Here is a 144179-nt window from a genome sequence, read left to right as displayed (position 1 = left end):
TGCAGTAGGGCCCACCGGGAGTTTCCCGAGGGCCAGTCCTAGACCCTAGGCTTAGTTACTTTTCACTTAATATAATTGTTCATTTTGAGCGTCCAAATAAAATGATCCAACAACTTAAATGCAAATGTACTTTGGCATCTATTTGTTTATGATGAATAGCTTAAAACAAACTAAAATGACAAGATTATGGCAAACTATGGAGTTTAGATAAAGAAGGACTTCAGATTCTGCCAGATGGATTAATAGAGACAGTAGAGAAGAGCAAATGTGACAGGATGTTGAAACGAGTTATAAAAGGTTATAGGGAAGTAACACTAGTTGGCACAATGAGGAAATGATGATAAATGATTTTAAAGGAAGTAAGAGATTCTTTATTGTCCAGCACATCATTATAATATAATGATGCTCACTACACCTAAATAAAACTAACATCTGTGATAGCATATGGTAAATTGAAGACTTAGTAACAGTGGCATATTGGAACCTACAGGCCCTTTATGTATGCTTGACGGGGCCACCAGAAACAAACAGGATAAGGAGCGAAACTAAGGAAAGTAAGTCAATGGCTTTCAATATAATCTTTTCCAAGGTGTAGTTTGAATGAATGATGAGCTATTGAGAGTCAGGAAACAGTGGTGCAGACAAAAAAGATGCTTGCAAAGATTCTCGTATGACCATCTGCCTATCCAATTGGAGACGAAAGGCAGGATGGTCTGCATACTGTATGCACAATTTACTACAAATGTAGCGGTAACCCACGAATCCCAGTACATACTGTACATAGCAGTACCTATTCGTCTTGGACATTGCCTTATTCTGGCTTCTACTGTCACCTCCTATTACTCTCTGCCCATGTGTATGCCATGTTGCTTGTGTAAGCATCTGAAGGGGTGGAACAGTGTCTAGGCAAAGATCCAAGTTCACCAAGTGAAGTCAGGCACCTATGCCTAATGTGACACTCGCTGGTATTGTAGGAGAAGTACTAATTACACTACTCAGACCTGGAGCAATCAGGGCTTATCCCTCTGTCAACACTTGGTACTGTATGACATCCATGTGCACTACAGGATGCAGTTAAATTACCATCTATCAGGATTCCGGCGTTCAGGATACCGACATCGGCATCCCGACACACAGTGAAATACCAGTGGTCGGAATCAAAAGCTTGGAATTCCCACTCAGGTGGTGGTCCACGCCACCACTCGAGGAGGAATATAATAGTGTGGCGAGCAACGCTCGACACTGGGCCCTATGCATGGCGAACATAGCAAGCCCGTGACGGGACTTGCTGCCCATGCTGCCGGCATTCCTGCTGTCGGGATTCTGGCGTTGGCCTCCTGACTGTCGGGATCCCTACAGTCGGCAAATCATACCGAACCCTGCACTACAGATGAGGCAAATTATCATCTCAGATTCACACGTGTCTTCTGATGTGATTTTTCAAGAACTCCTGCACAAAGCAGAACGTGTCCAGGTATCGCCAAATTCACCATGAAGCATGCTTAAGTTACTACAGATTCACTAGCTCTAACTAATGACTAGAAACCAAAGCAACAGCGTCATACTAGGTGAATGTACAATACAGTGGGCACTAATGATTTGTAGGAAGTAGAGATGCTCATTATAATCAATACAGACTATTTAAATGGCTGTCTCCACAGAGTGGACCTGGACATCCACCAACCAATGTGTACTGTGTAGCTGCTGGTCTGATTTAAAAGTACTATGAACAGTTTATTTAGAATATACATTTAGCTAAAAAGCTCATTGTAAAAAATGTATCCCATATACATACATAAACAAGTAAAACTGGGGACAGTACTGTAACATTACGTGTAGCTTTTGGTGGTGCGCTGGGGTATTTGCAGCGCTCTGGATGTTACAGGACATAGTGATGACCCAGGATCTACAGAGAGATTGTCTCCATGCGCACACCAGCACTCTCTGTCTCAACAACAGAGATTACTATGATTACATCACACATACTTGGCAATAAATTCCCCTATCAGACTAATAAATGACCTTCCTATATCCTCTTTCTGCAGTATCTCCTCCAAAATGGTGCTATTGCCAGATAGGACAACTACTGCAGCAAATCCTCTCCCAATCTGCACTCTGTCACAACCTGATGCCCTAAATCATATGACAACTGACAGTCCAGAGGCTGCAGTGCTACCTCAACCAGTACTTAAAACAAAGGATTGGACTGTGTCATCTTTGTGGATGCCAAAATCCCCTCTGCATTGCCAATACTGGTCATCATTCATTTGGAATCTATTAAAAAAATTAAAAAAATCTTTTGTTTCCTTGTTTGAGTGGGTTTTTCCTTCACTTTCCCTCTGCAATACCTTTTTTTCTCTGTCTTATTCCTCTCTTTCACCTTTCTACTTACTTTTTTCTCTTGTTCTCTCCCTCTCTATGTTTGCATGGTATACGACCGCAGCCAGCCAAACTTTTACTGACACAGACCGTGCCATCCGTGTCCGTCCCCAAAATCCATTCTGCACATGTGCACTATGTTTTTCCTCTTGCTACTCCATCCCTCTGGCAGTAATTACTGCCAAATGTGTTGCTCAGAACCCCATGTGAATGGGTCACTTGTGCCCAAAGAACAGAGGGGGTAATTCAGATCTAAACTTAGCACATCTACAATCAGTTACTCTGACATGCGGGGGGATGCCCATCACTGGGCTAGTCCGCCCCGCATGTCAGGCCCTGCCCCCCCCCCCCCCCCCCCCCGCCCCCGGCAAAGGTGCAAAAGCATCACCCACGAATTTGACAAAACACGTGAATCAACTGCGAATTTGGAGATCCACGTGGTTATCACCCAGCCAGATTTTTTGACAAATCAGGCCAGGCTTTGAATAGGTCGAACATGAATTTGACCTGCAAACTGGCGACAATTGCAGTTTTTTCGACAAGATGAAAATACGTCACAAATTGAATACCCCCCTAAAGCAGCAAAGGGTTGTTATAAAGCATTGTAAACCGCAAACAATTATATACGTGAGTATACATGGCCAATAAAGTTGATTCTGATTAAATATTTTAAACTGAATTTTCCAATAGGATACCTCGTGAATTAGGTCTTGTACTTAGTGATTTAATTGATGAACTTTTTAGCTGGATTAGATAGATCAATAGAATGGATTTTTATTTTATTGTCTTTATTAGACCGTCAACGCCCCCGCAACGCTCCGTCTCCACCTTGGAAATGGAGCGTTGCTGCCTCCCCCCCCCCCCCCCCGCGCCCCGCAAATGCCTCTGCCTGTCAATCAGAAAATGCGGGTGCATGCGCAGGATGGGCCCTGCGCAGACGCCTGCATCATCTTCATACTTTTTGCGGTTGGATCGCGTATTGTGATCCAACCTGAATCAGGCCCAAAGTCAGGCTTTTGGGTGCCCAAATGCAGCATGGGCCTAGCTGCCTTATATGTGCCTTTGGATGCGCCATCTACTATAAATAATGGGCGCGCGCAGCACTCCTGAAACAAAGAAAAATAGAGAATCCCTGCTATGTGGCGCTAAATCAATAAGAGCTGCCCTAGATGGTCTGCCTTCCTAGATGTCACCAAACATCTACATACATACATAGATATAACAATTTTTTGGAAGGTATACCGCCCTAGGCGCTTAAATTAAATATTGTGAACAAACAATATAGTGTAGTCACTTATTCAAAAGACTTCAATGTTGTTCCATCTGTTGATAGTTTGCTTGATTTCAACGGTGCAGTGCATGAAATAAAGAAAAAAAAATATATAGTGTGATACAGTTTTAAGTGAACAAAATTTCTTTGTGAATTACATATGATGTAACTCTATAGGTGATAATATATCCAATATCTAGCCAAGGCGTACCCCACTCACTATGTGAATGAAGCAAACTAAGCACATCAAGGTATCTTTAGTCAATGAAGCATGGCGTACCCAACTCACAATGTCACAAATGGTTTGAAGCTCATCAAGGTATCTTTCTTGTGGAATATGGACCTTGTCTTTCGACCCAAGTTGTTTTGATCCACGTGTACCCAAAACAAACAAAAACAAATTCAAGACCTTGAAAAAGGTCATTTAGACCGAAATGCATTGACTGACAAACAGGAGTGGGGATAGCCAGCTTTTTTCATCCATCCATGACACACAGCTGAACTCTGGATAAGGTAATCTCTTGAGGAAATTGTTGGTTTTTTGGAGAAATACCTCCAGAGTTTCAGCATGGATGGTTCATGTTTTTAACTTTGTGATTTTGTTTTTTTCTTTTTATTGGCATTTTACTGTATTCATTGTTTCATTGGAACTTTCCCCTACCGATTGGGGTTTTGTACAATAAATTTTTATGTTTTTAAGAAACATCCAGCCTTTTTTTTGGAGAGGAAATTAAAAATGAAAGAAACCTTGATGGGCTTTGCAAATCTTGCATAATTTTGTGAGTAGGGTACGCATTCTATACTCCTGCATACAAGATTACTAAAGATACCTTGATGTGTATAGAAAGTACTCCATTCCTGTGAGTGGGGTACGCTTATTCTTCTTAAATATTTAAAACATTGATCCTAAAAGTACGTTTAGTATAGATAGTGTGTATCCCACATGGTTTTGGAAGCTCTACTACACATTGGAGAATTTGTTTTTGTTTGTTTTGGGTACACGTGGATCAAAACAACTTGGGTCGAAAGACAAGGTCCATATTCCACAAGAAAGACACCTTGATGAGCTTCAAACCATTTGTTACATTGTGAATTGGGTACGCCATGCTTCATTGACTAAAGATACCTTGATGTGCTTAGTTTGCTTCATTCACATAGTGAGTGGGGTACGTCTTGGCTAGATATTGGATATATTATCACCTATAGAGTTACATCATATGTAATTCACGAATAAATTTTGTTCACTTAAAACTGTATCACACTATATATATTTTTTTTCTTTATTTCATGCATTGCACCGTTGAAATCAAGCAAACTATCAACAGATGGAACAACATTGAAGTCTTTTGAATAAGTGACTACACCATATTGTTTGTTCACAATATTTAATTTAAACGCCTAGGGCGGTATACCTTCCAAAAATTTGTTATATCTATGCGCGCAGCACTCCTGTCCATTGGAAAAACAGCTGAACATCACCCGTTGGGCGCCCATTTTTATGGGTATCTAAAAACGATTTAATTACCTTCAAACAAAGCGAACTATTGCCTCTAGTGACTTGGATCTTTGTTAGAATACTAATAATAGAATAATGTTAGAATCAGGGCCGGTTCTACCCCTTGTGGCGCCCAGTGCGAGAGTTTCCACTGGCGCCCCCCTCCCCTCTCCGTGGCAAAACAGTTAGTGTGCGGGGTGTGTGGCTTCATAGGGGAGGGGCGTGGCCAGTTATGCTCACAGTAGCTGTGCCCCCCAGTTGATTTGCCCCCTCTTTATTTGCCCCCAGTAGTTGTGCCCCCTCTTTATTTGCTCCCAGTATTTGTGCCTCCTCTTTATTTGCCCCCAGTAGTTGTGCCCCCTCTTTATTTGCGCCTCCTCTTTATTTGCCCCCAGTAGTTGTGTCCCCAGTATTTGTGCCTCCTCTTTATTTGCCCCCAGTAGTTGTGCCCTCTCTTTATTTGCCCCCAGTATTTGTGCCTCCTCTTTATTTGTCCCCAGTTGTTGTGCCCCCTCTTTATTTGCCCCCTGTCGCTGTGCCCCCGCTTACAAACACACACACACACACACACAAAATAATAAAAACAATACTTACCACTGCCCCGCTCCTGCTTCTGCTGCTGCTGCTGCTCCGTCAGTCTGGCCGCCCGCTCCTCTCTATGGGAGAGACGTCAATGACGTCTCTCCCATAGCGCCGCACAGACACTAGAGGTCAATAACGACCTCTAGTGTCTGTGCCTGGAGCCGGGTGCAGCGGACGCCAACACAGCCCACGGCGTCTGCTGCAGCCGTGGAGCGGGGAGCGGAGTGCGGGCAGGCGGCGGTGCCTCCGGGGTGACTGCGGCCGCGTCCCCAGGCCGCAGCGCCCAGGGCAAAGGCACTGCTTGCCCGCACCAAGGACCGCTCCTGGTTAGAATGCTACATCATGTACAATATAAGCAGTGTTCTCTCTCCTAAGATGTACAGAAGGTTTTGTTGAATGCGATGTTAATAAGAATTTTAAGTGTCCTCATTAAGTGTCCTCGTTTCCCTCAAGGTAAACTGCCACATGACTGCTCCAAATGTTGCTTAGATTGGCACCCATTTCACCTGGCACACACTCTACAAATCTCAGCCCAGAAGGCAACTACAATGAGCCAGGTAAAGTAGGAATGTTATAGAAACATATTTAATTAAAGACTCAGATGGCATGAAAAGACAAGGTCTTCCCAGTTGGTCCAGAACTCAAACTATTCCGCATTCATGAAGCAGACACCTTTCTGCCTAAAATGATCATATACCAGAAGAGGAAAGATTAATTATCCCATATACTTGAGGCACTGGCAATAGTGTATGGTTCATTCTTTGTTTGCTGTGCCAGAAACAACTGGTCTACTGCCAACGTGCTTTACTTAATTATGAGGTGACATAGTATTCATCTTTTTCTGGCAGGCATGTGACGCTACAGCGAATAAACCCCCACTTATATCATTTTCTTTGCACTTTGTTATATAACTAGGATTTGTGACCTGTTCCCCAGGTCAGTAGTCTCTCTCCCCTCCCATCTGGCCATGGATGCCTTCCTCACCCAATCATGAACTCTGTAAGGGGCGACTCTCGCTGTGTATGACGGAGATGGGACTGCCATTTCCATGTGTCTGTCTGTCTGTCTGTCTATCTATCTATCTATCTATCTATCTATCTATCTATCTGTCTAACAGCAGTAATATGGCACTCTGGTTCATTAAGGAAGATGGTAGCTTGCTCTGGTGCCTTCCTCAAGGGTACATACCTCTACTGTACATGCAATCCATAAAGTAAATTGGTGGCACTCAGAGTCTTGTAATAAGGTGAAGAAAGCAGTGTTTACTCATCAACATTTTATATCTTCAATAATGAAAAATGGCACACGCCAGTCTTCTTATGCAAAAGAACACCCTATTTAATAGTTACATGAAGGTCAGCATATTGTCATACAGTAGGTCGATGTTTCGGTCCCTACAGGACCTTTCTCAAGACTTCCTCACTGTTTAGCAGCATTGCAAAAAAGACAGACTACCCCAATACACCACTGCATACTTATACGTAGCTAATAAGGCAAACAACATTCACCTATGCACCAACTAATTAACATAAAACACTACAAGATTACCTTTATGTATGCCGTGGGCACAGCATACACTTAAAGCAATAGACATATTATCATTCATACATAGGCGGATCGGGGGGGGGGTACACTCGGGTCCGTGCCCCCCCTCCCCCCCTGTCGTTTCTGACTTCTTTCTTTTTCAAAAGGAGAACAGCAGCAGCACTACTGCTATATCCTCCAGTCAGATTTGATAAAAGAGTCGGCAGGCACTGGGTCTCGTCGCGGCTCTAACAGCAAGTCCATGTGGTAACCAATAGGGAGGCTAGAGCTGAAACTCCAGCCTCCCTCTGCTCACACCGCAACCTACCTCCCCCACTGCCAGCCAGCCAGAGTCCAGCCCAGGCGCGGGGTTAAAATGTCAGCATCGAGTAAGACTGTTACTTATGACGGCGCAGAAGGCTTCATTAGCCCTCACTGCACCGCACAGTTTCCCAACGCTTCCTCCTCCACTTCCTTTACCACCATGCTAGGTGCAGTCAAACTCAGCTCAGCTTTGAGAAGGCGGCCCGTGTAATTGTGACAGGGCTGTCCTGCAGATGTCTTATGCTGCTTGTTTTCTGCTAATCAAAGATGGGCAGTTCGTGTCCTGCAGTCTGAGTCTCAGTGCAGTGCCCAAAACAAGTATGTTGCACCTGCCACCACCAACTAAAAACTTTAATAATTATATTGTGCTGGAGTGCCTTCCAGGCTCCCATAACTAATGGAACAGGTGACCAACATTTCAAAGTCCAATCAGCCTTTTCATCAGGGTGAAAATTGGCAATAAACCAGGATGCGCTCCTACAGCCAATCATTACCTGATGGCGTATTCTGTGAGGCTACGCCACCTATGATACCACACCCCTTATAGGGAGCATGCGCGTCTTAGGTGCATATAAATATAACTATTCCCTTATCATGGTGCCCCCCCTTTCATTTTCATCTGGATCTGCCCCTGCATCCATATCAGTTTAGATCTATATGATAGCACAAGCCTACTAATAATCTAGCAATCCATGGAAGCATCAGAGGTCGGGGGGCGTTCCACTGTGGAACATATCACTTGACCGCCTGTTTCCCTGTACTTCCAGACTAAAAGTGATGTGTTCCACCCTGGAACACTAGGGCACGCCAGCCAGAAGACACCACCACTATACTTTCGATCACAGTGCACAGACACTGCAACAACCCCAGCACCATGGATATAACCCAAAACGACCAGCATCATGGGTTATGTATTAAACACAAGGGGAATGTTGTAAGGTTAAAAGTGTGTATATAGCATAAATACAGTGCCAGCTCATACTCAGGTAAAGAAATATTAAGAAAATGTTCTATACAGTAGCCCATGCATCTCATATCAGAGATCCTGCAATTTAAATACAATATATATATATATATATGTGTATATATACTGTATATATATATATATATATATATATATATATATGTAAAAATAAAGAGAATATTATTGAAGACATATATACAGAACCCATGTGCATGTGGGACCACACAAGTAAAGAAATCACTGTGCGCAGACACGCACACATCTATGGCCCACATACAAAAGCTTCTGAAAAATACTAGTCAAATACACCACTATGTACTAATACATATACATAATAATACATAAACGCAAATATATCAAAACAGATCGACCTGCCATCTTAACTAACCACTAGGTTACACCAATGTACAACTTTCCAGGGACAGAAATTGTTCCAAGAAAAATGCTTAGAGTATTACACTCGATCTCGAATGAGCCCCTTGAAGCTTAAATACTGTAGGCCCTGGCATAGAAGACTATCCAGTGGCTTTGAGAGAGGGTGGGTTAGCATTGCAGTACCCCCCTTATCTCCAGGCCCAATAGCTGCCACGTGCCTGCAATAGCGGTTATTCTGCCATTGGCACATATGAAGGTGTGATCCTATTCGAAGTAGAGAAGTGAAATCATTTAAGGAAGCCACGTGCCAGTGACCTAAATTTGAAAGGCAAATCGATTTGGGAAGCAGTCAGGATCCCAGCTGTTGGGATCCCGGCAGTCCCGTTGATTTAGCTCATGCCATTTAATATGCAGACGTTCAGGCACTAGGGTCTCCAAATATGAGCATGGGCGAAACTCCATATTTGATACTCCATATGTACCAGAAATTAGATATATAGACTGTGACTAAAAGGATGAATACTACAGTAATAAATACATTGGGCTTTGAGTCTTATGAGCTTAATTGCCTGACTACAGCCTTGGGTTCTGTGTGTCATCTGGCAATTGTATCATAAAGTTATTTAATGATTAAATGTAAGCACCGTTTGAACTGCACAACTGCATTTGTAGATGTCCTTTTTGAATGTAGGACTTGAATTAGTCATTTTTATTTGTACTGTTTGCAAGGTCGTTTGCCCGTAATTAAAACAGATACACCTAATCCTGAATGTGAGAGTGTTTGTGGATGCAAAGTTGTGTAATGCAATATAACATATTCACATATATAAGTATTGGGACCAAATTATTTTATTATTGGTAGCAGTTTTGGATTCAAAGAAAGTGATGTGAATAGCGTGTGTATATTAAAGGAAAAGCACAGGTATTGATAGATTTTTGAGGGGAGATATTAAAGGCCTCATTAATAGATGGAATATGTACATTGTGTGGGGTTAAGTACCGTATATGAATTTTCATTCTGCGCATGCAAACCAAAATACAGCTGTATCCATGCTTGCAGCCCCTCACTCCTGGAGAGCACAGTAAAGGTGCACACACACTTAAATGAACAATATCGCTCATTTTCACCCTTCCTGAGCGACGTCGTTCACTTTCTCTGCAAGTGTGTATGCCGGCAACGACGACCGATGCGTTAACGACCCTCGCTGTCGGATTTGCATGCATTCTCAATCTGGACTGTCGCCCAAGAGCTGCTTGCACTGCCCAGCGGCAGGAATGACTTCACTAAGCGAAATGGTCGTCATATTGCTCAGTGTGTATGACCAGCCGCCGACCGCCCGGCCCGGGAGGGAGAAACACTAGACAACGTTGCTCATAGAGCACGTCGTCTAGTGAGTATGCACCTTAAGAATGTGGGGGTGATTCAGATCTGACTGTAGATATGCTAAATTTAGCACATCTACAATCATTAACTCTGACATGTGGGGGAAAGCCCAGCACAGGGCTAGTCCGCCCCGCATGTCAGGCCCTACCACCCCCACACAGGTGCAAAATGATTGCACGGCGGCGATGCTTTTGCACCTGGCAAGTAGCCCCCTGCCGGTGCAGCTCGTCGCCACGTTGAATAGATAAGATCTTGGTTGCAGGATAGAAAACAGAGAGTTGTGGTAAATGGAGTGCATTCACTGGAGGGAAATGTTACCAGTGGAGTACCCCAGGGATCTGTAGTTGGACCAGTGCTTTTTAATATCTTTATTGGTGACATTGCAAATAGCATTAAAGGGAAAGTATGCCTTTTTGCAGAGGACACAAAGGTATGCAACAGGGTAGACACACCTGGAGGGGTGAAACAAATGATTGAGGATCTAGGTAGACTAGAGGAATGGTCAAGAATGCGGCAATTACTGTTTAAGGCCAAAAAAATGCAATATCATGCACTTGGGTCTCAAAAATCCAAAGGTTTAATATAGTATAAATAGCACTATACTAGAAACTACTGAGGAGGAAAGTGATCTAGTAGTCACTATTTCAGGTGACTTAAAGGCAGGAAAGATATGTAACAAAGCAATGAGGAAGGCTAGTCAGATGCTTGGCTGCACTGGGAGAGGAATCAACAGCAGAAAGAAAGAAAGAAGCAATAATGCCACTGTATAGGTCATTGGTACGGCCAGGGGTTAGAGTGAGCCGATACGGGGCGGAACTGCGTTCCGTCAGTTCAACTTGCGTTCCGCCTCCTCCGGCTCACCTAACCCGATATGTGCCCGGTGCTGCACAGGGAGATGCTGAGATTGTGTTACCAGCGGGCGCCCGGCTCTCTCTCCACAGCGGAAGCTGACGGCAGGAGCTCACTACTTAGCTCTGGCTTCAGGCTTTGTCAGTGCAGCAGTGCACGCTATGGGGAGCGGACACCAGGAGGATCACAGTGGTCGGACTTGGGAGCAGGGCTTGGTAAGTATGGTGTTTTTATAAATGTGTGAGTGCAGCAGCGTGTCTACAGGGGGCAAGCTACAGGGGACTAACCACTGCGGGCAATCTACAAGGGGGCAAACTAGAAGGGAGAAAGCTACTGGGGGCAAACTACAAGGGGGCAAGCTACTGGGGGCAAACTACAAGGGGGCTAACTACTGGGGGCAAACTACAAGGGGGCAAGCTACTGGGGGCAAACTGCAAGGAGGCAAACTACAAGGGGCAAGCTACTAGAGGCAAGCTACTGGGGGCAAGCTACAAGGAGGCAAACTACAGGGGCGCATTACTACTGGGGGCATAACTATAGGGGGCATTACTACTTGGGGGCAAACTACTGGGGGCATAACTACAGGGGCATTACTACTTGGGGGCGAAACTACAGGGGGGCTAAACTACAAGGGGGCATTACTACTGGGGGCTAAACTACTTGGTGCTAATTACTGGGGGCAAACTACATGGGTCTAAACTACAGGAGCAAACTACTGGGGGTACATTACAGGGGCGCATTACTACTGGGGGCATAACTACAGGGGCATTACAACTGGGGGCATAACTACAGGGGCTAAACTACTGGGGCATTACTACTTGGAGGCTAAACTACAAGGGGGCAAACTACAGGGGGCATTACTACGGGGGGCTAAACTACTGGGGGCATAACTACAGGGGCTAAACTACTGGGGCATTACTACTTGGGGCAAACTACATGGGGTTAAACTACTGGGGCATTATTACTGGGGAGCTAAACTACTGGGCGCACAATGGCAGGGGCTAAACTACAGGGGGCATTACCACTGGGAGCTAAACTACATGGGGCCAGCTACATGATGACTAAACTACAGGGGCTAAACTACTGGGGGCATTACCACTGGGAGGCTAAACTAAAGTGGGGGTAAACTACTGGGGTCATAACTGCAGGGGCATTACTGCTGGGAGCTAAACTACTGGGGGTCATAACTGCAGAGGCATTACCACTGGGGGCTAAACTACTGGGGGCATAACTACTGGGGCTAAACTACAGGGGGCTAAATGGCTGGGGGCATTACTACAGGCGACATTACTACTAGGGTCAATACTACACAGCGACATTACCATTAAGCGCATTACTAATGGGGGCACTACTAATGAGGGCATTGTAAAGGGGGCTCTTCATAAGGGGCATCACTCCTTGGAACATAAGGGGCACTACTAATGGGGGCATTGCATAAGGGGCACCACTACTATGGGCTCTATATAAGGGGCACTACCACTGTGAGCACTGCCAGTACAGTGGACATTGCATAAGGAGCACTACTACTGTGGGCATTGTAAAAAGGGCGCTACTGCTGTGGGCATTGTGTATTACGGGGTGCTGCTACTGTGGGCATTATGTGTATTAGGCGTGCTACTACTGTGGGCATTATTACTATTGTGTGACCACGCCCCCTTTCTTTTTGAGACCACACCCTTTTTTTTGGGGGGGGGGGGGCATACCTTTATTGCCTGTGTGCCAGGGGGGGAGGAGGGGGGAGTTCCACCACCTCTCTAAGACCACTTTAAGCACTGGGTACGGCCTCATCTAGAATACTGTGTTCAATTCTGGAGGCAATGTCTTCAAAAGGATATTATTTCATTAGAGACTGTACAAAGAAGGACAACTACAATGGTGCATGGCTTACATCACAAAACATACCCAGAAAGACTAAAAAAATCTCAATATGTATAGTTTAGAGCAGAGAAGGGAAAGGGGGGACATGATAGAAACTAGAGATGTGCACTTGAAATTTTTCGGGTTTTGTGTTTTGGTTTTGGGTTCGGTTCCGCGGCCGTGTTTTGGGTTCGACCGCGTATTGGCAAAACCTCACCGAATTTTTTTTGTCGGATTCGGGTGTGTTTTGGATTCGAGTGTTTTTTTCAAAAAACACTAAAAAACAGCTTAAATCATAGAATTTGGGGGTCATTTTGATCCCAAAGTATTATCAACCTCAAAAACCATAATTTCCACTCATTTTCAGCCTATTCTGAATACCTCACACCTCACAATATTATTTTTAGTCCTAAAATTTGCACCGAGGTCGCTGGATGACTAAGCTCAGCGACCCTAGTGGCCGACACAAACACCTGGCCCATCTAGGAGTGGCACTGCAGTGTCACGCAGGATGTCCCTTCCAAAAAACCCTCCCCAAACAGCACATGACGCAAAGAAAAAAAGAGGCGCAATGAGGTAGCTGTGTGAGTAAGATAAGCGACCCTAGTGGCCGACACAAACACCGGGCCCATCTAGGAGTGGCACTGCAGTGTCACGCAGGATGTCCCTTCCAAAAAACCCTCCCCAAAGAGCTCATGACGCAAAGAAAAAAAGGCGCAATGAGGTAGCTGTGTGAGTAAGATAAGCGACCCTAGTGGCCGACACAAACACCGGGCCCATCTAGGAGTGGCACTGCAGTGTCACGCAGGATGTCCCTTCCAAAAAACCCTCCCCAAACAGCACATGACGCAAAGAAAAAAAGAGGCGCAATGAGGTAGCTGTGTGAGTAAGATAAGTGACCCTAGTGGCCGACACAAACACCTGGCCCATCTAGGAGTGGCACTGCAGTGTCACGCAGGATGTCCCTTCCAAAAAACCCTCCCCAAACAGCACATGACGCAAAGAAAAAAAGAGGCGCAATGAGGTAGCTGTGTGAGTAAGATAAGCGACCCTAGTGGCCGACACAAACACCGGGCCCATCTAGGAGTGGCACTGCAGTGTCACGCAGGATGTCCCTTCCAAAAAAACCCTCCCCAAACAGCACATGACGCAAAGAAAAAAAGAGGCGCAATGAGGTAGCTGTGTGAGTAAGATAAGCGACCCTAGTGGCCGACACAAACACCTGGCCCATCTAGGAGTGGCACTGCAGTGTCACGCAGGATGTCCCTTCCAAAAAACCCTCCCCAAACAGCACATGACGCAAAGAAAAAAAGAGGCGCAATGAGGTAGCTGTGGGAGTAAGATAAGCGACCCTAGTGGCCGACACAAACACCGGGCCCATCTAGGAGTGGCACTGCAGTGTCACGCAGGATGTCCCTTCCAAAAAACCCTCCCCAAACAGCACATGACGCAAAGAAAAAAAGAGGCGCAAAGAGGTAGCTGTGTGAGTAAGATAAGCGACCCTAGTGGCCGACACAAACACCTGGCCCATCTAGGAGTGGCACTGCAGTGTCACGCAGGATGTCCCTTCCAAAAAACCCTCCCCAAACAGCACATGACGCAAAGAAAAAAAGAGGCGCAATGAGGTAGCTGTGTGAGTAAGATAAGCGACCCTAGTGGCCGACACAAACACCGGGCCCATCTAGGAGTGGCACTGCAGTGTCACGCAGGATGGCCCTTCCAAAAAACACTCCCCAAACAGCACATGACGCAAATAAAAATGAAAGAAAAAAGAGGTGCAAGATGGAATTGTCCTTGGGCCCTCCCACCCACCCTTATGTTGTATAAACAGGACATGCACACTTTAACCAACCCATCATTTCAGTGACAGGGTCTGCCACACGACTGTGACTGAAATGACGGGTTGGTTTGGACCCCCACCTAAAAAGAAGCAATTAATCTCTCCTTGCACAAACTGGCTCTACAGAGGCAAGATGTCCACCTCATCATCATCCTCCGATATATCACCGTGTACATCCCCCTCCTCACAGATTATCAATTCGTCCCCACTGGAATCCACCATCTCAGCTCCCTGTGTACTTTGTGGAGGCAATTGCTGCTGGTCAATGTCTCCACGGAGGAATTGATTATAATTCATTTTAATGAACATCATCTTCTCCACATTTTCTGGATGTAACCTCGTACGCCGATTGCTGACAAGGTGAGCGGCGGCACTAAACACTCTTTCGGAGTACACACTTGTGGGAGGGCAACTTAGGTAGAATAAAGCCAGTTTGTGCAAGGGCCTCCAAATTGCCTCTTTTTCCTGCCAGTATAAGTACGGACTGTGTGACGTGCCTACTTGGATGCGGTCACTCATATAATCCTCCACCATTCTTTCAATGGTGAGAGAATCATATGCAGTGACAGTAGACGACATGTCCGTAATCGTTGTCAGGTCCTTCAGTCCGGACCAGATGTCAGCATCAGCAGTCGCTCCAGACTGCCCTGCATCACCGCCAGCGGGTGGGCTCGGAATTCTGAGCCTTTTCCTCGCAACCCCAGTTGCGGGAGAATGTGAAGGAGGAGATGTTGACAGGTCGCGTTCCGCTTGACTTGACAATTTTATCACCAGCAGGTCTTTGAACCCCAGCAGACTTGTGTCTGCCGGAAAGAGAGATCCAAGGTAGGCTTTAAATCTAGGATCGAGCATGGTGGCCAAAATGTAGTGCTCTGATTTCAACAGATTGACCACCCGTGAATCCTTGTTAAGCGAATTAAGGGCTCCATCCACAAGTCCCACATGCCTAGCGGAATCGCTCTGTGTTAGCTCCTCCTTCAATGTCTCCAGCTTCTTCTGCAAAAGCCTGATGAGGGGAATGACCTGACTCAGGCTGGCAGTGTCTGAACTGACTTCACGTGTGGCAAGTTCAAAGGGCATCAGAACCTTGCACAATGTTGAAATCATTCTCCACTGTGCTTGAGACAGGTGCATTCCACCTCCTATATCGTGCTGAATTGTATAGGCTTGAATGGCCTTTTGCTGCTCCTCCAACCTCTGAAACATATAGAGGGTTGAATTCCACCTCGTTACCACTTCTTGCTTCAGATGATGGCAGGGCAGGTTCAGTTGTTTTTGGTGGTGCTCCAGTCTTCTGTACGTGGTGCCTGTATGCCGAAAGTGTCCCGCAATTCTTCTGGCCACCGACAGCATCTCTTGCACACCCCTGTCGTTTTTTAAAAAATTCTGCACCACCAAATTCAAGGTATGTGCAAAACATGGGACGTGCTGGAATTTGCCCATATTTAATGCACACACAATATTGCTGGCGTTGTCCGATGCCACAAATCCACAGGAGAGTCCAATTGGGGTAAGCCATTCCGCGATGATCTTCCTCAGTTGCCGTAAGAGGTTTTCAGTTGTGTGCGTATTCTGGAAAGCGATGATACAAAGCGTAGCCTGCCTAGGAAAGAGTTGGCGTTTGCGAGATGCTGCTACTGGTGCCGCCACTGCTGTTCTTGCGGCGGGAGTCCATACATCTACCCAGTGGGCTGTCACAGTCATATAGTCCTGACCTTGCCCTGCTCCACTTGTCCACATGTCCGTGGTTAAGTGGACATTGGGTACAACTGCATTTTTTAGGACACTGGTGAGTCTTTTTCTGACGTCCGTGTACATTCTCGGTATCGCCTGCCTAGAGAAGTGAAACCTAGATGGTATTTGGTAACGGGGGCACACTGCCTCAATAAATTGTCTAGTTCCCTGTGAACTAACGGCGGATACCGGACGCACGTCTAACACCAACATAGTTGTCAAGGCCTCAGTTATCCGCTTTGCAGCAGGATGACTGCTGTGATATTTCATCTTCCTCGCAAAGGACTGTTGGACAGTCAATTGCTTACTGGAAGTAGTACAAGTGGGCTTACGACTTCCCCTCTGGGATGACGATCGACTCCCAGCAGCAACAACAGCAGCGCCAGCAGCAGTAGGCATTACACTCAAGGATGCATCGGAGGAATCCCAGGCAGGAGAGGACTCGTCAGAATTGCCAGTGACATGGCCTGCAGGACTATTGGCATTCCTGGGGAAGGAGGAAATTGACACTGAGGGAGTTGGTGGGGTGGTTTGCGTGAGCTTGGTTACAAGAGGAAGGGATTTACTGGTCAGTGGACTGCTTCCGCTGTCGCCCAAAGTTTTTGAACTTGTCACTGACTTATTATGAATGCGCTGCAGGTGACGTATAAGGGAGGATGTTCCGAGGTGGTTAACGTCCTTACCCCTACTTATTACAGCTTGACAAAGGCAACACACGGCTTGACAAATGTTGTCCGCATTTCTGGTGAAATACTTCCACACCGAAGAGCTGATTTTTTTGGTATTTTCATCAGGCATGTCAACGGCCCTATTCCTCCCACGGACAACAGGTGTCTCCCCGGGTGCCTGACTTAAACAAACCACCTCACCATCAGAATCCTCCTGGTCAATTTCCTCCCCAGCGCCAGCAACACCCATATCCTCCTCATCCTGGTGTACTTCAACACTGACATCTTCAATCTGACTATCAGGAACTGGACTGCGGGTGCTCCTTCCAGCACTTGCAGGGGGCGTGCAAATGGTGGAAGGCGCATGCTTTTCACGTCCAGTGTTGGGAAGGTCAGGCATCGCAACCGACACAATTGGACTCTCCTTGTGGATTTGGGATTTCGAAGAACGCACATTTCTTTGCGGTGCTTTTGCCAGCTTGAGTCTTTTCATTTTTCTAGCGAGAGGCTGAGTGCTTCCATCCTCATGTGAAGCTGAACCACTAGCCATGAACATAGGCCAGGGCCTCAGCCGTTCCTTGCCACTCCGTGTGGTAAATGGCATATTGGCAAGTTTACGCTTCTCCTCCGACAATTTTATTTTAGGTTTTGGAGTCCTTTTTTTACTGATATTTGGTGTTTTGGATTTTACATGCTCTGTACTATGACATTGGGCATCGGCCTTGGCAGACGACGTTGCTGGCATTTCATCGTCTCGGCCATGACTAGTGGCAGCAGCTTCAGCACGAGGTGGAAGTGGATCTTGATCTTTCCCTAATTTTGGAACCTCAACATTTTTGTTCTCCATATTTTAATAGGCACAACTAAAAGGCACCTCAGGTAAACAATGGAGATGGATGGATACTAGTATACTTATGGATGGACTGCCGAGTGCCGACACAGAGGTAGCTACAGCCGTGGACTACCATACTGTGTCTGCTGCTAATATAGACTGGATGATAATGAGATGAAATCAATATATATGTATATATAATATCACTAGTACTGCAGCCGGACAGGTATATATATTTATTATGTAATGACTGATGACGGACCTGCTGGACACTGTCAGCTCAGCAGCACCGCAGACTGCTACAGTAAGCTACTATAGTAGTATGTATAAAGAAGAAAGAAAAAAAAAACAACCACGGGTAGGTGGTATACAATTATGGATGGACTGCCGAGTGCCGACACAGAGGTAGCTACAGCCGTGGACTATCGTACTGTGTCTGCTGATAATATAGACTGGATGATAATGAGATGAAATCAATATATATGTATATATAATATCACTAGTACTGCAGCCGGACAGGTATATATATTTATTATGTAATGACTGATGACGGACCTGCTGGACACTGTCAGCTCAGCAGCACCGCAGACTGCTACAGTAAGCTACTATAGTAGTATGTATAAAGAAGAAAGAAAAAAAAAAAAAAACACGGGTAGGTGCTAGGTGGTATACAATATTATATATATATTATATACAATTATATATATATATATATATAATATATATTAAACTCATAAACTGGTGGTGATTATTAAACTGGTGGTCAGGTCACTGGTCACACTATCAGCAACTTGCAAGTAGTACTCCTGAGTCCTAAGCAGACAATCACAATATATATTATACTGGTGGTCAGTGTGGTCACAAACAATGGCAGTGTGGCTGGCACTCTGGCAGCAAAAGTGTGCACTGTACGTTATATTATGTACTCCTGAGTCCTGAGTCCTGCTCTCAGACTTTAACTGCTCCCCTGCCTGCGTTGTCCGGACTGCGCCCCGCCAACGTTGTTCTAACGCCATTATCACGCCCCCTCCCGCCCCGCGACCACCTCTACCTGTCAATCAGGCAGAGGCGATCGTAGCCCTGAGATGCTGATAGCATCTCACTGGGCTCCTGGGGTGCGCACGCGCACTTCACCAACGGTTTCAGACTGCGATCACTGCTGCTGCAGCGATCCAGTCTGAATTAGGCCCTGTGTTCGCTGAAATGTAGCATGCCCAAGGAGATGCAGCATAACGATGCTTGGGCTTATCACCAGATACGTTTATAGGCATATCTTTTGCCGATATTGTAGATTTGGTGAAAAGATTCAAAATGGTGGTGATGATAATGATGATGATTACATCAGGAACAATGTTCAGACGCTGGTTTCTTGTAGACTAAACCCTCCATTAGTGTTTCGACTGTGTTCTATAAATTTGCGGCAATCTATTTGTATTGCTTAATTGTCACATTTGTACTACTGCAGAAACAAAGATCCCTATTGGATTTATAAAGCAATAAATGACAGGTGTGACGGTATCATTTCATTCTATGGGGAACATGCATCTTTTGTACATATCAATACACTGCCAAGACTCTATTTTATTCATTTCTGTACATACTGTGTGGCACTTTATTATATTATATAGGGCAGTGGTTCCCAAACTTTTTTGAATCATGGCGCCCTAGAGGATCAGAATTTTTTTCACGGCACCCCATGTCCAATAATTTCTTATTGAGAAATTTAGAAAGAAATATTAAATTAAGTAGATTGTGTTTATATGTCCTCCTTAGGGTCAGTTGTGTGGTGAGGGACAAGATTTGCTTCTGTTTGTCCCCATATTTTATGACTGGCAGCCCCCAGCACTGGTTTTGCCTATTATATTGACCATAAATAATTTGAATTGGTCCTGGACCACCAACCCAGGGCACCCCTGCAAGTGTCCCGAGGCACCCCAGGGAGCCACGGCACACAGTTTGGGAACCACTGATATAGGGTAATGCAACATTTATATTTTCTACTAACACTTGTAAGCCTGACGCATGAATACTGCTATTTTTATGTTGGACATATGTTAAAATATGTGTCATTCAACACGCTGTACTGTTGCGTCCAGTTGGGATTTCCGGTCACGGGGAGATGACGCGACACACAGTTCCCAGTGCCGCGTCACTTCCGGGTCCAGTGGCAGGAGAGTGACATGGCGACGTCGCCATAGTAACTTGTACACACTGGACGTTGGTTGACGCGGGTTGATGACGCGGCGAAGTGCCGCGCTCCATCACCGTCATACATACACGGATCACGAAGGGGAGGGGACCGGACCAAAAATTTGTATAATTGAGAATATCAGCTGTCCACCTCCCGCGAGATTAGGGGAGAAATGGGAGACGTCCTCCTACCTCCGATGTTGCTCTTAATATATGGAGCAGATTCCAGAATCCCTATATATAACATTCAATTGTCAATCAATCTGTCTAAAATTAAATTGTGCTATTGTGCTTTTACAGGTGTATGTGTATTTGCATTGTTTAAATATTATTGCTTAACTACAAGCGCCATATATATCACTTTTCAGTAAGGATTTCTCAATTGTCAATCAGATTGTACCATCCCGGGTTTTCCAATTATCTAAGCCTATAACAGTCAAGTGACTGATTTTTATTAAATGATAGTTGCAGACTTATTAAAAATTGATTTATGAAATAGAGATACATTTATATTTTTGAATTATTAAGTATATGAACCTTCGGTGTCTGTCATTTTATGGTCACAAAATGTTAACAGGTGGTCACATGTAATCACATATGCTAATGAGCGACCATATTGGTAGGGTATATAAATCATTACCAGCAGGACTACAAGCACCTTGAAAAAGTTGCTTATATGCAACGAAACGCGTTGGTGAGACCTGCCTGACTGTGTCAACTCCCTTCTTGCGGACATTCTGGACCTGGACCAAGTCCCCGTTGGAAATTTCCATTGGATCATACAAGGACATTCCTATCTCATCGTGGGAAGTCCATCTCCACCATATGACGAGGAACAGCCTTTGCGGACGCAGATTCGCTTAAATACCTCTAAAGATCTTGGTGGTAACTATACTCCACAGATAGGACATTGGGCCTTACAAATCAAAGGGGACTGTTATAGGAACAGGTTCATTATACCAGACATTCTCATTATCAACATCCGGCATTGGGAGTTACACCGGTTATCATTCTCCAATTGTTTTTATACAGAGTTTTTATGTGGTATTGACCACTTATATGCATTGCATTTGATGTTTTATACCCAGATACAATTCTTATTAAATTGTGAATTTACTTGTGATCCACCTTTGCATTTGTGACCATTTTAGCGCTATTTTTCCTTGTTTCTGCTATTGTATTTAGGGGTCTGACCAGCCCCGGTTTTTATAGCTGCTGTGGTGAACCTCACATCCAGCGCCTGAGCAGTCATACCTTAGGGTATTTCCTCTCTTTTCTTGCTATACACATAGTCACACTCCAGGCTGCAAGGATGGGGAGTTTCTCCACATATAATGACAGACACACCAGGAGGATGGGATTTCTCAAGAAATGGGATAATCCCTCAGAAACTGAATGTTTAACTATGACTAATCATTTGAAAGATGAATTTTATAAATTAGAAGACTTTATGAAATCAGAAACTAAACACTGGCTTGATGGTATTAATTTACAGAAATATTTGGACAAAAATATGATACCCAGAGGTCTGAGGTTTAAACCCTCTATCTTTAATGGCAATAGGGAGTTCGAGGAACTCTGGGAAAAGACACTTGACAAGTGCTCCCTTAGTCTTATGGAATTTGTGATTACATATAGAAACCAAAAGACTAAGGAAGTAGAACGAGAGATTGAAACTCTCAAAGCGAAGTTGGAACCTCAAAGTAATACGAAAGAATACAAAGAGAGGGATCAGCTAGTCATTGAAAGAATGACCAAATTTGAACAGATGGTGGTAGATAATAAATGTAAAAAATTCCAAAGAGACTTAGAAGATTACAGTACAGGTCATGTCAGGAGCTATAGGACTCTCAACCGAGAAAGAAATAGAGAAAATGCCCCCAGGAGTAGAGAAGAAATACCCCGAGGCACCTATAGACCTCATCATACTAAATCCCAATTAGCAAGGAGAGATAGTTTTGATCAGAGGCCCTATAGAACAGCCAAAGACAGATTTGGTCCTACAGACCGAATTGAACCGGTCTCCAATCCAGGAGCTAGACTCCGAGAGTCCAAATTAGACCAACAACAGAACACCAAAGGATCTGAAGTTTTTTTAGATCAAAGGCACGAAAAGGGACGAGAGTCACCCCCCAAAACCAACTGGGGAACCCAAACACCAAAAAGAAGAAGATCAAGAAGCACAGAGGGTGCAGAGGGGGGAAAAAGAAGACAACCAAGAGGGTGGGACTAAGCAACAAGAGCAGGAAGCTCACCAATATTTTTAATTTGTCTTCGAGAAATCTCACTGAAACTGAAAAATCATTACTTACGAAGGGTCTAAGTTATGCTCCCACCAGCACCCCCAACATGTTCAACTTGTTTGTGGAACTGAATCGTTTTGTCTGCACACTGTGCAGGAAACGCTATTTTATACAGCGGAATATGCACAGACATAATGAAAAGGGCCTGGCCACCACCTTGGATTCAGGAGATGACCCGGCCCTCAACATTTTACAACAACTACTTGATGAAAATCCCAGTGGAACAGTGGATGCTCCACATAAGGTGTTTGACATAAATAGGAATGTGTTCAGACGGAAGTCTGAATTCTATCCTCTCACATACAAGAGTAATATGGTGGAATGTTTTTACAAAACTACACTTAGTGATTTAAACAAATTGTGCCAACAAGAGAAGGTAAAAAATAGAAAACTCAAGATGAATCTTAACAAATGGGAACACAAAGCTCTGTTAAATCTTACTAAAGACACTTCCTTAGTTTTTAGAGAGGCAGATAAAGGGGCGGTCTGGTGGTGCAGGATAGGAGGGATTATATCCTTGAGGCAAATAGACAATTGGACAATAAGGAATTTTATACTAAACTAACCAACGATCCTACATCAAAATACTTGAAAGAACTACAACATATATTGGATGAAGCCTTGGCTGATGGAGTTATCTCCAGAGAGGAATTCAATTTTTTGTTCATTAAATACCCCACAATTCCTATCTATTATCACCTTCCCAAAATACACAAATCACTTGTTTCACCTCCCGGGCGTCCCATTATTTCCAGTATAGGTTCTTTATCTTCTAATTTATCTTTTTATGTGGATTCTTTCCTCCAGCCCCGTGTCTCGACTCTAAGATCACACATTAAAGACACTACTCATTTTCTTCAATTATTACAAGGCTTTGTTTGGAAAGAGACATATGCCTTTATGACGTTAGATGAACATTCCACATGACTTGGGCCGTGATGCCATAGCAGCTAGGCTACAGGCCGATGGTGACCTCACAGCGAGACACGTGGGAATTTCTGTTGGAAGCAATTTCATTTATCCTTCAACATAATTATTTTCTTTTTTCTAACATTTATTATTTACAGGTGATGGGAACGGCCATGGGGACCAGATTTGCGCCGAGCTACGCCAACCTATAAATGGGGGCATTTGAAGACATCCATGTGTGGGGCGGGGGCTTCTGCGCGAGTCTGGTCCTCTATGGCCGTTATATAGATGATCTTTTTATTACTTGGGATGGGGATGTCACGTCAGCACAACAATTTGTTTCTAGTCTTAATTCTAATCACTTTAATCTTCATTTTACACATTCATATCACCCTTTCACCATTAACTTTCTGGACATAACTCTAGAAGCCAAAGAAGGGAAAATCCATACCTCAAATTATAATAAGGAGGTTGCTACGAACTCCTATCTGCACTACCGGAGCGCCCATTATCCTCCGTGGAAGAGAAACATTCCCCGAGGACAGTTCTTACGTTTGCGACGAAACTGTACTGACAGAGATAAATACATAGAACAAGCTAAATCCATGATGGAAACATTTATCTTGAGAGGCTATCCAAGATCCCCCATAGAGAGACCCATGAGAGAAGTGGCTGACTTAGACAGGGACACCTTACTTTGATCAAAAGAATCATTTACTAAAAATATAGTCATGCAGATTGGACTAATGACCAACCAGATAATTTAGCTTTCATATCCAAATTCAATAGGGAGAGTATGCAAATTAAAAAAATCATCTGTAAAAATGTTGGTATATTGAATCAAGACAATATACTTAGGGGACACATACCACCCAAACCCAGATTTATTTTCAAGAAAAATCGTTCTCTTAAAAGTATCCTTGCACCGAGCTTCCTGAAAGAAGTTCCCGACACCATACAGGAGGTCGGAACACAGGATGCTTGGCTACCGTCTAGACCAAAGGTTTTTTTTTCGCTGTGGTGCTAACAGATGCACCACATGCAAATATATTCCGAGGAAAACGAAACAGATCCTGGTTGAAAATGGAGTAAAATACACACTAGCCAGCTTTATGAATTGCAATACGAATTATGTAATTTATCTCCTCACATGTAGTTGCAATCAGAGATACGTGGGACGGACCACTAGAAGCATTAAGGTTCGGTTGATGGAACACCGTCGCAATATTCTTAACAGACTTCCCACAGTGTCTCTCGACATTTTAGGGACAAACATGAGGGTGATCCTAGTTCCCTCAGTCTGGTGGCAAAAGGCAATTGAACAAATTATAATGACTAAAAGAGGGGGGGATCGTTATAAAACCCTTTGTAACTAGGAACTCTATTGGATGTATAGGTCGGATACCATATATCCATCAGGATTGAATTAGGTGGTGGAACTTAATTCAGTATTATAATAATTTTTTCCCCTGGGTTCAATTAGTAGAGTTACACATGTATCTATATGGGTGTGGTTCGTTTTATCGACAGTATCTAGGTCAACAATGTTTAGGTCGACCACTATAGGTCGACAGTCACTAGGTCGACATGGATGGAAGGTCGACAGTGTTTCTAGGTCGACATGTGCTAGGTCGACAGGTCTAAAGGTCGACATGAGGTTTTTTGTTTGTTTTTGGTGTCGTTTTCTTCGTAAAGTGACCGGAATCCCAAATTAGTGCACCGCGTCCCCTCGCATGGCTCGCTTCGCTCGCCATGCTTCGGGCATGGTGCCTTCGCTTCGCTCGGCACACTTTACCGTTCCAATCGTAGTCCACGTGGATCGTTAAGTATGAAAAAATCCCAAAAAAAAAGAATGTGAAAAACTCATGTCGACCTTTAGACCTGTCGACCTAGCACATGTCGACCTAGAAACACTGACCGGATCCCATCTATATATGTGTAAAATATTGAATAGTTGCATCTCATATTTACAATTCATCATATATACAGGTTGAGTATCCCTTATCCAAAATGCTTGGGACCAGAGGTATTTTGGATATGGGATTTTTCCGTATTTTGGAATAATTGCATACCATAATGAGATATCATGGTGATGGGACCCAAGTCTAAGCACAGAATGCATTTATGTTTCATATACACCTTATACACACAGCCTGGAGGTCATTTTAGCCAATATTTTATATAACTTTGTGCAGTAAACAAAGTGTGTGTACATTCACACAATTCATTTATGTTTCATATATACCTTATACAAAGAGCCTGAAGGTCATTTAATACAATATTTTTAATAACTTTGAGTATTAAACAAAGTTTGTGTACATTGAGCCATCAAAAAACAAAGGTTTCACTATCTCACTCTCACTCAAAAAAGTCCGTATTTCGGAATATTCCGTATTTCAGAATATTTGGATATGGGATACTCAACCTGTATATATATATATATATATATATATATACATTATTTTTTTTGAATATACATGCATTTTGTTGTTATTTATTATTCAAGACTTATCCATTGATTCACTTTCCTAATATTTCAGATTATATCCATTTATTTAAATAATTAATGTTATATGATTAGCAAATATTTCTCGACTGTATTTTTATTGATTAAATGAGAGTGATGTCTAGAAAGATATATTTATTTCCTACATATGAAATTTTATGAGTAAATATTTTCGACTGTATCCTCATCGATTGAAAGAAAAAGATGTCTAGAATGATACACTTATGTATTCTTTACAGATAAATTGTATTTTTATATGTACACTTCTTTTATATCCATGGACACGTTTAGTGGAGTATGCTAAATATTTCTTTGGCGATTTACTATTATCATGATTAACGAGATAGATCCACTAGATTCCAATGTGTAAGCTGCAGTAATACCGACTGTTGCGAGTTGATTTGACAGCGCCTGTTTACAGGCGTCATCATGACAACTTGTTTGTGCCGAGGGTGCGTCCAGTTGGGATTTCCGGTCACGGGGAGATGACGCGACACACAGTTCCCAGTGCCGCGTCACTTCTGGGTCCGGCGGCAGGAGAGTGACTGTTAGGTACCACGGTCCGCGGCGCCTCCATCCCTGCCCGCCCGGCGCCTAGCAACGCCAGGACGCCGTGCGTACTGTAGCCGCCGGGTCCCTGGCAACGCTAGGACGCCGGGCGTCCTCAGCCGCTGGGTCCATAGCAACGGGGACGCCATTGGCAGACCGCGTTCCCCGTTGCCAGATAAGATTGATTAGTTGCTTGTGCAGCAGGGCAGCTGCACGGCAACTAGTAATTAGGGTCTGGGGGCTGGTCTTGCTGGCCCTACTGTCATTGGCCAGCAGGGTCTTTTTATGGGAGCCAGCACACTGCAGCCTCGCCGGTGATAGCTTCCTGTATGCTGTTCCTGCCTTGCAACGTCTGTTCCTGGTCAGCTGTATCTGGTCGATCCTGCTCCCTGTGCTCCTGAGTTCTGGAGTTCTGAAGCCGGTCCTGGGAATCCTTCCTGTCCAAGTGAACCTGTTGCAGTCATCGGGGGGTTCTCGCTTGTTGGGGTTCTCTCCCGGTTTCGTGAGTAGCGGCTACTGCCGCGTGTTGCGGCCTAGGCCGCTTAGTCCTTGTGTTAATTTTGTATTGGTGGTTTTTGCGGAGGTTTCCGCTTTTCACTGTCCTCCCCGGAACTCGGCGGTGCCGTGTGGGGGAGTGGACAGTGGTATCTTTTGTTGTTCTTTTCCTTTGGCGGCGTGCCGCACATATATTTAGTTTTAGGGTAGTTAGTAGCCCCTAGCTTTCTGTTTGCTTTAGTTAGAGGTCCCCTTGTTATTATCCTGTCTCGGTTCACGCCTTGTCTCACTCTAAGACCTGGGGGCATCGGAGTTGGGCAGACGTAATCCGCCCTTCAAACGCGGCTGCCGTGGGCCCAAGAAACCATAGTCACTCAGGCGTGAACTGACCACACGGGTAAAACAATGGAGGTAGGGTGCTAGGGGCTATTCCCATTATTTCAGCGTCACGTCCTGGTGCTCTGGACTCACTACGCAACATCTCTCTAGTTCTGAGCTTCGGGAACGTAACATTATCACCGGCCCAAAAAAAAAAAAAAAAGAATAATATAAAGAGTTATTTGTTTTTGGTGGGCCTTGAAATTCGGCCTCATGATTCCAGCAGTATTAGGACCGAATCCCAGCCAGCTTTTGGCCAACCAGATTCAGGAACTAACTCAGATGGTTCAGGATCTTACTCTTCGGGTGAGATCGCAGGAAGATCTTTTGCGAGCCTCCCCGAGTATGATTCCAGAACCAAAGATGCACCTTCCTGACCGTTTTTCAGGTAACCGAAAGGATTTTTTTAATTTCAAGGAAGCTTGTAAGCTTTATTTTCGTTTAAGGCCCCGATCCTCTGGTACTGAGTCTCAACGGGTCGGGATTGTGATGTCTTTGCTACAAGGCCATCCGCAAACCTGGGCTTTTGGGCTAAAAGCCGATGATGTTGCCTTGCTTTCTGTAGATGCCTTTTTTAAGTCTCTAGGCCTTCTGTACGATGACCCTGATAGAGAAGCGTCGGCTAAGAGCCACCTGCGTGCACTTAAGCAAGGGAAAAATCCAGCAGAGGCGTATTGTACCGAATTTCACCGTTGGTCGAACGACTGCGGCTGGAATGACCCGGCCCTGCGCAGTCAGTTTCGCCTCGGTTTGTCTGAAGTTATTAAAGACAGTCTCCTTCAGTACCCCGCTCCAGAGACTCTAGACAAACTCATGGAGCTTGCTATTAAAATTGATTGTTGTCTCCGGGAGCGGAGGGCTGAAAGAGGAGCTAGTTTCAGGCCTAGTCCATGTGTGTATACTTTCCCTGAGGACGTCGAGGAGCCCATGCAAATGGGTCTCTCCCGGCTGTCCCCAGAGGAAAGAACCAGAAGGCTAAATTCTGGTCTTTGCTTGTATTGTGGTGGCAAGGGACATATCGCACGTAATTGCCCGAATAAGCAGGGAAACGCTCTGACCAAGTGAATTGTGAGGGGGTTCACTTGGGTCTGCAATTGATCTCCTCTACTGATTCCTTATTAGTTCCTGTAAAAATTTCCTTTGGTAGTCTCAGTTCGTTGGTGTCGGCCTTCGTCGACAGTGGAGCTGCGGGATCTTGGTTGGGCTCAGGCTTTGGGCGTTCCACAGATACCTTTGGATAAACGTATAACCATGCACGGCTTGGATGGTGGTCCGCTTTCTAATGGGGTAATCACTCACCGCACACCTCCAGTACAACTGACAGTGGGGGCCCTACATTTGGAGAAAATCGAATTTTACCTTACCCATTGTCCGGCTGTCCCCGTAGTTTTGGGTCACCCCTGGCTTGCCTTTCATAATCCCACCATAGATTGGCGGTCTGGGGAGATTTCCCGATGGGGTCCCTTTTGTATTAAGGAAATGTATTTCCCGTCCAGTCCGGGTTGCGGCAGTCACCCCAGAACTTATTCCTTTGGAATATCAGGACTTTGCCGATGTTTTCTCCAAGGGTAATGCGGATATTCTGCCTCCTCATCGGTCCTATGACTGCGCTATTGACTTAGTTCCCGGTGCCTCTTTGCCTAAAGGTCGACTATATGCCCTGTCTGAGCCGGAAACAACGGCAATGAATGATTATGTACAGGAGAGCCTAAAAAAAGGCTTCATTAGGCCCTCGAAATCTCCATTGAGTGCAGGGTTCTTTTTTGTTGAGAAAAAAGATGGGTCGCTCAGACCATGTATTGATTATCGGGCTCTGAATAAAATTTCTGTTAAAAACACCTACCCCTTGCCACTGATTTCAGTACTATTTGATCAGCTCCGGACTGCCGTTATCTTTTCCAAGATCGATCTTAGAGGGGCTTACAATCTCATCTGAATAAAATCTGGGGATGAGTGGAAGACGGCTTTCAGCACACAGTCGGGACATTATGAATACCTGGTGATGCCGTTTGGGCTGTCTAATGCTCCTGCTGTATTTCAAGATCTCATTAACGACGTCCTTCGCGACTTTCTAGGAAAGTTCGTAGTCGTTTATTTAGACGACATTTTGATTTACTCTGAGTCTTTTGAACAACATATTACCCATGTGCGACTGGTCCTTCAGAAGTTACAGGAAAATCATTTATACGCCAAACTGGAGAAATGTGATTTCCACATCACAGAAGTGTCCTTCCTGGGGTATATTATTTCTCCTAAGGGGTTTTTCATGGAACCAAAAAAACTCCAGGCCATCCTAAATTGGGCACAACCCACGAACTTAAAAGCAATTCAGCGCTTTTTAGGGTTTGCAAATTACTATAGGCGTTTTATTCATACCTTCTCAGATTTGGTTGCTCCTATTGTGGCATTAACTAAAAAAGGAGCGGACCCTTCCAATTGGTCGACTGAAGCAAAGTCTGCCTTCCTGGCCTTAAAGCAGGCCTTTGTCTCAGCTCCAGTACTCAGACACCCTAACCCGGATCTCCCCTTTATTGTCGAGGTAGATGCCTCAGAGGTTGGAGTGGGGGCTATCCTTTCTCAGGAAGACCCGGAGTCTCAGGAATTACACCCATGTGCCTTCATGTCCAGAAAATTCTCCTCCGCAGAATCCAACTATGATGTTGGTAATTGAGAATTGTTGGCAGTTAAATGGGCTTTCGAGGAGTGGAGGCACTGGCTGGAAGGAGCTAGGCATACCATTACGGTGTTTACTGACCACAAGAACCTGCAGTATATTGAGTCAGCTAAACGGCTTAATGCTCGACAGGCACGTTGGGCGCTGTTTTTTACTCGTTTCAGGTTTATTATCACCTTCAGGCCCGGTTCCAAGAATTTAAAAGCCGATGCCCTGTCACGTTGTTTTCTTCCAGTTCACAATAACCACCCGGCTACTACCCCCATAGTCCCATCGTCTGTCATCCGGGCTGGCCTCACACAGGATTTATTTACACAGCTAGTCCAGCATCAGCAGCAGGCTCCCAAAGTCACTCCTGCAGATCGTCTCTTCGTCCCTGAATTTCTGAGAGGCACTGTTCTTGCTGATTTTCATGATAATAAGGTTTCTGGTCATCCGGGTATCACTAAGACCTTGGAGTTAATCTCTCACTCAGTGTAGTGGCCTAATCTTTCTAAAGATGAAAGGGAATTTGTCCGTTCCTGTCAGGTTTGTGCTCAGTACAAGGTATCTCGATCGTTGCCGGTCGGGCAACTCATGCCTCTAGCCGTTCCTCTCAGGCCATGGTCACATATATCCATGGATTTCGTGGTGGACCTTCCTCTTTCAGCTGGATTTCGAGTCATTTGGGTGGTAGCAGACCGTTTTAGTAAGATGGCCCACTTCATTGCTCTCCCCCGATTACCCTCTGCTCAAGGGTTGGCAGTTTTGTTTCTCCGCCATGTGTTCAGGCTCCATGGTTTACCCAGGGATATTGTCTCTGATCGGGGACCGCAATTCATCACCCGTTTCTGGAAACGTTTTTATGCCTCATTAAATATGAAACTCTCTTTAACATCTGGGTACCATCCACAGTCTAACGGACAAACTGAACGTGTTAATCAGTCGTTAAAACAGTATTTACAGCTATATTCAGCCAAACTTCAGAATGATTGGTCTGAATTTCTTCCTTTGGCCAAGTTTGCCTATAATAACTCTTGTCATTCTTCCACCAAGGAGTCACCATTCTTTTCGGTCTTGGGCTTTCATCCTAGAGCCAATTCTTTTTACCCTAATTTTCCAGTCTCCTCGTTGACCTTAACTTCCCGTCTCAGAATGATTTGGAAAAAGGTGCACCTTGCCCTTAAGAAGGCTGCCTTCCGAGAAAAAAAAAATTCTGATAGGTTCCGACGCCCATGCACTTTTAAGGTGGGAGATAAGGTGTGGTTGTCAACCCGCAACATCAAGCTCCGACAACCCTCGGTTAGATTGGGACCCAAATTTATTGGACCGTTCCTTATCGTTAAGAAGGTCAACCCAGTTGCTTTTCGGCTACGCTTGCCTAAATCACTCAAAATTGGCAATACTTTTCACTGTTCCCTTCTGAAGCAGTATTTTTCTTCCAGGAGATTCCCTCGGAAGACTTCCCAGGGTAGACCTCCGGTGGATGTTCAGGGGCAACAAGAGTTCTTGGTGGAGAAGGTTTTAGATTCCAAAGTTTCTCGGGGCCGGCTTTATTTTTTGGGTCACTGGAAAGGCTATGGCCTGGAAGAAAGGTCTTGGGTCCTGTATAACAATTTACATGCCCCTAAACTTAAGAGATTATTCTTTCAGGAATTTCCTCAGAAACCCGGCTTTAGGGGTTCTTTAACCCCTCCTCAAGGGGGGGTACTGTTAGGTGCCGCAGTCCGCGGCGCCGCTCGGTCTGCTTCCGAGCGACGCTCACGGCCGCCGCACCTCCCTCCCTGCCCGCCCGGCGCCTAGCAACGCCAGGACGCCGTGCGTACTGTAGCCGCCGGGTCCCTGGCAACGCTAGGACGCCGGGCGTCCTCAGCCACTGGGTCCATAGCAACGGGGACGCCATTGGCGGACCGCGTTCCCCGTTGCCAGATAGGATTGATTAGTTGCTCGTGCAGCAGGGCAGCTGCACGGCAACTAGTAATTAGGGTCTGGGGGCTGGTCTTGCTGGCCCTCCTGTCATTGGCCAGCAGGGTCTTTTTATGGGAGCCAGCACACTGCAGCCTCGCCGGTGATAGCTTCCTGTATGCTGTTCCTGCCTTGCAACGTCTGTTCCTGGTCAGCTGTATCTGGTCGATCCTGCTCCCTGTGCTCCTGAGTTCTGGAGTTCTGAAGCCGGTCCTGGGTATCCTTCCTGTCCAAGTGAACCTGTTGCAGTCATCTGGGCGTTCTCGCTTGTTGGGGTTCTCTCCCGGTTTCGTGAGTAGCGGCTAGGCCGCTTAGTCCTTGTGTTAATTTTGTATTGGTGGTTTTTGCGGAGGTTTCCGCTTTTCACTGTCCTCCCCGGAACTCGGCGGTGCCGTGTGGGGGAGTGGACAGTGGTATCTTTTGTTGTTCTTTTCCATTGGCGGCGTGCCGCACATATATTTAGTTTTAGGGTAGTTAGTAGCCCCTAGCTTTCTGTTTGCTTTAGTTAGAGGTCCCCTTGTTATTATCCTGTCTCGGTTCACGCCTTGTCTCACTCTAAGACCTGGGGGCATCGGAGTTGGGCAGACCTAATCCGCCCTTCAAACGCGGCTGCCGTGGGCCCAAGAAACCATAGTCACTCAGGCGTGAACTGACCACACGGGTAAAACAATGGAGGTAGGGTGCTAGGGGCTATTCCCACACCACCCCTTATTTCAGCGTCACGTCCTGGTGCTCTGGACTCACTACGCAACATCTCTCTAGTTCTGAGCTTCAGGAACGTAACAGTGACATGGCGACGTCGCCATAGTAACTTGTACACACTGGACGTTGGTTGACGCGGGTGGATGACGCGGCGAAGTGCCGTGCTCCATCACCGTCATACATACACGGACCACGAAGGGGAGGGGACCGGACCAAAAATTTGTATAATTGAGAATATCAGCTGTCCACCTCCCGCGAGATTAGGGGAGAAATGGGAGATGTCCTCCTACCTCCGATGTTGCTCTTAATATATGAAGCAGATTCCAGAATCCCTATATATAACATTCAATTGTCAATCAGATTGTACCATCCCGGGTTTTCCAATTATCTAAGCCTATAACAGTCAAGTGACTGATTTTTATTAAATGATAGTTGCAGACTTATTAAAAATTGATTTATGAAATAGAGATACATTTATATTTTTGAATTATTAAGTATATGAACCTTCGGTGTCTGTCATTTTATGGTCACAAAATGTTAACAGGTGGTCACATGTAATCACATATGCTAATGAGCGACCATATTGGTAGGGTATATAAATCATTACCAGCAGGACTACAAGCACCTTGAAAAAGTTGCTTATATGCAACGAAACGCGTTGGTGAGACCTGCCTGACTGTGTCAACTCCCTTCTTGCGGACATTCTGGACCTGGACCAAGTCCCCGTTGGAAATTTCCATTGGATCATACAAGGACATTCCTATCTCATCGTGGGAAGTCCATCTCCACCATATGACGAGGAACAGCCTTTGCGGACGCAGATTCGCTTAAATACCTCTAAAGATCTTGGTGGTAACTATACTCCACAGATAGGACATTGGGCCTTACAAATCAAAGGGGACTGTTATAGGAACAGGTTCATTATACCAGACATTCTCATTATCAACATCCGGCATTGGGAGTTACACCGGTTATCATTCTCCAATTGTTTTTATACAGAGTTTTTATGTGGTATTGACAACTTATATGCATTGCATTTGATGTTTTATACCCAGATACAATTCTTATTAAATTGTGAATTTACTTGTGATCCACCTTTGCATTTGTGACCATTTTAGCGCTATTTTTCCTTGTTTCTGCTATTGTATTTAGGGGTCTGACCAGCCCCGGTTTTTATAGCTGCTGTGGTGAACCTTACATCCAGCGCCTGAGTAGTCATAGCTTAGGGTATTTCCTCTCTTTTCACGCTGTACTGTAAGTCTTCTTTGTGGCAGCATATTAGTGTTTGGAACACGTGTTGAACTGTACATGAATAAACATGAAACAAGCTAATGTACACAAATAGAGAAGCAAAAAAAGAGATGTTCCAACATGGTATACAGTATTATGCAAAAGGACAAGTCTCGTATTGAATCATTCGTACTCGCATATACAGCTAGCAGGTTAGATAGACACAGGGGGTATGGGTCATTAGGTCGACCACACTTAGGTCGACAGTCATTAGGTCGACCACTATTGGTCGACATGCAGTAGGTCGACATGGTCAATAGGTCAACATGAGTTTTTTGACTGTTTTTGGTGTCGTTTTCTTTGTAAAGTGACGAGGAACCCCAATTAGTGCACCGTGTCCCCTCGCACTCCGCTACTGCTGTGCTCAGCACAGGTTACTGTTCCAATTGTAGTCCACGTGGATTGTAAAGTATTGAAAGGTTAAAGAAATGTAGAAAAAAAAAGTGAAAAACTCATGTCGGCCTTTTTCCATGTTGACCTAGTATATGTTGACCTGTTGACCTATTGACCATGTCGACCTAATGCATGTCGACCAATAGTGGTCGACCTAATGACTGTCGACCTAAGTGCTATCGACCTAATGACCATATCCCGACAGAGATGTAACAAAAAATGAAGAGGGTAGATAGACTCTGAACTTTGAAATTCTAAGTGAGATTTCCATGCTTCAGCATTGGGAGGCATACTTGCCTACTTTTGAAAAAACATTTCAGGGAGATGTGAAAGTAACACCTATCAGTGCGGACGTGTACTGCTACATCTGAGAGGCGTGTCATACATCTGAGAGGCGTGTCATACATCTGAGAGGTGTGTCATACATCTGAGGGGCGTGTCATAAAATAAGAATTTACTTACCGATAAGTCTATTTCTCATAGTCCGTAGTGGATGCTGGGGACTCCGAAAGGACCATGGGGAATAGCGGCTCCGCAGGAGACTGGGCACATCTAAAGAAAGCTTTAGGACTATCTGGTGTGCACTGGCTCCTCCCCCTATGACCCTCCTCCAAGCCTCAGTTAGGATACTGTGCCCGGACGAGCGTACACAATAAGGAAGGATCTTGAATCCCGGGTAAGACTCTTACCAGCCACACCAATCACACCGTACAACTTGTGAACTGAACCCAGTTAACAGCATGATAACAGAAGGAGCCTCTGAAAAGATGGCTCACAACAACAAAAAACCCGATTTTTGTAACAATAACTATGTACAAGTAATGCAGACAATCCGCACTTGGGATGGGCGCCCAGCATCCACTACGGACTATGAGAAATAGAATTATCGGTAAGTAAATTCTTATTTTCTCTAACGTCCTAGTGGATGCTGGGGACTCCGAAAGGACCATGGGGATTATACCAAAGCTCCCAAACGGGCGGGAGAGTGCGGATGACTCTGCAGCACCGAATGAGAGAACTCCAGGTCCTCCTCAGCCAGGGTATCAAATTTGTAGAATTTAGCAAACGTGTTTGCCCCTGACCAAGTAGCAGCTCGGCAAAGTTGTAAAGCCGAGACCCCTCGGGCAGCCGCCCAAGATGAGCCCACTTTCCGTGTGGAATGGGCTTTTACAGATTTTGGCTGTGGCAGGCCTGCCACAGAATGTGCAAGCTGAATTGTACTACAAATCCAACGAGCAATCGTCTGCTTAGAAGCAGGAGCACCCAGCTTGTTGGGTGCATACAGGATAAACAGCGAGTCAGATTTTCTGACTCCAGCCGTCCTGGAAACATATATTTTCAGGGCCCTGACTACATCCAGCAACTTGGAATCCTCCAAGTCCCTAGTAGCTGCAGGCACCACAAATAGGTTGGTTCAGGTGAAACGCTGAAACCACCTTAGGGAGAAACTGAGGACGAGTCCTCAATTTCGCCCTGTCCGAAAGGAACATCAGATAAGGGCTTTTTCAGGATAAAGCCGCCAATTCTGACACGCGCCTGGCCCAGGCCAGGGCCAACAGCATGACCACTTTCCATGTGAGATATTGTAACTCCACAGATTTAAGTGGTTCAAACCAATGTGACTTTTGGAACCCAAAACTACATTGAGATCCCAAAGTGCCACTGGAGGCACAAAAGGAGGCTGTATATGCAGTACCCCTTTACAAACGTCTGAACTTCAGGGACTGAAGCTAGTTCTTTTTGGAAGAGCATTGACAGGGCCGAAATTTGAACCTTAATGGACCCCAATTTCAGGCCCATAGACACTCCTGTTTGCAGGAAATGTAGGAATCGACCCAGTTGAATTTCCACCGTCGGGCCTTACTGGCCTCGCACCACGCAACATATTTTCGCCAATTGCGGTGATAATGTTTTTGCGGTTACATCCTTCCTGGCTTTGATCAGGATAGGGATGACTTCATCCGGAATGCCCTTTTTCCTTCAGGATCCGGCGTTCAACCACCATGCCGTCAAACGCAGCCGCGGTAAGTCTTGGAACAGACAGGGTCCTTGCAGGAGCAGGTCCCTTCTTAGAGGTAGAGGCCACGGATCCTCCGTGAGCATCTCTTGAAGTTCCGGTTACCAAGTCCTTCTTGGCCAATCCGGAGCCACGAATATAGTGCTTACTCCTCACCATCTTATCAATCTCAGTACCTTGGGTATGAGAGGCAGAGGAGGAAACACATACCCTGACTGGTACACCCACGGTGTTACCAGAGCGTCTACAGCTATTGCCTGAGGGTCCCTGGACCTGGCGCAATACCTGTCGAGTTTTTCCCAACGGTTTATAATCATGTGGAAGACTTCTGGGTGAAGTCCCCACTCTCCCGGGTGGAGGTCGTGCTGAGGAAGTCTGCTTCCCAGTTGTCCACTCCCGGAATGAATACTGCTGACAGTGCTATCCCATGATTTTCCGCCCAGCGAAGAATCCTTGCAGCTTCTGCCATTGCCCTCCTGCTTCTTGTGCCACCCTGTCTGTTTACGTGGGTGACTGCCGTGATGTTGTCCGACTGGATCAACACCGGCTGACCTTGAAGCAGAGGTCTTGCTAAGCTTAGAGCATTGTAAATGTCCCTTAGCTTCAGGATATTTATGTGAAGTGATGTCTCCAGGCTTGACCATAAGTCCTGGATATTCCTTCCCTGTGTGACTGCTCCCCAGCCTCGCAGGCTGGCATCCGTGGTTACCAGGACCCAGTCCTGAATGCCGAATCTGCGGCCCTCTAGAAGATGAGCACTCTGCAACCACCGCAGGAGGGACACCCTTGTCCTTGGTGACAGGGTTATCCGCTGATGCATCTGAAGATGCGACCCGGACCATTTGTCCAGCAGGTCCCACTGGAAAGTTCTTGCGTGGAATCTGCCGAATGGGATTGCTTCGTAGGAAGCCACCATTTTACCCAGAACCCTTGTGCATTGATGCACTGAGACTTGGCTCGGTTTTAGGAGGTTCCTGACTAGCTCGGATAACTCCCTGGCTTTCTCCTCCGGGAGAAACACCTTTTTCTGGACTGTGTCCAGGATCATCCCTAGGAACAGAAGACAAGTCGTCGGAACCAGCTGCGATTTTGGAATATTGAGAATCCAACCGTGCTGCAGCAACACTACCTGAGATAGTGCTACACCGACCTCCAACTGTTCCCTGGATCTTACCCTTATCAGGGAATTGTCCAAGTAAGGGATAACTAAAATTCCCTTCCTTTGAAGGAATATCATCATTTCGGCCATTACCTTGGTAAAGACCCGGGGTGCCGTGGACCATCCATACGGCAGCGTCTGAACTGATAGTGACAGTTCTGTACCATAAACCTGAGGTACCCTTGGTGAGAAGGGTAAATTTTGACATGAAGGTAAGCATCCTTGATGTCCCGAGACATCATGTAGTCCCCTTCTTCCAGGTTCGCAATCACTGCTCTGAGTGACTCAATCTTGAATTTGAACCTCTGTATGTAAGTGTTCAAAGATTTTAGATTTAGAATCGGTCTCACCGAGCCGTCCGGCTTCGGTACCACAACAGTGTGGAATAATACCCCGTTCCCTGTTGCAGGAGGGGTATATTGATTATCACCTGCTGGGAATACAGCTTGTGAATGGCTTCCAAAACTGTCTCCCTGTCAGAAGGAGACCTCGGTAAAGCCGACTTTAGGAAACGGCGAGGGGGAGACGTCTCGAATTCTAATTTGTACCCCTGAGATATCACCTGAAGGATCCAGGGGTCTACTTGCGAGTGAGCCCACTGCGCGCTGAAATTCATTGAGACGGGCCCCTCCACCGTGCCTGATTCTGCTTGTAAAGCCCCAGCGTATACTGAGGGCTTGGCAGAGGCGGGAGAGGGTTTCTGTTCCTGGGAACTGGCTGATTTCTGCAGCCTTTTTCCTCTCCCTCTGTCACGGGGCAGAAATGAGGAACCTTTTGCCCGCTTATCCACGAAAAGACTGCGCCTGATAATACGGCGTCTTCTCATGTTGAGAGGCGACCTGGGGTACAAACGTGGATTTCCCAGCTGTTGCCGTGGCCACCAGGTCTGAAAGATCGACCCCAAATAACTCCACCCCTTAATAAGGCAATACTTCCAAATGCCGTTTGGAATACGCATCACCTGACCACTGACGTGTCCATAACCCTCTACTGGTAGAAATGGACAACGCACTTAGACTTGATGCCAGTCGGCAAATATTCCGCTGTGCATCACGCATATATAGAAATGCATCTTTCAAATGCTCTATAGGCAAAAATATACTGTCCCTATCTAGGGTATCAATATTTTCAGTCAGGGAATCCGACCACGCCAACCCAGCACTGCACATCCAGGCTGAGGCGATTGCTGGTCGCAGTATAACACCAGTATGTGTGTAAATACATTTTAGGATACCCTCCTGCTTTCTATCAGCAGGATCCTTAAGGGCGGCCATCTCAGGAGAGGATAGAGCCCTTACAAGCGTGTGAGCGCTTTATCCACCCTAGGGGGGGTTTCCCAACGCACCCTAACCTCTGGCGGGAAAGGATATAATGCCAATAACATTTTAGAAATTGTTATCGGGGGAAACCCACGCATCATCACACACCTCATTTAATTTCTCAGATTTAGGAAAACTACAGGTAGTTTTTCCTCACCGAACATAATACCCCTTTTTTTTGGTGGTACTCGTATTATCAGAAATGTGTAAAACATTTTTCATTGCCTCAATCATGTAATGTGTGGCCCTACTGGAAGTCACATTTGTCTCTTCACCGTCGACACTGGAGTCAGTATCCGTGTCGGCGTCTATATCTGCCATCTGAGGTAACGGGCGCTTTATAGCCCCTGACGGCCTATGAGACGTCTGGACAGGCACAAGCTGAGTAGCCGGCTGTCTCATGTCAACCACTGTCTTTTATACAGAGCTGACACTGTCACGTAATTTCTTCCAACAGTTCATCCACTCAGGTGTCGACCTCCTAGGGGGTGACATCACTATTACAGGCAATCTGCTCCGTCTCCACATCATTTTTCTCCTCATACATGTCGACACAAAAGTACCGACATACAGCACAGACACAGGGAATGCTCTGATAGAGGACAGGACCCCACTAGCCCTTTGGGGAGACAGAGGGAGAGTTTGCCAGCACACACCAGAGCGCTATATATATACAGGGATAACCTTATATAAGTGTTTTTCCCCTTATAGCTGCTGTATAGTTAATACTGCGCCTAATTTGTGCCCCCCTCTCTTTTTTAACCCTTTCTGTAGTGTAGTGACTGCAGGGGAGAGCCAGGGAGCTTCCCTCCAACGGAGCTGTGAGGGAAAATGGCGCCAGTGTGCTGAGGAGATAGGCTCCGCCCCCTTATCGGTGGCCTTATCTCCCGTTTTTCTATGTATTTTGGCAGGGGTTAAATGCATCCATATAGCCCAGGAGCTATATGTGATGCATTTTTTGCCATCCAAGGTGTTTATTATTGCGTCTCAGGGCGCCCCCCCCAGCGCCCTGCACCCTCAGTGACCGGAGTGTGAAGTGTGCTGAGAGCAATGGCGCACAGCTGCAGTGCTGTGCGCTACCTTGTTGAAGACAGGACGTCTTCTGCCGCCGATTTTCCGGACCTCTTCTGCCTTCTGGCTCTGTAAGGGGGCCGGCGGCGCGGCTCTGGGACCCATCCAAGCTGGGCCTGTGATCGTCCCTCTGGAGCTAATGTCCAGTAGCCTAAGAAGCCCAATCCACTCTGCACGCAGGTGAGTTCGCTTCTTCTCCCCTTAGTCCCTCGATGCAGTGAGCCTGTTGCCAGCAGGTCTCACTGAAAATAAAAAACCTAAACTAAAACTTTCACTAAGAAGCTCAGGAGAGCCCCTAGTGTGCACCCTTCTCGTTCGGGCACAGAGATCTAACTGAGGCTTGGAGGAGGGTCATAGGGGGAGGAGCCAGTGCACACCAGATAGTCCTAAAGCTTTCTTTAGATGTGCCCAGTCTCCTGCGGAGCCGCTATTCCCCATGGTCCTTTCGGAGTCCCCAGCATCCACTAGGACGTTAGAGAAAAATGACTTACATCCAAATGTAAATAAGCCCCAAAGTTAGTAAGATCTACTTGTATTTTACAGGATTTGTTCATTTATTGTGCTTTAAAGACAAGAGATTCCATATACTGTAAGTGGCCACGAGAAACCTTATTTAAAATGCACGTAGCCATATGGATCATTGTGTCTTATAACCAATGCAGGGAAATGGCACTGATGTTCCCATTTGAATGTATGTATCTGTGATTTATCCCCCCCCCCCCCCCCCCCCCCAAAAAGAATGTAACAGCTACATTAGGGGTTGGGAACCTGCGTCCCTCCAGCTGTTGTTGAACTACACATCCCAGCATGCCTTGCAACAGTTTTAGCACGGCCAAATAGCAAAACTGTAGAAGGGCATGCTGGTATGTGTAGTTCAACAACACTGGAGGGCCAAAGGTTCCCCATCCCTGAGCTACATAATGGGGGTAAGGTGCAATCAGGGAGATTGCTGGACTATTCAGGGAGTTAGGGAGATAGCTACTTTTTCAGGGAGTCTCCTGCAGAATGCAGGAGGGTAGGCAACTATGTTGGGAGGTAGAGCAGTAGGACTTCGGAGAGCTTGACACTGTGGATCTACAGTATTTGAGAAATAAATTTGGGAGCCTGGCCCAACATGCAAGTGGTAGTGTACATCCTTGAGTGTTAACAACATGGCCATACAGATGCTAGAACTTCTCCAGCCCTTTGGCTTAGGAGGCTGGTAGCTCCTCCTAAGCTAGTGTCCTAGCATGTAACCATGGGTCAATCCAATTACTCGTGAAGGGTGCTAGATGCTGTTGCAGCGGCACTGAAATATTGGCAATGGCACAGCATCTCACACCCCTAGTGGGCTGCTATCAGCCCGAATTCACACATTTTTGCTAGCCCTAAGAGACTTTGATCAGTTTTGTGTAAGTTCAGGCTCACGTAAAGTGCGGCTGTTGCCGTGTTAACTTGGACCCACGATTAAATCACATGTAACTGGAATGACCCCTTAGAGCGGATGTTATTTTATGCCAAGGGAATTTCTTGATTTGGTTTATGATTCTACACAAAGCTGCACAATTTTTGGTACTTTTTTCATATATAGATTGTAAGCCTGTGAGCAGGGCTTACCTACCTCTGTGACTGTCTGTTATTACCCAGTTTTGTTTTATCATTGCTGTTTCCAATTGTAAAGTGCAATGGAATTTACTGCGCTATGTAAGAAACTGTTAATAAACAAATAATAAAATATATAGGAATGTGTTTTGTATGATTATGTATATGGGTATGAAAGGATTCACATTAATAAAATACTGTATATGCAGATGGTCATATAACTCGGGACGTTGTGCTGTCTACTGCAACTGTTGTTACACATTATTTTATAACATTGTCACCATTACTTATAAAGGAACTTGGACTCTGAGTTGAAGGCTCATTTCTAACAGCATAGCCCATCTAAAAAGAAAATGTTAAAAAACTGAGAAATTGTTGTCATAGAAACACAAACAACAGATTTCCATGCCTTGTGAAACACAAACAACAGATTTCCATGCCTTGTGAAACACAAACAACAGATTTTGATACCTTGTAGTATCATCACCAGTGCTACTGATGTCGCAGCGCAGTATGGTGCCATGCTGAACAAAAGGAAACAAAAAGGAAACCAAAAGACATCAATAGGAAGGCCACAACTGTGACTCCACAACAATGCATGCACTACTCAAACTACCAATTTGTGACAGGTTATGCTGGAAGATCAGGTGACCAAAATGTGCTATTGTTAAATGAGCTATGGTGTCAGTGGTAATTAACATACATTAGACAAGCCTATCTCAGGATCATGAAATCACAGGTTCAGCAAGACCTATATACAGTAGGCTGGGTGTCTGCTGGCATATGAACAATGCACACTTTAACACACACACACACACACACACACACACACACACACACACACACACACACACACACACACGTGACTTTGCATGTTAAACATGAGCAAATTTCACGTGTGGTGGTTAGCGAACCCTTGTACGGGGGTTCTGGGAACGTCAGTGAACTGAAAGCTAAAATAAATGATGCATGCAAACTCTGCAAAACATAATTTAGGTATTGTGACATTAGAATCAATGGATTCCATTGCTACCCCAGTTAATATAAATTAAACAAGTGCAAAAAAATGCTAGTTAATGCTTGGATTCCATATGATAGTGGATATGGGGCCTAATTCTGAGTTGATCGCAGCAGCAATTTTGTTAGCAGTTGGCCAAAACCATGGGGGTCATTCCGAGTTGTTCGCTCGCAAGCTGCTTTTAGCAGATTTACTCACGCTAAGCCGCCGCCTACTGGGAGTGAATCTTAGCTTCTTAAAATTGCGAACGACGTATTCGCAATATTGCGATTACACCTCTCTTAGCAGTTTCTGAGTAGCTCCAGACTTACTCGGCATCTGCGATCAGTTCAGTGCTTGTCGTTCCTGGTTTGACGTCACAAACACACCCAGCGTTCGCCCAGACACTCCTCCGTTTCTCCAGCCACTTCCGCGTTTTTCCCAGAAACTGTAGCGTTTTTCCGCACACACCCATAAAACGGCCAGTTTCCGCCCAGTAACACCCACTTCCTGTCAATCACACTACGATCACCAGAATGATGAAAAAGCCGTGAGTAAAATTCCTAACTGCATAGCAAATTTACTTGGCGCAGTCGCACTGCGGACATTGCGCATGCGCACTAAGCGGAAAATCGCTGCGATGCGAAAAAAAAAAAACGAGCGAACAACTCGGAATGACCACCCATGTGCACTGCAGGGGGGGCAGATATAACATCTGCAGAGAGAGTTAGATTTGGGCGGGATGTATTCAAACTGAAATCTAAATTGCAGTGTAAAAATAAAGCAGACAGTATTTACCCTGCACAGAAACAAAATAACCCACCCAAATCTAACTCTCTCTGCACATGTTATATCTGCCCCCCCTGCAGTGCACATGGTTTTGCCCAATTGCTAACAAACTTGCTGCTGCGATCAACTCAGAATTACCCCCATGAGGCCCTATTATGCTACTGAACTTGCTCACATTTAAGCACTCCATTTCCACTGTGCAAACACTGCATTGTGTAATTGTTTCCAAGGCCGCACATTTGCGTATCTCTGAGCGGTTTCCAGTTGGCTTCATAATGGCCGCATATCCCAGTATGTGAGGGTATGGGTCATTATGTCGACCACACTTAGGTTGACAGTCATTAGGTCGACCATTGGTCGACAGTCATCAGGTCAACATGAACAAGGTCAACATGAGTTTTTTTTAACTTTTTTGGTGGTTTTCTTCTTAAAGTGACGGGGAACCCCAATTAGTGCACCTCGCATTAGTGCACCTCGCATGGCTCGCTACCAGGGACGTGCAGTCAGGGGAGGCAGTGCCTCCCCTGTCATTAATTATTAAAATAACACAAAGAAGTTACTTATGACACATTTTAATAATTTTTATTCATAAAAAAAAAGCTTACATTTGTGTTTTGGAGGCACCGCTCCAGGTGCCTCCCGATATCAATGAGACCGGGCCGGAAGCGGGGGGCGGGGTCGACCATCGGGCATTAAAAGCCCATTAAAAATAGTAATGCAAGCGGCACTTAAACAAGTGCCTCTGTGACAGGGGCGATGCTTTCAGCCATGTGAAAGCACGCCCCCTGTCACTGAAACAGCTCTTATTGGGCAGTGGGCGGATCGGCTCTTGCAGGCAGGGGGCGGATCGGCTTGTGAAGAAACGGCAGCAGGTCCCTGCCTGACAGCTAACGACCCCGCTACCCGGGCCGGCTGCCGCAAGCGTAAGTCACCCACCGCCACTCAAACTATACAGCAGCGCCAGGGAGAGTACTGAATAGGGCTGCAACGGAGACAGCGGTCAGCACTGGTATAGGGGGTACTATGACCTCCGTTACAGCCCTACTCTCCCTGCAAATGATGCAGCATTGCAGCTTTAGCAGGAGAATGGAGGGGGGGGGGGGGGGGGGCAGCAGATTCCAACATGACCTGTGTATTTTGAAAATGTGTCAGATGGTAATACATACAGCTATGCACCAGCAAGGGGATTTGTTAAGGTTCCTTGACAAATCCCATTGCTGGTGCACAGGTGTACGTATTACCACCTGACACATTTTCAAAATACACAGGTCATGTTGGAATCTGCTGCCCCCCCACTCCTCCCCACCACCATTCCCTGTTGGAATATACTGCAGCGGCATTACCCCTTCTAAAGGTGCATCATATGCAGGGAGAACTGGGCTGCAACGGAGGTCATGCCCCATCCCAGTGCTGATCATGTACAGCTGGAGCAGAGGTTCGGTGCCACCCCCCCCCCCCCAACCCGATTGCAGGCCGCGTCCACCCCCGTGTCCAAGCTCCCCTGGATCACACAGGAAAGAGGTGTGAGGTACCGGAGAAGAGGGACCCATCACTTCCACTCCAGATGTCTGAGTGTCCGCCGGTCCTGTGTGAGCCTGCTGTCAGTATGGAGGGAGCACCGGTGGCCGGGACCCAGGAGCTAAAGAGGAGGTAAGATCCTTGCTCAGCTTATTCTAAGTTATGCTCGCCGAGTCCCTTCCACTCTCATCCTGCCCACATCTTCCCACAGTCCCTTCCACTCTCATCCTGCCCACATCTTCCCACCACTACTCCCATCCTGTCGCCCTTCTATTACTCCCTGCCTGCCCTCCTACTCTGCACTACTCTTACTCCCATCCTGTCCCCCATCTATTACTCCCTGCCTGCCCTCCTACTCTGCACTACTCTTACTCCCATCCTGTCCCCCTTCTATTACTCCCTGCCTGCCCTCCTACTCTGCACTACTCTTACTCCCATCCTGTCCCCCTTCTATTACTCCCTGCCTGCCCTCCTACTCTGCACTACTCTTACTCCCATTGTGTCTCCCACTTTCCACCACTACTTCCATCCTGCCCCCTGCTCCCCACCACTGCTCCTCACCACTACTACTCAGCCTGCTCCCTGCTCTTCACCATGACTACTCCCGTCCCTGCTCTGCACTTCTACTGCTCCTATCCTGCTTCCCACTATTCCTCCCACCCTGCCCCCAGCAGTGGCGGAGTGTATGGAGCTTGTGCTCCATGTCTCACAGTACAGTACCCACCCAAACTAACACTCCTGCCTCTGGAACATACCCGTAATCCGCCCCCCCTCCCCCCCCCCCCCCCGGCCTCTTGAACATACAGTACACCCCCAGGCCAGCGGGTACATACAGTACACTGCCTACCCTACCACCTCCTCCCCCTGGCCCCAGGGACACACATTCCCCACCCTGTCCACTGGCCCCCTATACACAGTACCCTCCCAAAATGGGGCAGCGGCAGTAGTGGGCATTGGCTCGGCGGCAATAGGAGTCATCGGCGGGACTCAACAGACATTATGGCTGCAGTGCCTTACCAGCCAATGACCTCACCGCACGCCACTGCTCGCTACGCTCGTAGTCCACGTGGATCGTAAAGTATGAAAAAGTTTAAAAAAATGAAGAAAAAGGTGAAAAACTCATGTCGACCTTTTCCTATTTTGACCTATTGACCATGTCGACCAATAGTGTCCAAAGTGTGGTCGACCTAATGACCGTATCCCGTATGTGAAATGGGAGTTTTTGAGTGCCATCTGGGCAGATGCCACCGTGTGAGAGCGTCATGGGCATGTAGTCAGTTACACCCTATTTTCAGTCGCTTTCCTTGCAATCAGGTTGCTACCATAAGCATTTACAATGTGTAAATGCTTATGGTAGAGACAACAGGGCAGCTAGTGAAGCAATGGGTACACCTGAATGCATGGCCATAGTCACATTAGCATTCCCTTAACACAATTTCCACCCAGTACGCGCAGACACAGATGGCGGATGCTGGTGCAGCCACCTATGTATCTTTTATTTATTCGGACTAACTTTACACCCTATGCGCTGGGCAGACTAACCAGAGACCGTGTGAATTGCATCGCACGGCACGGCAGTCAGACAGCAGCACTAGCAGCTGCAAGCAGGCAGGGGCCTGAGCTGCAGTTGCAGTGAGCGAAGTCTTCCCTGAAAAACTCACACGCACATGGCAACAAGCCTGTTGCCCATTTAAAAGATGGCCCCTGTGTGCCCCGCCCACGGAGTGACGAATCGCCATCGGCAGCCTATGGGAAGGTGTATGGGGGCCACTGAGCGACAGCTGGGCTGGGAGCATGCGCAGTGCGCACCCCACTCCTTCCCCCCCCCCCCCCCCCATCGCTGCCGCTGTGAGCTAGCGAGGAAGGAAGGGAGAGACGGAGCGACAGGGAGAGACATGACAGCTAGTCCCGGCGCCTCCGACTCCAGGCAGTCCCCGGGCACCGTGTGAGCGCACGCCACCGCACACTCAGCACAGCCACCACCTCTCTCCTGCAGCAGCTGCAAGCATGACCGCGGAGGGATACCAGTACCGGGCCCTCTTCCCTTACAAGAAGGAGCGTGAGGAGGACATTGATCTGCGGGTGGGCGACATTCTGACCGTCAGCCGCGGCTCCCTGCAGAACCTGGGCTTAGGGGAGGGCGTGGAGGCCCGGCCCGAACAGATCGGCTGGCTCAGTGGCTTCAACGAGAACACGGGCGAGAGGGGCGATTTCCCCGGGACCTACGTGGAATATATCGGTCGGAAGAAGATCAGCCCGCCGACCCCCAAGCCTCGGCCCCCGAGACCCCTGCCTGTGGCCCCCGGGGGCAGCCGCGGGGAGGCTGGGGCGGAATCGCAGGGTAAGTTGCTGCAGAGCTGCGAGGGACTCATTTGCTTCTCCTGCACCCCCCTCAGCCGGCCCCTGTCTGTGTTCCCTGTGTTCCGTGCCTGGCAGTTCCCATTGCACGCTCTGTGCTTTTGTAGCATGAGGCTGCAGCAGGCAAGCAGGGGGCCCCAGCTGCTCTGCACAGGATGGGCACGGCCATATGTGCTGAAACTTGTAGTCCCACACCAGGTGGGGAATCGGGTTCCTCCCCTAACAGCACTGTGTATTGTACACCCCCATGGGACATATGGCATGCATGTGTATATAATAGATATCTATCTGCATGCAGCTCCCCTCCAGCTGTGCTCTGTTGTACAGTATATGTGATCAGTATCTTGTTATATATGGTTTGCATTGCACTTGCCAGAACAATGACCGTGTTGGTGAAGGTAGGGCTTGGCTGCGGTGCCCATTGTCACAGAAACACCATTCACGGGAAAATATTTAGCAACAATGGTTACAAAGCACATTGCTTGCTTCTGTGGCCAGTGCCTATCTCACCAGGGCAGCTCTTATTACAGGGGAACTGAACTTGACTTGTTTGTGCTAATGACACATGGTGCTCTGACACATGACCTGTCGGTTCAGCCATCTGCAACTCTCCCTTATAGCCACCCATATGTGCCCCCTTCACTTCTAACTAGAAAGAGTTACTGCAGAGTTGTGACTTTAACTATACAGGATGCTTTCCCCATACCGCTAGTTGTTAGTTTAATTTTTTTTTTTTTTTTTTTTAATTAGGATTCACTGTAATCTTTTGTCTGAGCCGTATTTACATAGGCATTGTTCTTAAACATTCTTGAACCTAAGTCAACTGTGAAGCTGTGGAATGTGCTGCTTTTGCACAAAGAATCCTGGTTCTTGTCCTTAAGTATTGATTTTTCGTCCCCCCTTCTCCCCTCTGTTCTGCATGTAGATCTGCTGCTTTGTGTAGGAGACAATGGGAGATAACGATGTGCATGTAGGGTGCTGACGGTAGCATACCAGTGCCTTATTGCTTTTTCATCAGGGTGTATGTAGATTGGTGTTGCATTAATGCACTGTAGATTAAAGAAATAGAATCCATCGCGTCCTCATCCATGCATGCTATATCTGTGAGGGATAACTTAATTTATGTAGCTGGAGAAAATCTCTTCTGTCTGCATTGTCAGACCAAAGGGGCACCGATGAGGAAGAGGTTCTTATGCAACAGTCTACAGAGATTAGCATCTCAACACTATGGTATGTTTACAGGGCTTTTACTTGGGCAGTGTTGTTTTGATTATAATTATTTTATTTATACAGTACTTTCTCCCTTAGTATTCAAGGGGGTCGATTCTATTCGGCAACTAATGAATAGTGCCGGGAATTAGCTCCCGACGCTATTCAATTCAGCAACTAGTTACCTGCAATTGTCGGGAATTCTTCTCTCATCCCCGGGGGATGAGAAGAGAAACCCGACAAAAGTGCTGCCTCGCGGCCGGCGCGAGGCTGATTCTAAGTCAGAGAATGCCCGTTCTCCCGACAAAACTACCTGTTTTGTCGGCGAGAACGGGCCATCGCCGACGTAACTAGTTGCTGAATTGAATAGCGTCGGGAGCTAATTCCCGGCGCTATTCATTAGTTGCCGAATAGAATCGACCCCAAGGAGTATAAATATTTTGTTTTTATTTTCTAATTTCCAGTTTTCTGGTCTGTACTTTTTTTTTTTTTTTTTTTTTTTTTTTTTATGTAAATGATAATTTATTGCAGTGTAAGAACTGCTATATCATTGCTACACACATTTTCTTAAGCATAGATGTGCCATGTTTTAGTGTTTGGTACAGAGAGTTAGGCTAAGTGCTTGGCAACACAGCATGAAATGTATTAGTAAGGTATCAAATCGGTGTGTGGGGTTTTTTTTTTTTTACAGTCTCTGTTGGATACTATCTCCGTTTTCTGCATTGGTAAAGTATAGTATACTTGTAATACTTTCAGAAGAGAAATGACAAGGAACACGCTTTCTGATGTAAAAGTGCCATCTACTGGTCTGAAACAACATGGGATAAATCTATAATGTCACGTTCAAGTTCAGCAATCTATTGCAGTACAATACTTTACCTTTTTCAACAGCGTGTCCTAAAATTGATACGTGTCATTTTTGGTATTTCTCCCACCTATCTGCTGATAATGTTCTGGAAGGACCTAAAAAGCGCATAAAAACAAGAAAACTGCTTTCTAATCTGCTTTATCCCACTATTGCATTCTAAAATTGTAATGATCCATTAACATTTTTACACTACAGCTTGGCCCATTTCTCATGTATTAACAGTAGAATAGATTGTGTTGGTAAGGCTTCATTCATGTTTTACCATTTCCCAGCATCCTTATATGAACTATCCCCTGTAGAACTACACGTTCTCTCGACGTTGTGCTGTAACATGGACCATCTATTGGAGTGTACTCTACATGTACTGTAGCCTGTTTTGCAATACTTCAGAACAAATTTATTTAAAGCCTTCCGAGAGTTCTACATGGTATTGCGTTTGGAGCTGGAATGTGCAGATTTTCTTTTTATTATCCTATTTATAATTTGTCGTAGACAATTATGCTAATTAGAAATATATAGAATAAAAATAAAGAACATGTGAAACAACATACTGTTAGGTAAAAGTGGGAGTAAACCTTAAAAGTGGGCGCTTGGAAGGCTGTAGGTAACGGCTTTTATGCTTCACTTGCTTTAAGGAAGAACTCCACACAAACTGCAATACATCCCCCCCCCCCCCAACTTGCATGGCTGGGGTTCCTTTCTCTCTGATTAACTCATCTTGCCAGCTGATGCCCCATTGCGCAGAGTATGAAGTTTTAATGCGATCAGTTCAATTCAGCGTGGATTCAATAGCGCCAGGAAGGAGCTCCCAGTGTTATTCTATTCAGCGCATTCATGTCGGAGAACGCCGGTTCTCGCGGACTAAACGCCAGTACTTTTTGTCTGATTTCTTCTCGCACCCCCTGAGGGGTGCAAGAAAAAATCCTCTTGTTGGGCATAACACTGCGCTGAATTTAATAACTCCAGGAGCTGTTCAATCCATGCTGAATTGAATTGACCCCCAATGTAAATTCCAGCCTGTTCTGGTTATGAATGTAACGTGCCCATTTCTCTAACGTCCTAGTGGATGCTGGGGACTCCGTAAGGCCCATGGGGAATAGACGGGCTCCGCAGGAGACAGGGCACTTTAAGAAAGAATTTGGATACTGGTGTGCTCTGGCTCCTCCCTCTATGTCTCTCCTCCAGACCTCAGTTTGAATCTGTGCCCGGACGAGCTGGGTGCTACTTAGTGAGCTCTCCTGAGCTTGCTAAAAAGAAAGTATTTTGTTAGTTTTTTTTATTTTCAGAGAGATCTGCTGGCAACAGGCTCTCTGCTACATGGGACTGAGGGTAGAGAAGCAGCCCTACTCACTGAAGATAGGTCCTGCTTCTTAGGCTACTGGACACCATTAGCTCCAGAGGGATCGTACACAGGATCGCACCCTTGGTCGTCCGATCCCGGAGCCGCGCCGCCGTCCCCCTCGCAGAGCCAGAAGACAGAAGCCGGCGTCAGAAGCAAGAAGACTTCGAAATCGGCGGCAGAAGACTCCAGTCTTCATATGAGGTAGCGCACAGCACTGCAGCTGTGCGCCATTGCTCCCACACTAAACCCACATACTCCGGTCACTGTAGGGTGCAGGGCACAGGGGGGGGCGCCCTGGGCAGCAATTAGAGACCTCTTGGCAAAAGTAGCATATATACAGTTGGGCACTGTATATATGCAAGGTCCCCCGCCATAATTTTACACAAACGCGGGACAGAAGCCCGCCGCTGAGGGGCGGGGCTTCTTCCTCAGCACTCACCAGCGCCATTTTCTCTCCGCTGAGAGGAAGCTCCCCAGGCTCTCCCCTGCAGAATCACGGTAGAAGAGGGTAAAAAGAGAGGGGGGGCACATAAATTTGGCGCAAAAACAGTCTATACAGCAGCTACTGGGTTAACACTAAGTTACTGTGTGATTCCTGGGACATATAGCGCTGGGGTGTGTGCTGGCATACTCTCTCTCTGTCTCTCCAAAAGGCCTTGTGGGGGAACTGTCTTCAAATAGAGCATCCCCTGTGTGTGTGGTGTGTCTGTACGCTTGTGTCGGCATGTTTGACGAGGAAGGCTATGTGGAAACAGAGCGGGAACAAATGAATGTGGGGTAGCCGCTGACACCCGATTGGATGGTTATTTGGAAGGTTTTAAATGTTACTTCCTTGCATAAAAGGTTGTATAAAGCTGAAGCCTTGGGACAGCTGGGGTCTCAGCCCATGCCTGATCCTATGTCGCAGAGGCCGTCAGGGTCTCAGAAGCGCCCACTATCCCAAATTGTTGACACAGATGTCGACACGGATTCTGACTCCAGTGTCGATGGCGATGATGCAAAGTTACAGCCTAAAATGGCTAAAGCCATCCGTTACATGATTATAGCAATGAAAGATGTGTTGCACATCACAGAGGAAACCCCAGTCCCTGACAAGAGGGTTTATATGTATGGGGAAAAAAGGCAAGAGGTAACCTTTCCCCCTTCACATGAGTTAAATGAGTTATGTAAAAAGGCTTGGGAATCTCCAGATAGAAAACTGCAGATTTCCAAACGGATGCTTATGGCGTATCCTTTCCCGCCAACGGACAGGTTACGCTGGGAATCCTTCCCGAGGGTAGACAAAGCTTTAACACGCTTATCCAAGAGGGTAGCCCTACCGTCACAGGATACGGCCACCCTAAAAGATGCTGCGGATAGAAAACAGGAGGGTATCCTGAAGTCCATTTATACACATTCAGCTACCCCACTAAGGCCGGCGATTGCGTCGGCCTGGATGTGTAGTGCTGTAGCAGCATGGACAGATACCTTATCTGAGGAACTTGATACCTTGGACAAGGATACTATAGTACTGACCCTGGGGCATATAAAAGACGCTGTCCTATATATGAGAGATGCTCAAAGAGACATTAGCCTACTGGTCTCTAGAATAAATGCAATGTCGATTTCTGCCAGAAGGGTCCTGTGGACTCGGCAATGGACAGGCGATGCCGACTCAAAAAGGCACATGGAGGTTTTACCTTACAAGGGTGAGGAATTGTTTGGGGGATGGTCTCTCGGACCTGGTCTCCACAGCTACGGCTGGAAAGTCAAATTTTTTGCCATATGTTCCCTCACAACCTAAGAAAGCACTGTATTACCAAATGCAGTCCTTTCGATCACAAAAAGGCAAGAAAGTCCGAGGTGTGTCCTTTCTTGTCAGAGGCAGGGGTAGAGGAAAGAAGCTGCACAATACAGCTAGTTCCCAGGAACAGAAGTCCTCCCCGGCTTCCACTAAATCCACCGCATGACGCTGGGGCTCCACAGGCGGAGCTAGGCCCGGTGGGGGCGCGTCTCCGAAATTTCAGCCACAAGTGGGTTCACTCCCAGGTGGATCCTTGGGCTATAGAGATTGTGTCTCAGGGATACAAGCTGGAATTCGAAGAGATGCCCCCTCACCGTTACCTCAAATCGGCCCTGCCAGCTTCCCCCTTAGAGAGGGAAATAGTGTTAGCTGCAATTCACAAATTGTATCTTCAGCAGGTGGTGGTAAAGGTTCCCCTCCTTCAACAGGGAAGGGGTTACTATTCGACCATGTTTGTGGTACCGAAACCGGACGGTTCGGTCAGACCCATATTGAATTTAAAATCCCTGAACATATACCTGAAAAGGTTCAAGTTCAAGATGGAATCGCTCAGAGCGGTCATCGCAAGCCTGGAAGGGGGGGACTTTATGGTGTCTCTGGACATAAAGGATGCTTACCTTCATGTCCCCATTTATCCACCTCATCAGGCATACCTCAGATTTGTGGTACAGGATTGTCATTACCAATTCCAGACGTTGCCGTTTGGTCTCTCCACGGCACCGAGAATATTTACTAAGGTGATGGCGGAAATGATGGTGCTCCTGCGAAAGCAAGGGGTCACAATTATCCCATACTTGGACGATCTCCTCATAAAGGCGAGGTCCAGAGAGCAGTTGCTGATCAGCGTAGCACGCTCTCGGGAAGTGTTGCAACAGCACGGCTGGATTCTAAATATTCCGAAGTCGCAGTTGATTCCTACGACTCGTCTGCCCTTCCTGGGCATAATTCTGGACACAGACCAGAAGAGGATTTTTCTCCCGATGGAGAAGGCTCAGGAGCTCATGACACTGGTCAGAGACCTATTAAAACTAAAACAGGTGTCTGCATCACTGCACGCGAGTCCTGGGAAAGATGGTGGCATCACACGAGGCCATTCCCTTCGGCAGGTTCCATGCGAGGACCTTCCAATGGGATCTGTTGGACAAGTGGTCCGGATCACATCTACAGATGCATCGGCTAATCACCCTGTCCCCCAGGGCGTCTCTCCTGTGGTGGCTGCAGAGTGCTCACCTTCTCAAGGGCCGCAGATTCGGCATTCAGGACTGGGTCCTGGTGACCACGGACGCAAGCCTCCGAGGGTGGGGAGCAGTCACACAGGGAAGAAATTTCCAAGGTCTGTGGTCAAGTCAGGAGACTTGTCTTCACATCAACATCCTGGAACTAAGGGCAATATACAACGCCCTACGTCAAGCGGAGACCCTGCTTCGCGACCGACCAGTGCTGATTCAGTCAGACAACATCACCGCAGTGGCTCATGTAATCTGCCAAGGCGGCACAAGGAGCAGGGTGGCGATGGCGGAAGCCACCAGAATTCTTCGCTGGGCGGAGAATCACGTAAGTGCACTGTCAGCAGTGTTCATTCCGGGAGTGGACAACTGGGAAGCAGACTTCCTCAGCAGGCACGACCTCCGCCCGGGAGAGTGGGGACTTCATCAAGAAGTCTTCACGCAGATTGCAAGTCGGTGGGAACTGCCACAAGTAGACATGATGGCATCCCGCCTCAACAAAAAGCTACAGAGGTATTGCGCCAGGTCAAGAGACCCTCAGGCGATAGCTGTAGACGCTCTAGTGACACCGTGGGTGTTCCAGTCGGTCTATGTATTTCCTCCTCTTCCTCTCATACCCAAGGTACTGAGAATCATAAGAAGAAGAGGAGTGAGAACAATACTCATTGTTCCGGATTGGCCAAGAAGGACTTGGTATCCAGAGCTGCAAGAAATGCTCACAGAGGACCCATGGCCTCTGCCTCTAAGACAGGACTTGTTGCAACAGGGGCTCTGTCTGTTCCAAGACTTACCGCGGCTGCGTTTGACGGCATGGCGGTTGAACGCCGGATCCTAGCAGAGAAAGGCATTCCGGATGAGGTTATTCCTACGCTGCTAAAGGCTAGGAAGGACGTGACGGCTAAACATGATCACCGTATATGGCGAAAATATGTTGCTTGGTGTGAGGCCAGGAATGCCCCTACGGAGGAATTCCAGCTGGGCCGTTTCCTTCACTTCCTACAGTCGGGAGTGACTTTGGGCCTAAAATTGGGTTCAATTAAGGTCCAGATTTCGGCCCTATCCATTTTCTTTCAAAAAGAACTGGCTTCTCTTCCTGAAGTTCAGACGTTTGTAAAGGGAGTGCTGCATATTCAGCCCCCTTTTGTGCCTCCAGTGGCACCTTGGGATCTTAACGTGGTGTTGAGTTTCCTAAAGTCACACTGGTTTGAGCCACTTAAAACCGTGGAGTTAAAATTTCTCACGTGGAAGGTGGTCATGCTATTAGCCTGCGCTTCAGCCAGTTGTGTGTCAGAATTAGCGGCTTTTCACATAAAAGCCCCTATCCGGTTTTCCATATGGACAGGGCGGAATTGCGGACCCGTCCGCAATTTCTGTCAAAAGTGGTGTCATCTTTTCATACGAACCAACCTATTGTGGTGCCTGTGGCTACTCGTTACTTGGAGGATTCCGAGTTACTAGATGTGGTCAGGGCTTTGAAGGTTTATGTAGCCAGAACGGCTAGAGTCAGGAAAACTGATTCACTGTTTATCCTGTATGCACCCAACAAGCTGGGTGCTCCTGCTTCAAAGCAAACTATTGCTCGCTGGATCTGTAGCACGATTCAGCAGGCTCATTCTGCGGCGGGATTGCCGCTGCCAAAATCAGTAAAAGCACATTCCACAAGGAAGGTGGGCTCTTCTTGGGCTGCTGCCCGAGGGGTCTCGGCATTACAGCTTTGCCGAGCAGCTACTTGGTCGGGTTCAAACACTTTTGCAAAGTTCTACAAGTTTGATACCCTGGCTGACGAGGACCTTGTGTTTGCTCATTCGGTGCTGCAGAGTCATCCGCACTCTCCCGCCCGTTTGGGAGCTTTGGTATAATCCCCATGGTCCTTACGGAGTCCCCAGCATCCACTAGGACGTTAGAGAAAATAAGATTTTACTTACCGGTAAATCTATTTCTCGTAGTCCGTAGTGGATGCTGGGCGCCCGTCCCAAGTGCGGACTTTTTCTGCAATGCTTGTATATAGTTATTGCTTACATAAGGGTTATGTTATAGTTTGCATCAGGGTTGATCTGATGCTCTATTGTGTTCATACTATTAACTGGGTAAGTTTATCACAAGTTATACGGTGTGATTGGTGTGACTGGTATGAGTCTTGCCCTGGATTCCAAAATCCTTTCCTTGTACTGTCAGCTCTTCCGGGCACAGTTTCTTTAACGGAGGTCTGGAGGAGGGAGATAGAGGGAGGAGCCAGAGCACACCAGTATCCAAATTCTTTCTTAAAGTGCCCTGTCTCCTGCGGAGCCCGTCTATTCCCCATGGTCCTTACGGAGTCCCCAGCATCCACTACGGACTACGAGAAATAGATTTACTGGTAAGTAAAATCTTATTTTTTCAGCTGACAAGTGTTTGCAGGGCTTTACATTGAAGTTCCATGCTCTAATCTTTGGGCCTCTGAACTGCTAGTGTCATGGGAACCCTTGCATTTTGCTAGTTGGAAGGATGAGGACGTATTGCACACATGAAAATGTCTTAGCAGGATCCATGGTAGGCAGCACTTTGACAGCTGAGCTAGCGGAAAGCTCTCCCTACTACCGGTGGAACAATGTCCTCTATACAAAGCACTGTTTGACTGGGTGATGCTGGAAAGTTGCCTTTTTTTTTTTTTTTTGTCTGAAAGCTTTGGCCTTCATAAAATTCTAATTTGTCATGGCCCCAAAATAGATCAGTTGCCCTACCAGGAGCACCACTGTATTCTGCAGAAGATTCCAATTATTTGTTCAGAATGTTCATTTCCACAAGTCCTAATGTGTTTTGCATCAGGTCACAAAGACTTTCCCATGCAGTTTAATCTTGTCGTTACACTTGTTACTTCCAAAAAGTGATGGTATCTCTCCTTCAGAGACACTGCTTACTTGATTTGCTAAATCTCTGATGAGCTCTTCACTGATGTTAATGAGGATAAGAACTAATAGGACAGGTGTTTAACTGCTTACTCATTTAACATCCAAATGGATTATAAAAGGTTTTAATCAGCGGCTGCTTGTGTGTATATATTACATTTGTATTCCTATTTCCTCCAGTGAATATCCTCTTTCACTTTGTAGTTGGATATCAAGTATTCACTTTTTATTAAGATCTCCCTTCATAAACTAGTCATAACATGCATTCCTCACCTGTATTTCGTTTTACTCGATGGTGTTCTAACACTTCAGTAATCTCTATACAGACTATGAGCTCATTTCTGGCAAAGAGATGGCTTATTGCAGAGATGTTTAGTTAGGCTAACAAATAGGTGTTCTGAGGAGCATGTGAGATTTTCTGTCAACAATAGCTAAAGAGACGCTGATTGCATGATGCAGCTTTTGGCACTGCATACAGTGAAATACAATTTCCAGCACTCTCTACGGCTGATTCAATTGTTTTGGGCATCTGAAAGTCCCGTCTTCATGAGACTGTTTAGACGTCCAAACGATTGTTGTGTGGGTGCACATGCATTTCACACCCTAACAGATCGGGTTGAGCTGCCTAAAACTGCTAAACCTGTCTAAACTCCTGCGTTGGACGCCCAAAGTGCCGAGTTTGCTCACATTTTTTTTTTCTAACACCTCAGGAGGCTGCAAGAAGAAAAAAAATGTGGCCTCTTGAACAATTGAATTGCTTGCTCCGGGCGCCATCTAGTGGCGGGCGTGAAAAAAAACCCAATTGAATCTGCCCCCGTGTCTGTAACAGGTTTGGGATTCTTTGCCATTAAGTATTAAAATTCCACTTCTGTAGACTTCATTACTAGTTTGTTACAAAAACCATTATTACATTTTATCGTGAAAGGCTATTGGCAAATTTACTCATATAAAAATGAGGAACTGATGACATAAGATATATAAATAGAAGTAACTGTGAATGACTACCCAACTGACAATGTAATCACAAGTCCTGCGAATAAACATGGCCACAGAGCGGGACGTATTGAGGGGGTTTTGTACCAATGTGCATTGTGCTATGGAAAGACCCATTCATATGATCCAGTCAATACAGCTGCTCGCAACACATACATTCTGTTCTAGAAGAGAAGACTTTTTAAAACAGTGATATTTCTTAGGTCGCAGTTCATTTAATAAGGCTTTTAAGTAGCCTCAAAGCAAGTCATATACCCCTTTCACATCGCACAAATAACCCGGTATCGACACGGGTCAGTGTGCGATGTGAAAGCACTTTGGCCGAATTAGCGGGTCGCCTGACCCGGTAATTCAACCCGGTAAAAAAGAAGGGTTCTTAGCGGGTTGAATACCGGGTCAGGCGCAGTGTGAATGGGAGCCGTGTCGATGCGACACGGCTCCCATTCACAGCATAGGGAGAGGCGGCGCAGGAGATGAGCTTATCTCCCAGCGCCGCCTCCACCCCTGCTGCTGCTGCGCCCCGCCACTGCTATGGCAACCGACCCGGCATATTGCCGGGTTGGAAAGCCAGCAAAGTAGAACAAATGCCGGATCCCACCAGGTAAGGACACGTTTCTCTTCCCGGGTGGGATCCGGCATTTGCAAACTGAAAGCGGTAATATACGTTCAGATAAACTCATCTGGATGTATACTACAGTTCGCCACAAGTACACTGAGAACTCATAGGACGTTATTCAATTGCGGTGTGTGATGTTGCACTGTAGAATTCATATTACAGGCTTAGGGCATAAAATGCCCAACAGGACCCCTTAGAACCCCCAATTTCTGTAGTATGTATTGCTTCGCTGCAGAATTCAGATTACGGCCCTTTAAATTGCCATGCACATTAATGTTATCTGTCCAATCTGGTATTGTATGGCAGCAAATGACAAGTGACCATGTCTGCCCAATATCTGGAAAACAGACAGATACAGTTATTCAGACAAACTGGCTAAATCCGATTGATGTAACCAATTTATCTAATTCAACGTTTTGTCCCTTTTCCGGGGTTTGGTAGCAAATATGTGATTGTTACTATGGTGGCCAATCCCGGGATCGGCGGGATCCCGGGATTTAGGCCCAAAAATGGCCGGGATTCAATCCCGGGATTGGAAGCTCCAATCCCGGGGATTGAGGGATCAGAGTTGAGCGTCCACAGGACGCTCAGACGCTGCCCGGCTTCCTCCAGATCATTTTAAACTGGGGTACACATTAGGCGAATTTAGCCTAAAAAAACTATGATTAATGTTATAGTCTATTTTTAGGCTTATATTGTCCAGTGTGTATGGGGGCAATATTGGTGAACGATGCGCGCTCCTGCAGGCTGTTCAGCAATCGCCAATATTGAGATGACATGCAGCTCAACCTGTCAATATCGGCTGAGCTGCATGTTCAGGAATGGCGGCGGAGACGTCACTGAACGTTAACGTTCAGTGTGTACGCACTATATCGTTGAACGCTACATTATTCAACGATATAGTTGTCCATCGCCGTCAATTCCCTGTCGTCTAGTACAGGGGTTCCCAAATGCGGCCCTCAAGGCACCCCAACGGTCCTGGTTTTAAATGTATCCATGCTTGGCCACAGGTGACTTAATTAGCACCTTAGTCAATTTGATTTAACCATCTGTGCTGAGCCATGGCTATACCTAAAACCTGGACTGTTGGGGAGCCTTGAGGACCGCGTTTGGGAACCTCTGGTCTAGTGTGTACCCGCCTTAAGGTGTATGGCTAACCTAACAGTGAGGCGAAAGAGAATTCTGGTAATGCCGCCTGTGATAACTGACATGCTGTTTCATTAAGTGCTTGTATACACATGAATCTGTCACTAACCATACTAAACACATCTAAAATTGAAATTGATTCATCAGAGATTACGTTTTTTTGGATAGTAAAAAGGATTTGTGCCACCCTTGGGCCTTTCACTGCAATTATGTGACACCAGTCTAGTTAGAAGTCAGTGAGATGAATAGTTTCCAATACATTTCAATAGAACAAATGCCTTTCACTGACCACTGCTCATCTCATGGATGATGTATGCTAACAAGTTCTGTCACCTGCTCACAAATCCATATTTTAGTCACATTCTCTCCAGTTGTATCCTGGTTTCAGTATTACCTGGCCAAACATAACCAATCTAATCATGTAGTCAGGCTGAGCTGTGTTGAGTCCTTAGAGATCTTGTGGTTTTTTTTTTTTTAATATGAGTACTTGAAAGCACAAGATCAATGGGGAAAGTAGTTCACCTGTCACTTGAGTACTTCAGCTCAAATCTTAGTGGCTATCATAGTCATCCCTATGTAATTCACAGGCCTTCAGCTTGGGTTTTCTCCCAGTGAGAAAAGGCCTATCCACAGTAATTGTTACTTTTTGTTTTCTTCTATACAGTAGAGTAACCAATTTAGGATTTTCTCTTGTGTCCTAGAGGATGCTGGGGACTCCGTAAGGACCATGGGGTATAGACGGGCTCCGCAGGAGACATGGGAACCTAAAAGAACGTTCTAGTATGGGTGTGCACTGGCTCCTCCCTCTATGCCCCTCCTCCAGACCTCAGTTAGATCTTGTGCCCAGAGGAGATAGGGTGCATTACAGGGAGCTCTCCTGAGTTTTCTGTAAAAAGAATTTTGTTAGGTTTTTTATTTTCAGAGAGTTCTGCTGGCAACAGACTCCCTGCATCGTGGGACTGAGGGGAGAGAAGCAGACCCACTTCTTAAGAGTTAAGGGCTCTGCTTCTTAGGCTACTGGACACCATTAGCTCCAGAGGGAGTCGGAACACAGGTCTCACCCTGGGGTTTGTCCCGGAGCTGCGCCGCCATCCTTCTCACAGATGCTGGAAAAAAGAAGCCGGGTGAGTATGTCAGACATAAGAAGACATCAGGCGGCAGAAGACTTCAGATCTTCATGAGGTATGCGCGCAGCAGGAAGTTGCGCGCCATTGCTCCCCACACTTACACACACACACACGGCACTGATGGGTGCAGGAAGGGGGCGCCCTGGGCAGCAATAAACCTCGTTTTAGGCAAAAAAGTATGTAGTTAGGCTGCGGAGGCAGTAAACTACGGATCCCCACCATTTTTTTTTTTTTTTTAAATTCACGAGCAGGACCGAAGCCCGCCGCGTGAGGGGGCGGAGCTTGATCTCTCAGCACTAACCAGCGTCATTTTCTCCACAGAGGCTGCAGAGAACGCTGGCTCCCCGCACTCTCCCCTGCTGAGCATCAGAGGGCTGAAAAAAAGAGGGGGGCACATAATTAAGGCGCAGTGAGTGGGGAAATCTATATACATTTATAGATATAAAAGCGCTATCTGGTTGTTGTTTTTTCCCTGGGTCAGTCGGCGCTGGTGTGTGCTGGCATACTCTCTCTCTGTCTCTCCAAAGGGCCTTATAGTTATATCCCAGTGTGTGTGGGGTGTCGGTACGTGTGTCGGCATGTCTGAAACGGAAGGCTTATCCAAAGAGGAGGTGGAACAGATGAGTGGTGTGTCTCAGTCGGCGGTGCCGACTCAAGATTGGATGGATATGTGGCATATGTTAAATGCTAGTGTAGCTTCACTGCATAAAAGACTGGACAAAGCAGAGTCCAGTGCGTCGACAGGTAATCAATTTACGGATTATACCGACTCGCAGGACCCGTCGGGGTCTCAGAAATGCCCCTTCTCACAAATAAGGGACACAGATACCGACACGGACTCTGATTCCAGTGTCGACTATGATGAAGCAAGATTGCACCCCAGGGTGACAAAGTATTCAGTGCATGATTATTGCAATAAAAGATGTTACATATCACTGATGAGCCCTTGGTGCCCGACACGAGGATACACATGTTTAAGGGAAAGAAACAAGTTATAAACTTTCCTCCTTCCCATGAAATTAATGAGTTATGTGAAAAAACATGGGAAACTCCAGATAAGAATCTGCAGATTCCCAAAAGGGTTCTTATGGCGTACCCTTTCCCTACACAGGACAGGGTACGTTGGGAATCCTCTCCCACAGTGGACAAAGCCTTAACACGCCTTTCCAAGAAGGTGGCGTTACCGTCCCCTGACACAGCGGCCCTCAAGGATCCTGCGGACCGCAGGCAAGAGACTACACTAAAGTCTATCTACACTCATACTGGTACTTTGCTTAGACCGGCAATTGCGTCGGCATGGGTATGTAGTGCAGTAGCAGCTTGGACGGATACACTGTCGGCTGACCTTGATACCCTAGATAGGGATACAATTTTGTTAACATTAGCTCATATTAAGGACGCAGTCATATATGAGGGACGCTCAAAGAGACATTGGTTTACTGGGTTCAAGAGCCAATGCTATGGCTATTTCGGCAAGAAGAGCCTTATGGATCCGCCAATGGACGGGGGATGCAGACTCAAAAAGGCATATGGAGGTTTTACCTTACAAAGGTGATGTATTGTTTGGGGACGGCCTCGCGGACCTGATTTCTATTGCTACCGCGGGTAAGTCGACCTTTTTACCTTTTGTTCCCCAACAGCAAAAGAAACCCCCACAATATCAGATGCAGTCCTTTTCGGTCGCATAGATCCAGAAGAGGTCGGGGCTCCTCTTCGCCAGAGGTAAGGGTAGAGGCAAGAGGACAACTGCTGCGGCTGGTTCCCAAGAGCAGAAGTCCTCCCCGGCTACCGCTGTCTACCGCATGACGCTGGGGCTCTCCTGCGGGAGTCCACACAGGTGGGGGCACGCATTCGACTATTCAGCCATGTCTGGGTTCAGTCAGACGTGGACCCTTGGGTGATAGAAATAGTCTCCCAGGGCTACAAGCTGGAATTTGAAGAGGTGCCCCCATGCCGATTTTTCAAGTCGGGCTTACCAGCTTCTACCCCAGAGCGGGAAGTAGTGCTAGCTGCTATTCAAATGCTGTGTCAACAGCGAGTGATTATCAGGGTTCCCCTGAGCCAACAGGGAAAAGGGTATTATTCAACCCTATTTGTGGTTCCGAAGCCGGATGGTTCGGTAAGGCCCATTTTAAACCTAAAATCCCTGAACCTGTACCTGAAAAGATTCAAATTCAAGATGGAACCGCTCCGAGTGGTGATAGCCTGCCTGGAAGGGGGGGATTTTATGGTGTCACTGGACATAAAGGATGCTTACCTTCATGTCCCCATATATCCCTCTCATCAGGAGTACCTGAGATTCGCGGTACAGGATTGTCATTATCAGTTTCAGACGTTGCCGTTTGGGCTGTCCACGGCCCCGAGGATTTTCACCAAGATAATGGCGGAAATGATGGTGATCCTGCGCAAGCGAGGAGTCACAATTATCCCATACTTGGACGATCTCCTGATAAAAGCGAGATCAAGAGAGCAATTACTGGAGAACGTGTCACTCTTTTAGAGAGTGCTTCAACAACATGGGTGGATTCTCAATCTACCAAAGTCACAGTTGGTTCCGACAACTCTACTACCGTTCCTAGGCATGATACTGGACACGGAACAAAAAGTTTTCCTCCCGTTGGAAAAAGTCCAGGACCTCCAGAACATGGTCCGAGAACTACTAAAGCCGAAAAGAGTGTCGGCTCATCAATGCACTCGGGTTCTGGGGAAAATGGTGGCAACTTATGAGGCCATTCCCTTCGGCAGCTTCCATGCAAGGACGTTTCAATGGGATCTTCTGGACAAATGGTCCGGGTCCCATCTACAATTACATCTGTCCCCCAGGGCCAGGGTGTCTCTTCTATGGTGGCTACAAAGTGCTCACCTTCTAGAGGGTCGCAGGTTCGGCATTCAGGACTGGATCTTGGTAACCACGGACGCGAGCCTCCGAGGATGGGGAGCAGTCACCCAAGGAAGAAATTTTCAGGGACTATGGTCAGACCAGGAATCCTGTCTACACATCAATGTGTTGGAGCTAAGGGCCATATACAAGGGCCTTCGACAAGCGGAGAATCTTCTTCGCAACCTACCGGTTCTGATTCAATCAGACAATGTCACAGCAGTAGCTCATGTGAACCGCCAAAGCGGGACAAGAAGCAGAGTCGCGATGGCGGAAGCCACCAGGATTCTTCGCTGGGCGGAAAATCACGTAAGCGCTCTGTCAGCTGTCTTCATTCCGGGTGTGGACAACTGGGAAGCAGACTTCCTCAGCAGACACGATCTCCATCCAGGAGAGTGGGGACTTTATCAAGAAGTCTTTGCAGAGATAACGGGTCTCTGGGGAGTTCCTCAAATAGACATGATGGCGTCACGCCTCAACAAGAAGCTTTGGAGGTATTGTGCCAGGACCCTCAGGCAATAGCAGTAGACGCTCTGGTAACGCCATGGGTGTTCCAGTCGGTCTATGTGTTTCCTCCGCTTCCTCTCATCACAAAAGTGTTGAGGATCATAAGACGAAAAAGAGTACAGACAATACTCATTGTTCCAGACTGGCCTCGAAGGGCCTGGTACTCAGATCTTCAGGAGATGCTCACAGAAGATCCTTGGCCTCTTCTTCTAAGAGAGGACTTGTTACACCAAGGGACCTGTCTGTTCCAAGACTTACCGCGGTTACGTTTGACGGCATGGCGGTTGAATGCCGGATCCTAGCGGAGAAGGGTATTCCGGAGGAGGTCATACCTACTCTAATAAAAGCTAGGAAGGAGGTGACGTCAAAACATTATCACCGTATCTGGCGGAAATATGTCTCTTGGTGTGAAACCAAGAATGCTCCTACGGAAGATTTCCATCTGGGTCGTTTTCTCCACTTCCTACAGACAGGAGTGGATATGGGCCTAAAGTTAGGCTCTGTTAAAGTACAGATTTCGGCTTTGTCAATATTCTTTCAGAAGGAATTGGCTTTTCTTCCAGAAGTCCAGACTTTTGTAAAAGGAGTACTGCACATCCAGCCTCCTTTTGTGCCCCCAGTGGCACCATGGGACCTGAACGTGGTGTTGCAGTTCCTTAAATGACACTGGTTTGAACCACGGTGGAGTTAAAATTTCTCACCTGGAAGGTAGTCATGTTAGCCTTGGCATCTGCGAGGCGTGTGTCAGAATTGGCGGCCTTGTCTTACAAGAGCCCTTACTTGATTTTTCATGTGGATAGAGCGGAATTGAGGACTCGTCCTCAATTTTTATCCAAGGTGGTGTCTTCATTTCATATGAACCAACCTATAGTGGTGCCTGTGGCTACGAGCGACTTGGAGGATTCCATGTCCCTGGATGTAGTCAGGGCCTTTAAAATGTATGTAGCCAGGACGGCTAGAATTAGGAAAACTGATGCATTGTTTGTCCTGTATGCTGCCAACAAGATTGGCGCGCCCGCTTCGAAGCAGACTATTGCTCGCTGGATCTGTAACACGATTCAGCAGGCTTATGTTATGGCTGGATTGCCGTTACCGCATTCAGTAAAGGCCCTTTCCACTAGGAAGGTGGGCTCTTCTTGGGCGGCTGCCCGGGGGCGTCTCGGCATTACAGCTTTGCCGAGCAGTAACTTGGTCGGGGTCAAACACTTTTGCTAAATTTTACAAGTTTGATACCCTGGCTGATGAGGACCTAGCATTTGCTCAGTCGGTACTGCAGAGTCATCCGCGCACTTCCGCCCGATTGGGAGCTTTGGTATAAACCCCATGGTCCTTACGGAGTCCCCATCATCCTCTAGGACATAAGAGAAAATAAGGTTTTAAACCTACCGGTAAATTTTTTTTCTCCTAGTCCGTAGAGGATGCTGGGCGCCCGTCCCAGTGCGGAAAATCTGCAAGACTTGTATATAGTTATTGCTTACATAAGGGTTATGTTACAGTTAGAATTGGTCTTGGACCGATACCGTTGTTTGTTCATACTGTTAACTGGTTAGGTGTATTCCAGGTTATATGGTATGATTGGTGTGGGCTGGTATGAATCTTGCCCTTAGATTAACAAAATCCTTTCCTCGTATTGTCCATCTCCTCTGGGCACACTTCTCTAACTGAGGTCTGGAGGAGGGGCATAGAGGGAGGAGCCAGTGCACACCATACTAGAAAGTTCTTTTAGGTGCCCATGTCTCCTGCGGAGCCCGTCTATACCCCATGGTCCTTACGGAGTCCCCAGCATCCTCTACGGATTAGGAGAAAAATATTTACCGGTAGTTTTAAAATCTTATTTTTCCATTCCTTGGCATTAATACCTCTTCCATTAAAGTCTGTCATTTTGATTTCTGTAAATGATGCTGCTTTTCCAGCGTTTTACAGTACTTGATGAGCATTATCCTGTCATAGACTAGCTAGCGACTTGGTTGCCAGACCAGTAAGTCATGTAACTTCTTAGAACATTGGAAACTGTCTGGCATTGTCAAAAGCTTGTTATTTTCCTTGATTTCAACACAGTATCCATAGGGAGCTATTCAAATGATTTGTTCTTTTTGCACCCATCAGATCAATTAAGTTGTATACAAAGAATTCCCTTAGACACCTACAAATTGCGCACGAAATCACAGGGCAGCCAACAGGTACTCACAATTTCCCAAAGGTACCTCTCCACAATACCTTAAATAAATGTGCAGATTTAGAAAAAAGTGGAAAGAGATATTCCCTAAGGCGCCCACCACCACTAATAGCACGCAGTGATAATAAGTAAATATATTACGTTCCTCCTTCTGTAGATAGAAGTCTGTCTTCAAATATTATTCCCGAGCACACAGGTTCATATGCAAGAGAAAACGGCATACATGTATAGTACAGTAAAAATTTGATTTAATGCTGCATTAACAGTACCGACACACAAATTAACATCCAAATACATAAAAATTCTCTTCAGTCCCTCTATACATATGAAGCCAGAATAATTACCAAAAGGTTTGAGAACTGGTATCAACAGCTCTCAAGACAGCAAGTTGTTTACAGTCACCCGTCTCTCCGGAAAAGACCACTGGAAACCAATGCTAGTAATCACTTCAGCTATCCATGTAAATGGAGTGCAGGAGCTTTTTGTAGTCCAAATTCCGTCCCTTCTGAACCGACGCGTTTCCACCCGCGATGCTGCGGGTCTTTTTCAAGGCGAAGTCACCTTGAAAAAGACCCGCAGCATCGCGGGTGGAAACGCGTCGGTTTAGAAGGGACGGAATTTGGACTACAAAAAGCTCCTGCACTCCATTTACATGGATAGCTGAAGTGATTACTAGCATTGGTTTCCAGTGGTCTTTTCCGGAGAGACGGGTGACTGTAAACAACTTGCTGTCTTGAGAGCTGTTGATACCAGTTCTCAAACCTTTTGGTAATTATTCTGGCTTCATATGTATAGAGGGACTGAAGAGAATTTTTATGTATTTGGATGTTAATTTGTGTGTCGGTACTGTTAATGCAGCATTAAATCAAATTTTTACTGTACTATACATGTATACCGTTTTCTCTTGCATATGAACCTGTGCTCGGGAATAATATTTGAAGACAGACTTCTATCTACAGAATGAGTAACGTAATATATTTATTTATCATCACTGCGTGCTATTAGTGGTGGTGGGTGCCTTAGGGAATATCTATTTCCACTTTTTTCTAGATCAATTAAGTTGTTGCTCTCATCGGGGTCGATTCAATTCACTGACAGTTGAATAGCGCCGGGAATTGTCTCCTGTCACTATTCAATTCAGCTTAAGTTAAGTCCGGGAGAACGGGCCTTCGCCGACTTAACAGGTTGAATTGTCGGGAGAACGGGCATTCTCTGACTTAACTCCCCGCCGCGATACTGATTTCCGACAGAATCATTCTCGCGCCGGCCACGCAGCAGCACTTTTGTCGGATTTCTTCTCTCATCCCCCCCGGGTGAGAGAAGAATTCCCGACAATTGAATGACACTTGGCGCTGTATTGAATAGCGCCGGGAGCTAACTCCCGGCGCTATTCAACTGTCTGTGAATTGAATCGACCCCATCAAATTCACATTACTTTTTAATCATCCAAATAGACTGGGTTTAGCGGGTAATCCCTTCTCAAGTCCTGGTTAGGATGTCCAAACTGTGTCTATACACGGACCTTTCGCACATTTCTTCTTACCGCCTCAGAGGCAGTGAAAAGTAACGTCTCTCACGCGGCTTATGGGCGCCTAAATGGAACAACAATTGAATTGCTCCGTTTTGCTCCCCCTAGTGGTAGCCACAGTGGAACACAATTGAATTGCCCCCAAAGAGGGCTAATCAACTTTCAGCTATTGCCAACATCATTCCTACAAAATGCGACTTAAGTGTGATAATGAGCGCTCCCGTAGAATGTCATGATATTGTACCGAGCATTCATGCTGGTGAATTCTTGTCAGAAAGTGTGTATGTCTACATGTCAGTTCGCTTATATTATCTTTTGGGCTGACATTGTTTAAAACAAAATCACCAGATTTAAGCACACATGCAAATTATTAATACACACGTGTGCAAGTAGTTCGAGTCACACCATGTACATAGGATCTCTGCTGGATGCTATAGCATTGTGTTGCAATTCCTTCTACCGTCCTGGGGTTAAGCTACAGGCTGCTCTGTAATCGGATACTAGAGGGAGCCTGTCTGAGCTGGTACTGTCCTGATCCAGACAGTCAGGAAATGGATAGTTGAATTTGCTGGGAGAATAATGCAAGATGACTTCAACATGGCCACTTTTTTTTTTTTTTTAAGCACAAACACTTGGCAGTGAAACCGTTCTGTTTCTGGCTATCTGTGTTACTGCACTAAATGTTCTCCTGTTTCGCAGACAGCTGGAATTGGGTCTGCACATTTCTGGCTGCACTGACAAGATAATATGGAATTTAAGCTGGGATGTATTGGTTCATTGTTTTTTTCCATGCAAAAGCAAATTCATGTGGAATTGTTTTTTATATGCATAAAGGGTAATAATATAATTGCATTGATTATACAGGATTGCCCTGCACGTCACATAACAAAACAGTGATAAAAAAAAAAAGGCAGATATTTAATCGGCTGACATTCAGAATTATTTCTTGGTTTAATTATGAATGTTATAGTAAACCAAACTCTTAACTTTAAGTTAATAAATGAGCATTTATGCAATACAGTGTTTTGAAAGTATTGAGTATCTAGCACCACATAGACGGCCTTTGGTTAGCCGCTAGGTTCCATCGGAACCTCACAGCTTGAACATGAAACAGTAGCAGGACAGAAAACTGCCCATACTGTTCCCTCCAGTATGGCATAAGTTATAATTCTATTACTTTTTTTTTTTTTTGTGTTTTTCCAATCGCATTACTGCTACTTTTAGTTTATTTTTTCTTTTATATTGACCTTCCCTTTAAACCAAAACACATGTGATTCAGGTGGTCAAGGAATCAAATGCATATGGTTATCTGGTGTTAGCAGGGGTCCATTGAGTAAAGCTATGAAACCTTCAGAGAAAAAATCTGAGTCATTTCTCTCTGTGGATTGCTGAAGATGTTCATAGGAGGTGATTCCGTTTTGAGTGTATAATCTTTCCCGTCTAAATGGGTCTGTTTAGACACCCAAACAATTGTCACAATTTAGTTGCCTGTCGCACCCAAACAGACAGGGTTTAGCTGCATAAAACTGCTAAATCCATCTAAAGTCCTGCTTTGGACGCCCAAAGGGCAGAGTTTGACCCATATGGCGTCTAAACTCCTTGTAAGGGTGCCCAAACCTGAGTTTCAGTACATTTCTGCTCACCACCTCAAGAGGCCATGAGCAGAACTGTCCCCCAGCGCTCTTCCCCCGAATTAAGCTACTGGGTTATATTCAATTGTTGTATTGCGCCTGATTTTACGTCTAAAGTGACTGTGATCGCAAAGCAATATTCAGTTGATCTTTTAACGACCTAATCACGTAGTTAAAGTGCAGTTTGGGTTTTGTTGGGATTTATTTAAAAAAAAAAAAAGTATACCCTTTTTACCAGTACACACAAAGGAAAACTTCAATCAAATGCAGAAATGTAAACGTATGTCCATCTTAATTCTAAACAGTCATGAGTTGTTACTCCTTTTTCTAGATTTCTTTTGATTATGAAAGCATGTGAGAACTTGTATATTACCTTGTCTATTACAGATTTTATTAAATTATTTTATGGCTCATTTTGAAAATACAGTAGTCTATTTCATCGCACACTTGCCAGCCACTTAATACCCTTCCCCCACAGTAGACATTTAACCGCTGGTGAATTCCAAAACCAGATGTCTACAGGGGGAAAAAAAAAAGGACTTGTGTTCTTCTCTGTGGAGAGACCTGATTTACAGCTCCCATTTGTAAAGTCATCAAGAGCCAGTACTGAGAATGCTATTGCCAGATATCTCTGTGTGCACGCCACATTGTACTGCCCCCTCCTCCTCCCTTTTTTTTTTTTTTCTTTTTCATTTCTTAAAAAGCAACTTTGAAATGGAGCATTGGTCATCCTTTTTTTTTTTTTTTTTTTTTTTCCCCTTAGCTTGTATTTTTCTACCTATTGGCTACTTTTTTTTTTTTTTGTTTAATGATCCTAGCAACCTTAGCTGTGATCTACTTGGACGACTGGCCTCAACTCTTCAGTCAAAAATATCCCAACCGTAAAGCTGCCTCACTAGCAGAGGAACCAAAAGTGATTGTGACGTTAATTGCCCACTCGCGTCAGGTGTCCCATACCCTCCATCTGGTTCACATTTTATATTTACAATCTGTAGAGGTTTTGATCCTGACCTCTCTTCTTTACTCTACACCCTGTGTCAATCCATAAAAATGTCATCTTCGGCAGGGATGAAACAAATCCTTTATAGCTTTTAAGGGAACCGTGACTTCTAAATGCAGGCATGGGATTGGAGAAAAAAAAAAAGGGGTGGTTCCGGCAAGTGTGATTGTGTTTAATTCACTTACTGTGGGCTCCGGCAAAGCGAACAGCAAAATTGTGGGGTCATTTTGATCAAATCTGCTACAGTTCTAGAAGTAGCCATATGCAGAACACACATTACAGTTTGTGCAATTGAATCGGCACGAAAGTATTTTGAAAATAAAGTATTGGACTTGCCAACTTGTGGGGTTGGCGGTCCAAAAGTTGATTATAAAGTGCCATAGACCTTGCATCTTGCTTCTCACATGGAGGTATATATCATTTTGGTAAATGTTTAAACATCTTATCACTGTTTAGCCTTCCCCTAACTGACTTTGATATTTCCGAATTTACTTCTCATCTTGGGAATTGGAGGGCCGAAGATCATGGAGCCTAATGAGGGCAAGGTGTATAGGATGCTAGTTAAACAGTTTGGATCTTTCATGCAGGGTTATTAACCTCCTGATAATGTAACCCTGTTAAGCGGCTAACCTTTGACATGCCTGGTAGTGAAGGAAGAGTAGCGCTGGTGACTGCAGGTCTGCCATAAACAGATTATATGTGAGGAGACGGAGGGAGTGTTGAGGCAGTAAAACATGGTCAGGTATAGTCCCTGCTCTTTACTGCTGCATAACCATCTCTGCTGCACGTGCTACTTCTAAGAACGCAGTCCTCTTGTCTTTCTTATGCCAGAGCCTGTCCAGGGCAAGGGTGAAGATCCAATTCCACCTACAATAGGACTGCTTAGCCCTTTTGGTACTAATTGCAAGTTAGGGTCTTTCTGCAAAACTGGTCAAGTAATAAAGGTTGCAGGATGTGGTCTTCTCAGCAACTCCTTGGTGTCATGACTAAGGAAATCACTACACGTGTGTGTGCGTCGGGATTGTGACCACCGGGATCCCGCCTAGCGGTATTCTAACCGCTTCCTGTGTGTATAGCATCTTTGTGTACTGCAGCAGTATTTAAAGTTGTCTGAAACGCTATCGGTTTTACCGGATCTGCCTGTGTTACTCCTTATGGGCAATGCTGTTTTATTCATTTTGAAGATTTTTTGCTATACCAACCACAACTGTTAAATTTTTTTAAAACGTGGTGTTTACATGGTAATAACTTGTCTTCTGTTGGTTATATTCTGCATTGTCAACATTTTACCTTCTGCTATTGACCTAATAAAATATATATATATATATATATATATAATATAAACCTTGCACCTTTATATACTTTATTCCATATCTTCAATCCATGCAAATATGTTGACAAAGGTAAATATATTAAGATGCTTTGTTATGTAACATTACAATTTATCAAGCTACAGCTTTTTGGTATTCAAGCCAAAACTCTCTTCTCTGGTAGCAAATGGATATAGGGGGATATTTATCAAAACTTTGAAAGAGATAAAGGGGGTAAGTTGCTCATGGCAACCAATCAGCTTCTGTACCTTATCTAGCAGAGCTTGTTCAAAGGATCTCTACACTATTATTTTTTTATTTTATTTTTTTTTAATGTGTGTACCTCACCTGTAAGGTGTCGAAACACACATTCTTACAGGTTGTGGAAAATAATAGAGCCTGAGAGAGATTGGGGTCGATTCAATTCACTGACCGTTTAATAGCAAACTCCCGGCGCTATTCAATACAGCGACAAGTGACCCTCAATTGTCGGGAATTCTTCTCTCACCCCCGGAGGACGAGAGAAGAAACCCGACAAAAGTGCTGCCGCGAGGCTGATTCTGTCGGGAATCGGCATCGCGCCGGGGAGTTAAGTCGGAGAATGCCCGTTCTCTCGACAATTCAACCTGTTAAGTCGGCGAGAACGGGCCTTTGCAGATTTAACTGGAGCTGAATTGAATAGTGCCGGGAGCAAACTCCCGGCGCTATTCAACTGTCAGTGAATTGAATTGACCCCATTGTATATCTTGTATTCCATCTGACGTGTTAAAATTGGTGGACGCCTGAGTAAAATATAATACACTTTTGCTACTAGGATCTCCTTGGAAGTAGGTGAAACTTCCTCTTTGTATTTTTGCTGGGCTGACTTCTGGTTCTTATTGCGCACCCTACTGCCACCCATTTCTTCTGAATTGTAGAGCTTGTAAAATGACAGACAGCAGTTAATTGGTCGATGGGCAACTTCTCGACTTTATCTCCTACCAAGATTTGATAAATCTCCCCCCTTCCTAACAAACTATTTAAAGGGGCATATTGATAGTGTTTTATTAAAAAAAAAAAAAAAAAACATAGATATGCGAACAATGTAATTGTCTGGTTGCACTTATGTGTAGCGTTGGTGACTTTGAAAGCCTAGATAAATCTATTTTGTTTCTTCTGTGGGCTGTGAATAGCTTTGTCAGCTAAGCCCAGTTACCCTACGAAGCCTCTGCTATTTAAAGTTATGGAAAATGGATAATAGAGGGAGCTCGTCCATCACCAGCTGATGCAAGATAAACTTTTAGACGTCTGAAAGATGTGCCGGATGACACTTGATCGCTGAAGCTGATGGCAATCCTGAAAATGTCCAGATTTTCTGCATGAGCAAGATGCTTTGATACAATTGCATTTTTGAAGTAAATGTTTATAGATTCGGCTGCAAAAGTCACAACATGCTCCGAGCACTTTAATTCAAGGTCACTTGCTATTTCACCTACTCTGCTAGTTGTTATGGCTGGGCAGTGAATACAAAAATGGTTTTACTTCTGATTGGTCATGTCATGTCAGCTCCCGACGCTATTCAATTCAGCTCCAGTTAAGTCGGCGATGGCCCGTTCTCGACGACTAAAGAGGTTGAATTGTCGGGAGAACGGGCATTCTCTGACTTAACTCCCCGAAGCGAGGCTGATTCCCGACAGAATCAGCCTCGCGGAAGCACTTTTGTCGGGTTTCTTCTCTCATCCCCTGGGGATGAGAAGAATTCCCGACAATTGAGGGTCACTCGTTGCTGTATTGAATAGCGCCGGGAGCAAACTCCCGGCGCTATTCAACTGTCAGTGAATTGAATCGACCCCATTGACTAGTTCCCGGCATGACAGCCTGATGTTTTAAAGGGGCAATCATTTAAAAGGCAACACCCACCTGGTTTTGTCTTTTTAAATGATAGCTCTTTTATGTTGAGGGCAAACTCGCCAGGATCTCGCTGATGCCTGCATCGCCCAGGCCATTATTTGCTCCCCCCCCCATAGCTTTTTGGTGAGGCTTCTGTCAGTGTTTAGTGTGATTTGTCTGTAAAATATGCAAAATGCAGACGTCACAAACCTCTGTGTCTTGCGGCCAGTCACACGAGGGGCAGCTAAACGCACATAGTGTGAACTATAGAAATGCTACAATTCTGTATGCGATAGCCGTTTTTTTCTCTTTTTCGCTAAACTTCACTTGCTGAAACCAGTTTATTGGGCTCAGAAATATGGTTTACAGCCAAGACATGAGAACAAAGGCAGTGTGTAAAGACTCTAAAGCTAGCCTGTTGGCTCTGCAGCCTCCCTGTACCTCAGCCAGGCTGCAAGGCACTGCAAAGAGGGAGTGTAAATAGGAGAACCAATGAGAACCTGATGTTTGAGGCTTTTGATTAGTCCCACCAAAACTGTTCGCTTTAGGCGTAATGGCGTTTTTAGCGTAGGAGACTGAAGAGCAAAATTATGCAGCAGAGCAGGTTTATTACAATGACTTCTTGCTGGTTTTGGAAATGCTCTCTTGGTGTTAACAACTATTTGACTGCATATTGGCTGATGCATAGCTGGGAGCATAGAGTAGCTAGAAAAGGAGAAACTTCATTCCTGAACAAACCATTTTGCAATGCAAGGCGTAAAAATACATTTATTTTGCATGCGGGGTAAATACTGTCTGCTTTTGCATGTAGCCCACAAATATTGTGCAGCTTTATTTTTACACTGCAATTTAGAGCGGAGTTAGGCATTGCCCCTCCCTACTCTAAGGGCATGATTCAATTCGATGAAAGTTTAGTAGCGCCGGGAATTAGCTCCGTCATCGAATTGAATCGTGCCCTAAATTGTCAATCCTATTCCCCACAAAGACTTTGTGGAAGTGTGACGCTACGGTACTGCTGACTTGCAGCTTTTTCTTTGCAGCACTATAGGACTGACCCCCAAATCTCTCCACATTTTACATTTGCCTCATGTAGTGCAACATAGTTGCAATTTCTCTAACGTCCTAGTGGATGCTGGGAACTCCGTAAGGACCATGGGGAATAGCGGGCTCCGAAGGAGGCTGGGCACTCTAGAAAGATTTATGACTACCTGGTGTGCACTGGCTCCTCCCACTATGACCCTCCTCCAAGCCTCAGTTAGATTTCGTGCCCGGCCGAGGTTGGATGCACACTAGGGGCTCTCCTGAGCCCTTAGAAAGAAAGTATAGATTTAGGTTTTTTATTTTCAGTGAGACCTGCTGGCAACAGGCTCACTGCAGCGAGGGACTAAGGGGAGAAGAAGCGAACTCTCCTGCTTGCAGCTGGATTGGGCTTCTTAGGCTACTGGACACCATTAGCTCCAGAGGGATCGACCGCAGGCCCAGTCCTTGGTGTTCGGTCCCGGAGCCGCGCCGCCGTCCCCCTTACAGAGCCAGAAGCAAGAAGAGGTCCGGAAAAATGGCGGCAGAAGACATCAGTCTTCACCAAGGTAGCGCACAGCACTGCAGCTGTGCACCATTGCTCCTCATGCACACTTCACACTCCGGTCACTGAGGGTGCAGGGCGCTGGGGGGGGGGCGCCCTGAGCAGCAATAAAAACACCTTGGCTGGCAAAAATACCACAATATATAGCCCCAGAGGCTATATATGTGGTAAATACCCCTGCCAGAATCCAGGAAAAAGCAGGAGAATAGGCCGCGGAAAAGGGGCGGAGCTATCTCCCTCAGACACACTGGCGCCATTTCTCCTTCACAGATCCGCTGGAAGGAAGCTCCCTGGCTCTCCCCTGCAGTCTACACTTCAGAACAGGGTAAAAACAGAGAGGGGGGGCACTAAATTTAGGCGCTACATATATATATATATATATATATATATATATATATATATATATATATATATATATATATATATATATATATATATATATATATATATATAATTATAAAAGCAGCTATAGGGGACATAACTCAGTTAGTCCCTGCATTATATAGCGCTCTGGTGTGTGCTGGCATACTCTCACTCTGTCCCCCCAAAGGGCTTTTGTGGGTCCTGTCCTCATTCGGAGCATTCCTTGTGTGTGGGCGGTGTGTCGGTACGGCTGTGTCGACATGTTTGATGAGGATAATGATGTGGAGGCGGAGCAGATGCCTTTAGAAGGGATGTCACCCCCTGCGGGGCAGACACCTGAGTGGATGGGCTTATTGAAAGTAATGAGTGCACGTATAGACTCCTTATATAAGAAAATTGACGACATGCCTAATGTGGGACAGCCGACTTCTCAGCTCGTGCCTGCCCAGGCGTCGCATGGGTCGTCAGGGGCTCTAAAACGCCCGCTACCACAAGCAGACCCAGATGTTGACACTGATACTGACACCAGTGTCGACGACGATGAGTCTAACCTAATGCCTACTAAGGCCATTCACTGCATGATTGAGGCAATGAAAGAGGTGTTACACATTTCTGATATAAGTACAGGTATTACTAAAAAGGGTATTATGTTTGGAGAGAAAAAACTACCTGTAGTTTTTCCCCCATCAGATGAATTAAATGAAGTGTGTGAAGAAGCGTGGGCTTTCCCTGATAAAAAATTGGTAATTCCTAAGAAGGTACTAATGGCGTTCCCTTTCCCGCCATAGGATAGGTCACGTTGGGAAACACCCCCTAGAGTGGATAAAGCGCTCACACGTTTGTCTAAAAAGGTGGCACTACCGTCTCCGGATACGGCCGTCCTCAAGGAACCTGCTGATAGAAAGCAGGAGGCGATCCTGAAGTCTGTGTATACACACACAGGCATTATACTTAGGCCAGCTATTGCGTCAGCTTGGATGTGCAGTGCTGCCGCTGCGTGGTCAGATAAACTGTCAGAAAATATTGACACATTAGACAGAGACACGATCCTGTTAACCATAGACCATATAAAAGACTCAGTCTTATATATGAGAGATGCACAAAGGGAAATCTGCCGACTGGCATCTAAAGTAAGTGCATTGTCCATTTCTGCTAGGAGAGGCTTATGGACTCGCCAGTGGACAGGAGATGCAGATTCAAAAAAGCACATGGAAGTGTTACCATATAAGGGTGAGGAATTATTTGGGGATGGTCTCTCGGACCTAGTTTCCACAGCAACGTCTGGGAAGTCAGCATTTTTACCCCATGTACCCTCACAGCCTAAGAAGGCGCCGTTTTATCAGGTTCAGTCCTTTCGGACCCAGAAAAACAGGCGTGGAAAAGGCAGGTCCTTTCTGTCCAGAGGCAGAGGTAGGGGAAAAAGGCTGCAACAAACTGCAGGTTCACAGGAGCAAAAGTCCTCCCCCGCTTCTTCTTCCAAGTCCGCCGCATGACGGTGGGGCTCCCCAGGCGGAGCCAGGTATGGTGGGGGGCCGCCTCAAGAATTTCAGCGATCAGTGGGCTCGCTCACAGGTGGATCCCTGGATCCTTCAAATAGTATCTCAGGGGTACAAACTGGAATTCGAGGCGTCTCCACCCCACCGGTTCCTAAAATCTGCCTTGCCGATTGCTCCCTCAGACAGGGAGGCGGTGCTAGCGGCAATTCACAAGCTGTATTCTCAGCAGGTGATAATCAAAGTACCCCTACTTCAACAAGGCCGGGGTTACTATTCCACACTATTTGTGGTACCGAAACCGGACGGTTCGGTGAGACCCATTTTAAATTTGAAATCCTTGAACACATACATAAAAAAATTCAAGTTCAAGATGGAATCGCTCAGGGCGGTTATTGCGAGCCTGGACGAGGGGGATTACATGGTATCCCTGGACATCAAGGATGCTTACTTGCATGTCCCCATTTACCATCCTCACCAGGAGTACCTCAGATTTGTGGTACAGGATTGCCATTACCAATTCCAGACGCTGCCGTTTGGACTGTCCACGGCACCGAGGGTATTTACCAAGGTTATGGCGGAAATGATGATACTCCTTCGAAAAAAGGGAGTTTTAATTATCCCGTACTTGGACGATCTCCTAATAAAAGCGAGGTCCAAGGAACAGTTGTTGGTGGGAGTAGCACTATCTCAGGAGGTGCTGCACCAGCACGGCTGGATTCTGAATATCCCAAAGTCACAGCTGGTTCCGACAACACGGCTACTGTTCCTGGGTATGATTCTGGATACAGTCCAGAAAAAAGTGTTTCTCCCGGAGGAAAAAGCCAGGGAGTTGTCATCTCTAGTCAGAGACCTCCTGAAACCAAAACAGGTATCAGTGCATCGCTGCACGCGGGTCCTGGGAAAGATGGTGGCTTCTTACGAAGCAATTCCCTTCGGCAGGTTTCATGCCAGAATCTTTCAGTGGGACCTGTTGGACCAGTGGTCCGGATCGCATCTTCAGATGCATCGCTTGATAACCCTGTCTCCAAGAACCAGGGTGTCGTTACTGTGGTGGCTGCAGAGTGCCCATCTTCTAGAGGGCCGCAGGTTCGGCATACAGGACTGGGTCCTGGTGACCACGGATGCCAGCCTTCGAGGCTGGGGGGCAGTCACACAGGGAAGAAACTTCCAAGGACTATGGTCGAGTCAGGAGACTTCCCTTCACATAAATATTCTGGAACGAAGGGCCATCTACAATGCCCTAAGTCAAGCAAAATCCCTGCTCCTACACCAGCCGGTGCTGATCCAGTCAGACAACATCACGGCAGTCGCCCATGTAAATCGACAGGGCGGCACAAGAAGCAGGATGGCGATGGCGGAAGCCACAAGAATTCTCCGATGGGCGGAAAATCATGTACTAGCACTGTCAGCAGTGTTCATTCTGGGAGTGGACACCTGGGAAGCAGACTTCCTCAGCAGACACGACCTCCACCCGGGAGAGTGGGGACTTCATCCAGAAGTCTTCCAGATGCTGGTAAACCGTTGGGAAAAACCACAGGTGGACATGATGGCGTCCCGCCTCAACAAAAAGTTAAAAAGATATTGCGCCAGGTCAAGGGACCCTCAGGCGATAGCTGTGGACGCTCTAGTGACACCGTGGGTGTACCAGTCGGTTTATGTGTTCCCTCCTCTGCCTCTCATACCAAAGGTATTGAGAATAATAAGAAAGCGAGGAGTAAACACCATTCTCGTGGTTTCGGATTGGCCAAGACGAGCGTGGTACCCGGAACTTCAAGAGATGCTCTCAGAGGACCCGTGGCCTCTGCCGCTCAGACAGGACCTGCTACAACAGGGGCCCTGTCTGTTCCAAGACTTACCGCGGCTGCGTTTGACGGTATGGCGGTTGAACACCGGATCCTAAAGGAAAAGGGTATTCCGGAAGAAGTCATTCCTACGCTTATTAAGGCCAGGAAAGATGTTACGGCAAAGCATTATCACCGCATATGGCGGAAATATGTTGCATGGTGCGAGGCCAAAAAGGCCCCAACAGAGGAATTTCAACTAGGTCGATTTCTGCATTTCCTGCAAGCAGGAGTGAATATGGGCCTAAAATTAGGCTCCATTAAAGTACAGATCTCGGCTCTGTCGATTTTCTTTCAAAAAGAACTAGCTTCAGTACCTGAAGTTCAGACATTTGTGAAAGGAGTGCTGCATATTCAGCCCCCATTTGTGCCTCCTGTGGCACCTTGGGATCTCAACGTGATGTTGAGTTTCTTAAAATCACATTGGTTTGAGCCACTAAAAACCGTGGATCTGAAATATCTCACGTGGAAAGTGGTTATGTTATTGGCCCTGGCTTCAGCCAGGCGAGTATCAGAATTGGCGCCTTTATCATGTAAAAGCCCTTATCTGATTTTCCATATGGATAGGGCAGAATTGAGGACTCGTCCCCAGTTTCTCCCTAAGGTGGTGTCAGCGTTTCACCTGAACCAGCCTATTGTGGTGCCTGCGGCTACTAAGGATTTGGAGGACTCCAAGTTGCTAGACGTTGTCAGGGCCCTGAAAATATGTTTCCAGGACGGCTGGAGTCAGAAAATCTGAATCGCTGTTTATCCTGTATGCACCCAACAAGCTGGGTGCTCCTGCTTCTAAGCAGTCTATTGCTCGCTGGATTTGTAGTACAATTCAGCTTGCACATTCTGTGGCAGGCATGCCACAGCCAAAATCTGTAAATGCCCATTCCACAAGGAAGGTGGGCTCATCTTGGGCGGCTGCCCGAGGGGTCTCGGCTTTACAACTTTGCCGAGCAGCTACTTGGTCAGGGGCAAACACATTTGCAAAATTCTACAAATTTGATACCCTGGCTGAGGAGGACCTGGAGTTCTCTCATTCGGTGCTACAGAGTCATCCGCACTCTCCCGCCCGTTTGGGAGCTTTGGTATAATCCCCATGGTCCTTACGGAGTTCCAAGCATCCACTAGGACGTTAGAGAAAATAAGAATTTACTCACCGGTAATTCTATTTCTCGTAGTCCGTAGTGGATGCTGGGCGCCCATCCCAAGTGCGGATTGTCTGCAATACTTGTAAATAGTTATTGTTAACTAAAGGGTTATTGTTGAGCCATCTGTTGAGAGGCTCAGTTGTTTTCATACTGTCAAACTGGATATAGTATCACGAGTTGTACGGTGTGATTGGTGTGGCTGGTAAGAGTTTTACCCGGGATTCTAAATCCTTCCTTATTATGTCTGCTCGTCCGGGCACGGTGTCCTAACTGAGGCTTGGAGGAGGGTCATAGTGGGAGGAGCCAGTGCACACCAGGAAGTCATAAATCTTTCTAGAGTGCCCAGCCTCCTTCGGAGCCCGCTATTCCCCATGGTCCTTACGGAGTTCCCAGCATCCACTACGGACTACGAGAAATAGAATTACCGGTGAGTAAATTCTTATTTTTTTTTTCTTTGCTTAACTTTGAATTAGCCGCTGAATGTGAATTTGTAAGAAACCAGTTGCCCTGTAGACTGTATTTTGTAAGTTTTGTGTTTATTTTCCTTTTACCTCTGTAGAAATGTGACAGTGTGGCTTTAATTGCACTGTGGTTTCAACCTCCTAACCTGAGTGTGCTAGTTAGTCTTTGCTTTTTTTTTCTCCTCATATTTCCTATTTCTTCTTTCTATTGTGTTTTACCAAAATACAACTAAATGTTCCTGTATTCTGCTTTTTAGCTGTTTGCGTTTACTGTCCGTTCTTCTAAACTTTTGCTTCTGTAAATTATCCACGTTTGTTGAAAATCTTTCAGCAAGACTGATGATATCTCAGGATGTTCTCTTATTTCCTGGAGCTGATCCCAGTTGCCTCCATTTGTATTTTCCATGGCGCATTTTAAACCCTCTGTGAACATCAAAGTTACTTAAAATGAAATATTGTAAGTAGTAAACTTTCTTCCTAAATTAATTTCTTTCTTGCAAAATCTAGCCATGCCCCCTAGATTTTGCTGCCTGGCTACCAGATTTTGGAGGGAGGAAGCAGATCCTCTTCAGTCCCAAAAGCCCCAGCGGAGATTTATGGAGGCGTGCTTGTTTTGCGGCGGCCATTTCTTGCACAGAAGTGCATGTGCCGAGTGTCTGTCCCAGCCTGCGCTGACTGCTGTGCCCGTCTGTCCCATCCTGCTCTGTCTGTTGTCTCCAAACTCCAGCTGCATAGAGATCACCAATAAAAGGGTCTATGCGTGGCCAGGGTAGTGATGTGGCCACAGGGGAGGAGGGATTGTTTTGCCTGGGGGATAGCTGCAGTGCAGTGTGGATGCAGAGGGCTGGAATCCCAGGAGTAACCGCTTGGTTGTGTGGCTGTGGGGATTGGTTTACGGGTATTGTCGTCAGTTATCTGGCTCCTGCGCTTTCATCCTGGCTCCTAGATTTTAGAAAAATTTGTCAAGCCCCCAGTTAAAGTTTGCTTGGGCAATAAAATCACCTGGCACCTCTGTTTCGTTATAGAAAACAATTCCCATTTCTTGTGTTCATTTATGGTTCATTAGATGCTTACACTAAAAAGGAATGTGTTGCTAGGAGCCCTAATCATGTTTGACTGCTTATAGAAGTCACCAGATTATAATGAACCCATTGTCTATACAATTGAGGCAACCATTTTGGGCGTTCTGGGAATGCATACTATCAATTTACTCAGAACTAAGCCATCCCTAAGGCATATACAAATGGGTACCCAACAGAGCAATTCAATTGTTGCTCTGTTCGGGTGCCGATTAGTATCAATGCACCCTGAAGCATCTGGTTTAGCTGCGCAAAGCGGGTAAACTCGTCTAAAGCTGTGGTTATGGCGCCAAAACTACTGACTGCACACATTTCTTCTCGCACCTCAAGAGGCTAAGGCTTTGCGCCCCCTGGTGGTACCTGTTGAGGAAAACGATTGAATTGCCCCCTTTGTGCAAGTGATTCCACTAGTTGCTGTGAATATATAGTCTGTGTCCTACTGATAAATGGATTACTCTGTGTTGATTGAGTATTGCACTGTAAATAAACTTGGGCATATGTCCTCGCCATTTCTATTTGGCTCTATGAACGTCTATTCAGTAGTTATTATACATTTCTAAACACCTCTTGACCTGTAAAATGAGGTTGCATCGCTGATTCAGTGTGAGTCGCTACCCTTTGTGTTAGCAAGGTTATCCTAGATTGCAAAATAAGAGCAGGGCAGGGTGTATACCTCTCTCATCCAATTTAACAACTGCCATATAAAATGCTAAGCTTGTAGGATTAACCTTCATGGAAGGGGGTTTAACAAATCAGTCAGCAGAGAGGCAAGAGGACAGTCTGGTATTCCAGCATAAAGCACATTTCAGAATATGCTCTCCTCCCTATGTTTGCTCTCTGCATGGCAGTGTTACTTTTAGTATGTACAATGCTGAGAGACTGTTCCTGTTCTCCCCCCTCCCCAGTGCAGCGATTGTGCAACAGTGTAGCCGAGTTGAAGACGTTCTCATTTGTCAGGTTCGTGCAAGCAAGTACATGTGCATTTCATTATTTAATCGCCCGAGGAGACTGCTGTTTAAGTTGGCAATAGGCTTTTTTTTTTTTTTCTTTTTTTTTTCTCGAAGAAGAAAAGTCTATTGGCAAGATCACAGAACGCCAGAGAATTTACTAAATGTCAGATAAAATGGACTGTTATTCTAGAAGGAGGAAAGGGGCAATATTCAGTGGGGTGGGTGAGGGCGGACTGTAAAATTCACAGGGAAAACTAGAGTCAAAATGTGGTTTCAATTTGTTGTTCTGGGCCGGAGATGATAGTGTTCCAGTAGTATAGTATGTGCAGAGTTTATTTCCAGATTCAGTGATGGTGGAAAATCAAGCGGTCACCATTAGTTTTCTTGGCAATCTCTTAATGGCTAATGTGATTTTACCTTCTTTTGGTGTGAGTAAGCTTGGAATCCAATACTTTGCATGCTTTAGAGTGAAATGTAGAAGCACACCACTGTTTTATTACACTGCAGGATAATCACTGGCCCACCCCCTCCTCATGGGTGCAGTTTACATAACTCTTTTCTATCTTTTTTTTTGTGTAAATGTTTCTGACACATGTGCAGTATTGTATGTGGCAGCAGGCACAGGAGATACAGACGGTTGTGTAAACCCTTATCTCCAGCAGGCAGGCCTATATGTGAAGTGACAGTTTGCCCTCACAATTGGTTTTTGACTAATAAAAGACATTAGAAAAAACATGAACTTGTTCTGCCCTGGGCATTCTGCAAGACCTGAATCTAGCAATGGTATGTCAGATTATAGTAATGCTGGCAGTGGTATGTAATATCTTACTTTGCAGGAGTACCTTTATTGTATATTATATTGCAGCATGCACAAGTATAGCCTGAGGTTGGTCATTTAATGCAATTTGTTGGGGGGTGGGTGGGGGTTCCTTTTTGAGCTGTAATAAACTTGATAGCAAGGACTTTCATTACTCCAGTTTAACTTGCAGCACTTTCCTGAGACTGTAATGGAAGTTACTCTAATAATCCTAGATTTTATTTGCACCTGTAACACAGTGGGGTCGATTCTATTCGGCAACTTAAGAATAGCGCCGGGAATTAGCTCCCGACGCAATTCAATTCAGCTCCAGTTAAGTCGGCGATGTCCCGTTCTCGCCGACTAAACAGGTAGTTTTGTCGGGAGAACGGGCATTCTCCGACTTAACTACCCGCGGCGATGCTGATTCCTGACAGAATCAGCCTCGCGCCGGCCGCGAGGCAGCACTTTTGTCGGGTTTCTTCTCTCATCCCCCGGGGATGAGAGAAGAATTCCCGACAATTGCGGGTCACTAGCAGCTGAATTGAATAGCGTCGGGAGCGAATTCCCGGCGCTATTCTTTAGTTGCCGAATAGAATCGACCCCAGTGACGTAAACCATTGGGGTGGTCTTCTGTTTGCCGTGGCCGGGCTCCCGACGACCAGCATACCGGAGCCGGAATCCCAACCGCCGGCATACCGACATCTTTTCTCCCTCTTGGGGGTCCACGACCCCACTGGAGGGAGAATAGATAGCGGGGCGCGCCATTGTGCCCGCAAGGGGCTCATTTGCACTCGCCCAGCTGTCGGTATGCCGGCTGTTGGGATTCCGGCGCCGGTATGCTTGTCACCGGGAGCCCGTCCGTCGGCATACCCTACTACACCCAAACCATTGGCATAGCAAGACAAAGCAATGTTTATTGTAATCTACGCTTATTTTGACTAACACGTACCGCCATGTGTCTTCCTTTTTCATATACATACACTGTCTACCCCATTTGGTTGTAACCTTTGTGACAAATTATTAGTTTTGTACAGTTTACTAATTATTACCAGTTATTTATATAGTGTCCGCATAATACGCAGGGCATTACAGAGAATATCAGTCATTCACATTAGGTTGATACTGGAATATATTTATATAAATAATAAAAACACCAGTAGTATAAAGATTTCAGAGGTTTCTGTGTATGTGCTTTGAATGAATGTGTAGCATAGATAAGCAAACGTATCAAGATTTTGTGGCATTTCAGAGGAATTTATTCACATTTAATTGTTGTCCATTCACCAAACCATTTACTGGTGAGCTTGAGTGATCCAGGCATTTATTCTAGCGTGGGTGATTGCTCTCTGGAGCGAGTGCTCAGTGGCCATTTACCACCCAGTTAGCTGCGATGTAGAGAGGTCAGCCTACCAGAGGGGAAACCAAAGAAGTGAGAGGCACCCATCCAGATGGTTGAACCGGCCTTTGTGTTAAGTTATTCATAGCAGAGACATAAATCTGGTTTGGTTGACATGGCGGTAACCTTGACTTCTACTGCCAGTGGGGATATGTGCTTGCCATCTGTAACAGGTGGGTCAGAAATAAACAGAATGCAGTATCCTATGTCCCTAACTAATGCTTTGCCTACAGAAACTGCATGTTGCCCTCTGTCCGGAAGATGCTGGTGCATATAGGTGCTCCAGGACTCGTTCTTTCCATGCACTTGGCTGTGCTGCCCTGTGACCTACCGTTTGTCACCCTGCTCTTCTACAGCCAGTGGGATGAGTAGTGGTAGCCATGCGTAGAGGCATAGTATGACCAAATGTAGCTCAAACAGTGAGACGTTGGCAATGCCAAAATAGGTAACAGGTGCAGCGGTTTCACCGTTGCTTTTACCAATCCTAAAAGAGCCTTGTAATTTTAGGTCCATGTGTATTAGGAGGACCTTCTTGCTGAAATCCTTGCAAGCTATCACTTAATGAGAGTGCTATTTATCACCAGCCCCTCTTGTGTCTGTGTGTACTATACTAGTGTACCCTATAGTTGCAGTCTATACGCTATATACCGTATGATGCATATAGATGTCTTTTATAGCGAGTGTGTGTGTATATATAGACATCTACCAGGGTTGCTATGAAAAGTCTAGAGGATACAAAACAATGATGCGCAATATAAAAATACATTGGCTTGAAAGCCTGACTTGACCTGTCAGCGTTTGTTTGCCAGCCAGTTATATTTATTGGGCTCTACCCTGTGCTCAGGTCACCTTCTCCTGCCCATGACTACAGTACCGTGTTACAGTTTCGGCATTTCAGAGAGCAGATCTGTCATCGCCTATAGGAGCATAAGACTGACATGCACACAACCAAATTATTAGCAGGTAAAGGATCATTCCAAAATATTTCCACTCTGCACGTGTGAGGCATATATGAAATAAATACATATTTGTAACCCCACCCTTTCAGTGCACCCATCAGTTTGTTCACCAGTAACTAGTGACTGTGGTGGTGATTCAGTTTTAATTCTGGGAACTTGGCTTCTATCGGTTTATTTGTTTTACACGACCAGCCCAGAGGCTGCACTTGTGTATTTCTGCTCACTCGGGAGGTTGCAAGCAGAAAAGTAGGGTTCCGGGGCTGGTCGGGACTGCAGTGGCACAGGAGAAGCTGCTTAACGTGGCTACATTTTAGCATTCCGGTGCAAGAAAGCACCCATCACAGGAATTGAATAGCTCTCTGGCTAAATTCCTGGCCAACAATCGAATTGCTCTCTTTGTGCCCAAGGGAAGTTCATCCTCCATAGGCAGGTAATGGGCTCATTATACAAAATTGCTGCCTTTTCTATATATGTGTGCAGGTTACCAACTTAATGGTGTCCCTGAAAACGTCAGAAATTCAGTGGCCTTTTTTGGATTAGTAATGTTAATAGGAATTTTGTACTTTCACGTTGTAGTATGGGTAAAAGACTGATTTGTTGGAGTTAGAGGTACATTTTATTTGCGTGTTCATAGTTTACATAATCAGTGTCTCCAATTGGGTTTACTTGAAGTTAATTGTGAGTATTGGTTATGTATAGGCAAGAAATATGTACTGCAAATGAAAATATTGCTATGTGTTTAGTAATATATGGTTTAATTTTTTTTTTATTAATTTTTGTTATTCTGGAATCATCCGTTCGGCAAATCTTATCCTATTGAAATTGTAGGCTGTCGTCATCATCAGCCTTTTGTTTGTATAGTGCCGCCTTATACCGTTGTGATTATAAACCATTTGACAGAACATTGGGTATATTAAAAAAAGATTTTATTATATTTATGTGGCTGTTCCACACATATATATATATATATATATATATATATATATATATATATATATATAATATATTTATTTTTAAACCTAAATGTACATTATTGATTTATCCATTGGTAATGGAAACTTCTAATGTCAAATGTATGTAAAATTAGAATATTTAAAAGTTGACAAGCTCTGCAATATTTAACTTGATATTGCACATTTGCAATTTGACCCAACACATGTAGTACTCAGCCTGGTTGTGCTGCTCTACAGCGTGGCTGCAGACAGGGCAATTCAGTTCTTTGGAGGGGCTGCAGACCAGGGGATTCCGTTTTTCGCAGTGTGCCACCGCAATGCTGGCAGCGTTTATCTGCCAGTTAAGGTAGTGCCGACATTGCAAGTTCCCCTCAAACCTGTATGGGGTACAAAGAAAAACTTGCAGTGCTGGCACATGGTGTCAATGTTGGGGAATTGAATTCCCCCAATGACTCTACTGTAAATGGTGTAAAAAAAAAAAATTACTTGAGATGTCAGTCTAGTCTAGTGCTCTCTTAAGTAGATACTGAAGTTATACAACACATTCTTAAAAAGCAATGAGCATACAGGAGAGGGAGATGCAGACTTTGCCTTGGCATTCTTTTATTTGTATGTATTAAATGGCTCTTCATCTAAAGTGCTGTGAGCTTTTTAATGCATAAGAGGCATGTAGGGGGCAGCAGAACTCAATCTAGCTTTAATTCCCCAGGGCTTACTTCCAGAGAGTGGCTCTGCTTTGATTGGAGCCAACAAAAGCCATCTGTTCTCTTATTTATAGCTCCTATTTCTAAGAAGCATACTCTATAGCAAATAAAAAGTAGATGAGTGGTCATAATTCATACTTTTACTAAGGCCTGACCTGTCAGGACATGATGTACAACACCTCACAGACTATTCACCTGCACTGGCTCTTTTAGGCTGGGTACTAATTAGGAAATCTGTACTGGTCAGACTTTTTAGCATTTAAAGGTGAAAGAAGATAAGTGCTCAGCAATGGAGAGAAGTAAAACTACTACTGTCACTACAACATGCCTGTGTTTTGAGGCTTTCATAGGGTGCGGATTCATCTAGGGGTGATGTTCGACTGCACACATTTGTCCTTTGTGGTAGCAGGAACAGTGCTCGTTTTGCCCATCTCTGTGTAGGATGTAGCTGGATGCAATGTGCCTCTTTTCGGGATTACTTCATTGTGGCCAAACGGCTAGTTAAATTGCCACCATAGTGTATGAAAGGGGTGGTAGGCATCCTGCTCTGTGGCTATTCTGGTTCACACACAAAAAAAAAAAAGAATGCAGGTGCACTCTAAACGTTACTAATCATTACTAACCCGATGTCACCTGGACGCAGCAGATAGGCCCTTGCTTTTGGCCAAAATGATGCAAAAAACCACATCTTTACCTGATGTTGAAGCACGGTAGCACCTCTCATTGCTCCCCCTCTCCCATATAGCTAGTCTGGTTCACCCAAACATGATGTTGAATGTGTTAAAGTTTCACAACCCAGTGTTGAGTTTGCAAAATATGGCTTTTTGACCGCTAAGATTCTGTAATTTATTTTGAGTGGCTTAGTACATCTCATATCAGACACTCCATGAAGGCTCTAAGATTAATGCACCTATTGGATGGAAAGCTTGCATGCTCAGGGCTATCTTTATCTCCTGGTTTATATAATTTATATTCATCCAAAGTGAGCGACAAATTAGCCTAAGAGGGGTTTGTGAGAATTAATTTTTCTCTGTATGTACCGCTTCTTCCTTTTCTTTTCTTTTTAATGTTTGTGTGCAGATGATTGTACCTTTGTTCATAGGGGTCAATCCAATTAGCTGTGAAGGATGCGAATTGCGTTTGCCATGGCACTTCAACGTCAACATCATCTCGCACCTTTCGTGGCCTGATTTCAACCAGAACTCGCACTAAACTGTTTTTGTGTGAGTACAGCCGGCCGTAAAGTGCGACATTTGCTGCACTAACTCGCGAGTGCGAGACATTGGCACGGAATTGGATTGACCCCCATAAATCACTTTTTATTTTTTATTTTTTTTTGTTTCCTGCTTTACCTAGAAGTCTTCAGCCCCCTGCGTAAGGATCATGCACATACACATTTATTCTTTGAATTCTATTCATGAGTTGATGTTCAGTAATTTGGCTCAGTTATGTGTGTCTGGAACAAATATAGAAGCTTTAACTTTCCACGTTACTGTGCCAGGTATTAGTTTTATAATATCTTTCTGCTGCGAACCTCTTCAAAAGGTGCAGCTGTGAGCTGGTTTCATCTTGCACTCTGCAGCAATGTTGGCAAGGCTTTCAATGTAAGGTATGCTGCCTGCCTCGGGGGTCTCTGTTCGGGCCAGTCTCTTTTACCAGGAGACAAGAGCCAGGGGATTGGATGGGCATCTTGAGATATGAAGCCGGCTGATTTGCTGCCGCTGTATGGAAGTAAAAATAGACTTAGTGGAAAATGCTGTTTGGATGACATGTCATCATCAGCCTTTTTGTACTACCTGCAGGAGGTCCTACAGTTCACACTTGTCCATCTACCGAGTAAGGAGCTTCTAACGGTGCTCGGGCAGTGGGTCTATTTCCCTTCTGCTGAAAAACCCATCTGAGATCGGAAAATGATTGCACTTAGCGAAAAACTGATTGAGGACTGTAGCAAAGGGATTAACAAAGTTGCAAAGTTTCTAAAGGTGGGGTTTGGTGTCCCCAAGCTTCAGTCCGTCTTCCAGAACAGCTCCAAGCAAGCCAGAATTTTGGTAGCAGGTATAAAAGGCATTGACTGCTTAGCTTTGATTTCAGGCTTGTCCTCCAGTACAGGGCTCCCCTGTGTTGCTTATGGGAGAGCTCCCCGAGTCCTGCTTCATGTTTAAGGAATCTGCAGAATGGCTTAAAAAAAAAAAAAAAAAAAAAAAAAGATGGTGTGTTTTACTTGCTTCCTGTTCCTGCTCTGTGGACATATTCATGCCATGGACCGCTGCATTTTAATGTCCTCCTTTTCCTCTCCCCCTCCCTGATCTTTGAAACTTCATTCAGCCTTTGACTAGCCAAAATGTATATATATATATATATATATATATATATATATATATATATATATATATATATATATATATATATATATATATATATATATATATAATATATTTTTTTTTTTATTTTTTTTTTTTGCTCCCCCCCCACCTTTCCCACACCCCACAACTCAGCGATTATCATTTCCTGTCTGCTTTCCTAAAATGAAAAGGCGCTATTCACATTCCCTTTCCAGAGTCCTGCATTAGCATTTACAGCTAAGAATGAAGCAGAGAGGTTATTTTAACAGCTTGCATTCCTTTCAGTGGGCTTTGTAAATGGGCTGTTTCATGGAAACTCCCATGTTATTCATGAAGGGAAACGTGAAGTTATTCTTTTTTTCCTTGATTTTACAGACTCTGCATGTATATTGTACTTTATGTCCCAGCGTCTGATCCTTGGTATGTGTGTGAGGGTAACAGTGATATTTTGCTTTGTGCCTTTTCTCTGGGCTTAAAAATCTTTCAGGAATTTATTTGCCCTCATCTTTCATTGGTCATATAATTGCATTTAGTTGACATCCCCATCATTTTATGTAGTAGGAAAGTCTCCTTTCTCCTCTTCTACTAGCTGCAACTGTTTATATAGTAACTGTATTCTACCTAAGCTGCAGTGGGATTTTATCTGCTTGTCCAGTCTTTTGGCCATTACAGGTTGAGTATTCCATATCCAAATATTCCAAAATACAGAATTTTTTGAGGGAGATAGTGAAACCTTTGTTTTCTGATGGCTCCATGTACACAAACTTTGTTTAATGCACAGTTACTCAAAATATTAGCTAAAACGACCTTCAGGCTGTGTGTACAAGGTGTACATGAAACATTAAATGCATTCTGTGCTTAGACTTGGGTCCCATCGCCTTGATATCTCATTATGCAGTATGCAATTATTCCAAAATACGTAAAAATCCGATATCCAAAATACTTCTGGTCTCAAGCATTTTGGTATTATAGAATGGCTTCTTTATACACCTATTTCTGTTGAATCCTAACCCCAAAGATTAGAATAGTTTGAGAAACTTTTATGAATCATTTAGACAACTGCTATCAAATGGGAATCTCTGCATATACCCATTCCGCTCTGTTTTTTTTTTTTTTTTTTCGTTTTTTTTTTTCCCAGCAGTAGTCGACTCGTACCACCATCTTTTGTGTATAAATGAGTTATGCTTCACATTAAACCCTTCCAAGCACAGGCCTGTAATGTACTGTACGCAGGGAATAGGCAGGCAAAGAGCTGCTACTAGTTTCCCATAGCACTTCAGAAGTCTGGACATACAAAGTTTGAACAGACAGCGTAGCTTTTTACTCTTGGCAAACTTCAAAGCTGTGTACTTCTCATTTTGTCGTCTCCTGGAAATTCATTAAATAACCGCCTCTGGGATTATCGGTCAATCACAGGGGAGTACTTAATATCTCTGCGTGCCGCCCTCCTCTCAAGGAATCCATCTAGCAGAGTTCTCGGTGCACTTTGCCCTTCACTCCAGTGCTGATTATGCAAGTCTAGCAGTCCTGCAGCAACAGAGAGATTTAGGGGCTGGCTCACACAAATGAGCTGGGAACTGGGTAAAAGCTCATGAGAACGAACTGCCATGAATTTATAACACGGGTTTAAAACTTTGAAATGCATGGCTAGTATCTCCGTAAGAATCCATACGTCCTATGTCTAATGCATTTTTCTGGCACATTGATGTGAACAAGCCCTAAACTTTGCAGTATGGTCCGAGGTAGCTGCGTGGCTGTAAATTGCACAGGATTATATGGGATTATTGTTTAATTCCTGTAAGAAGGGGATTAATTGTTCTCGTCAGTTTAATGAATGCTTTTATGGGGCTGTAGTTGTGTTTCATTTGGATGCCTGAGTTATTAAATGGGTTACAGCACAAAAAGAAGAAAGTCCTTTTTAAAGATGTCTTCAAACAACGTCAGACTTGGAAGTCTTAATAACGCAGGGATGTTCCGGGCCTTGTACTGCCTGAGCTTTATATGTCTTTCTTTGTCTGAGTAGCATAGTATCATTTCCGATCTGGACACTTTCAGTTGTTCCAAAGTGTGTGTTTGCCGTTGAGGTTCCTTTATTTTGTCTCCTAAACCAGAGCGCATATGACCCTCCCCTGTATATTTTTAAAGATCTATTTTTTGTAGGTTGGTGGGGTTTTTTTTGTACATTTCAGACACGCTTAGTGAATACAAGAGGTGCAGACATGGCCTGTAATAACTTACATTTCTGTAGCGGACTAACTGTGGTACTCCCAGCTGCTGTGAGTCCCAGAATGCCCTGAGAGAGGCCAGGGCTGTCTGCATATTCAGCATAGCAGTGCTGAGGGTTTAGCAATACTTGCAGAGTAATCCTGTGCCTTTCCCTCCCCAGTTCTTGTTGCTACAGCTGTAAACGGGATATAATGCACCTTTTCATTCTAAAAACTGCTGGTGTATCTGCTTTTCCAGCTTACAATATGTTTAACTTGGATCCGGTTGGCAAATGCTTGTAAAATCTGCAAGTTTAGTTCCTTTTCTACAAAATTTTCCAACAACTGGGACATTTTTCACTTTAGAAATGGCCAGCTTGTTACATACAGTGTTGGAGAGAATGTGGGAGCTATAAGAAGCAGATGTCTAGTAGCTGCTGAGCCGTCATCGGTTCTTATAAACATCCTTCTCAGTCGTGTAACTGCTCCCTGGTTATATGCCCGTAAAGAATATGGTAAAACTCCTGTCCGATCTGCTTTAAAGTAAATATTTGAGATGTGTGGCTATCTGGGAAAACTTACTGTCCAGGCATTCTTTGTGGAAAGGCTTATGAAAAGGAGGGTTAGATAGCAGAGATCACTCAGAAAGCATGGTTTGCTTTTAAAGCAAATAGAAGGAAACATCTAGGTTTTATTGTCTTCCCCCTCCATTTTTGAAACCAATATAAAGGCAGCCTAGGAAAGCGTCAGATTCTTGATGGGTTGTTTGTATTTACGGTTTTTTTTTAGAGTGCGTCGAGTTCCCCTAGGTCAGAACAGAGTTTCTCCTGAGTAGGGCAGTCATGGCATTTTAAATCCTGAATGACTGGCTTTTAAATTTTGACGTTCCTGCGTTTTTAAGGTTCAGCTGGCTTCGGGATTTGGCTAATTGGCTTTGCTTTTTGTTCATCCCTTCTATAAGCTTGCTATGGTTGAGTTGAAGATTCCCCAGAATATCATTAAAGTCCTGAAGTGTAGCTGTATGAAGTATTTAACGCCCTATGAGGCACCATCGCCTTGTCTTTGGCTCCCTCTATCTGTAGATGGTTGTATGTGTTTGGTGTTTTTTTTTTTTTTTCCCCTAGTTTACTTTAAATATATATTTTGCCTTTGAGCACAGGAATTATGGCGGAGTCTCCTCTTTTCGAGACAGAAGTGACATTCAACATTTGCGCAGACTTGTCAAATACAAAGTGTTTGTTCAGAGTTTAAACTTTAACCTCCTCGCTGTGTGCTTTGTAACAAAGTTATCATATTAAGTTGATTTTTTTTCTTCTTTTCTCTCCTCTCTTGTAGCTTTCACGCTTCCTGATCTAACAGAGCAGTTCTCACCGCCAGAGACCGCACCACCAGTCCTTATCAAGCTGGTAGAGACTATTGAAAGAAAAGGTACAAACTTTATTATGTCTTTCCCACGTCAACTAGATAGTAACTTCTCTCTAGCGGCCATATACAGCTTAGAGAAAAAAAGTTATTTGTAAATCATCTCATTGTAATAAGTCCTTCTGAAGTTAAAAAGGGAACGGCAAGCAGTGGGGTCACTTTTAATGGTGATAATTCATTGTCCAAATCAACTTCTCTGACAACCACAAATGGCAAGGACCATTTTCACAGGATGTCTTTGCTAGGATATTTGCGCACACCAAAAAAAGGTTAATCTCATGAATTACGTGGGTCCCTGCTACTGTATTCCTGCAGTTCTACTAGCTGATTGTACAGATATTTGAGAGCACTTATTACTCTCGCGAACCTACAATGTATTTCCATATTTCAAGCTGGTTTCCCTTTTGATCATATATAGACTAAAGATGTTCACTACAAAAGGATTCTGGAAAATTAAATTGTAAATGTCTTCTTTTTTTTAGAGACAGTGAGGAGCTAGCCTGTTAAGAGTGCATTGAGGCATTGCTGTCCTAGTTAAGCAATGGACTACTGGCTTCCTATTTATTGATATCCTATTGGAACAATTACACTTCGGCCCAGACTTCCATTCGTATACTCAGTAAGATTTCTCTTTCAGGCTTGGAGTCGTCAATATTGTACAGATCCCAGGGTTCCAGCAGCCTGTCTGAGCTCCGGCAAATCCTTGAATATGGTATGTGTTAGTAATAATAATTCTTAATTATTTGTCCACTGCGCCGTACAGTGAAAACAAAATGAAATAAATATTGGAGAATTACAAAAAAAAAATAACCACAATACAACTAAACCCATGACAATGGAGGTAGGTTAGAGACTAAAGCAACCAATGATGGAACTCTGGGGGTGAGCAATCTACAATCAAGAAGCCTTTACCCTCTAAATGTGTGGATCAGATGCATTGGAGGGAACAGTGGAGACGGGAACAAATGTACACTAGTGACCAGGATAGTGCTAGAATGAGTGAAATAGGGAATAGGGCCCTGGGCCGATGGGGGCTTACAGATTGTGAGTGGGTAACAGGAGGAGGGACAGTCAAAATGTTCTTTAATAAGACCACAAAATTAGACCGAGTGCAAACTTGTGCAGTAGATGAATAAAATGTGCAACTAATTGTATAGAGGCAGACATTTGTAATCCAATATCGATTGGAATGCAACTCATCAATTCACAAAAATACTAGTTATATCACTGAGGCACCTTTTTTATCTGGTGAGTTCCAATGACAACAGTGCATCTTCGATACACTGGGTTCAACCTACACAATGACTGCTTCAAAATGTTTAGGTATTCTATATTCCAAGATATTAAAATGCAGTATAGTTGGGGTTTGCATATAACATTCCCACCAGTAGATGTCGCCATAGACCATGAACGAATATTCATTTGAGTTTCAAATGTTCAGTGATCAAAATCTTGCACACAACTTTTACAGTGTAACAGTGTAAGTGTTAGTGTAACAGTGTAAGAAAATTTAGTAGTAGGAGTTCATTATGAGAGAATTTTATAATTATTTCCGATTTTTAGAATGTTGCAAATAACAGAGCTGACAGACATTTGTCATCTGTATACCTTAACTTTTAAAGTTATGGTGTCAAAATCCACTTAAGGCTGTAGTTAAAAAGCACAATACTAAGTTTTTTTGGGATGAATTTAGTTTGATACCTGCTAAGATTCACTAACATTCCTGCAGTCTTCAGATCACCGCTTGTTTGTGTCTTGGGTTAGGCGTCGCTGAAAACCCAGCTTTCCCCACCCTTGAAGAGATCCCTCATTACTTCTGTTTATACATAATATTTACAGGCAAAACACCAGAGTTGTTAAAATCAGCTTTTATAACCTTGTTGGGCGGTGTATTGCAGTGAGCTGAAAATTTTGTATAATGTTACTTTTGAACATTTGAAACTGCTTCGATGTGACAAAATACATTTATGCTTCATTAAGGAATGTTTTAAAAATGAAATCATCAGAAAATGTGATTGGCTGTATTGCAGGCATGTCCAAACTGCGGCCCTCCGGCTGTTGTGAAACTACATATCCCAGCATTCGCTGACACAGTTTTGCTGTCAGAGAATGCTAAAGCTGTCTCAGGGCATTCTGGGATGTGTAGTTTCTCAACAGCCGGGGGGCCGCAGTTTTTGACATGCCTGCTGTATTGGATAGAAGTCAGACGTTTAATCCTGCGTTCTATTTGTTTTTTAGATTCTGCTGCAGCTGATCTTGAGCCCCTGGATTTACCAACTTTGAGTGATGCACTACAGAGATACCTTTTGGATCTCCCAAACCCCGTCATTCCAGCGGTCACATACAATGAGATGCTGTCTGCTGTAAGAGGTACGCCAGAAGTGCTGTTTCTGCCGACGTACTCTGTATATAATTGTTATATCTGGGGTGGGTTCTGTAAGCACATTTCCCCTTTTCATTTTACTTTTTAGCAGAATTAGATGTGTAATGTTTAACAATATGAAGGACTCTGTATCTGTGTGCATAGAAGAGGTAATTGTTAACCTCTTTTATCAGTACTGGCAAGAGAAGACTATTTAGGGAGGACATGGTGTTCCTAGGTTCAGCAGACTACAGCACCTGCTGCTCTGTATGAGGCTTATCTTTACACAAAGTCCACCCAGAGTTGAGTGTAGGACGTCTAGGTGTTAACCCACAAACCTGACGCTGTGTCACATGCCGCAGAAACAGGATATTGATGTGATAACCTTCACACAAGAGCTGTGGGTGTTGTTTCCTAGCCAATGACCTGCAGCAAGTAGAACACTAATAACACCTGCTAAATGGTGTGGTCTATACCACAATACAGCTTCAGCTCAGCATCGTCTGCTCCTACATCATCTGGGTGTTTCGCTACACGATTGTGCAAGTCTCACTTTATGAATGCACAGTGGATTGTTTTATTTATTTATTTTCTATTCGTCGTCTGTCTGTAGAATCCTTAACTTCTGACGACCATGCACAACTGCTGAGGAAAATCATCCAGTCTGCAAATGTGCCTCACCAGTACTGGCTCACCCTCCAGTACCTGCTGAAACACTTCTTTCAACTTTGTCAGAGTTCCGGCAAAAACCTACTGACTGCAAAGTTACTGGCGGAAATCTTTAGCCCATTTCTCTTCAGAACCCAGCTATTAAGGTATTTACCATAGCATGGAAATCCTGTTTCATACTGAATATTAAAAAAATAAATCCATATAGATAGATAGATAGATAGATATAGAGAGAGATACAGATATTTATCATTTTTTTTAAGTTTGCGACTGTTACATACATGATGAATATTGGAATGCACCTGTCTCTTATTATTCTAAAGATCACTTTTGTTGTGGGTTTTTATTTATTGTATTCCCTCTATTTGCTAAAGTAACCTATTGTTTTATTTCCCAGCTCGGACAGCCCAGAGTACAGCACCCAAATTCTGGAAGTTCTGATCGCCAGTGAATGGAATGAGCAGCAAGCAGCACCAGGTACGGCCACTGATTTCATCTTGTACATTATTGTATTGTGACTTGTATTAGTCTAAGTGCAGAAATAGCTCGAGTACCGCTACAGCACAGTGCGGACCCCTTTGAGTGTAAGTGGGGGACAATATTATCCACGTGTGTGTGTGTGTGTGTATATAGCATAACCTTAAAGGTCTATAAACCAAAATCTAGAGCCACACTTTGTACAGATGTTGCTGTTTATTCACCACAAACCTACCATCTATATAAAGTGGAGGGGAATACATTACTTTTTTAAAGAGATATATAATGTTCTAAATGAAAATGGGATATTTAAAAGACACTGCTAAATATACCCTTGGGTAGGTGGTAACCCTGGAAGTGGTGTGAAATGCGTTTGTAAAGCTGTTGGATGCATGTGCTGTTTTTGTATTTGTCTCAGATTGTCGTTTTATGGGCATTTTGCAGAGATTGAGAACTTTGGCCCCAGCCGTTTGCTTGTGGGCTACAGGCATATAGTGTGAAGCCAAATCATCTTGAGACTGTTCCTTATTTTGTAATGTGTTTAGTGATCATGTCTAATATCTGGTGTCACGGCCCTTTACCTCCGTCTAGGGCAGTAACATTGGGACGCACCCCATTTTATTGCTGCGTGTTGGAGAGGACAGTGTAGTTGGAGTGTCTGACAGAGGAAGCTAGGTGTCTCAGCTTGTCTAAGGAAAATTCACCACTTCGCTGATAAAATGATAGGGCTATTCAGCCAGGTAGATGTTTATCTAAGCTCACCACTTTATTAGATCTAGGAAAACTAACCTGCTTACAAAATGATCAAAATGAACTGTAAACTTGCAGTTCATTAATGTTGTCCATTGACAAAAAGGAAACCAGAAATGGTTAGAAATGCTTGCAATACCTATACCGGGTGTAGTATAATTCGCCAGCGCTTGGGATCTCGGCGCCCAGCATACCGGCACCAGGATCCCGACTGCCGGAATGCCGGCGGTGGGGCGAGCGCAAAAGAGCCCCTTGCGGCCTCGCTGTGCACGCCATGCTGCTCGCATGGGTGTGTCGTGGACACCCCAAGAGGGAGAATAGTTGTCGACAGGTTCCCAAACGCGGCCCTCAAGGCTCCCCAACAGTCCAGGATTTAGGTATAACAATAGCTCAGCACAGATGGTTAAATCAAATTGACTTAGGTGCTAATTAAGTCACCTGTGGCCAAGCATGGATTCATTTAAAACCTGGACCGTGGGGTGCCTTGAGGACCGCGTTCGGGAGCCTCTGGTTGTCGGGATTCCGACGCTGGTATGCTGAGCGCCGGGATCCCGACAGCCTGTATATCAAGTACCACCCCTATATCTGTCTCCACATTACTAGAGAGCCTTATACTATGCGATTGTATATGTCCACAAGCTGCTTAGACTTCAGATGCAGCATTATTGGTAAACTCTTAACAAAGCAAGTGTCTGCTGCATATCCTCCGGCCTGTACTAGTAGGAATGGACCTTTGTTATAAAGTAGGCTGGCTGTTGGCTTAAGCAACCTGTGGCTCACACACTATTGGGGAACTAAGAACTCCAGCATGCCGTGACTAAAGCTAGTCATTGGTAATTCAACATATCCACAAACAGGACTTCTTGGGGAACAGTGCTGTGTACAGTAACACGGGAGATCATAGGACCATGTGTTGCAGTGCTGTGTACAGTAACACGGGAGATCATAGGACCATGTGTTGCAGTGCTGTGTACAGTAACACGGGAGATCATAGGACCATGTGTTGCAGTGCTGTGTACAGTAACACGGGAGATCATAGGACCATGTGTTGCAGTGCTGTGTACAGTAACACGGGAGATCATAGGACCATGTGTTGCAGTGCTGTGTACAGTAACACGGGAGATCATAGGACCATGTGTCGCAGTGCTGTATACAGTAACACGGGATATCATAGGACCATGAGTCGCAGTGCTGTGTACAGTAACACGGGAGATCATAGGACCATGTGTTGCAGTGCTGTGTACAGTAACACGGGATATCATAGGACCATGAGTCGCAGTGCTGTGTACAGTAACACGGGAGATCATAGGACCATGAGTCGCAGTGCTGTGTACAGTAACACGGGAGATCATAGGACCATGTGTTGCAGTGCTGTGTACAGTAACACGGGAGATCATAGGACCATGTGTCGCAGTGCTGTGTACAGTAACACGGGATATCATAGGACCATGAGTCGCATTGCTGTGTACAGTAACACGGGAGATCATAGGACCATGAGTCGCAGTGCTGTGTACAGTAACTCGGGAGATCATAGGACCATGTGTCGCAGTGCTGTGTACAGTAACACGGGAGATCATAGGACCATGTGTCGCAGTGCTGTGTACAGTAACACGGGAGATCATAGGACCATGTGTCGCAGTGCTGTATACAGTAACACGGGAGATCATAGGACCATGTGTCGCAGTGCTGTATACAGTAACACGGGAGATCATAGGACCATGTGTCGCAGTGCTGTGTACAGTAACACGGGAGATCATAGGACCATGTGTTGCATTGCTGTGTACAGTAACTCGGGAGATCATAGGACCATGAGTCGCAGTGCTGTGTACAGTAACTCGGGAGATCATAGGACCATGTGTTGCAGTGCTGTGTACAGTAACTCGGGAGATCATAGGACCATGAGTCGCAGTGCTGTGTACAGTAACTCGGGAGATCATAGGACCATGTGTTGCAGTGCTGTGTACAGTAACACGGGAGATCATAGGACCATGTGTTGCAGTGCTGTGTACAGTAACACGGGAGATCATAGGACCATGTGTCGCAGTGCTGTGTACAGTAACTCGGGAGATCATAGGACCATGAGTCGCAGTGCTGTGTACAGTAACTCGGGAGATCATAGGACCATGTGTTGCAGTGCTGTGTACAGTAACACGGGAGATCATAGGACCATGTGTTGCAGTGCTGTGTACAGTAACACGGGAGATCATAGGAACATGTGTCGCATTGCTGTATACAGTAACACGGGAGATCATAGGAACATGTGTCGTAGTGCTGTATACAGTAACACGGGAGATCATAGGACGTGTGTTGCAGTGCTGTGTACAGTAACACGGGAGATCATAGGAACATGTGTCGTAGTGCTGTATACAGTAACACGGGAGATCATAGGACCGTGTGTCGCAGTGCTGTGTACAGTAACACGGGAGATCATAGGACAGTGTGTCGCAGTGCTGTGTACAGTAACTCGGGAGATCATAGGACCATGTGTTGCAGTGCTGTGTACAGTAACACGGGAGATCATAGGACCATGTGTTGCAGTGCTGTGTACAGTAACACGGGAGATCATAGGAACATGTGTCGCATTGCTGTGTACAGTAACACGGGAGATCATAGGAACATGTGTCGCATTGCTGTATACAGTAACACGGGAGATCATAGGAACATGTGTCGCATTGCTGTGTACAGTAACACGGGAGATCATAGGAACATGTGTCGCAGTGCTGTGTACAGTAACACGGGAGATCATAGGAACATGTGTCGTAGTGCTGTATACAGTAACACGGGAGATCATAGGACATGTGTCGCAGTGCTGTATACAGTAACACGGGAGATCATAGGAACATGTGTCGTAGTGCTGTATACAGTAACACGGGAGATCATAGGACCGTGTGTCGCAGTGCTGTGTACAGTAACACGGGAGATCATAGGAACATGTGTCGTAGTGCTGTATACAGTAACACGGGAGATCATAGGACAGTGTGTCGCAGTGCTGTGTACAGTAACTCGGGAGATCATAGGACCATGTGTCGCAGTGCCGTGTACAGTAACACGGGAGATCATAGGACCATGAGTCGCAGTGCTGTGTACAGTAACACGGGAGATCATAGGACCATGAGTCGCAGTGCTGTGTACAGTAACTCGGGAGATCATAGGACCATGAGTCGCAGTGCTGTGTACAGTAACACGGGAGATCATAGGACCATGAGTCGCAGTGCTGTGTACAGTAACACGGGAGATCATAGGACCATGAGTCGCAGTGCTGTGTACAGTAACACGGGAGATCATAGGACCATGAGTCGCAGTGCTGTGTACAGTAACACGGGAGATCATAGGACCATGAGTCGCAGTGCTGTGTACAGTAACACGGGATATCATAGGACCATGTGTCTCATTGCTGTATACAGTAACACGGGAGATCATAGGAACATGTGTCGCATTGCTGTATACAGTAACACGGGAGATCATAGGAACATGTGTCGTAGTGCTGTATACAGTAACACGGGAGATCATAGGACCGTGTGTTGCAGTGCTGTGTACAGTAACACGGGATATCATAGGACAGTGTGTCGCAGTGCTGTGTACAGTAACTCGGGAGATCATAGGACCATGTGTCGCAGTGCTGTGTACAGTAACACGGGAGATCATATTACCATGTGTCGCAGTGCTGTATACAGTAACACGGGAGATCATAGGACCGTGTGTCGTAGTGCTGTATACAGTAACACGGGAGATCATAGGACGTGTGTTGCAGTGCTGTGTACAGTAACTCGGGAGATCATAGGACCATGAGTCGCAGTGCTGTGTACAGTAACTCGGGAGATCATAGGACCATGTGTCGCAGTGCTGTGTACAGTAACACGGGAGATCATATTACCATGTGTCGCAGTGCTGTATACAGTAACACGGGAGATCATAGGACCGTGTGTCGTAGTGCTGTATACAGTAACACGGGAGATCATAGGACGTGTGTTGCAGTGCTGTGTACAGTAACACGGGAGATCATAGGACCATGTGTCGCAGTGCTGTATACAGTAACACGGGAGATCATAGGACCATGTGTCGCAGTGCTGTGTACAGTAACACGGGAGATCATAGGACCATGTGTCGCAGTGCTGTGTACAGTAACTCGGGAGATCATAGGAACATGTGTCGCAGTGCTGTGTACAGTAACTCGGGAGATCATATTACCATGTGTCGCAGTGCTGTATACAGTAACACGGGAGATCATAGGACCGTGTGTCGTAGTGCTGTATACAGTAACACGGGAGATCATAGGACGTGTGTTGCAGTGCTGTGTACAGTAACACGGGAGATCATAGGACCATGTGTCGCAGTGCTGTGTACAGTAACTCGGGAGATCATAGGACCATGTTTCGAGAAGGCAGCCTAAGAAAACAATGTCTTTTCTAGTAAATTTAAGGTGTTGCAGTTGGCCCCATAAAAGTTCTGCTTGTGTAGTGCTATATCAGTATCTGTATGGCATCCTTTCTATCCATGAGATTAAATTCTTTATAGTGTCATACCTCCTGCGTCGATTTTTCATTATAACGCCCTGGGCTAAGTGTACGGAGCGGCGGATAGTCAAAGCCCTGACTGTCTGTGCTTTTTCAGGCAAGATTTAAAACTGCAATGTTAACCCAATGCAAATCCAAGCATGTTTTGCATTTAATGCTATTGCTGTTTTATATTGTGCAAGTTCAAGGCTTTGAAAACTTGCCACTTTGTTTAAGTTTGGGAAAGGGACATTTTAAATAAGCTATAGACCTATCTTCTCACTGTTCAGCCCTTCGGATGACATGATTTATTGGTTGTTGTAAAGTTTACTGTGGGGTGTGTCTGTTTTTGTTTTACTGTTGAAGACCTGTGTTATCAAAGCATAGCCAACAGATGCAATTATATATTCCTCTTCCATATCATTTACATGTATAATTGAGCTGTAAAGTGAGAACTGTCTGTACATATTTTATTCTGGGTCACTCAGAGACGCGCTGTACTGCAGCGCAAACTATACGTCTGTCCTTGGGTGCACTCCCTGAACAGATACGGGCATGGTTTAATGTACATGGTCTGCAGCTAGAGCCATCCTTCCCTATAGTAGTCTGCAATGATGGTTTCATACTTACTGATTTTAAATCTTCTTATGCTCTTTGGGCCTGGTTCAGAGTTGGAAGGTAACCAAAAAAGAAAGCAAGTAAATGTGCACCTGGGCAAAACTGTTGCACTGCAGGTGGGGCAGATGTAACGTGCAGAGAGTTAGATTTCATAGCAATGGGGTCGATTCTATTCGGCAACTAATGAATAGCGCCGGGAATTAGCTCCCGACGCTATTCAATACAGCAACTAAATACCTGCAATTGTCGGGAATTCTTCTCTCATCCCCGGGGGATGAGAAGAGAAACCCGACAAAAGTGCTGCCTCGCGGCCGGCGCGAGGCTGATTCTGTCGGGAATCAGCCTCGCGCCGGGGAGTTAAGTCGGAGAATGTCCGTTCTCCCGACAATTCAACCTGTTTTGTCGGCGAGAACGGGCCATCGCCGACGTAACTAGTTGCTGAATTGAATAGCGTCGGGAGCTAATTCCCGGCGCTATTCATTAGTTGCCGAATAGAATCGACCCCAATGTGTCCAAACTGAAATCTAAATTGCAGTGTAAAAATAAATCTAACATTTGTGGGCTACATGCAAAAGCAGCCAGTATTTACCCTGCACAGAAAAAGTATACATTTATTCGCTCCCCTGGCATTGCAGCATGGTTTGTTCCAGATGTTACTTTTTGTTGCTTTATTTCCCAATCAGAATCAGACCCAAAGTGCAGAATTTTATTTATATATTTATTCCTATGGTGTAGAACTGCAGTTAGATACTTTTTAGAGACATTGTTTTTGTTCCTGGTATGATTCAGTAGTTTCCAGAGTAACTGCCAAGATTGATAATTTTCAGATATTTAGTAGTGACTGTTTTAATTTCAGCAGTGTATTATTATAGGCACCTTAGCTGCAACATTAGTCTAGAATATTATTATTCATACTCTGTTTTGCCACCAGAGGTCCCTCTTTAGCAAGTTTTTCTTACTGCGCTGCTGCTTTGGTGACCAGAGGCCAAATACGGCCTTCCCTAATTCTGCAAAATCTCCAACTTTAGAACTGTGATTTATTTCTTGATTTCGTGATTATGGTGGTCCCCTTGGTTTAGGGATGCATATGTTTTAATCTTGTTTTTTTAAAGCCTTAAAAAAAAAAAATATATATATATATATATATATATATATATATATATATATATATATTCAAATGCAAGTGTTTTTTTTAATAAGCTATTATTCTACAGTCATAAATGTCTCCCATTGTGTATGTTATGATTGTTTAAAATATATAGTGCCAACATACACCACCGTGCAATCTCAATGCTATTTTGTGTCTTGCTGGCTATTGTTTGGTTGTGAAGTTACTTTGGAGAGTGGTGATCTGTTATTTGGCCGCAGATGTGTTAATATGCACAGAAATGGGACTGCGTTGCTTAGTATTAGCAAGGTCTATATGAGAATCGGCCAAGAGACTTCCTGTATGTTAGACTCACTATAGGTTTAACACCTGAGTTAATCTGCGCATACACTATACAATTACCTGTCAGAAAATCTGACAAATCTGGTTGGAATGAAAATGGCAATCGACCATTTGCTCCCAAACACTGGAAAATGGGCAAAACCTGTCGTTCAGATAAATTAGTGAAATCAGTGATTTAAATTGGTCTGAACGACAGGTTTTTCCCATTTTACAGTGTTTGGGAGCAAATGGTCAATTTTTTATTTGTTCTAATCAATTACCAGATTTTCATTCCAACCAGCCAGATCTGTCAGATTATCTGGCAGATAATTGTATAGCGTATGCCCAGCTTTAGACACGAAGTACAAGGAAATTTGCCTTTTGTAAGTTCTTCATGTATAAAGTTTTGTCCCTGTAGAACAGATGGGCTAAGAGTTAACATTTGTCATTTATAATTATGGGCATTGTGTGTCCAATGCAGTAGTGCCATCTGCTGGCTAACGGTCCTGCCACATTGCAGGGCACTTGTCTTTGTGCATCATCTTTCATTCAGCCGTATATTTATTTATTTATTTATTTATTTATTTTACAGAAAACCCCCCCCCCAAATAAACAAAAAAATGGTGTTGTGTGCACTATTTAACACACTAGTGTATGCACGTACTAGTAGCAGTAGTAGTAGTAGTAGCAGCAGTAGAGATTGCTGCATTAGTGGACATGACACCAAAATCAGCATCAGGATGGCAGATACAGAGGGGTAGGTGCCGTTGTATAGAGTAGAAGATAGTCTAAGTAAGATCAGGATAAGCACATGAGGGAAGAGGGCCCTGCTCATGAAAGATTACATTCTAAAGGGGAGGGGACAGACAGGGGTGACACAGATGGGGAAGACAGAGGGTTAGCATGAGAGATGGCTGGGTTTGAGGAAGTAGGACTGGAGAGCCCATTTGAAGTTGGTGGAGAGTCTGATGGGGAGAGGTAGAGAATTCCAGAGAACATTAAATGCCTGAAGGCAACAACTACCAATAGTCTCACCACTGAGACTGTCACAAAACAGATAAAAAATGGCTGCCTTTAGATAGGTAGGCCTGCCTGTGTCCTGTCCACAGATGTGTGTTCAGGCATCAGGCTGTCACTGGTCGGGAGCAGCATTGTCTCCATCTGTTGTTGAACTACACATACCAGCTTGCTTTGCTACAGTTTTGCTATTTGACCATGCTAAAACTGTTGCAGGGCATGCTGGGATGTATAGTTCAACAACAGCTGGAGAGCCGAAGGTTCTCCATCCCTGTCTTACAGCCAGGAGTTCTCACGAGCAGGGCAATCTTCCCTCATGTGCTTATCCTTTCTTACTTTAATAATCTTCAACTGCACCAATTCCTGCAGTCTTCTGCCACCTGATACTTATTTCAGTGTCATCTGCTGATGTCGCTTTGTTTATTTACCCTGTACTTGTCCTATACTGTCATCAACTGTAAGTTGCTGTTTTCCTTTTTTGATTATGTGCATATGTACTCTGTAATTGGGCGCTGCGGAACCCTTGTGGCGCCATATAAATAAAGGATAATAATAATGATCTCGGATCTGCAGCATGTTCTCAGATTAGCTGCCAAGTAATATGGGAATACGTGCAGAACAATGCACTTCTCTCCTCCTGCAGTAAAACGATTAGTCATGGAGCTGCTGTAACGTGGACGTCGTCGCTGGCTGGAGGCAGAGATTTACAGGCCCGGCAGTGCAGAGGTTAAACAGCCACATTCTGCCCCACCGTTGTCTGGGGGTTAAGAGCAGCTATGTGGCAGACAGGGTTGGTGGGGGAAGGACATGTAGAGACACGTCAGTCTTTTTCTTGGAGGTACAAACCCTTTTTGCACGCCAGTTCTTTGCTGCTTCTATTTTCTGCATGTTAGATGAGCCACTTCCTGAATTTAGCTGCTGTCAGTGCACGGCTCGTCTACCTTCCACTTGAACACTGCTCCCGGCAGCCAGTTACAGAGGCTATTTTAAGTCCCCCGCACAATGGTCGTCTCAGTTACTGAGCTAAAACCAGTACGCTCCCCGCAGCAGCCACTTGTTAGCTGATGACAGCTTCCACCTTGATTGACAGCCTCTTCCATACCCCCTCCCCCCCCCCCCCCCAACACACACACAAAATCCCTAGCTCAGCAAATATTTGAACCTGCTTGAGTTAATCATGAAACTGAGATCTTTATCTCAGAGCAAGCCCAGAGCCTCTCTCCCCTCCCCTTCTCTCAGAACAGTACTGAAATCGCCTTCACTTTTTAATCATTAACTTGAAATGAACGACTAGATTCCACCGCACTACCTCTGTGGCGTGATTACTGAGCAAAGTAGTGGCTTGGGTTGCTGGTGCCGAAATTTCGCTTATGGGATCTTGAACGTTTCAGCAGGGTTTTGCCTATTCACACAACTAATATAGGGGGAACTCTTCCTATGGCACTTACCTTTTATTATTTTGCTTGTGGACTTAACAGATTGCTTTAAATATATATATATTTTTTTTTAAAGCGATTTTTTGTTTTGTTTTTTTTGTTCTGGATTTATAAATTTAAAACCGAAGGCAATGCACAATATTTTAAGTAAGTAATCTTTAGGCTAACTCTGATTTGCTTTTAGTCTGTCTTTGTGTCTTTTTGCCTCCTACCTGGCTAGTTAATGCTTTTGCTGGTGGCTGCACCCAGCAGATTGTATCCCTCTCTGCTGCTGCCCCAGACTTGTGTAAATCGTAGTCCTGCTATTCATCCCACTGTGGTGCGAGGAGTATACGGAGGCAGTGGAGCTGTACGTTCACTGCCCTAGCTCGTGCTACTTAACCTAGACACTCACAGCAGGCTAGACTGGTTTGGCTTGCACGATTCCTAGTCGTGAGCTCATTACAGCAGCGAGACTGAGGAGCTGTGAGCACTTTCCCTAACAGTGACTGTAGAGTGAGCGCACATCTGTTACTAGAACCTGCAGTTTTGTTCCTTTTGGTTTTTGTTTTTCAAAACTGTTTATTCACCTCTTTTGTACAGTTTAGCCCTTTCCTATTTCATTAAGGCCTTGTGGTGTAATGTGAACTTCAAAGCAACATTTTAAACCCTTTTTTTTTGCTTTTTAACTTTGTACAACACCATTCTGATCACGCTTTTCACAGTCTCATTTTATTGAAAGGATATAGAGCCGTTTATATATTGGCCTTTTGTATGTAGTTTATGTAACTTACTGTACACGGCTCTAAAACTAATGTTCTGGTGAAACGTGTGTAATAGTCCTAAAATTCATGTACAAAGAGCAAGAGGCAATTGCAAGTTTTTCTGATCCAACAGGCTTGCAGTCTTATTAAAATCTTTTAATATAGTTTGCCACTAAAATTATATCTGCGGGACTGATACCCAAGACAGTGAGTTGGCGTGGGAATTTAGTCAATGGTCAGGGTCCATTGAGATAATACGTGTGAGTTGTGTCGGCAATAATGAATATAATGTAGACCCTCAGTCTTGACCTTGAGGCTGTTTTATTTGTGGCTTTAGTTGCAGGATGCCTGGTTAGAGCAGCAGTTTAGGGATTTCTCTTGAATGGAATTGGAGCAGCAGTCCTGAGATTGCTAGATGTAGCTGTGCCTACCCTGTGGGGAAGAAAGGAAAGTGTCAATGGTACGTGCCGCTGCTGATCAGCTCATCAGGCTTGCCAGCAAAGGAACGTACCATCGTGCCCTGTCATAAAGAGGGGAATTACATTGTGCAAGTTATGTTATCAGATGCGAAGCAGCCAAATGAAAAGCTTTTTTACGATGCATGGTGTTTTTTATGGTGCTGTCAAATGCAAATCATCTGCTTCCAGTGTAAATGTGCATTTAAGGTTAGTGTGGAGAAAGGATGAAGAGACAGGAGTAGCCCGTCGCTAGTGCGTGGGATTGGATGGCTGGAATGATGTAATAGGTTACTGTGCAGCCCCTTAAAGGTTTTCAAATTTATTCCAAGACATCATTTCAAAGAAGGTCTTGGTTGTATTGCTCCTTATAGCTGGACTATGTGCAACATTATGTGGAGTGTAGATGAAGGGGTGCCAGAACATGACAAGCCTGATCTACACTATGGGGGAGATTTGATGTTTTATATAGAGCTGGATGCACCAGGTAACAATTGGCTGAATTAAATTGGGATTCTGACATTTTGGTAATGTCGTCTACTTGCATATAGATGATGTTATTATTATGCATGTTTTTATTTATTTTAAAATCCTTTTGCTTATTATTTATTTAAATACATTACCATTATATGTTCTTGCATTCTGCTGTTTGCGTTTATCGGTTATGTTATGCCTGCTGTATATGCTTATGTCTGAATAGCAGTGCACCGTTTTCTCTGCACCGAGGTTCTTTTGTTAGCACTCAAGATACTTTTATTGCTTTCAGCATGTCAGCAATTCACCCATCTCTGTGGGAAGCCCATTGTTCAGCAGAAGCTCCTCTGTATTAAGCAGGGGATAAAAAACAACCCATAACTTGATTTTTGGGGTTAGTGCTTATTGTTTTTCCCTGGTTGGTGATTCATTGGCAGTAAGGCAGCTGCTGTGATAATATTGAGCCAGATTAAAATGTCATCTCTTACAGGGAGATTAGTGGAAGACATATCTGGGTCACAGATTGATGCTTTTAGCCGTTTTCAGCGCTGGAGATATTGATGTATAAGCACTTGTATTCATTTATTTTCTCCACAAAGTACACTTAGAGCTGGGTTTTGTCGCTTCTTCTTACCTTGTAATGAAGGTTGACACTCTCTGCCTAGCAACATGGTGCATTGTATAGGTGCTTCATTACATTTAGTCTCTGCAGATTTTTTTCTTCCTCCTCCCGACAGCATGTAACACAGTTTTTTTTGTTTATATCGTTTCAGCACTGCCTCCAAAGCCGCCCAAATCTACTGCTGTAACCAACAACGGTACCAATCACAATATGTCTCTGCAAGATGCTGAATGGTACTGGGGCGATATATCAAGGTATTGCTAATCCCATTGTTTGCAGACTGTCAGGGAGTGCAGTACTGTACGTAGCATTTGTGACAGCAAAGGGCTCTTATTGCTAGAACACCGCTCAGACTAGCTGTATAGGAAAGGATGATGTTGGATGCCTGTATTTTAAGCACCTTTCAATGGGATCATTGAGAACCCACTACAGGTAATTTCCAAGGGGCATGTGCACATGTTATTTGGTTAGTCTCAACAAAAGGCCAGAGTTGGCCACAGATAATGTAGAACTTGCACCTAGCAGCAACTGCTACTGCTCTCGAGATTCTGCCTAACACCAACTCGTAAGTGTGCGAGTACTCGACTGTCTCAAGCGCCACATACCTTGAGATGAAATGATTAGTCAGAAATAGTTGGGATGAGGCATATTAGCCAGAAAAAGGCAATATTCTAATGCAGCATGCCTGCCACTGTCTAGCCTTGTGTGTTGTCCTACACAGTTGTGGTATTACACAGTCCTACACAGTTGTGGTATTAATGTATCTGGTTCAGGAAACCAATATTGCGATTACAGTTTATTTTAATATTTCGTTTGAATGCTCATCTGGTAATTGTCTTTCCACGCTTTGTAATTTGTTAAATGTTTTTTCCTTCAGGGAGGAGGTAAATGAGAAACTTCGTGATACCACTGATGGTACCTTCTTGGTACGAGATGCATCTACAAAAATGCATGGGGACTACACGCTTACACTAAGGTGAGGAGGGTTTTTGCGTGTGTGACGTCCTAATTAGTATAGGCTTATAGTTCCTGCATAGGTCACCTCTTGTATATTGCTAACCCCAGTGTCTTGTTTCTTTCATTTTTCTTTTCCAGGAAAGGGGGAAATAACAAACTAATAAAAATCTTTCACCGAGAAGGAAAATATGGCTTTTCTGATCCTTTGACTTTTAACTCGGTGGTCGAACTTATCATCCACTACCGGAATGAGTCTCTGGCCCAGTACAACTCCAAACTAGACGTTAAACTCCTGTACCCAGTGTCTAAGTTACAACAGGTAAATACAACTTGCAGTCATTCAATTGCTGGACTTCCCAATTCTATTCTGGTTCTATAATAGAATAATTTGTTGTATCTGTAGTTTTAATTGCCTTTTTTTGTTTCCCTTAAGGATCAAGTGGTGAAAGAAGACAATATTGAAGCTGTTGGGAAGAAGTTGCACGAGTATAATCTCCAGTTCCAGGAGAAAAATCAGGAGTACGATAGACTGTATGAAGACTGCACTAGAACCTCTCAGGTACGACCTCAAAAGGCCATCTGCAGGAACTCCTATTGGTGTAGCCTTGTCAGTAGTTTTAACACAAAGAGCCTCTTTTCTTGGCTTCGGTCTACGGGGATTCCTATTTTATCTTATGTATAGTAGCTCAGTATACTGTCTCCAGTCAGATCGTTGTTTAATATTAGTTTCGGTATTTATCCCAATAAAGTGACATTTCCAATGGGATTTTAACCATTTTTTTGTTTGTATTTTTTATCTGTGCAGGAAATTCAAATGAAAAGAACAGCCATCGAAGCATTTAATGAAACAATTAAAATATTTGAAGAACAGTGTCAGACACAGGAGAAGTACAGCAAGGAGTACATAGAGAAATTTAAACGTGAGGGGAATGAGAAGGAGGTTCAGAGGTATGTATGTCACACCCACTAGAATAACGTTCTGCATAATGCGGAGTATACTGAGGGATGTCTGGAAATGCTGCATAGTCTGTCAATGTTGTGGTATATGGAAGTAGGTCTCATTCCTTTTAAAACTCTCTCTTTTCAAAGCAAAGTTTAAGAATTGGTGACTTTATTTGAGGATCACTTTTGATACAAGTTAGCCTATCCCAGCAGAGCAGTTTCTTTGCTGTTTTTATAGCGCCACATTATTACGTAGCTCTTTACAGGAGATACATAATCCTTCGAAGCTCACGGGCTGTCTACCACTCACACACTCACACTCTCTCATTAATTAGCAACAAGTTTATCACTCTGTAATCCCACAGTTGCTATTGAACTGGACTTTCCATGTGGTCAGAATTGGTTTTCTATTGCTTTCCAAAAAAAATGCAGTGGTCCAATCTCTTTGAATTTAATGTAGACCAAACACCTTGACTTTATAGAGATGAAGAGCACCAATAAAATAAGTTTGATTATAGTATAGAGTCACATTTTGTTCTTGGGCGTACGGTCTCTGTTTATAGACTTTCATCTTATGATTTTATTTCAGTATTGCATATAGGGGCTGCCTGTCCATTTATTTGTAGGAAACAATGTCTCTGGTATACACCCTATCTAATAAATGTGTTTTCATCTATTTTAGGATCTTACACAATTATGAAAAGCTGAAGTCCCGAATCAGTGAAATTGTGGATAGTAAGCGTAGACTGGAAGAAGACCTTAAGAAGCAGGCAACAGAATATCGCGAGATTGACAAACGTATGAATAGTATTAAGCCAGACCTGATACAGCTGAGGAAGACCAGAGACCAGTACTTAATGTAAGGCTCTCTCCACCCTATGCTCACTTGCTTAGTGTTGCGCGATACGAAAGTGAACACTGTCATCTCATTTATGTTCTTTTGTTTGATCAATAGGTGGTTGACGCAAAAAGGTGTACGACAGAAGAAGTTAAACGAATGGCTGGGCAGCGACAACACAGAAGAGTAAGTCTTTCTACCGTAGTCTGCCACATGGCTGCTAGTTATAACTACAATGTTCATCTCCAAAGCACATTATCAGCTGGCTTCTCATACCTGTTACCTGTCACCTCTTCTGTATGTGCTTTGTTGCTTCCGAACAAATGTCCTGGATATTTAGATTGCAGCCATATCAGGGCTAAATTAACAAGGGTTAGATTAAATTCCCTTTTATAGCCTAAATGGGATTGAACTGGGGATTTTCTATGAACATCCCTAGTCGCTATATTTCTAAGCACCCCTTTCTGTGACTTTTGGTATTCATAAAATTACACCTGTTTGGATCAGGTAGGACAGTTAGGGTGGGTGGGGTGTCTCACTGCACAGGTATAAGTAATTATTGTACATCTAGGAAGATTTTTACCACGTCGTAATCAATTGAGGGGAAATGTCCCAATTGGGAAGGTTTTGGTACTCACACAGAGTAATGAGGAATGTAAAAATAAGGTAGAACAGTAATATAAATGTCAGATAAATGTATTTTAGTGGATAGACAACTTGGGGTAGTTTAGTTGCTGAAGGAACTCCAAGCTTGCCGTTCCATTTAGAAACCCGCCTGCTTGAGTTACCGCTTTGCCCACCAGTGACTTAGAGTCTTGCATTATCCAGGCATTCATATAGCTACAGCCCCAACAGATAAAAAAACAACAACTTTTATGTAGGTGGTTTTGTGTGCCGTATAATTAAATGAGTTTTCTTTCCTTTGGTCCTTTCTAGTCAGTACTCCACGGTGGAAGATGAGGATTTACCCCATCACGATGAAAGGACATGGAATGTAGGAAACCTTAACAGAACCCAGGCCGAGAACCTGTTGCGTGGAAAACGAGATGGAACATTCCTTGTGCGGGAGAGCAGCAAGCAAGGGTGCTACGCGTGCTCTGTGCTGTACGTATTTATTTTATCGCATAAACCCAGTAATGGTAGATGACTTTCATGTCTCCTACTTCTTCATTATTTTATAATGACACTTTTTTTTGTGTGCGTGTTTGTTGCAGAGCGGATGGGGAGGTCAAACACTGCGTCATAAACAAAACCCTAACAGGCTACGGATTTGCAGAACCATACAACTTGTACAGCTCTCTGAAAGAACTGGTGCTACATTACCAACACACGTCTCTCGTACAGCACAATGACTCTCTCAACGTCACACTAGCATACCCAATATATGCACAGCAGAGGCGATGAACACCTGATAAACTCTGGCGTCTATTCCTACATCGACACTGTTGATGCCGGTTTCGGCAAGGAATAAATCCTAAAGCTCCCTCGTCCGCCTACTTCACAAGATTGAGCTGCAGTATCAAAGCTACTTTCAGATGAGATAAGAGCTTTCTTTCGCCATGGAAGCAGGAGATGAGTGTTAAGCTGTGAATGTATGTTTCTAAGCTATCGTGCTTGCTTTGTAAGAACGAGAAGCACAGCGACAGAAAGATATGCTATTATAAAGCCTATCTCCGGCCTAGGGTACCTCGAGGCCTTCACCATGGTGCTTGTTTACGTTCTATTGAAGCTTTACCAGCTTGAATGTTGGTCACCGCAGATCCAAGAAGCCAAGGTGTCTTTTTGTTAGTACAGTACTGTGTTCAGTTTTTTTGGGGGGGAGGGTTGGGGAGGAGTGGACCGTTCCGACAAGGCCTTTTGAGGACTCGTGGCATATTGCTCAGCGGATCTACCCACACAGCCTTGCGGATTGTTCCATTTTCCCAAAAATGTAAAACAAAATATGTAGCAGAATGGCACTTTTTAAAAGATATTTGGACAATGGAATCTTAACGAGTCGTATCAGCCACACAAAGTGTATGCAGCAAAGTGCCAGGAAGTGTTTTACAAAGACTGATCATGAAACAAAATTAATTCTGTTATAAGAACCTATTTAATGTGGACTGTGGCAGGATAGAAAACAATACAACAGTATATATATAAAAATATATATATGTGTACATAGCAATGTGGGACTAGCTATCAAAATGGAACCTACCAATACCGAACTGTCAACTTTTTATTTTGCTGACTGCTGAATCCTTAATGCTATGCAACATCAATTTTCTTTAAGCTGTTTTTGTTTGTCATTTTATACGTACCAATAACATACCTTTCTATCCATGAACTGTTACTTTTTGTTATAGGTTTTTTGTTTTTTGTTTTTTTTTGTGTTTTACGCAATGTGCAGTATGTCTGAGGGGATAGCTGAGGTGCAGAGTAACATGGAGATTTAAACTAGAGCTTATTTTACCATAAACCTTGTACAGAGTACTTGGCGTTAAGCCCAAGACTAAAGAAGAAGAAAAAAAATATTCAGAAAATTCATTACAGACATTTGATTGCATCTTTGGGCAGTGCCTAACGATCTGCAAAGCTGCTTTTTTTTTTTTTTTTTTTTTTTTTTTAAAGGAAAAAGACCTTTAAGATATATAAATATATAAAACCTAATGATTCAGAGTTTGACAGTGTTTTATGTTTCGTTTTTATTTTCAAATGATGGTACTTTGTAACGTGCTTAGGGCATACTCATCCTCTGCCCTTAACTGCTTCTGACTGGGTAGAAAGTTTGCACAAACTTCCTACCGTAGCCTCCATTTGTGTTGACAACACCATTTCATTGCTGCAATGGTTTTTAAAGAAACTTTGAAACGTGTTAAAATTTAAAGAAAAATAAAGCTCACGTGGGGACGGGGAGGGCAAAGAGGCAAATTTGTACGTATTTGGTTTTTACGTACTACACACCTGTTTGTACAATTTTAGCATCCAATCTGGTTTCCAAAGGAGTTAATGGAATGATTTGCAGAGGAGTGTGAAATACTTACTGTTGGATACAATGTAATCCATCAGCGGTCATATATGTACCTTTATAGTTTTATTATTTTAGCACTTTTTACACAACTCTTACACAAGCCAATCGTTTTACTTATTATAAGCTGGTAACTGGCTCTGGCCATCAGTTATATGTATTGTATAGTATTTGCAACTGCCTGCATTGTAATATTAATATCCATATTGCCTATTTGACTACCATACATTAGTCACTGTGCATTGCTTTACCACCTAGAGCAGAGGTCATCTGTATTCTTCCTCCAAGTTTGTTGAATTGTCAGCTGTGTCTGACCTGCAGCTATCTGGAAATTCTCAGGCTTGTGAGATGAGCTTATTACAGTACAAGGCGTATTCTGAATATCAAACTTCATTTCATTTTGGAACTGTGAGTTTTCAGACTTTTTGTACTGTAGCTTCTGCAGGCTATTGGTCCGTGTAGTGTTAATGTTGTCACGTTAAACTTTAACAGCTAACTTTTACTGCATCAGAAATCTAACTGCTAAATACTTACTGGAAATCATGCACCCGATAAATGTTATTCTATCACATTGTTCCACAGCTATTTGGTACTTTATAAATGTAATTATAGACATTTGGATAATTTAAGGTTTTAAGACAATTATCTTTCATATGCATTTCCCCCCCCTCCTGACGACTCCGGGAAAAGCATTCTTTTCCCGATCTAAGCCATTTTTTTTTTTTTCTCTTGGTTGTAGTTTATTTTAATATCATACCAATAATATTGCATTAAGGTAAACGGAAGAGGATTTATTTTGAAGAGAAAAAATAAGTTTATGAAATGCACATGCACTATTCATCCAATCTCTAAGGTACACCATGCAGATTTCTGAAGCACAACAATGTTACCCTAGGTTCAACAGTGAGTTTGTAGCCTAAACGTATAAGGTCTTTGGAAAAGAGTAGTGTTAATGGGCTGTCTTGTGTGGAGGAGTGCAGACATCCTTATTTCAGTAGGGAAGTTGTTAAAGGACCACGAAGTCTAAAATACAATTTGATTCAAAATGAAAAAGGATCTTCTCACATTCGAAAATATGTTAAAGTCCCCGGAAATCTAACAGTTAGAGATCTGCAAGGACCCCATATTTTGGTTTCCCAAAACCACTTTCTGTGTTTTGATATCCAGTTTTGGCAAAACCACGCTCACATGTTTGGATATTTTATTTATTTTTTATTGATAATACCAGCTAAAATCTAGTCATTTTTGCAATCCAAAACATGATATTCGGTTTTAAAATCCGAATTCCAAACTGTGGGAAGATCCGAATCAAGTCTCTGTTCAGATCTCCTTGGTAGATCTGGACCAGGTTTTGGTTAGAATCCACAAAATTCAGGTGGGTTTGGTTTCCTGGAGAACCGAACTGCATTCCACATCTCCATTACATTTGCTGCTATTTGCAAAGAGAATCTGGCTTATCTCCATATGGAATTACTAATCACGTGTTTTAAGGGGTATAAGGAATCTCGCTCCTATTGTCACAGCATTCTCTAACGTACATGCAGCATCTGTAGGTTATCTGTAATGTTTAAAAAGAAATTTGTGGATTGAAATATATTTATCAAGTTATATTTTAACTCTTAGTGCTCCTATAACCTGTCAAATACTTGTAACGTTATATGGTTAGCCTTTGGCCTTGTAATCAGGGCTGAACTACATTTCCTTCATCGGTGCTGAGCTATAAGCTGCTAACCATGTTACAAGCAATTATTGGAGTGCTACTTCTTTTTCCCTACTGTAAGTTGTCATTAAAACCCAGCTTACCCAAAATACAAGACTTCCCTATATGAGGGGGGGGGGAGTTAACTTACACGTTAGTAAGAACTGAAGATATCAGAGTTGTGTGTTGTCATATTATGGGCCATTCATTTCCATGGGGCTACCATTTTGTATTTTCCCCTCAATGGCCTTTGACGAGCTTCGAAAAGAAAAAATTGCCCTGGTGGAGCCTAATACATGTCTGATATCTTCAGTTTTGGCAAGGACACATTTGCATATGATTGTTGCTCCCTCGTAGAAATAAAGGCACTTATATTTTAGGTTTATTTGCATCACGCAGTTCGCAATCTACTCTTCAAGTCTAGGTCTTTGTCTGCAGTTCTATAACATAGACCTGGTTATACATGGTATTCTATTCTGACTAAACGTCTCTTCATGTGAAGTTCAGGAGCAGCTTTGTGCTCATTGCCTGGCAGAGGCGAAATATGCCAAATTTTATACACTTACAGCTATGTCCGTAAATACACATTATTGTCACCAAACGACTGCATTAGCTGCCGATGTGCTGCTATTTTATTTTTTTTTCCGATTTCAAAAGAAAATTATCTTCAATGTTTATACAACATTAAAAATGACTTTTTTTTGTTAAATACCATTAATACTTTGATCTTTTGTTGGGGGAGAAAAGGATGGTTAGTAGTAACTTGCCTTTACAAGGCAATTAATAAAGTTGTGCCTCTGAAACTTTGAGCTATAGCTTTGATAAAGCTCTGTGTCTCGTTTTTAAGTTGCTTTAAAACATTGTATTAGACCTTCAAACAGAATAAAGATTGTTTTGAAAATGATATGATGTGTTTGCTGTATTTTAATATGAGCGGTCGGAGGAATTACAGGGTTGTCAATACTGACCATTCTTTCCCCATTTTAGATTTTTATAGTGAGTTTTTGCCCTGGAGGAATCCTGTTTGAAAGATAAGGGGGATACTGACGGGAGAGATGTGTGCTGAGCGATCTTAACACAGACCGCTCAGCACACATCTCTCCCCCCGCTCAGCACAGTGCGATGTGCTGAGTGAGGGGGGCGTTCACTTCACACAACGGTGGAATGAACGACCCGCTAGATTGAGCCTGCAGGCGGGGCCACGCATAGCTATCGCTGGGGGGCATACACACCACAGATCCGTGCTTAAAATCTAAGCAATCTAGTCAGATTGCTTAGATTTGAAACACGGATCTCTGTGTGTACCCCCCTATACTTTGTGGAATAGTTCTGACAATACAAAGATTTGATCAATTCTTCTATGAACTGTAAAGGCATAGCACTCAAACACAGAGACCACAGTATAAACTCAGTTGAAATAAATTCTGTTTACATTTTTAAGGCTGTATTTGTTACTGTATTTAGGCTACTGCAACTTGTTACATTTCAGCAAAAATATGCGGGCACACTAGCTCAACTGCTAATTATATAAGGAGGTAAAGAGCTGGGAGCTGTCTTAGTACAGTAATTCTGAACAGTGTAATGTCCTCACTATAAGGGGTTGATTCAGTTTGCTGTATAGGGTTCCCCTGCATCACGTTAGCATCACAGGTATTTGGGTGCACATCGGGGAGAGCAAGTGAAACTCTGATGTGTGTGCGATGTAGAATCTCAGGAATGCGTTCTGTACCTGATAGAAGTGACCACTTATTGTCATTCAATGCATTAGACCGCAATCCACAGCAACAAGCTATGACAATAGGATTGGACGGTCATAACTATAGATACTGGTTGCAACTAATAATATGCCACCATCTATGGCAGAGGTTCTCAAACTCGGTCCTCGGGGGCACACACAGTGCATGTTTTGTAGGTAACCCAGCAGGTGCACAGGTGTATTAATTACTCACTGACACATTTTAAAAGGTCCACAGGTGGAGCTAATTATTTCACTTGCGATTCTGTGAGGAGACCTGCAAAACATGCACTGTGTGTGCCCCCGAGGACCGAGTTTGAGAACCTCTGATCTCTGGCAATGAGTTCTGTTTTGAATCTGGTTGCTATGGGTAACAGCTCTACTTGTCCTCTTTAGGAAGTTAAAGGGGTCTATTTACTAAGGCTTGGCTGGAGATAAAGTACCAGCCAATCAGCTGCTGTCATTTTTCAAATACAGCTGTGACTTGCCAGTTGTGAGCTGATTGGCTTGGACTAAGGGGTCTATTTACTAAGCCTTGGATGGAGATAAAGTATCAGCCAATCAGCTTCTAACTACCATGCCACAGGCTGTGTTTGAAAAATGACAAAAGCTGGTTGGTTGGGACTTTATCTCCGTCCACTTTATCTCCATCCAAGGCTTAGTAAATGGACCCTTAAATCTCTAAAGTGGACATGAAAGGTTTTTAGAAATCTCTGTCCATGATGATGATTATGATGATGAATACTTTTCCCTGTAAAAAATGGAAGAACTTATCTGTCAGAGAGCCAATAAACTACATCTTTAGAACTGGTATACTAGAGTCAGATGAGGGATTTTAATCTTCCTGGGGCATAAGGTTCAGATATTAGGCGTAGAAATGCTAAACTCGCCCCCCTCATGGCCCAATCTCACCTGGAACGTGGAAACTTGTGCGCAAGTTTGTGGTGCCATAAGCATGGCGTATAGCCGCACTTGCTGCCATGACTAAGTTGCGCCTAATTGAAGTGACTCCCTTATAGGCTCTACACACTGGCCGAGCTGCCCGACGGATACGGGTGACCCGGCGGCGGGGGGGGGAGTGAAGTTTCTTCACTCCCCCCGTCACCCGGCTGCATTGAAGTGCAGGCAAATATGGATCGTCCATATTGGCCTGCATGTACAGCCGACGGAGGACCAGCGATGAACGAGCGTGGGGCCGTGCATCGTTCATCGCTGGAGCCTCCACACTGCACGATATGAACGTTATCTCGTTCATTAATGAACGAGATTGTTCATATCGTGCAGTCATGTCTGCCAGTGTGTAGGGCCCTTAAAGATTGAAGCCCAATTGGTCAGTTACCATGATGATTTAAAGCCAGGGGTATTCAATTCAGACCTCAAGCACCACCAACTTGTCATGTTTTGTGGATTTGTTGGATCATGCACAGGTGAGTTAATCTGCTTTGTTGGGTCAGTTCTTAACCTGCTTCCACAGTCAGAAATCCACTAAACATGACATGCTGGGAAAACTTGAGGGCTGGGGTTGTGAACCGCTGACTTAAAGCTTTTTTTTTTTTAAATATATTTTACCAACTGCGCTTTAGAAGTATATGGTTTGGCAAACAATCCTAATGATTCATTCAAGACAAATATTACATCATGTACTTTATATCCGTGTTGGCTTCGTCCTTCAGAAATGTAACTTCCAGACTACCTATGTCGGCTGCAGTGTGGGAGTGGCCTGCTACTGTATTGTCTGCACACTGGAAGCTAATAATAGACAGTAACACTGACCTGCACAGAAAGGAGGCATACATTTCATCAGCAATACCAATATACATGAGTGCTGTGAATTCACAAGGACAAGGATAAGCAGGGGCAGATCTAGGGGAAGGCTATCCGCCCCTGCTGCTGCACATCTGGCAGCGAGAGAGAAGACACTCTTCTTTTTCAGCCTTTGAGTGGAGTATACCAAAGCAACAATGGGGGTCATTCCGTGTTGATCGCTCGCTAGCAACTTTTTGCCGCCTATGGGGGGAGTGTATTTTTGCTTTGCAAGTGTGCAAACACCTTTGCAGCCGAGCGGTACAAAAACAGTTTGTGCAGTTTGAGTAGCTCTGGACTTACTCAACCGCTGCGATCACTCCAGTCTTTTTGGTCCCGGAATTCACGTCAGACACGCCCTGAAAACGCTTGGACACGCCTGCGTTTTCCCAAACACTCCGAGAAAACTCAGTTGACACCCATAAACGCCCTCTTTCTGTCAATCACCTTGCAATCGACTGTGCGAATGGAATCTTCGTTAAATCCATCGCCCAGCACCGATCCTCTTTGTAACCGTACGACGCGCCTGCGCATTGTGGTGTATACGCAGTTTTGCTGAGTTTTAACCTGATTGCAGCGCTGCAAAAAGTTGCTAGTGAGCGATCAACTCTGAATGACCCCCAATATCAGATGGCAATCCATACGTTTAGCAGGCTTTTATACGCTTGGGTGTGTCTATCGTCCACTTCTTGGAAATGCACCATGCCCACATATATAGTGTTTTACATGTTTCCAGTTATATCAGTGTAAAGGAAGGATCTTCGTTAATATACCCCGGGTAGCTGGATAATCCTGTTTCTACCTACTATGAACTTTCTGTTAAATTCTAACAGAGCGCTTCAAAGAAACTGAATTACCAGTAAAGAATACTCCGCTTTTTTTTTTTTTTTTTTTTTTGCTTACTACGTATGACTTCCTGAGGGATTTTTTTTCTTTAAATTTACCAATTTTTTTTCATCCAATGGTCCATGTCCAAGAAAAGCAGTATATGGGAAATGTATATACTGTATTTCTGCGTTCTCATTTCATCCAGGCTGTGTCATTTACTTGTGATATAACAGCACACGTACAGTACAATGATAGACGGACGTCCACAAATGTACAAACAAAGTGCTCCCACAATAAGGCAACACACATCATAGACCATAAAAATCTTACAAACCTCCCTCTCTGATAATTCCTTGTAACGTGAAGGGTCCATTATATAATCAATATATGGCTCTCTGTTTCTAAACAGAATATTTCTTCTTCCTCCATGTCCGCATACACAGAAGGGTTTATTCTCCTCCTCCAGAGTCAGGAGAGAGAAACTCACCTGGAGTGCTACAAAGAGCCACCTCTCCCTCCTTCCTATCCTTCCATAATGTCCGGTTTGACAGGTTTTGTTATTTATAAGCTTCAGTGTTTGACCCTGCTGCAAGGGCATCTGTGAGGAGGAGCAGATGATGGGGACACTCTGTCCCTTGTGCCCTGCCATATATACCCTAGGGAGTGCTAATGCTAACTGGCTTTGTTAAGCACTAATCTTACCTGTTGAAACTTGCATCATCCAATATGTTTCTGCTGGATAAGTTTCTCCCTCTTCCTCTAAAACAGTGGTTCTCAACCTCTTCAAGTACCCTCAACAGTTCATGTTTTCCAGGTCACCTAGCAGTTGAACAGGTGTATTCATTACTTACTGACACATTATAAAAGACCCACAGGTGGAGCAAATTATTTCACTTGCAATCCTGTGAGGAGACCTGGAAAACATGAACTGTTGGGGGTACTTGAGGACCGAGGTTGAGAACCACTGCTCTAAAACATGCACATGATGGAATTGTGAACAGTGACATACAGCATAGGTCTGCAAACTCGGTCCTCAGGACCCCACACAGTGCATGTTTTGCAGGTCTCCTCACAGAATTGCAAGTGAAATAATTAACTCCACCTGCAGACCTTTTAAAATGTGTCTGTGAGTAATTAATACACCTGTGCACCTGTTGGGTTACCTGCAAAATATGCACTGTGTGGGGTAATGAGGACCGAGTTTGCAGACCTATGACACACAGGGAACATTGGAAGTGATTCAAGAGGCAAGCTAGGAGCTGAAATTGAATTGTTAATAGTTTATATTTATATATAAAAATAATAGTTTCTTTTTATCAATTAACAAAATGCAAAGAGAATGAATAGAAGAGAAATCTAAATCAAATCAATATTTCAGTATCTAAAGCAAATCACCCTTTGCTTTCAAAACAGCGTCAGTTCTTCTAGGTACACTTGCACACAGTTTTTGAAGGAACATGGCGGGGAGGTTGTTCCAAACATCTTTGAGAAAAGCAGATCTGTGGATGTAGGCTTGCTAAAATCCTTCTGTCTATAACTATTAACAATTCTATTTTTATTGTAGCGATAATGTTAAAGGGGATGCGGTCAATTGCTTTATTGCCAACCTTTACAGCAGGCTTTCCCAACCACGGTCCTCAAGGCACACCAACAGTGCAGGTTTTAGTGATATCCAGGCTGCAGCACGGATGGTTAAATCAAAATAACTGTGCTACCAATTAAGTCACCTGTGCTGAAGCCTGGCTATCACTAAGACCAGGACTGTTAGTGTGCCTTGAGGACCGTGGTTGGGAATGCCTGCTGTAGAGGTTGGCAATAAAGCAATTTTATTGATAGCACTGCTGGTGAGGCCACCACGCTTCAGGCTGTGCATGTCCATAAGACAAATGCGAGTGATGGGAGAGGAGGATCGTGGAGGCTGCTGGAGAGGGATCACAAAATCCCTCATTGACAGTGCTATCAAAATAGGGACAGATAGGCTAACGCCATCAATCTTAGTAAATTGGGCCAAACTGCAGCACCCATGGAGAATGAAGGGGACTGTGGTCCGCAGCTTTATGTCACCTAATGCCAGAGGTATGTGATATCTCCTGCATACAGCCTGTGGTTAATGACAGGGACACCTAGCCATGCAGAAACTGTCGTTACCACAATGTTTGTACACTTGCCTACTTTTGAAAAAGCATTTCAGGGAGATGTGAAAGTAACACCTATCAGTGCGGACGTGTACTGCTCCATCTGAGAGGCGTGTCATAAAAATGACACATCCAAATGTTAGTAAGATCTACTTGTTGAAGAAAAGACTCTTATATTTTGCAGAATTTGTTTGTGTATTGTGTTTTAGAAGAGGTTCCATATACTGTAAGTGACCACGAGAAACTTTATTTAAAATGCATGTAGCCATAGGGATCATTGTGTCTTAGTTATAACCAATGCAGGGAAATGGCACTGATGTTCCCATGTGAATGTATGTATCTGTGATTCCCCCCACCCCCCAAGGATGTAACAGCTGCATACTGGGGATAAAGTGCAATCAGGGAAATAGCTGTTATTCAGGGAGTCTCCTGCAGAAGGAGGGAGGGTAAGCAACTCTGCCCTAAATCCTGAATTTTTCCATTTGTGATCAGAAATGATGGGGTAAATTGACTAAAGTGGGAGTTTTATAGAACTGGTGATGTTGCTCATAGCAACCAAACAGATTCTACTTAACATTTATCTAGCTGCTTCTAAAAGATAATCTGGTTGGTTGCTATGGGCAACATCACTGGTTCTAAAAAAAACAACAACCTCCCACCTTAGTAAATTTACCCCTATATGCCCGGTTTCTCAGAGAAGACTGATTGCAGCGTTAACTTACAGAGGCATCCATCCTCTGACATGGTTTAACACAGTGGTTCCCAAACTTTTTGAGAAAGACGTATTAAATTAAGTAAATTGTGTTTATATGTCATCCTTAGGGTCAATTGTGTGGCGAGGGACACGATTTGCATATGTTTGTCCACATATTTTATTATTGACAGCCACAAACACTGGTTTTGCCTTTTACATTGACCTTAAATAATTGGTATTGGTCCTGGAACACCAACCTGAGGCACCCCAGGGTGCCACGACACACAGTTTGAGAACCAATGGTTTAGCATATTAAATAGATGAAGATAGCAATTGCTGATACCCTTCTTGTTAAGGGTGTGTACACACGGTGAGATATTTTCTTTCGATTTTGACTATATAGTCAAAATCGCAAGTAAAGTTAGTGCAGATCGCAAGGTGAAAGTCACTGCGATCCCGATGCGCGGTCCCGCCAGGTCGGCATAGCAAGAAAAGATAGACTGTGCAGGCAAGTCAATCCTTGCTAGATCGGTGTACTATCTAGTTCATCTCACATGTCAATGACATCTCACATAAGCCAAAATCGTAAGCACACATAGTCCATATCTCAAGAAAAGTTAGTCAAAATCTGGGCTCCAGGGAGTTCAAGGGAAATCGCAAGTGAAAATGGGGCTTCGCAAGGATCTCACCGTGTGTACACACCCTAAGGAAGATTTGAATAAAAATCTAAAGGTCACAGTCATTAGTCAGAAGTGACTGAAGAATGTGAATCAGGTGTACAACATGTGATTTCTAATGTTTCTGAATTGCTTGATGATGGCTCTGATCCAACCTCAGAGGAGTCTAGTTTCAATGTGGATTAAATAGATAATCTATTAGGAGCTACAGAAAAACTAATAAACTTGATGAAGCTAGGGAACCACAGTCCTTACAGGAAGCCCTGTTTCAGGGATCAAAGACGATGACCCAACATTAATAAAGTTTTTAATGGGATTACTGAGGAATACAGGCATTCAGTAAATGTCTCTGGGCGACACCGTTATATGTAGATACAACAAAAGTTAGACTGTCTAAGAAAACAATAATTCCTCTTAAACACGAAAACTCTTTTAAGGATTAGATGGATAGAAACATTGAAGCAGGAACAAGGAAGCTGCATGAAGAAGCTGGGGTGGCGTTGAGACCTGCAGCAATGACTAGTTACATCATGAGCACTGACATACCGGGCAATGACTGTCCACCAGAATCATAGCACGCTCTGTTGCAGCCAGAAAAGTTACATCCGTGGATTGCAGATAAGTAGACTTAACAAACTCGTGCCTCTACCACCTCGTGTCAGAGGTGGTAGAGGCTAAGACAGTAGAGCAATTTAAACATGCATGAGATAGACATAAGGATATCCTTACAAAGAAATAAGGATCAGATAAGGTTTGAGATAAAAATATGGTTAAAAAAAAAAAGTGGCAGACTAGATGGGCCAAGTGGTTCTTATCTGCCGTCAAATTCTATGTTTATTTTTGAGCGAGAATTATCTTTTTAGTCAAAAGTTTTATATAATTTGATTTCCAGGCTCTCAGGAGGTAGCTCAAATGATCTGCTTGAAGACAGAGTATTGTAATAAATACTTTCAGTGGTGAGCAGGTGGCTCAAGTCCCCGCAGAGACTTCACGGAGGAAAGTTTATACAGTACAGACTTGGCAGAAGATAAAGTATGGTACTGGCGCTAATAAACTTTAGAGGACAACCTGATTAGATTTGTGTTGGCATAATAAACTTCATACACCAGACAGAGCTGTATAGAAATATAAAATTATAGTACTTGTAATGTAAAAATATCTAAAGTGATTTAAAGCGCAGAGTAACTCTCCCTTCTATGCAATGTAAAAATGTATCAAAATATACAATGACAAAAAATAATAATAAACAGTTATGAGGCATGTGAGGGGTTAAAAACAAAAATCACAACTGAAGGATGCTCACGCTCCTCAAAAAACACAGTCCTACTGATAAATGTATGAAACATTCGTAATAATCGTATCCTATATAAGGAGATATTAGTTGGAACAAGAATACTGTATATGCCTGGCAAAAGTCCCATGACTTCAGCTATACTCACAGCAATGGTATATGTTACAGCCGGGATCCCGCATCGGTATTGTGACCGGCGGTCACACATACCCAACCCTATTTACTAAAGGGTCTACAGGGTGTTTAAAAAAAAAAAAAAGGGATCTGATTCTTCGTCCTCACACATTGCTCGTGCGGTCTGCCGGAATGTCCTTTATTAGGATTAGCCATGGACCCTGTTTGTCGGAACATTTACACCCAAGACAGGATGGTGGAGCAGGTCTCTGGAAACTGTCCTGGAACCCAGTTGTTACAGATGCCAGGAAAGGCCCACCGTTCCATCCTGTGCGGAAATAATGTTTCACACACCATGCACAATCCTGGATGGCGTACTGTGGCCAGCTGTCACACAACGTCTTCTCTACTGTAACACATAAGATACATCATATAAACATACACGTTTCAGTTAACTTTTTTTTTTTAACACCTTGTATGTACTAAGCCTTGGAGAGAGATAAAGTGTTTGTAGATAAAGTACCAGCCAATCAGCGTGTAACTGTCATGTTACAGGCTGTGTTTGAAAAATGTCAATTAGGAGCTGATTGGTTGGTACTTTATCTCCATCCACTTTATCTCGCCAAGGCTTAGTTCAGAGACCTCAAAGCCTTGTGAAGAGATAACGTGGAGAGAGATAAAGAGCAGTCGATCACCTCCTAGCTGCCATGTTATAGGCTTTGTGTGAAAAAAAAAAAAAAAGACAGGATTTGGTTGGTTGTTAGTTTATTTCTTTCTACTTTATCACTCTCCAATGTCAAATACTCCCCTGCACAGGTAGCATCCAGCACCAGCGCGTTTCTTATATAATATGATACTTTTTCAAATTTTTTGACAGAAGATAAAGCAGGTTTTTCGTCTGTAAAAAGGAAGGATTTTCAAGGATCCTTTTTACTAATAATGCCAAGATGGGCCACTCTTCAAGAGAGAGCAAAGCTGGAGGCAGATTTTCCTATATGAATGGACCTTGGCTCCTACAAACAAAAGGGTATTAGTAGTTGTAAGAAAGATTAGACGTTAGGTTTGGGTTGGTTATATTGTTTCTGTGCAGGGTAAATACTGGCTGCTTAACTTTCACACTGCAATTTAGATTTCAGTTTGAACACACCCCACCCAAATCTAACTCTCTCTGCACATGTTACATCTGCCCCACCTGCACTGCACATGGTTTTGCCCAGTTGTGTGTTTTTTTTGTTTTCTAGCAAACCTGAATAATGCCCATTGCTAGATCCCAAATATGCATACAGTTTGGGACTTCCACATCTAAAAATTCAATATCCAAAATAATCAAAATTCCAATATTTTTTGAGCATGACTGATACCCCTTTTCCACTGTAGCACGGGTCGCAGCCGTGTCGCCTGACACGGCTGCGACCCATGCTACAGCCCCCTACTCCCACAGCGCTCACCAACCCGGCATATTGCCAGGTTGGTGACGCTGCTAGTGACGCGACAGGGGCGGCGCTGGGAGATCACATGATCTCCCAGCGCCGCCCTCCCATTCACACTAGACAGCTTACCGGGTTGAACACGTGTTCAACCCAGCTAGCTACCTGGGTAGGATTCCCGGAATTTGCAGGGGGACCCTTTTCCACTAGGGAAAAACATGGGTAAATGCGCGCCCCAGCTTATTTACCCGTCTTTTAAAAGCTAGTGGAAAAGGGGTATGAGATAGTGACACCTCTGCTTTCTGATGGTTCAGTGTACACAAACTTTGTTTCAGAAAGCATCTCACTGGTGCAATCACCTCTGCCTGATAGGCAGAAGCGGTCTCGGGGTGGGAGGGAGCGTGCCAACGGCGTTAGAACAAAACGCCCTGGTCCGGACAATGCAGGCATGTCCTGACCGCTGCGGTGGCTGGCTGCGGTAGCTGCATGATGTCACACGCAGCCGATGTGACCCAGAACGCGGCGGGTAACCGTCTGTCAGATTTCGCACCCGTGCAGGGGGGAGGGGGTTTAGGACCTGACATGCGGGGCGGACTAGCCCTGTGCTGGGCGTCCCCCCGCATGTCAGAGAATCTGACCGTAGATGTGCTAAATTTAGCACATCTACAATCAGGTCTGAATCACCCCCATAGATGTGTTAATAGTGAAAAATTCTTGGAAGGAAAATGTTATCTGCATATCGGTAGAGGTAAGCTATATTTGGACACAGTTTTTCATTTTATAGTAATGTGCACAATTATACGACAAACTCCATGGCAGCCCTTTGTACTTTGGATGTTGACGGCTTCACTTTTCCAAGTAGGATAAAAAAAAGCATTCTGAAACACTCTTCTGACATAGGTCAGTGAACACTGATATAAGTGACGGTGATTTCTTCATGCTTAGGATAATACTCAGAGTTTTGTATTTGTTTTAGCCATTTAAAAAAACGTGATCCGTGGAATTAACATAGAGTAAGTGAGTACTGGCCACGAGTTCAAGTGTGACAAGCAGGTGAAGGACAAATGCTAAATATCACTGCCAAGACCAACATGATCTATGCAATAAGTTCAATTCTGCCAGAAAGGATACATTTCAACATACAAGCCCCAGGTTTGTACCATTAAATTATGGAGCCGATTCAGACTTGATCGCTAGGCTGCGTTTTCTCACAGCCTGCGATCAGATCTGAACTGTGTATGCACCGCAATGCGCAGGCGCGACAGACCGCAGCCACGGGGATCGCCGGTCATTAACGGGATTGTGCGAAATTTCCGAATTCACAGGCGATAGCAAGGAGATTGACAGGAAGAGGGCGCCTGTGGGTAGCAACTGACCGTTTTCTGGGAGTGTTTGGAAAAACGCAGGCGTGTCCAAGCGTTTGCAGGGAGGGTTCCTGACGTCAATTCCAGTCCCGGACAGGCTGATGTGATCGCAGCGGCTGAGTAAGTCCTGGGCTGCGCAGAGAATGCACAAAATCAGTTTGTGCAGCTCTGCTACACATGCGATCGCACACTTGCACATCTAAAATACACTCCCCCTGTAGGCGGCGTCTATCTGATTGCAGCAGTGCAAAAGTCGCTGCCTAGCGATCAGGTCTGAATTACCCCCTATGTACAAGTGGGCCATTCATATGCCACCGCCTTCATGTATCAGGTGGAAAAGAATATGTTTTATTTAAGTCCTACTGTGTCTATGCTTTTTTTTTTTTTTTATTGTTTTTATTAAGATTTCTCACAATACAAAATATATAAGTGGAGCAATCTGAGATACAGAATATTTGAACAGTATTGTATGGTAACCTGTGTCTAGGTTCATCCAATCATAAAATTGCAGAAAATGAAATATTCAATCTCATATTACACTAATGAGAAATCAAAACATGTTTTCAAAATTTTGCAACAGATAATATAACTAATCGTTCCAACAGAATAGGATTACAAGAAGTTTTTTTTATCAGTCCTAGGAATACCTGTCTGATCCGCCAAATAGTGGCCAGGAAATAGTGCATTGAAAAGACATACCTAGAGTCTCCGTACCATATCGGTGTACCTCATGCCAAAAATTTTGTGTCTATGCTTTTAACATACTGTAAGTATTATATAGATGATCTGATAGTGTTTTGGCAGGATTCCAAAGAAAATCTTATTTTCCTTTGGTATAATCACAATGATACCCAGCATGTTGTGAAGTTCACTTATGTCACTGATGAAATTACTATCAACTTTCTAGATGTAACTATTACACTCAAGGAAGACGACCTTATATGTTAAACCCACAGATAGAAATACCCTGTTGAACTGCCAGAGTTTCCTTCTGCTTCCATCGCAGAAAAGGTTACTGTACTCACAATTTTTGCAAGTGCGACGTATCACCTCGGACCCTGATGAAACAGTGGTAGCATTAGACAATATGATAAAAAAAGTTTTCAGAGCGTGGTTATCCGATCAGAGAATTGGAGTTATCCAAAGCTGCATTTTGAAATTGACACATGAACAGACCTTAAGCCCGAAAGTCAGAAATATTGAAGCAACAAATAATAGACTACCATGGGTTAATAAATATACCCCCACCACAGTCCGTTCTGTTAAGCCGCCTTAAGTGTGTTAAGGCGGCTACACCCAGCTCAATTCTGCTGAGACCTAAGCGCCAAGCAGCATTATCATGGTTCAATTGATCAAGCATGTGGGTGACTGATTCATACAATATCTATCCATTTCTCTCCTAAGTAGAGTATTTAGATTATTCCAGCTTTCTATTGGCCTATTAGTGCACTCTGAAGATAAACACACACACACTTTATTTTATCTAACACAGCCCAACCAAACAAAAATAAAAATTGCATAGTTGCCAAGAGTATTTGAACATATTTAGGGTATGTTGGGGTTGCTGAATTCAAAAATGAAGGTAGTTTTCTCAAATTGGCTGTAGTTCTTGAGATAATGGATAGCTTCAGTTAAGAAGGAATTTAAGGAATGATTCAGACCTGATCGTAGATGTGCTAAATTTACATATACCAGATGCAGATTCCCCCTCTCTTAAAAAAACAAGTTACAATAGACACTAAACAAAAACAAAGAGAAGTCAATAGCACAAAGGCTACCAATACAAAGAACACGAGTATGTTACAATGTTTCCTGGGTGAAGAGAGCATTTGAGGCGACTTCCCCCCAAATCCCCCCCCCCCAAAAAAATAAAAATAAAAAATCAACAATTGGCAAACACAAGGACAATTCTGCAAAAATTACACAAAGCAAAAGTAATAAAGGATGTAGAGCAGGCTTTTTCAACCAGTTGCAAGGTGTGCCGCGGAGCCAGAGCAGCTTGCTGCACCTTCAGAGTGAACTGTTGGCCCGGGCTCTTCTTAGGGGATCATTCGTGCTCCGGCTGTGACCTATGCCTTGAAGACGCAGCGGTGTGATATCATAGGTCCCGGCCGCCATGTCTCACCACCCAGCCAGCTCACCCGCCTGCACACACATCTTCCAGTTCCCACCTGCATACACATCTTCCAATTCCTGCCTCCATACACAGCTTTCCTTGCCCACCCACATCCACACCTGCCCGGTCGCCCGCTGCTCAGTATTCACAGCACTCCACTATGAACCACTCCCGCCACTGAGGGACAGGGAGAAGGACAGCTGACCGGTAGGGGCTAATACAGTATGTGTTATTTTATTTCTCCCGTGGGGAACAATAGAATTTCAATAGGATTTATGTGGGGAGAATAAGGATTTATATGGATTTATGGGGGGAACAATGTGAATAATTAATGTAGGGAGCAGTGTGATTGATTTATGTGGGGAGCAATAGGATTTATGTGGGGAGCAATGTGATTGTTTTTTCTGTGTAGGCCAATGTATGTGTGGATTTTTTTTTTACTGTGAGGGCCAATGTGTGTTTTTTGTTTTTTTTCTGAGGGGAACTGATGGTGTGCCTTGGGAATTTTAAAATATTGTTCGGTGTGCCGCAAGGAAAAAAAGGTTGAAAATCACTGCTGTAGAGGAATAGCATTGGGGCTTGATATAGTGCTATATATAAATCTAATAACATTAAAGGTTTGAGGGGTGGCCCGGTGTATACAAAACATAGGGTGACACCACCTATCCCAAATCTTGTGATACTTTGAGAGAGGGTGTCACGGAGACAGAGAGAGAGACACATACATTATCAGGGAGGGAGGGAGGGAGAGACAGACAGTTTCAGGGAGAGATAAGGAGAGATTGTCAGGGACAGCGTCAGGGAGGGGGTGAGGGAGGGAGAGAGAGTGTCAGGGAAAGAGAGTGTAGTCAGAGGGTGTCAGGGAGGTACTGGGGGTAGAGAGAGAGAGAGAGGAGCGAGCAGGAGATACATTACCTGCTACAGCAGACTTGCAGAGGTCTATGATGGGGTGGGGCTTCACTGCATTAGGCCCCACCCCCTAAATTATTCCAAATCCCGGCACTGCTGATCTGCAGCTGGTGCTCGGAGCCTGCCAGGTAAGGCACCCCCACCCCCCTGCCACATCATCTGCGGTTGCAAGGGGCTGCTATCAGCAGCGGATGTTCACCCGTGGTCAGGTTGAAGGGGGATCGGTGGGCATCAGAAGCAGTCCGTGACTGGGTGCAGGGGAGCAGCGCACCCTGGAAGAAGCCGGGGGCCCCATAGCAGCTACACCCTCGGTAGTTACGCCACTGGCTGCCCCCACTATGCACCAACACTAGGAACCAGGGCCTAATTCAAGGTTTATTGCAAATGCAAAATATTCCTCTAATGGGTAAAACCATATGCACTGCAGAGAGGGCAGATATAACATGTGCAGAGAAAGATAGATGTAGGTGGGTTATATTGTTTCTGTACAGGCTAAATACTGGCTGCTTTACGGCAATTTATATTTCAGTTTGAACACACCCCACCCACATCTAACTCTCTCTGCGCATGTTACATCTGCCCCACCTGTAGTGCATATGGTTTTACCCATTAGAGGAAGATTTTGCTTTTGCAATCAACCCTGAATTAGGCCCTATGAGCGATCTCGCAGGAGACCTGCACATGCACAGAACATTAAGATTTATAGATGTAGTCCAACCACTCCCATTGTACAGAGCGTAGCAGTGCCCTGTCAGAGACTGCATGAGAAGACAAATGCTGGATCTCTAGTTGGCGACACTGCCGCTCCTGCTCCATGTCTTTATTTATATTTAATTGCTTAATCTCAGCCACCCGTTTAATATATGTACTTCTGAGAAATGCCTTGAAGGAGTCCCACAAAAGAAAAGCATTCATATAAGATGCATTATAAAAAAAAAATCCTCCCAGGCCGCAATTAGTTCAGAGAACCCATCAATACGAATTATGAATTAAGTTTCAAAAATGAGCCCCTAGGAACAGGGACGAACTGAGGGATAACAAACTGGAGAGTGGTCAGAAATACCTCTGGACAAATAGTCTACTGCAAGAACCACAAGAGATAAAGCAGAAGAAATAAAAAAACTAAATTTATGCTAAAAAGGTATGGAAATAATAGACAGGAAAATTGAGCAGCCAAGCCCCATTTCAGATATTAGCTTAGAGAAAGAGGTGAGAGAACTAGAGATGGAGCAATGAAAGAAGCCATCTGCCACAACACATCATTACTAACAAAGTAGTTTATAAATGGTTAGTAGGGTGAGTAAAGTAAAGTTAACAAAGACATAAAAAAATGCAAAACAGCTCAGAGGGTCCACTTGGATGTGGTCTAATTGAAAATTAAGATGTGTTATAATCAGGACCATGACACCCCTAGACTTATGCAAAAGGGTAGAATGATACATCTAGCCAACCCAGCGTTTCTTCAAAGCCAGCACCTTACCTCTAGGTAAGTGGATCTCCAAAAGACACTTGGGGCGGGATTCAATTCTTTTCACCCCTTTCCACACCCGTTCTGTTTCTGCTCTCAGGGGCTTGGTATCATTATTTTAGCTCACTACCCCTGGAGTAGCAAGGCATCCAACGCTTTACACAGCTAAATCTGATTACTATGGGCATGATAACGGGGATCATTTTAGACAGGAGATTGGGCGTGATATATCATTTGAATACCACCCTATATGTCAGATACATACTTCTGAACCTGAGACAGGACTAGGGACCATTTGATCTTGTCATTATGGCTGCAGACATTCCAGACCAGCAGACAGAGTCCCACACCATCTTTACTCAACACCATCAAGGCAGGTCTCAAAAGACAAACAGGAGTACAGAAACCACAGGTACACCCCAAGTCACCAGCCCCACATGCCAATACCACCAGTCTTCGTTGTGCTCACCCCACTGCTGGCATTCTACCGCTTGGGATGCCGATGTTGGGATACTGACATTCGGCATTACGTGAGGCGGTCAATCATACTGAACCCTTGTAGTAAGGCCTTTAATGTTTTCACTTGAAAGTTGGGATATTGAAATAGGTGCAGTGATGGGTTTTTTAAAGTTGAAATAAACACAGTCCAGTCGTAGTGCCGCTGGTAACTACTGTATATGTCACTCTATGGCAATATGGTTGCCAACAAAATAAGCAGCTGGTTTTATCTCACCAGATATCATTTCTAGAATGTGTCAGTTAGACGTTTCACTTCTACTGTTGCCAATCTTGTGACCCAAGCTCTGAATGAGGATGAGCCACATTTTTGCCATTTTCTCTGAACCCCATGCTGGCAAATATTTCAAGGTGGGAATGCAAAAAAGAAAAGTTTATGAACAAACAAATTAGAAAGTGTTTTTAAAACTTTGTGTATTTGATTTAGTGTAGAATACAGAATAGAGGCAATGTGCTGCTTTATTATTTATGTGAAATTATGCTTTTATTTTTAACTTTTGTTATGGTAAAAATATATTTCACTTATTATGGGTAGTATAAATCACCTGAGTGTTCCATGATCTGTGTAATACGAGAAAGGAATTGCATCTAAATTATACGCATTGGGTCCGAAATACCTGCAATCAGGATCCTGACAGTCAGTAGCGAAGTCCTAATGGACAGAATCCCGACGCATCCCGGTTAGTATTTTAACCATACTCTTATCCGTAACCCATCCCTCTCGCAGCCTAACCCTAACTTTCCCCACCCGCAGCCTGACCCTATCACCCCATCCCCCCCTCCAACAGTCTGACCCTAACCTCTCTCTCTTCAGCCTAACCATAACCCTCATCCTAGTGCATAACCCTAAACCTATCCCCATTACTTTCCAGGATACGGTCATTAGGTCGACCACAGGTCGACAGTCATCAGGTCGACCACTATTGGTCGACATGCATTAGGTTGACATGGTCACTAGGTCAACATGTACTAGGTTGACATGTAAAAAGGTTGACATGCGTTTTTCAATTCTTTTTTTATTTTTTAAACTTTTTCATACTTTATGATCCACGTGGACTACGATTGGGAATAGTAACCTGTGCCAAGCGCAGCGGTAGCGGAACGAGGTACCTTGCCTGAAGCAAGGGACACGGTGCACTAATTGGGGTTCCCCGTCACTTTACGTTGAAAATGACACCAAAGAAAGTAAAAAAACTCATGTCGACCTTTTTCCATGTTGACCTTCTTCATGTTGACCTAATGACTGTGTCGACCTATTTCAGGTGTTGACCTAGTCACTGTCAACCAATAGCGGTCGACCTAATTCATGTTGACCCTATGACCCATACCCCTACTTACCAGTGGGATGTGTCGAACTTGGGATCCCGCTATCAGTCTTCTGTCGGGATCCCAATTGCCTGGGTTCTGACCTCATCCAGGCAGTAGTAGTAGTGGCCTTTGCATGCATGTTATGCATACCTCCCAACTGTTGTGCTTTCCAAGGGGGCACAGGAACACAAGGCGCGCGCCCAAATTTGGGGGAGTGGCTTCGCGGCAAAGCAGCATGGCCTCGCGGCAAACAGTTGGGAGGTATGTGTTATGTGCCAAAAAAAATCAAACGAAAACCATAGAGCAGTTTAGTAATGCCAGGAAATCCAGATGACCCCCGTATAGGATGAAGTTAAACCCGCGTGTCAGTTTATTTCCGCTCGTAGAAAGTTTGAAAGAACTTTCGGAGTAATTTTCGCCTGCTTTAGGAAAATCCTGTTTCCATACTTTTAATTTCAAAGCATCTGGGTTTCAGCAGCTTTTTTAGCTACTAGGTGAAAAAACAAAATGTAATATTCACGGGCATTAGATGCTTTGCAAATAATTAGGGTGTCAGCAAAGATCCCAAGACTTTAGGCATATGAATCTATAGCTATTGTTTTTTACTGTCACTAAAAACATAAAGGGGATATAGTACTTTTATAGAAAAAATAATTTTATAATAACTAAATGAAACAAGAGACGCAAAAGGTAATCACGATATTACGCAGTTAGACTATTTCCTCTATTTAGAGACTATGGGACTGATTCTGAATCAGTGCAGCAGCGCCTGTTTGCATCTATGGCTTCTGCGTTCTTCTGAATGTACAAGGATTGAGACGTCCTCTTTGTATGGCCTCCAGTGTGAGCTACTATGCATCTGAGATCGTAACTACTTCAGTGCCATGACCGCGACACTCCCATAATTCGCTATAACACACCCATCTCCGTATGTCACCGCCCAATACAGTTTCAAGACGTTTCTGAGATCATGCATCCCAATCACAACTGCAATTTGGACTCTCTCTCATGAGGGCTAAATCAGACCTGATCGCTGCTGTGCGTTTTCGCACAGCAGCGATCAGGTCTGAACTGCGCAAGTGCTGGCGCCGCAGAGCGCCGGCGCATGCCAGACAGCCATCGGCTGTCTTAGCCGTAGGATTGCCTCTGCCTGATTGACAGGCAGAGGCGGTCGCTGGGCAGGAGGGGGCGGGCTGGCGGCGTTTGGCCGTCGCTTAGGGGGCGCGGTCCAGGCAACGCAGGCGTACACAGACCGTTGTGGGGGGTGGGCCGCGGCAGCTGCGTGACATCACAAGCAGCCGCTGCAACCCGGGCAGTGACGAGTAGCTCCCTGCCAGTGCGCAGGAGCTGCGCTGGTGGGGAGCTACTCTTCAAGTACAAAAGCATCGCAACTGTGCGATGCTTTTGTACTTGTGCGGCGTGGTAGGGCCTGACATGCGGGGCGGACTAGCCCTGTGCTGGGCGTTCCCCCGCATGTCAGGGAAGCTGATCGGAGATGTGCTAAATTTAGCACATCTACGATCAGGTCTGAATCACCCCCATTGTGCTACTCAGATGCATGCACACTAGAAAGAAAATACTCAACTGCCCTTTTTTATTTCTTTACTGGGGATTGGGAGGAATGTGCTTAGCCTCACCCCCATCGCGTCACTCAGCATCACCCCCTTCTCTTATTGGCACACTACCCACTGTCACTCATTTCAGGTATACCCATTGAAGGATTATATCATTGATGGTTTCATACCATCAATGCTAAGCACTATTGGCACCATCGATGGTTAAACCTCCAATTGTTATACAAACAGAATTGAGGGAAGTAATGTAACTGGGCACCAAGCAAGGGTCAGGGGCGTAAGATATGTGTAAATTACCCAGGCCCCTGTAGGGGCCCAGAAATGCATGGGAGGCATAACAATGCTGCCACCCATGCAAAAAAAAAAGTCAACATGGGTTTTCCATGAATTTTTAATTGAAACAGACTTTTTCATAGTTTACCATCCCAGTGGACCTGGAGGGGGAATATAATAATATGCTGAAGCATGGCGAGCGCATCAAGCCATCGAGGTGACGCGGTGCACTTATACAGTTTTCATGTTGACCTATGTCGACATACAAACAAAAAACCAATGAAAACCGCGTGTCGACTTTTTGACCTGTCGACATTTTGTTTTTGTCAATATTTTAAATATCGGTATTTTGACCTTGTCTGGATTTTTACTGTCGGTCAATTATTGTCGGGATTTCGACCGTCAGGATTTTGATTGTAGGTATTTCATACTGATCACACAGCTTAACCCTAACCCCCCCCTTCCCCCCAAACAAAGGACTTACCCTAACCCTCCCCTAGTGACTAACCCTAAACCTAATCGTAATCCTAGTACTTACCACCGGGATCTATCTGGATTCTTTCTGACCTTCAGGATGCTGCTGTCTGCATTCTGACCATGGGGATTTCAACCACCGGGATACTGGCTGCATCCCCTTGTTTGTTGTGTACTGTACATTTTGCCATTCAAAATTCTATATAGTCCATAATTAGGGAGAGGGGTTTCTATACCGTCAACTTGCTGTTGTAAAAAAGACATTCACATTTCTTATCATTTTGTGGCTCATGATAAAGAAACATGTAAGTAAAGTCAGATATACTTTGTCCGACATGACTATAAATAAATTAATCATGACATATAAATGCATTTTTCCTTCCAATTTAGACAATATCTGGAATAAGGTGTTATTTACTGAGTGAAAGGTGTACAGTTCTGCTATCAGCCAATCTGTTATAGAACGGCACTCAAAAGTACATTTAGGCTGAGTTATAATCACAAGTCTGATCTATTTCTCTTTCCCGTTCCATTACTGCTGACACCACATAATATGTGATTTAGGTGTTGCTGGCGAGAGTAAGTACATTTTTATGCGTGTTGTCTACATTTCTGCAAAGTATACTACAAATCTCAAACAGTTTTGGATTACATCGCTGCTTATCGTCTTATGAGTAAGTTGTGAGGCTTTATAAGAAGAAGAAAGAGGAAACTTGCTGTAAAGGGAAATAGTTTTGAAAACTCCCATCAGACTGGGATCTTATAGCACAATATAGATTATTGGTCTCCATTATTTCTATAGCTCCAACATATTCTTCAGCACTGTACAATAACAAAATGTTACTGCGGTACATTAGCCTTTGGCCCAGGTGCCTACAATCTGCTGTGCCTAGCATGGACACTCAAGTACACCAAGGACAGGTCATTTTGTAGGATGTGCCTGATAGATGCAATCCTCCAAGCTGATTGGTTGCTATGGGCAACTTCTCCACTGGTCCAATTCACTCTCTTCACAGCTTGATACATCTCTCTCTCTCTCTTAGGGGTAAATGTACTAAGGCTTGGAGAATGGAGAGTGATAAGGTGGAGAGAGACAAAGTACCAGCTAATCAGCTCCTAACTGCCAAGTTACAGGCTGTGTTTGAAAAATGACAGGAGCTGGTTGGTTGGTACTTTATCTCCATCCACTTTATTTCTCTTCGAGGTTTAGTACATAGACCTCAACGGCTTGTAAAGAGATAAAGTGGAGAGAGATAAAGTACCAGCCGATTAGCTCCTGTCATTTTTCAAACACAGCCTGTAACATGACAGTTTGATTGTCTGGCACTTTATCTACTCCACTTTATAACGGGCTTAGTACATCTGTAGTATGGATGCAGTTCCCAAGTCTACAGTGTCTACTGTATGTAGACAGGAGAAAGTCAGTGCTGGGATACTGACACACTTAAATAGCTACATTTTAACAATACATACATACATACATACATACATACATACATACATACTGGGCGGGATGTACTAAGCGACATCGCCGCCCATCTCACCGATAGCAATCGCATATGCGCTAACATATGCAATTGGTATTACGAAGGACAGTTCTTCCGATTAGAGCTGTCCTTCACGATCTACAGCGGTCCCTGGACTTCCAGGAGTCGTTCTGCGCATGCACAGAATGACAGGGTGGACGCGAGGCATGTTGGGAGGGATCGGATCGGATCCCTCACACCAGCCCTGCGGAGAGAAGCCCATAGGCTTCCATGGGGTAACGCCAGCAAAAGCTGACATTCCCATCAGTAGCATTTTCCCAGCGGCCGGGATTAGTGCATTCGGAAACGCATTTTCCGTTTAGTACATCTCTTCCTATAACTTACACATGCTCCTTAAGCAGTGGTTCTCAGTCTCGGCCCGCAGGACCCCACTCAGGTCTTATTTTTCAGATCACTTAGCAGGTGGACAGGTGTACCCATTACTCACTGTTACATGTTAAAAGAGCCTCATATGGAGCTGATTATTTTACTTGTGATTCTGTGAGGAGAGCTGTAAAACATGCACTGTGTGGGGTCCTGAGGACCGAATATGAGAACCTGTGTCCTAAAGCATACTTGCCAACTCTCCCATAAGTTGCGGGAGACTCCAGATTTTTCATGTAGTCCCCTGCACCCCAGCAAAAGTAGGCAGCTCTCCTGTGTCCCTACACTGTCTAGATAGACAGTCAGTAGTTCAAAACCATATGGTCGAGATGCATTAAGTCAACAGGTACAGAAGTTCTACAGGTACAAACGGTCGACTCATGAAAGGTTGGCAGGGTCAAAGGTCAACATGACAATGGTCGACATGTATTTTGTGGGGTTTTTTTTGGCTATATTTTGTATATTTCACGTTCTGTCACCACCATCAGTAGAAATGGGTTCCACGGTGTGTACACAGGACCCATTGAGCTGCTTGGACTCAGACACACAGGGATATTCTGTCTTTTGGGTGTTTTATGGGAGTGTCCCTGGCGAGTGGCAGGAGTGGTTTCAGTCTCAGAAGATTGCATGAGTACCAGTTATTAAGCACCCCCATGCAAAGGCAAGATTTCATTGTAATGAGATCAATAAAAATAAGTTCAAAAAGGGAAGAATTTTGAAGTAAAGTGATGTGTCCACAATGTGCTATTTCAGGTGTATCTGGAGTCCTGACATAAGACCTTATCCAGAGATGAACGCAGATCGCTGCATATGCAGCAAGATCTGCATCCATCTCCTCACATGCTGGGGGCTGCCCAGCACAGGGCAAGGCTGCCCAGCATGTGTGGCGCCGCCTCACGATCTGTCTGCAATTACATTGCAGACACATCAAACTAAGGTTGACCCCTGGCTGTGCTGTCAGGCGGTCCACCACCTTTTTTTAATCAGAGCTGTTGCGTGTGATGTCATGCAGCCGCCCCAAAAATGCTACCGGAACACCCCCGTTCGGCCCACCATGCCCGCAAAGCACTGCCCCTGCAAACGCCCACCGCTGTCAATCATCTTGCGTCCGCATCCTGCATGCAGACGCGCAGTTGGGTCCATCTCTGAATCAGTCCCATAGACTGCAGATTAATGTTCCTAGAATTGATCCCATGAACCCCCAAATGCGTTTTGGGGACTGATAGATGCGCTTTTTTGAAGTTTGCAATACACTCTATTGTTTCAAAGAAGCATGGCTTAACACACATTGGGGAGTATGGTCATATAAACTAATGAGCGTCTGTTGGAGCTATTCAATTGTTGCTCCGATCAGATGCCCATCAGCCGCAGCAGTCACATTTCAGCTCACAGCCTCCAGAGGTGGCAAGCTGAAATGTGCAAAAAGTTGGCTGTTTGGGCGCCCAAACAGCACTTTTCTCTGACGTCCTAAGTGGATGCTGGGGACTCCGTCAGGACCATGGGGAATAGCGGCTCCGCAGGAGACAGGGCACAAAAGTAAAAGCTTTAGGATCAGGTGGTGTGCACTGGCTCCTCCCCCTATGACCCTCCTCCAAGCCTCAGTTAGGTTTTTGTGCCCGGCCGAGAAGGGTGCAATCTAGGTGGCTCTCCTAAAGAGCTGCTTAGAGTAAATTCGTTAGGTTTTTTATTTTCAGTGAGTCCTGCTGGCAACAGGCTCACTGCAACGAGGGACTTAGGGGAGAAGAAGTGAACTCACCTGCGTGCAGGATGGATTGGCTTCTTAGGCTACTGGACACTAGCTCCAGAGGGACGATCACAGGTACAGCCTGGATGGGTCACCGGAGCCGCGCCGCCGACCCCCTTGCAGATGCTGAAGAGAGAAGAGGTCCAGAAATCGGCGGCTGAAGACTTCTCAGTCTTCATGAGGTAGCGCACAGCACTGCAGCTGTGCGCCATTGCTCTCAGCACACTTCACACCAACGGTCACTGAGGGTGCAGGGCGCTTGGGGGGGCGCCCTGGGCAGCAATGAAAGTACCTATGCTGGCTAAAAATACATCACATATAGCCCCTGGGGCTATATGGATGTATTTAACCCCTGCCAGGTTGTCAGAAAAACGGGAGAAGAAGCCCGCCGAAAAGGGGGCGGGGCCTATTCTCCTCAGCACACAGCGCCATTTTCCTACACAGCTCCGCTGCTAGGAAGGCTCCCAGGCTCTCCCCTGCACTGCACTACAGAAACAGGGTTAAAACAGAGAGGGGGGGCACTTATTTGGCGATATTATTATATATTAAGATGCTATAAGGGAAAACACTTATATAAGGTTGTCCCTGTATAATATAGCGTTTTGGTGTGTGCTGGCAAACTCTCCCTCTGTCTCCCCAAAGGGCTAGTGGGGTCCTGTCCTCTATCAGAGCATTCCCTGTGTGTGTGCTGTGTGTCGGTACGTGTGTGTCGACATGTATGAGGACGATGTTGGTGAGGAGGCGGAGCAATTGCCTGTAATGGTGATGTCACTCTCTAGGGAGTCGACACCGGAATGGATGGCTTATTTAGGGAATTACGTGATAATGTCAACACGCTGCAAGGTCGGTTGACGACATGAGACGGCCGGCAAACCAATTAGTACCTGTCCAGGCGTCTCAAACACCGTCAGGGGCTTTAAAACGCCCATTTACCTCAGTCGGTCGACACAGACACGGACACTGACTCCAGTGTCGACGGTGAAGAAACAAACGTATTTTCCATTTGGGCCACACGTTACATGTTAAGGGCAATGAAGGAGGTGTTACATATTTCTGATACTACAAGTACCACAAAAGAGGGTATTATGTGGGGTGTGAAAAAACTACCTGTAGTTTTTCCTGAATCAGATAAATTAAATGAAGTGTGTGATGATGCGCGGGTTTCCCCCGATAGAAAATTATTGGCGTTATACCCTTTCCCGCCAGAAGTTAGGGCGCGTTGGGAAACACCCCTTATGGTGGATAAGGCGCTCACACGCTTATCAAAACAAGTGGCGTTACCGTCTCCAGATACGGCCGCCCTCAAGGAGCCAGCTGATAGGAGGCTGGAAAATATCCTAAAAAGTATATACACACATACTGGTGTTATACTGCGACCAGCGATCGCCTCAGCCTGGATGTGCAGCGCTGGGGTGGCTTGGTCGGATTCCCTGACTGAAAATATTGATACCCTGGACAGGGACAGTATTTTATTGACTATAGAGCATTTAAAGGATGCATTTCTATATATGCGAGATGCACAGAGGGATATTTGCACTCTGGCATCAAGAGTAAGTGCGATGTCCATATCTGCCAAAAGATGTTTATGGACACGACAGTGGTCAGGTGAGGCAGATTCCAAACGGCACATGGAAGTATTGCCGTATAAAGGGGAGGAGTTATTTGGGGTCGGTCCATCGGACCTGGTGGCCACGGCAACAGCTGGAAAATCCACCTTTTTTTACCCCAAGTCACATCTCAGCAGAAAAAGACACCGTCTTTTCAGCCTCAGTCCTTTCGTCCCCATAAGGGCAAGCAGGCAAAAGGCCAGTCATATCTGCCCAGGGATAGAGGAAAGGGAAGAAGACTGCAGCAGGCAGCCCATTCCCAGGAACAGAAGCCCTCCACCGCTTTTGCCAAGTCCTCAGCATGACGCTGGGGCCGTACAAGCGGACTCAGGTGCGGTGGGGGGTCGTCTCAAGAGTTTCAGCGCGCAGTGGGCTCACTCGCAAGTGGACCCCTGGATCCTACAAGTAGTATCCCAGGGGTACAGATTGGAAATTCGAGACGTCTCCCCCTCGCAGGTTCCTGAAGTCTGCTTTACCAACGTCTCCCTCCGACAGGGAGGCAGTATTGGAAACAATTCACAAGCTGTATTCCCAGCAGGTGATAATCAAAGTACCCCTCCTACAAAAAGGAAAGGGGTATTATTCCACACTATATTGTGGTACTGAAGCCAGACGGCTCGGTGAGACCTATTCTAAATCTGAAATATTTGAACACTTACATACAAAGGTTCAAATCAAGATGGAGTCACTCAGAGCAGTGATAGCGAACCAGGAAGAAGGGGACTATATGGTGTCCCTGGACATCAAGGAGGCTTACCTCCATGTCCCAATTTGCCCTTCTCACCAAGGGTACCTCAGGTTCGTGGTACAAAACTGTCACTATCAGTTTCAGACGCTGCCGTTTGGATTGTCCACGGCACCCCGGGTCTTTACCAAGGTAATGGCCGAAATGATGATTCTTCTTCAAAGAAAAGGCGTCTTAATTATCCCTTACTTGGACGATCTCCTGATAAGGGCAAGGTCCAGAGAACAGTTGGAGGTCGGAGTAGCACTATCTCAAGTAGTTCTACGACAGCACGGGTGGATTCTAAATATTCCAAAATCGCAGCTGTCTCCGACGACACGTCTGCTGTTCCTAGGGATGATTCTGGACACAGTCCAGAAAAAGGTGTTTCTCCCGGAGGAGAAAGCCAGGGAGTTATCCGAGCTAGTCAGGAACCTCCTAAAACCAGGAAAAGTGTCAGTGCATCATTGCACAAGGGTCCTGGGAAAAATGGTGGCTTCTTACGAAGCGATTCCATTCGGCAGATTTCACGCAATAACTTTTCAGTGGGATCTGCTGGAAAAATGGTCCGGATCGCATCTTCTGATGCATCAGCGGATAACCCTGTCTCCAAGGACAAGGGTGTCTCTTCTGTGGTGGCTGCAGAGTGCTCATCTACTAAAGGGCCACAGATTCGGCATTCAGGACTGGGTCCTGGTGACCACGGATGCCAGCCTGAAAGGCTGGGGAGCAGTCACACAAGGAAAAAATTTCCAGGGAGTGTGATCAAGTCTGGAGACTTCTCTCCACATAAATATACTGGAGCTAAGAGCAATTTACAATGCTCTAAGCTTAGCAAGACCTCTGCTTCAAGGTCAGCCGGTATTGATCCAGTGGGACAACATCACGGCAGTCGCCCACGTAAACAGACAGGGCGGCACAAGAAGCAGGAGGGCAATGGCAGAAACTGCAAGGATTCTTCGCTGGGCGGAAAATCATGTGATAGCACTGTCAGCAGTGTTCATTCCGGGAGTGGACAACTGGGAAGCAGACTTCCTCAGCACGACCTCCACCCGGGAGAGTGGGGACTTCATCGGGAAGTCTTCCACATGATTGTGAACCGTTGGGAAAGACCAAAGGTGGACATGATGGCGTCCCGCCTGAACAAAAAACTGGACAGGTATTGCGCCAGGTCAAGAGACCCTCAGGCAATAGCTGTGGACGTTCTGGTAACACCGTGGGTGTACCAGTCGGTGTATGTGTTCCCTCCTCTGCTTCTCATACCTAAGGTACTGAGAATTATAAGACGTAGAGGAGTAAGAACTATACTCGTGGCTCCGGATTGGCCAAGAAGGACTTGGTACCCGGAACTTCAAGAGATGCTCACAGAGGACTCATGGCCTCTGCCGCTAAGAAGGGACTTGCTTCAGCAAGTACCATGTCTGTTCCAAGACTTACCGCGGCTGCGTTTGACGGCATGGCGGTTGAACGCCGGATCCTAAGGGAAAAAGGCATTCT

General features: G+C 44.7%; 1 protein-coding gene across 6 annotated transcripts; it reads left to right on the top strand.

Moving 5' to 3' along the window:
- Positions 1–46697: 46697 nt before the first annotated feature.
- PIK3R1 (phosphoinositide-3-kinase regulatory subunit 1) lies at positions 46698–116895 on the top strand. Of its 6 annotated transcripts, none has more exons than XM_063963379.1 (15): positions 46698–47202; positions 92917–93009; positions 93641–93715; positions 95242–95373; positions 95979–96180; positions 96432–96511; positions 108700–108802; positions 109426–109524; positions 109644–109824; positions 109939–110064; positions 110311–110453; positions 111130–111306; positions 111403–111471; positions 112222–112389; positions 112500–116895. In XM_063963379.1, exons 1-15 carry the CDS (start codon positions 46869–46871, stop codon positions 112687–112689), a joined length of 2172 nt encoding a protein of 723 aa, XP_063819449.1. In that variant the 5' UTR covers positions 46698–46868; the 3' UTR covers positions 112690–116895. The 6 variants fall into 6 exon arrangements, with proteins under 6 accessions (XP_063819449.1, XP_063819457.1, XP_063819462.1 ...); XM_063963387.1 differs by lacking the exon at positions 46698–47202 and adding an exon at positions 48293–48449; XM_063963392.1 differs by lacking the exon at positions 46698–47202 and adding an exon at positions 85343–85382.
- The last annotated feature ends 27284 nt before the right edge of the window (positions 116896–144179 follow it).

This window comes from Pseudophryne corroboree, chromosome 1, assembly GCF_028390025.1.
Source record: "Pseudophryne corroboree isolate aPseCor3 chromosome 1, aPseCor3.hap2, whole genome shotgun sequence".
NCBI lineage: Eukaryota > Metazoa > Chordata > Amphibia > Anura > Myobatrachidae > Pseudophryne > Pseudophryne corroboree.
This window is presented reverse-complemented; position numbering and strand designations above follow the sequence as displayed.

Excerpts from the sequence above, each read along its gene's own strand:
- PIK3R1 (XM_063963379.1), top strand. The coding sequence starts at position 46,869 with ATGACCGCGGAGGGATACCAGTACCGGGCCCTCTTCCCTTACAAGAAG. Across the intron at positions 93,010-93,640 it reads AGAGACTATTGAAAGAAAAG|GCTTGGAGTCGTCAATATTG; the intron begins GTACAAACTTTA and ends TTTCTCTTTCAG. Across the intron at positions 109,825-109,938 it reads CAGTGTCTAAGTTACAACAG|GATCAAGTGGTGAAAGAAGA; the intron begins GTAAATACAACT and ends GTTTCCCTTAAG.